The sequence below is a fragment of the Hermetia illucens genome, chromosome 6 (assembly GCF_905115235.1).
Source record: "Hermetia illucens chromosome 6, iHerIll2.2.curated.20191125, whole genome shotgun sequence".
Taxonomy (NCBI): Eukaryota; Metazoa; Arthropoda; class Insecta; order Diptera; family Stratiomyidae; genus Hermetia; species Hermetia illucens.
In genome coordinates, this window is record NC_051854.1 from 92,239,991 (window position 1) to 92,384,169 (window position 144,179).

Sequence of the window (144,179 nt, forward strand, 5' to 3'; positions counted from 1 at the left end):
CTAGCTCCAAGACATTTATATACTTCATACAAGAACCGTGTTGGTGGGATAGTTAGGGGCATAAACTTCCAACATGCTGACCTGTTGAATGCCAATGGAAGTGATCGACCCCGCTCCTGCATGGTAGTCTCAAAAGACTTCCAGGCTAATTTGGTTAACGATCTATGTGATGGCGACACCACATCGGCCAAACTAACCCTAAAAAGTCAACAGGGAGATAAATAGATGCTATGGTGCTCTGCATATTTTCCCTATGACGCAGAAGACGTCCCCAGTGGAACATTCATCAGAGTCACGATCCCTGGGAAGCGCATAAAATCCATTACTGGAATTGAGAAGACAATCCAGATGAGCACAACTAGCATGAGAGAAGCTTTCAAAGAAAGCTGCCCACTTAAGATGCCAAGGAAGGGTAAAACGCCATGGAACTCAGATTTGGCAAAGCAGAGGAGAACGGCAAGAATGCTCCTCAATCGTGCTCTGAAGTGTAATTTAGACGCTAGCTGGAATCGCTATAAAGAGGCACAGAAGGTTCTAAAGAAGAGTATAAGATCGGCTAAACAATCGTCATGGAGACCCTTTTGCAAAGGGACGAACTCTCTTCAGGCAACCTCAAAGCTGAAGCGGATTCTTGTTAAAGAACGTAGCCAGAAACTGGGTTTTTTACGTTTATAGAAACATGAAGAAAGCGATGAAGAAATGGTAAACCATTTGCTTGAACGTTGAATCCTTAATCCATTCCAGTCTGACCGTATCTGCTTCTGCTGCTTGAAAGACTCCATCTGCTGAATCGTTGGGATGCCCCGCTCGCCTTTTGAATTTTAATAGTCTTTCCGCAAATTCGATGTTATACACGCTATACTACTGCTGCAAAAGCTCCTTAGTTTAGGAAAAGTTCAGTTTGGCTGAAAGATGGTTGTCTTCGCAAGTCTTCCATTTTCGATGGAGTACTTCCAATTTTGTTTGAAAGTAAAGTTCGCTGTGTCGAATATTTGCATCCTTCTTGAAGTTCCATATGATCTTGAAGAACTCCTCCAGATTGTGCTTCTAGAGGACGTTGATGGCCGAATCCGTTCCGCTGCTGGTTGGAATCACGCTGCTCTCACCGTCAAAAATGGTTACAGAAAGACGTGTTACGTTTAAATCCCTAGTACCGCATAGTTAGAACTTTGGTTTGATGTGCTGCAGAAGTTCCTGCTTCACGAAATGTTGCTATCACCTTCGAGCTAGTTCTAATGGTGTCAACGATGTGGTGTGTTGAAAATCCTAAGTCGTTTTCAGGATTTGCTTCTAAGTTCCGATGATCCATTCAAAATGCGTCGATTCTAATGCAGCAGTTCGCAATGTAGCGTGAAAATTCTATTTCTCCAAATGTCGGATCCGGCTCGACGGACCAAAAAGTATGTTGGGTATCGGAGTATAGCAAAACTGCTTGGGATATTTGCGTAAGGCTCTTAGGCCACAACGAAGATTACCGATTCTTGGGACGAGTAATGGGGATAGTAAAACCCAGTGGGACTAGTAAAAACCAGTGGAACTAGTCAAAACCAGTAATGGAAAACACCACGGATTGATTATGACGAGCCTCCTTTGTTCATTTCGTTCTGGTTTATATACAAACTTATTTCTTACTTTAAATGCTAAATCAACAAATTACATTTCTTTGCAAAAAGCCAAATTATACATTCAACAAAAAATTATTGGTTGGATTTCGATCGCCTCGATCTTGTTCGTGATGAACTTCCGTCAGCGTTTCGTTCCCTATATTATTTGCAGGCACAGTTGATATGGGTCATTACCTGTTCGAACCTGGTTAGCACGTGCAAGGTGAATATCGCTGACTGGAGTATGTCGTGTATTTATCATGAACATTTTGCCGTGGAACGAACAATGTTTGATGATCTGTTTCTCGAACAATTGTTGTTGAATTTTGCTAGTACATTTTGCCCGGCAAGAATTGTAATAGTGTAGTGTACTGTACTACAAGCTATCGCAATAATATTACCGTGCACTGTAAGCTATCAAATCATAAACATTCATTCCAATCCGCGTCATCATCAAAACAACAAATTACGTAATCGAGTAAACAAAACTTTACAAGATATCATTCCAAGGTACTTGAACTCGATACGACCTAGAAACAAATATTCTAAAAAACGCCAGTGTGAATAAATCACATGCATTGCATTTCTTGCATGCATTTCTAGCTCGAATAAAATGTGTGCATATGGATATGAGTAATGCATATGCACACGGATTGAAATGTGAGATTTGAGAGCACGCGCCTCATGAGAATTATTAGTAAGTGCAGTGTTCGAAGTAATTTGGTGTTGAATTACTTTCGAACCAATTAGGTCAATATTGTTGTTGGTAGATTTAGGGTTATTTTGGGATTAAGAAATTGTATAAAAGAGAATGAAAAGAAGAAATAAATGTTCTTATTGATTCTAACTTTGGGCAGTTTACTTTCTGCATGCCGTATCCTCGCGGCAAGGTATAGATCATAAGATCCAATTAATAACCACGGCAAGTGTTCAGGGATGAACATATTGCCATTCTATCTGCGGTCTCACCGCTTTGTTAGGTAAGGAATGTTAAATTCCTTTTGTTCCCTTTTTACATTCGAACTCTCTCGCTAACTCCTTGCCATCATCTGAGGATAACTCAGACGGCACCATCAACAACTTCACTACCCTGCAACCTTTAACATTACAAGGCGATCCGACCATCAAACCTTTATCATTACATGGCGATCCTGCAACTGTCGAACCACGGAATTGCGTTCTTCCAACTATCGGCCCTGCGACTCATGTTCCTCCAACGGTGAACTGCGACCCCGCAACTTGCGATCCGGAAGTCACCCCAACCGACACCAAAACGGACGAACTGAGGATTTTTAGCCCAGAGGACATCGCAACCATCGATGCACTTTTCCATAGGCTCGAGGAATACATACCCCAGGCAGCAACCGCAGAAAAACCACCCGTGTACATACACACGAAAATTGGCACTCACGACCATAGAGGACCAAAGCCAAGGGATATTGGAAAATATATAGCCAAGTACAACCAAACAAAGGAAGCCAATACGTCTGCAGTCAATACTTCCATAACGAAGAAGAGAAAGCCCAGAGGCGGTAGAAAGATTCGTCTCAAAAGAGAACGAGCAGAACTTCATCGACTACTGAGAATCTCAGTCGGTGATCAAAAAAAACTGCTGAAGCAGAAATTGTACGAACTTCGGTAAAATGGGAAACCAGTGCTCAATTCAAGAGCAAACCATTCTGCAAGAGTATAAGCAGACAATAACTACAACAGCTATATTTTTAGTAATAATCATAACTTTGTATATGTATAATAAGTACAATAAGCATTATGTAGTAAAGAAATTAAACAGGTCTATTCAAATCTAATTCACTACTTTAGCATTCAAATCTTGTGGTTCCACTTATTTTCCCATCTTCTCGTCAAAAAGGGTTATAAGGTTAACACTTTCACTGTATGGATCTTTTGGAGGAATTAATAAGTGAAAATAGCAAAGTCCTAAGTAATTTAAAAAAAGTTCAAGAGCTCTATATACTTTTGAGACATTACTCACTAAATTGAATGAACTGAAATTAAGAAAACAAAAATTCAACCAAATTTTGAAAGGTATAACTGTAGAGGATTCAAGGTTACTAGACCTAAAAATCAAATTTAAAGCTGAAACTGCAATTCTCGAAGGACACATTTGGCTACAGCTAGGTAAACAAGGATATTCAGTGGAAGATATCCAACAAGACGGTATAACCGAAGAGTTAGAAACCAGTTTGCCAAATTTACAACAAAATTTCATCATGGCTGATTTCAATTTAGAAACAGCAATAAAGATAATTCCAATCTTTGATGGAAAGTATAAGGAACTAGAACCATTCCTTACAATTGTCGAACTACTATATACGACACTAGCAACAACAGGGAAGACTACATTGATAAACTTCGTCATTAATGTGAAACTCAGCGCCACTATTAGATTATCATTATGTAACGCCTCCATAGCTGATTTCAACTCTTTAAAATCCGAATTGTTAGGAAAATATAAAAATAACCGAACAATCCCGCAGTGCTAAACAGCACTTACCAAAATAAATCAGGCGTTACGGTATACAAAGACAAAATTTTGTCTCTAGTTGATGAGTTGAATCTCTTTCAGACTCAAGAATTGGGTAACCAAGCGACTTTGAGCGAAAAAAAGGTCATCACGCGCATGGACGAGACATACGCGTTAACCATCTTTAAAAAGGGATTAAATGACCAGCTCAAAAGTACTGTATTTTCAGCAAGACCCACAACCTTTTCTGATGCTGCATCTTTAGCACAAGAATTGGAGAATGTAGAGCTACAGACCACATCCAACATGTTGCACATTAAAAGCAATTGGAGAGGTAAAAGAAAAAATCAAAAATCAAAAAACCAAATAATTATAAAAATGGTTATAATAAAAATAAACAACAAAATAACCATAGCAATGGTAGAAACAATAACTACAATAACAATAACCGCAATAATAATAATGGAAATAATAACAATAAGAACTCCGCCGAAGCCGGTCCCAAGCCCGGTTGTGAAAGGAGGAGGGATGGATAGCTTCAGTCTGAATGGCTGTACGCCTCCGCAGCGTCTCAGGGGGTAGGTTAGGAAAGTGCAGGAACTTTGCAGTCTTGCAGATTACTCACTAAGGAAGCTATCTACACACCTGGCAGCTAGGGATAAAATGCACCACCAAAAAATGAGAAGAAGGAGAAATTTAAGGTCCGGTACGGATAACCGGCGGGAGTCGTCTGACTTGGTGACTGGGTCGGGCTCTCGTAATGGACAGCACGGCGTCGAAACCGCTAGTCGTGGGGCGGTTCGACGTCTAGGCGCCACGACGACCAGGAGCACAGCTCCGCCTGCTGCAGCTGTTTCGCCACAATCTGTGGCTACCACTTCAGCAGGTTCGCGTAGGAAGCGGATGAAATGGACTGAAGAAATGAACCTCTTCATCATCCGCTCCTACTACGAAATAACGGCGGGGGCGGGTACAACATCTTACCGCCCCTTGTTGCACCAGAGATTCGTCGAGCGTTTCCCGCAATTCGCGCACGTGACTGTGCAGCGAGTCGCAGACCAGTACCGCTTCATCACTCGCAGTGACACAATCCCGGCCACCATCAGGGAACGTGTTCGACTTGAAGTCATCGGGGAAACTGGTGACCGAGAGTCGATGGGGGCAGAGGCGGCGGCATCAACAACACCATGCCGCACTGCAGGCAACAGGTTCAGTACTCGCCGAAGCACTCTTCTCCACCGTCCAGCTGAGGTTTCCGCTGAGGTTCGGGACGAATTCCAAAGAGCGTGTATAGAATTCTCGGATATGGATCCTTTGCATAGACCAGGCATTCCCAGGCTCTATGCATCTCCAGCAACTCCGGGAATTCTATCTCAAATCAATGATGAGATTGCATCTCGACTGTGTGCTGATATGTCGCTGCTGCAACTACAATCACTTGTGTATTGTGGTGCAGTTGCGGCTATCGGATTGCACGGTCAGAAGATTCCCTTTCGTGTTATTGGTTTGAGTGACAAAAGAGATCCACCATGGAAAATTCGTCTGGAACGTCGGCGGGACTCACTAAGGCAGGACATTGCTAGACTGATTCAGATCAGCACTGGCAATGCCAGCCGACGGGTGAGAAACAAAGTGCAGAGGGTTTACCGGAACTATGCCATCCCCTGTGAGACACCCGTTGTTGAAATTCTGGACACACTAAAACAGAAACTTTCTGTCATATGCAGTCGGTTACGGCGGTATGGCGAAAGTTATTCCAGACGTGTCCAGAATGCAACATACGCGAGGAACCAGCGGAGCTTTTTCAGATCTCTCAACGAATCCCAACAGAGCGCCCAGACAATACAGTTCTCGGTGACGGAAGCGAAAGAGTATTGGGGTGGACTTTGGGGGTTACCTGCCCAGCATGCTGAGCATGCTGAGTGGATCACCGCCGAAGGCATCCGCCATGTCAATACACCTGGCATGAATTTCGCGGATGTTACCGAAGAGGAAGTTCGACGAGCCATAAACAGCTCGAAGAACTGGAGGGGCCCAGGTCTGGATCGGGTGCAGAATTTCTGGTATAAGAAATTTACCAGCGTACACAGTCGGTTGGCACGCAGTATAAATGAGGTCATGAGTCGGCCGGAGGAATTTCCACCTTTCCTCACTGCGGGGATTACCTACCTTATCCCTAAGAAGGACACGGTGCAGTACCCCGCAGACACAAGACCGATCACTTGCTTACCAACCCTCTACAAATTCATCACGTCCATTATTAGTGGAAGGATCAATGCGCACCTCGAGACCAACAACATTCTGTCCGAGGAGCAGAAGGGCTGCCGAGTTGGGTCAAGGGGTTGCAAAGAGCAACTCATTATCGACTCGGTAGTTGTAGGACAAGCAACTAGAGGCCAAAGAAACCTCTTCAGTTGCTATATCGATTATGCCAAGGCTTTTGATAGCTAATCGACATCCTACATTTGTATCGCATTGATCCGAAACTAATAAAGTTTTTGGCGACAGTCATGGAAGGGTGGCATACCACCTTATCAGTCCGTACATCTGAGGGTGCTAATACCTCAGAGCCCATCCGTATACGGAGGGGCATCTTCCAGGGGGATTCATTGAGTCCTCCTTGGTTTTGTATGGCACTGAATCCCCTTTCATGGCTACTGAATGATGCTAGAGGGCATGGTTTTGCAATAAAATATGGCCTACGTGCTAAGTGCGAACTGACACACTTGATGTACCTAGATGACATCAAGCTGTATGCTGGTACTGACAACCATCTTAGAAGTCTGTTGAGAATAATAGACATGTTCAGCCGTGATATTCGGATGGAGTTTGGATTAGACAAATGTCGAATCCAAGCCATCCGCAAAGGTCATCACGAGCCGCATGCCGGACATAGCATTGGTGACCTCCACATCGAAGCTATGACCGAGGCAGACTTTTACAAGTACCTAGGAATTCTGCAAGGAACCCATGCTCGAGTTGGTGATCTGAAGGAAGCTCTGCTGTCCGAATTCCTGCGACGTGTAAAGCTGGTGCTGAAATCGCATCTCTCGGGGAAGAATAAAATAAGCGCGTTGAATGTATTCACTATCCCTTCACTGGCTTATGCATTCGGAATATTGCCGTGGACGAAGACCGACCTGGAAAACGTCCAGCGGCGGATACGGACAACTATGTCCAAATTCCGAATGCATCACCCAAAGTCTGCCGTGGAGCGGATGAACCTGCCTCGTGACATCGGAGGTAGGGGCGTGGTTGACGTGGCGGGACAACATCATCGCCAAGTCGACTCGCTGCGCGCTTATTTTTACAGTAAAGAGCAGACGAGCCCCTTGCATGCGGCTGTCTGTAAGGCAGACTGTGGACTGACTCCACTTAACTTGAAGGATCGATCTTTCAATCCTCTGAGTGGGGTGAAGTCGGACCAGGAGCGGATCGAGGAATGGAAGTCGAAGGCAATGCACGGTAAACACGTGAATTGTCTTTGGCAGCCATTTGTCGATTTGCATTTGTCGAACAGATGGCTGTGTGCTGGGGAGCTCTTTGCTGAGACGGAGGGGTTCATGTGTGCCATTCAGGATGGCGTGGTCGCCACCCGAGCTTATAAAAAGCTCATCATGAAAGAACGGGTGGAGAACGACCAGTGCAGAATGTGTGGTTCGGCGTTAGAGACTTTGGACCATCTCATTTCTGGCTGTACTGTTATGGCACCGGTGCAATACATCACCAGGCATAATGCTGTATGTAAGGTTATCCATCAAAACCTTGCATATAAGCATGGGCTGATCACGGGAACATGTCCGGTTTACCGATATGAGCCGCAAGCAGTACTTGATAGTTCTGCTTACAGCATGTATTGGGACCGGCAAGTTCTGACTGATCACCATACCGCACACAATAAGCCTGACGTACTGTTAGTTGACAAGACAGCTCGCTCCGCGTATATTATTGATGTTGCTATCCCCCATAATAGCAACATTGAACGGAAATACGTGGAGAAGAAGGTGAACTATGAGCCATTGGCTCGGGAAATCAAAGAAATTTGGCGTCTCGAGCGGGTGGTTGTAGTTCCCATAATATTGTCAGCTACAGGTATTGTACCTAAATCCCTCACGGCTTCCCTTGATGTCCTGGGACTTTCGCACAGTCTGGTTCAAACCATGCAGAAGTACACCATTCTGCATACGTGCTCGATGTTGCGGGGAGTACTGGACGGATTCTCCCACTGACCTACCACCGGCCACCACCACCAGTGCCCCTTTAGTTTTTAAGTAGGTAGGATCGTCCGAGCCTAAATGCTTGGCACTTAGTGCTAGTATTAGGTAAAATCCGGCATCTGTCGAGATTGTGATAACTCGGAAACAATAATAACCATAGAAACAGTAACAGTAATAGAAGCTATAGAAACAGAAACAACTATAATGATAGACGGAACGTACATATTACCACGAGCCAGGGAAACGTAATAGGTTCCGGAGAGGATACACAGAACCTCCCGGAAATAAATATGTAAATAATATTTTCAATATTAGTGGTAACTGTACTAATTTCATTAAAATATACAGTTACGATGCAAAGAGGCATCCATCGTTCCTAATAGACACAGGTGCAGACGTGTCTATCTGTAAAAATAATGTTAGTAGGAGCTTAGAATATAGAATAGATAGTGAGAATAGAATTAAACTCACTGGTATAACACAAGAAGTCACTACATCGTTAGAAACTCCTTGTCTAGATCTATTAATTGGGAATCAACAAATCAGGGAATCATTCCACATTGTGGACAGTAACTTCCCGATAAATACGGATGGTTTTATCGGTAGAGATTTGATGATCAGTTTTATGTGCAAAATTGATTATGAAACGTTTACAATTACCTTCAATGTGAACGATGAAGAGATTGTGTTACCTATGGGCACAAAAAAGTACGATCATTCAGAGGTCAACATATCTGCTAGAACTGAAATGATAGTTCCAGTCAATATAAATGTGAATGAAGACAGTATAGTGTTGAACACAGAAATACAAAAAGGTGTTTTTATTGCGAGTACAATCATACCTGTAAAAGGTGTCCAACGCATAAAATTTCTCAACACCACCGACGAAGATGTTGTTATCAAACACTTTAATGTTAAAACCGAAGCATTAGAAAACTATCACATCTTCAGAGGAGCGAAACAAACATACAATGAAACTAGATACAAAAAAATTTTGGAACTAATAAATAAAGACAATTTAGATCAACCCGCAATGATTAGCTTGCTAGAGATAATTAGAGAATATCAAGATGTATTTCACTTGGAAGGAGAGAAACTTTCCACAAATAATTTTTATAAACAAAGACTAAGGACTATAGACAACAACCCAGTCTACATAAAAAATTATAGACTACCTCAAGCCCAAAACACCGAAATCTTACAAGTAAAAGACTTGGAAACAAGTGACATTATTGAACCATCTATAAGTCCATATAATTCAACACTTTTAGTTGTACCAAAAGAAAGTACAGATGGCAGGTCAAAATGGCGACTTGTAGTAGATTTTCGGAGACTGAACGACAAAATTGTCAATGACAAATTTCCATTGACAAGACTAGAAGACGTTCTAGATAAGCTTGGTAGAGCAAAGTATTTCTGAACTTTGGACATGACAAGGTCTTTCCACCAAATTGAACTTCAGAAAGAGTCTAGGCCATTAACAGCATTTTCGACCAGCGGCGGTCACTATCAATTTAAAAGATTACCATTTGGATTGAAGATATCATCCAACAGCTTTCAGCGTATGCTTACTATAGCTTTAAGTGGCTTAAGTCATGAAGCATTTCTGTATGTAGATGACATTATTGTCTTTGGATGCAGTATTAAACATCACAATACCAACCTCTGCAAAGTATTACAAAGACTACGACGGCACAATTTGAAATTAAACCCAAGTAAATGTCAATTTTTGAAATCGGAAGTTGTATATCTCGGTCATCTAATAACCGATGAGGGAATCAAGACCGACCCATCAAAGTACAAAACAATTAAAAACTATCCAATTCCAAAAAATGCCGATGAAGTACGTAGATTTGTAGCATTCTGCAACTACTATAGGCGTTTTATTCCGAATTTTGCCGAAATCGCTAAAAGCTTAAATTCATTATTGAAAAAAAATGTTACCTTTAATTGGGCAGACCAATGTCAAAAGGCATACGAAACATTAAAAAACAAATTGATAGAACCACCAATTCTCCAATACCCAGATTTTGATAAACCATTTATCTTAACTACGGATGCATCAAACTACGCTCTAGGTGCAGTATTACCTCAAGGCGAAATTGGCAACGATTTACCCATTTCATAGGCAAGCAAATCACTAGCTAAACACGATATCAACAAACCTGTTATCGAAAAAGAACTTTTAGCTATATACTGGGGAATAAATTTTTTTAGACCGTATCTATATGGACGGAAATTCATAGTCGTGACAGATCACAGACCATTAGTTTCTTTATTCACCCATAAAAAGCCTTCATCCAAACTTACTCGAATTAGAGTCGACCTATCTGATTATGATTTCACGATCGTATACAAAAAAGGGAGCATGAATACGAATGCTGATGCCTTGTCAAGAATCGAACTAGATTCTGACTCCTTAAAAGCAATGGTACCTCCAGAAATAGACATTAATGCGAAACGCAAGTTATTAGCAATTACAAGGGGACCTTTATCATTACAATAGATTTGGATTACATTTTGTATTGCATTCAGTTCATTTTGATGTGGATCACTTCTTTTGATTTATACAGCGAAAACCGTTCGATGATCTGTTTCTCGAACAGATCATATACTTGTATATGGCAATTCCTTTCGAAATTGATAACGCATGCAGAAGAAATTAATAAGAAAACTGATCTATGTCTCATGGTAATATTTTCACTTCTATTTCTGTTTAAAGTAAAAATCATACAAAAATTATTTAATATAATTAACAAAAAATAAAAATAAATTACACAAATTACGATATCCTTCTAGTGTCTAGTTGAAAATATCATGAATGAGCTCGGTACGTTTTTGAATTCATAAAATCGACTCAAAATTCTTTTTAGATTTCGCTTTTTTGGACTAAGATTATTTTATTTATTTGGATGGATGACCGATGAACCAATAAGTTCATCGGGCAGGTAATATTTAAATGTAAGTTCTTTTTTAATGTATAATGCATTGGGTAGATGGTATAGTGGATGGGTATCTCTTTAGTTTGAAATAACAAATACAATAACTAAAACAGTAAATATATGCATAGTACGTACATTCGAATATCTTTTTTTCAGTTTTTGGGAAGAATATATCTAATGTATAAAGTTTTGGAGAAGTTTCCAAACTTTCTCTTTTGATTTGCTCGTTCAGGCGCCCTTATATGTCCTCTTACACGGAAAGGTACTAAGAAGGTTTGATTGCTTCCTGACGATGGTCCTTTTGTTTATAATTTATTATAAAATTTGCACGATTTTGAGCACGTTTCGGACGGATTTAAGCTATTTTATGTACATTTGTGCACATTGCGTTGGTTTTGAAAAGCTACAGCTACAGATCTGCAAGAAGAAAATGTTCGGGTTATATCAACTTTACTAAAGAGGTGGTGGGTGCTGCCTTCTTCTTACTCATTGTTTCCTGCTGTATTTCTACTTTATAGCTAGGATTGTCGTAGACTGCATCGCTTTTTCGAGGTGGCGTGATTGAAGCAGTCTGATGACCTCTACGTCTTGTAAGAATTAGTAGCAGAATGAGGGTCGACATTACAGCCAGCGCCGCTATCACGGCTACAACAACTAGGGGCCCATAGTAATCACCTGTCGGTCCGCCATCGACACCGCCTGTTAGGAGTTTACCTATGAGGGATAGCACAAAATATATAGGGATTCTCAATGCTCTCATTAGGAAAGGAAAACGAAACTTACCTGCTTTTCCAGGTATTGATCCACCACCTGGTTTTGTTAAAAAGTTCACCACGTTACTCTTCTTAATGTGACCGTTGGTAAGGTACATTTCCAACCACAACCGATATCGTGTTCCTGGTTTCAAGTCCATAATCAGAGTTCCTGTTGTTGAATCTCGCTTCGCCACCTTAAAGACGCTGGAATCCTCTTTACCAGCATCACTCTGATAGATAGCTCGATAAATGTGAACATATTTGTCTTCAGGATAGGGAACTCCAGTCCAAAATACTTCAACACTAGTAGCTTTCACTCTGGTAACGTTAACCACCACCTCGAATCCATAGATATCGATCTTCGGGGATGTCCTCACCTTGATCATTTCTCCTGCTCGAAGCTCAGCACCATGACCAGGGAATGGGATAAAGTACATCCCTATTTCATAGGCGGTATCAGGCAACAGATTCTCGATGGTATAACTGGAGAGAGTGCGGTGGATCAATGGTGTTGCATCATAAATCATTCCTGTAATTTCTTTGTAACGCAATTGCAGACCATCCACGTATTCCAATTCCTCATCTGCCAATTTTCGCCAGTTGACCCGCAACCATGTCGAGTTCGTCTCACTAACATTAAGCTCAGGATCATCGACATCTTTGAAAATATCCTGGAAGTCTGGACGATAATCACTAACATTAGGAGGAGGAGTTATTGTCCTTTCTGGCGGTGTGGTGACAGTGTATATCTGACTCGATGGCTGGGAGTTGATATCGCTCAGTATCAGAGTTATTTTTACTTTGTATCGGGAGTTCGGTTCTAATCCAGGCAATTCGAACTCTAGTTGGGAAGTGGCTATGAGATCTTCTGGTGGTGCGAAGACTTGTGAAGCCCATGTGTTAGTGTCATTACTGGCAGTGTTGGTGTAACGTAATTCTACGCGTCCATGTAAGTTTACAAAGATTTGTGGTACGGTGAACACTATTCGGACAGTTCTCGGATCAATTGCTTCCAACGCTATCACCTGAAGATCTGGTTGAAGATTGTCAAATGGAAGACCTGAAAATAAATGAGGCGGTTTAGAATTTTTATGGAAGTTTATTTGAGTATGAAACGTCTCCAATGGGTAGTAGCGTAGTGTTGCGTTAGTAGGCTATATTCGAAAGGAAGCCAATGCCTACAAATAACAGAAATTATATAAGGAAATTGAATAGCAGAACTATTTTGAAATTGATTCTATAAAGGTTAATACATTGGTGATCTGTGTACCAAATTTTTGGTAGCTCGTTCAAGGGTGATGTCGAAAACTTTTAGCTGCAATAGGGCCTGCTTTGTCATTTCACAGGGCACTTCTTGGTTAAAGGCTTCCACTGAGGGAGGTTTTTGTGAGCTGGGTGCAAATTCTATTAATGGTCTCCCGAGATACTGCTAGATAAGAGAGAATTGCGGGGTCCTAAATTCGCATCAACTTGATGCCGGACTGGACCAAATGGAGAGCATGTTACTCCCTCTTTCTTTTTGGTCTACGGACCCCTCGTTTAGGGCTTAGCAATATTAGGCGATGACGGCTTTACGGCACTCAAAATCTACGAGCCGCTTCGGTCACGCTGCTCTCAGGGCGGAGGTGAGGCAGCGTCTGACGCTCTGCCTCTGCCCTGGTAAGAAACCGTAAAACCGTCATCGCCTAATATTTTGAAAGTTTGGGTGCTTAGCCTTAAACGAGGAGCCCGTGGACTAAAAACAAAGGGGGAGTAAGTTGCTCTCCATTTGGTCCGGTCCAGCATCAAGTTAACGCGGACCTAGCACCTCGCAATTCTTAAAAAAATATTTTCAGCTCTGACCAAACTCTGGTCAATAGTATGGGCGGATTTGTGCTCAATATATTTCGTGGTGACGTTGTCTTTTACGAATTATATAAAGGAGCACTTAACACGTGCGAACCGCTTGGTCACGCTACACCCTGAGGCATATCGTCAGACGCTGCCGCGCCTCTTGCCTGGTAACCATAAAGCCATCAGCGCTTAATAAGTCACAGTATGCCGCCGACTTAGTGATATTGGTGTCAGAGATGCCTCCCTCTGTTATGGGTGACATTATGGAGAGTGCGTTGAGAAACGTGTACCTATTGGTTGCATGATGCAGATTTGGGATGGATCCAATCAAAAAAAACTAGAACTGGAATTGTGCAGTCCTGTTCGGCATACGATTTCAATATACTGTTCCGTATACTTTTCCTGTATCTCTACACATATATTAAATACGGTGAAGCGTGTAATGCTATCAGACTTGGTGAGACCGGGAATTGGAAAGCGAAGCCCTGCGGCCATAGCAGCCTCCTAGATGAAGTGTTTCGGAAACTGAGGTTAGTTCCAACGGGCTATAAACAAGCTGAGTCTCAAGAGGGATTTAGGGGGGGGCTTTCTATCTAGGACAGGGTGGAAGACCGACGATGTGTTGTAAGGTTATAATTCTTTACGGACGGATCAAAAATGATCTGTGGAGTCGGTGCGGGAGTAGAGTAAGAAATATAGTCATTTTGACAGAGCCAGGTGATTCAGTGCAGAGACGCGCCGAGAGTCACCTTCCTCTGGATCTCCGACCGAAGAAACATACACAGGAATGAGCAGGCCGAAGGGCTGGTCAGGCAGAATCTCGCCCTTCATATAGTTCGTCGGTGAGCGTGTGGGCCTCTGCCTGTCGACCGTGAAGGGTGGAATCTACTCGACTTATTTAAGTACTTAAGAGTCGCCGACTTCAGATGGCGAAGGCTCAAGATCTATATTAGGTCAAGGAGAGTCTGATCTTCCTAAATGAAGTCCACCACGGCTTTTTGACCAAACGCACGTAAATACGTGTAGGATTCCGGTAATTTGCACGGGATAGTGACCTCTAAAGTACCATGCTGCTGGACTTGACATACCCTACCATTCACATTATCAAACTTGCGGAGAGTAGGGAGGAATCGTCAGGCACTTCCTTTGCGAAAAGCCAATTCTATCTAGAGACAGGTTCCGGTTACTAAATAAACAAATCTTTGGGAACGTCTTTGATTGTAGGGTAATATCCTTCGTAAAGGCTACAGGAAGATCTGAACCGGCTCGACTCTGCTGTCCTTGATCAAAGTTTTAGGAATTTATGCGCTTCAGAGCGGTCCTTAGAGCGATCTACCCTATCAACTGTTCTGTGATGTATAGTTTTGAGCCAACTTATGTTTTCGCACGACTTGGTCAACAAAATGGGGATATATCATTAATAAGAAGCAATGGAAGCTTTGGTGATGAAACAGCAACGATAAAAGCAAATGCTTGAAAATTTGCTAGTCTTGATGGACTGGGTTATTATTTTGTGAATTTTTAAGACCTATCTTCGTAGTGTGTTACTTACTATCGTGAAGATAATAGCTAAAATAACCATGGAACGCATCAAAAACACTTCAAAAGCTTAATCGCGTGAGAGCACACTAATTTTCATTCAAGACCACACAATATTCGGTGTATGGTTTTGGAGTAATCTGAGGAGTCTAGATTTTCGCTTTACTTGCTTCTCATCGATTTCGAGAAGGTTTGACAAGGAGTGCATCTAGAGTGCCCTACACAGGAGGGGTATTCCGGAGAAATTAAAAGAATTTGAACAACTTGTTCAACAGGGTATCTGCAGGCCCTCAAACAGCTGTTGGTCTTCCCCTTTACATATGGTCCCTAAACCAAATGGCGAATGGCGTCCCTGTGGGGATTACGCGCACAGACTGTTCCTGACCGATATCCAATTCCACTCATCCACGACTTTGCGCATCACCTCGAGAATTGCCGCATCTTTTCGACCTTGGACTTAGCCAAAGCATACCACCAAATCCCAGTAGCTCCTGAAGACATTCCAAAGACGGCAATATGCACACCCTTTGGACTCTTCGAGTTCACCCGAATGACTTTCGGATTGTGCAATGCGGCGCAAACCTTTCAAAGGTTCATTCACTCAGTCCTGCGAAACCTCGATTTCTGTTTCGTCTATTTGGATGATGTTTTGGTCGCTTCTTCCACTGAGTCTGAGCACTTAGCCCATCTCGAGTGCATTTTTCAACGTCTCCTTGAGGCCGGTTTAGTCCTAAACGTTGAGAAATGCAAATTCCTTCAACAACAGGTGAGATTCCTCGGCCACTCCATTGCCTCTGAAGGAATACAGCCCGACCCAGACAAGGTGGAAGCAATCACCGCGTACTAGTCCATCAAATACTTCCGTTTCTCCCTAGAAGGCAGGCCGTTCACAGTGTTCACGGACCATAAGCCTCTCACTTATGCTTTGAAACAAAAGCCCGACAAAGCGTCCCCTCGTCAGCTTCGACGCCTGAGCTTCATCAGCCAGTTTACGTCAGACATCCAGCACGTGTCCGGCGAGGACAACATAGTTGCTGACGCTTTGTCTCGTGTCTCCGAGGTTAACATCCCCGCCTCACTCGATTTTTCGGCTATTGCCAAGGCGCAGGAGGATGACGCAGCACTTCAGAGCCTCAAGTCCAACCCTAAATACAAATTTCGGGAGTTGCCAATCTTCGGCTCAAACCTCTCGCTCTGCTGCGAAGACTCGGAAAAGGGACCTCGGCCATATATTCCGGCCACATTTCGCAATTAAGTGTTCCACGCAGTTCACGATTTGGCGCATCCCGGCATCAGGACAACAAACCGGTTAGTCACCGGAAAACACTTCTGGCCCTCCATGAACAAGGATATCAATTCCTGGGCCAGAGAGCGCATCGCATGCCAGAAGTGTAAAGTCTCCAGGCATGTAAGGAAAGAAGTGGGTTCATTCCCCCGCACTACCAAGCGTTTCCACACGATACACCTCGACATAATAGGGCCTTTGCGAGACTCGCACGGCTACAAGTATTGCCTCACAATCATCGACAGGTTCACGCGGTGGCCTGAGGCAATACCTCTGAAAGACATTACGGCGCAATCTTGTGCCGAAGCCCTCTGCCGAGAGTGGATACCTCGCTTTGGCGTCCCTGCAGTGGTCATCATTGACCAGGGAATGCAATTTGAGTCCACCCTTTTCTCGGAGTTAGGCAAACTCCTGGGTTTTAAACGCCAGCGGACTACGGCATACCACCCGCAATCCAATGGGATGCTGGAACGTTGGCACCGGACGCTTAAAGCCGCCATTATGGCACGCGACGACCCGTCCTGGACCCAAGTCTTGCCCCTCGTCCTACTCGGCCTTCGTACAACCCGCCGAGAGTAATTTGCTGCCAGCCCCGCGGAGCTGGTTTACGGGGAGAACCCAAGACTCCCAAGCGATCCGGTCTTCGACAAGAGATCGGGTCTCACGGAGTCGGGGTTGGTGCGTCTGCTGAGGGACAATCTCCGACGCATCAAAGCGCCACCACCCACTCGACACGCGTCCATACCTGCTTGTTCGCCCAAGGAACTGGACACATGCACACACGTGCCTATCAGGACGGACGCCGTCCGGAAGCCGCTGCAGCCCCCATATGAGGGCCCGTACCGCGTTCTCGAGAGGGGGGAACATTTCTTCCAGCTCGAGATCGGTGGTCACAAAAAGGCGGTCTCTTTGTCCAGGCTGAAACCCGTGTGCGCCCCGAAGCAGCGTCGTGTCCGCTTTGTGGATTAACGGCGAACGAAGTTCCGGGATCCGTCGCCGAAACCCCCTAGGTTTCGTCTGGGGGCGGAGTGATGTGGCGCGGCAGGATCTGCAGCATTCGAAATTTATTTCGAATGTTGCGGATGCAGACGGGTAGATGGCGCGGAACTCGCCATTCACTCATTTTCTGAACGCACCGGGGGAGTGGAGAATTAGCGGTGGAAAAATGCCGTTGGTTGGGACAGTAAGGACCGCATGGAAATAAGTCGGTCTCTTCTGTTTCCAACCGCGGCGGCGTAAACACTAAATGAAAAAGTGATTTTTGCGATTGTTTATAATACTTTGCCTACTTAGTGATAGATTTTAATCAATTATTTTAGCTGATGTAAGTGTTACTATCAATTCGATTATAACAATTGACTTTTGTGACATTTGAATCTCGACCTTTTGCTTTAACCATTGAGCCATCCGCCCTTCAACTTGAGACAGTTACTCTCCTAAGCAAAACGTTTTTGTGTGGCATAGTAAACATAAATGTATGTCAAGATATTGTAACGAGAAGTAATTTTGGAGTTAAGATACAACAAACATTATAGCGCCCGATCCGGCTACTGTCCCATCCCATGAAGGTTTTTGAACGCATTTTTGACGATCGAATTCGCGAAATCGTTGAAATAACCGGTAATCAAGCCGGATTTATCGAAAGCTGCGGAACTACTGATGCAATACACGCTGCTCGGTTGCTTATGGAGAAACACCGTAAGAAGCATTGCCCTCTTTACATTGAATTTCTGGATATAGAGAAAGCGTCTGACCGTGTGCCATACGAATTCATCTGGTATGCTCTACGAAAACACCTAGTACCAGAAGAACTCGTGCGGTGCGTTCAATTGATCTACCACGATCCGAAAAGTAAAGTTTGAAGTGTGGCGAGTGTATCAAAACCACTTCGGGTCTGTGCTGGTGTTCATCAAGGAAGAGCCCTCTCACCACTCCTCTTTGTTCTTGTTATGGACACCGTCACACGGGACATCCAACTTCCAGCGTCTTAAACATTGCTTTATGCAGATGATGTTTTCCTCCTGATCTCGAGCAACTTGTCCAAAAATGGAATGATCGCCTCATGCAACATGGTCTCAGATTGAATCTAAACCAAACTGAATTTTTGACGACCGATTCCCATGAAATAGGCGCACTCACTGTCAGCGGCAGTGATCTGCCCAGAACTGAGCGATTTAAATACCTCAGATCAACGCTATCAGCCAATGGAGAACTGCGTTATGAAATTGCTTCACGCATTAACGCAACCTGGATGAAGTGGCGTTCCACAACTGGTGTTCTTTGTGATCGACGTATCAACGTCTCAAATCTAAAATTTACCGCAATGTCGTCCGTCTTGTCGCCCTCTATGGTTCTGAGTGTTGGCCGACTATAAAAGACAATGAATGCGTCTTGCGGTAATGGGGACGAAGATGTTACGTTGGACTAGTGGCGTGACACGCTTTGATCACATCCGAAATGAGGATATCCGCGATTGTTATGGGGTTGCACTGATCGTGGAAAAATTGTGAGAGAGGCGTCTTCGATGGTATGGTCACGCAATTCGTGCTGAGGATTCACTTGCCAAGATTGGTGTCAACATCAAAGTGGATGGTAAATGACCAAAAGCAGGCCGAAACGACGGTGACTTGATACGCTGGGTTGGGATTTAAAAGCCTCGCGATTGCACCCAGATCAGGTATTCGATAGAGCCAAATTTTTGAAACTGATCACGACGAGCCGGCCCCGCTTATGAACGGGACAATGGCTGAAGAAAAAGAAGAATAAGCGCCAATATCCAAACATTACATTTCTTCCCCTTATTTGGATGGGTAGTAAGGGGCACCGGGCTATATGGTAAGTGATAGGGATGCCTCTGTTTAGTTGCGACCGAATTTGCGGAGGTCTTCATTCTTCATCGTCTGGTTCTACGAGATTATACCAGGGCCTCTACGGTGCTCTTTTTGTCCTGACAAGCATGCGTCTTTTATTTATTTATATGCTTGATAAGCTTTGCGGTATCTAGTTCGAGATTGAAGATCAGTGTCATTAAACGTCGATAGACCTTTTCGGATTCGAATGGATAGGTCTTACGTATCCGCCTCTCCAGTGCGACCTGGCATTGATGTATCTTTGATCTTGTAGAGATTTCTCTTATACCATCATACATTTCGTCGCCTTTTTGTTTGTAGATATCTTCCTCCGTTACGTTTTCGCGAAATATTTTGTTGTGGTAGAGTAGTTGGTTGCGGAGCGGTCCAAATGGTCTCGAAATGCCTGTCTGAACTTTGTATACCCTGGACGCCGAATTGGTGGTCCAGGAATTCTATAGATGAGATTGCGAAGGTACATTTTCACAAGACCATGTTTCCTCATTCATTTCATGGCTTTCTCCAATGATTGTATTTTTTATCTAAAAGTAGTACGTCATTGGACAAGATCTAGACTTCTGACGGTCCTATTGGACATTGCTATAATAAAGGAACATTTGTTGCTCCGTAGACTGTGCATGTCTGTCTGACGAGTCTGACGTCTGAAAGATTGATGGACCATTTTTCGTTGGTTATAGATGTTTTCGTAATCCTTTTTTTCTTTAGCCTTTGTCCTTTGTTCAAAAGCGGGGTCGACTCGTGGTGATCAGTTCAGCCATTTTGCTCTGTCAAACAACTGATCTGGACGCAGTCGCGAGGGTTCCAATTCCACATTCAGCGTGGGTTCGTGATATCTAGATGACAAAAGATGTTCATTGAGTTAATTAAAAATGTGATCGGCTCATCGATGAAAATTCAAGGATTGATATGCATTGTTGATTCCCCATTGAAAGTGACGAGTAAGTGCTGAGTGTCTCCGGTTTTGGAAAGACCGAGTTAGCTCGTAACTTTACCCAATAACATGAGGGTGGTCAATCTAGGTTATCCGATGTTTTCCTTAAAATAGCTATGTACTTTGCAAGCACTAGAGTGAGAGAGACTGAGACAACTCTCCTGTCATGAGGTGAGACAAGGTTTCTGGAAGTGTTTACTTGTAGCTTCTAGGAATCAATGAATAGGTCGATAAAGTTGAATATTAGGGTAAACTGAGGGCTCCATTCTCTTCGCAGCAGTGCATCATGATCGGTCTCTACAACATAGAGGTTTAGCTTTTCAGTAGTCTCCGTATAATCGATTTTGGACATACTTCACTCAAGACCGTACCGGTACACTACTGGATTACAGTACCTTATAGATGTCAATGTGGTCAGCATTGCGCTCACCCGCGTATTACCCTGATTTGGCCCAGGTACTCATTCACAGCTGAGTCGACTGGTATCCAACGTCAAATCACGATACAAATTCCACTGTCACCAGTGAGATTTGAACTGCGACCTTCCGTACGATAGCCTTGTGCTCTAACCACACAGACGAAAGAATCCTAATCCTAAATGACAAACAGTGCCACTTTGATGAGGACGGGATTTCTAAGGATCTTGTAGCTCTCTCTCTTAACCTAGGGAAGGAGGCGTTGTGGACTCAGAATTTACGAGATGTACATACATAAATAGGCCAGGGTGAACAGTATCTTATCTCTTATTATTCGTTCCATTTTTCAAGATCCGCGACGATTATTTTGGGCTAACCAAGGAGTAGTTTGATCAGTTCTGAAAAGTGGTATGGGGTTGCTATGAATTTATGAAATGTTATTATAGTTCTCTGTTGCGTATACTAAAGGTTATACAACGAGAATTATAGTTAGTATATCGGAAACTATTAACCAAATCCTACACCAATCAACTACAATTGTTAGTCCCGATCGCCACCAACATAAAACATCATCACATGCAAGAAAATAAATGATTTTGATAGAGATGTCTATAGTCAACCTGTTTCTGGTCTCGGTTGCAGTCCTTGCTCAGGCGAAATCGGGTGAATAGGGAATCCATTGAAAGGATAATTAGCAGCTGGTGTCTGCGGCGATTGTACTCCTAGGGAAGGTGACAATGATGTTTCCTTATCAATTCCTGCAACTGCCGAGGGTGGTAAGTGTAACAATGGTCCTGGGTTTTGATCATTTCCTTGCAAATGTTGCAGTAAGTGTTCAATACGAACATGGGGTGGAACATTTGCTGGATTGTTTGGACCAACGATGTTATAAAGATCCGGCTGTGCTGGTTTATCCTGGATTGTGTTTGGATTTTGTGAATATGGGTTATACGGATCAAATTGTCCTTTTGCCAGGGTAGGATTAAAGAATCCCGGGCCTTGAGGATCATTTGTATTATCACCAAAACCACTCAGTCCAAAGCCTCCTGGCCCAGTTCCGACTGGAATGAACTGAGGTTGTGGGTACTTCATTTTGGTGTCCTTATTGTCACCGGCTTCGTTTGTTCCTTTCTTTGATGGTTTCTGTGGCACTGACTTCGGTGGCTTCCCATCTAAGGTGGGGTAAAATGGGCCCACTGAATTCGATAAATCTTTTTCTTCCTTGGTTTTGTTCAATTCTGCTTTTTTATCTGATGTGCTATTTGGTTTACCTGAATTTTATAGCGGAAGTTGTAGGAAATGTGTAAGTCGTATGTCGGTTAGAAAATGAGATGATTCGATAGAAAAGATTCACACAAAACGTGCTTGATGCATTCGTTTTTTCTAGATTTAGATAATTGACTTACCAGTTCCGAAGTCTGGAGAGGATACACAACTCCAATGTTTGCAGCAATCATCCTCTGGAATTGGAACGAGTCGCGCTTGGGTTGGATGACACGGTAGATGCGGAGGTGGTAGGGCTGGCACTGGTGGACAAGCTGGCCGGCATTCAATCTTTCCACCTTCGCAGTAACAATGCTGATCACATCCTGCAAATTTCAAAATGACACATTGTGAAAATCAAAACTAGACTTCATGTGCACTTTCCTTACCTGTGAGATTACTTGGGATTTCTGACCAGTTATCAAAGGTCTGATCCTTGTAAATGCAAGTGCCATTGTCGACACAACGCATCCTTTCAGGGCAACATTTGGGTGCTATCGCTCGGAATGTTGCTGGTTCAGGCTCCCATCGCAAACAATGTGGGTCTAAAACATCTAAACCGAAATTCGATGGACACTGGAGCTTAGCACAATGAACTCCTTCATCGGAACAAATACAGAGAGCGTCGCAGCTATCATGAAACTGTTCGTCGATCTTATAGTGTCGACCTTTGTATTCACAGGGTCCGGTTGAATCGTCGGTTTCGAGTTTCTCAGTGGATGATGTCGTTGTTGCTACCGTTTGTTCGTGATCATCTAAAGTGACGTCGCAGAGCTCAAGTTCACAACATGTGTCCTTTGGATCCTTGACCACCACACATTGTTCTGAGCGGGTATGATTTCTTGGTGGGCAACGAGGATTGCATTCCATTTTTGATGTTTCCATGCAATGACAGATTTGCTCACAACCGATTTCAAGTTTTTCATGGTAACTGAAGAGTTTTCCGTTAAACATGCAGCCCGGCTCGACAGGTGGAATCGTTGGAAGGAGAGGGGCTGAAATAGCAAAATACATATATATATAGTTAGTCTGAGGTTTAAAGGTGATACTACTTTGTTTAAGAAAATTTTGTGGAATTCAATTGAGAGATGATCTTCGTTTGTTTTCAAAGATGTATAGGGTCCTGGCAATTGGCCTTTCACTCCGAAACTAGAAATCACAAAAAAATGCAGACCTGGAAGCACGGACTTGCAGACATTTCTAAATTTTTTTCAGTATAACCGGCCTGATTAACTTCTACCCTGGGGGCAGCGTGACCGAAGCGGGAGAGAATAACACCTGCAAACCTCTTCGGTCACGTTGCTCCCAGGGCAGCGTTGAGGCAGAGTCTGATAAGTAGCCTTTGCCCTGGTACGAAACCGTATACTGTTATCGTCCTCTTTTGATTTTTGATACTGGGGTGTTAAGCCCGCAGTGAGGCGTCTATGGACCAAAGAAGTGGATGTGAACTTAGGACTTCTCAATCCCTAAACAAAAGTACTCATTAATAGTTTTCGTTGACTCACAATCTATTTTTGCAATGAAGCATTCTGCGCGCAAGACAGATATGCAGGACCGCTACAGAAATGGGAATCAATTTTTTGGAAGCCCCAAATATATCTCTAGTTGTAGAATGCATGAACTGAAATACCCGACGAGACATGGGGACACGCAGACGGAGAAAAGGACTCGCAAAGTGATGCGGCACTTGCACCAGAGGCAGGAACCCAGACCTTTTCACGCAGTGCTATAATTGCGGATAGAGGCACAGTAGAAACTGCCGAAACTAATCAAATGGTTTCGAATATAAGCCGAGTGGGAGGGCTGTCGACTAATCTGGCACAAGCTGAAGAGGAAAGGCTTATTATGAAACGCGCGGCAGTTGTGGAGCGCATCCGATCTGCGACGTTCCTACAGAAAAACGTCAGCAAAGAGGTGGAAAACGGGCTAATGGAACTGGAGGAGCTCCTGGACAGGATTTCATATTATAGGCGGACATGCAGAGGAAGAGAAAATCCTCGAGAAGCAGAAACAACCACGCTTCCCGATGAGAACACTACGAGTACCAAACGGATCGCAGACGGCCCATTGCAGAGCGAACTTGGGAAAAAACGAGAGGGACTTAAAAGAAGAAGGCGAAGAGGAACAAGGGACAACAACACGTTGCGTCGTCAGAAAAACGTCTGCCTAAAATTAAGGCAGACACGAAGGACGGAGCACCAAAAGAAAAGGTGGAGAGACGAAGGGGGACTAGACCGCCAGCTCTACTTATTGAGCCAGCCGAAGGTAAGTCTTTTGAGGAAGTCCTCAGTGAAATCCGTTACAAGATTAAACCAGAAGATAAGCGAGCTGAAGTGTCTTCCATTCGTAAAACGAAGGGTGGTGGAGTCCTAGTCGTATTAGGCCCGAGTACAATTAATAAAGTTACGTTCTGTGAAACAGTCAAGGGACTTCAGGGAGAGGAAGCGTTGGTTTCCAACCTGGAACCCATGTGTTCTTTGAAATCCGAGATCTTGACTGCCTTACAGAAAATAACGAGGTAGCAGAGGCCATCAAACGCGAATGTACGGAGGAAACCTATGCCCGGATTGGTATCACCTCTGCGAACTCGCGGGGCCAACACGCGATGAAGTTTCTAAACAGCGGGAAAATAAGAATTGGTTGGATAGTGTGTAGGATACGAATCCGGGCCGCCCTAACCAAATGTTACAGATGTTTGGATTAAGGGCACAACCTGTCGGGGACCTGACAGAAGAGCAACATATCGTATATGCGGCCAGACAGGCCATAAAGCGAGCACCTGCAATGAAAAGGAAAGAGAACACTTACCCAAGGCCGAGGGGATGGCTTTTTCAGAATTCGGTGTTAAGGGATAACGTTTTTAGTACCTATCTTACGACGAATGAGACGATGCCGAACTTTCGACGCAGGCTTAATGCCTTGGACGACACTATTTTAGACACAGAGGAGCGGATCTTGGTCGGGGTGACTTCAGTGCTAGGGCACTTGAATGAGGCATGCCTCACACAAACTCCAGAGGGAAACGAATTCTGGAAATGGCGGCGAAAACAGGACTGGTAGTTTTAAATACCGGATTCACCCCAACATTCTGTCGTCTAGGCTGCGAGGGAAGCATTCCAGAAGTCACCTTCTCGTCGGAATCACTGGTGTCACTGGTGGAAGGGTGGCGAGTTCTGGAAGACTTCTCGGCAAGCGATCTTCAATACATTGCTTTTAAAATGGTGGACACAAACTTTCGGTGTGCGCCACCCCGGCGCTATTTCTATGCATGGAACGTCGCGAAAGTGAACACCGGGAGGTTTGTCGAAACTCTTTGAACAGGTGGGGCCGCGCTGAAGGGTACTCCTAGGGGTGGTGGCGCTGCAGCCGACACTATCGTAAATTCAGTTTTGAACCTGATAACGACGGCCTGCGGGGTCTCCATGCCCAGGAGGGCATCGAGACGTGGCGAACCTTCTATGTATTGATGGACAGTTGACATCGCAGAGCTCCCGAAGGAGTGTCACAGGCTTCGCCGCTTAACACAACGTCTAAGCGACCGGGAGGAGGTATGTACTATTATGATGGAGTACTAACCAACCAAAAGGAGCAAAGCTCGCTGCTGGCAGGATCTGGTCGACGAGGTGAATGGGGACCCGTGGGGGACTCGGTTACAAACTGGTAACCCGAAAAATCGGGGCTCTGTGGAAACCCTGTTGCAAGGGCACTATTCCCTACGCACCCCGTACGGGATGATAACATCGGCACGGAGAGCGCGGAGGACTGTCTACTTTTTTCTATAAAAGAGTTTCAACAGACAGTCCTCTCTATGAAAAGCAAGAAGGAACCAGGAACCGTTGGTACTCCAGCAGAGTTATAGGGCCTACAAATAAGTTCTGTCGGTTTTTTTGTTAAATTTGAAGCTTTATTGTGAAAAATGGGTTATACATTCATTGTTCAAAGTATTGCCCATCGCTAGCCACAACTTTCTTCCATCTTTCAGGTAATTCATAGATGCCAACGCGCCAAAAATTGGCCGGCTTGGCCGCTATCCACTCATCGAGCCATTTTTTGAGTTCGTCGTAATTGGAGAAGTGCTCGTCAGCCAAGCCATGCTGCATCGACCGGAACAAATGGTAATCAGAAGGAGCAATGTCTGGAGAGTACAGCGGGTGGGGTACGACTTCCCATTTCAACGTTTCTAGATATGTTTTAACGGGCTGTGCAACATGGGGACGAGCATTGTCATGTTGCAAAATAACTTTATCATGCCTTTGCTGGTATTGCGGCCGTTTTCTCTTGAGTTCGCGGCTCAAACGCATCATTTGACGTCGGTAGAGTTTGCCCGTTACCGTTTCGTTCGGTTTTAGCAGCTCATAGTATACCACACCCAGCTGGTCCCACCATATACACAGCATGATCTTCTCACCATGAATATTCGCTTTGGCCGTCGATGATGAGGCATGGGCGGGGTATCCCCACGTTGCCCGACGCTTGGGATTATCATAATGGATCCACTTTTCATCGCCAGTAACTATTCGATGCAGAAAACCCTTCCTTTCTTGTCGTTGGAGCAGTTGTTCGCACGTGAAAAAACGGCGTTCGACGTCTCTTGGCTTTAGTTCATACGGAACCCAATTTCCGACCTTTCGGATCATTCCCTTTGCTTTTAAACGATGGGAAATGGCTTGCTGAGTGATTCCAAGTGTTTTTCCAAGTTCTTCTTGCGTTTGCGATGGATCTTGGTCGAGCAATGCCTCCAATTCTTCATCTTCAAAAATTGTTGGCCGTCCGGCGCGCTCTTCGTCTTCCAAGTCAAAATTGCCACTTTTAAACTGTCCAAACCACCTCTGACACGTTCGCTCAGATAGAGCATGGTCACCATAAACTTCCACCAAAATGCGATGACTTTCGGTTGTTTTTTTCGTCATATTGAAATAATGAAGTAGAACTCCCCGCAAAAACACATTATTTGGTACAGAACTGGCCATTTTCGTTGATGAAAAAAGTATTGTTGTTTACACTTCAATTAAATAATTTGTACTGACGTTTGTGCCTATTAACGGTAGCTTTCCGATGAATGTTTGGAAATGTGGATCAATGGAATAAAAAACAAGCTACACCATCTATTGTGAAAACCGACAGAACTTATTTGTAGACCCCATATATAAACTGGTATTTCAACTCCGGCCAAACCTACTGCTCGGCGCATTCAACGCTTGCTTGAAAGGGGGCACTGTCCCTGCTGATTGGAAGTTGGCGAGGCTTGAGTTGATCCACAAAGGGAAAGGCAACCCCGCGTTGCCGTCTTTATACCGCCCACTATATACGGTTGACACTGCTGGAAAAGTCCTTGAAAAGCACGCAGCAAGCTTTTCGGTTTTAGAGCAGAGTGGTGCTCCTCGGAACGCTTGACGTCAGAAATGCCTTTAATTCCGTAAGATGGATCTCTTACGGATCAAGTACAAGGATGGCGAGTTTTGCCGGCCATGATGGTAATAGCGAGAGTGATCCCTGTTGCCCTTCTTACTAAGGAGCGTTAACCCATATACAAACGCAAGGGAGATAAGTCACGGGAGGTTGTTGCTCGTGAAAAACGGCTGAGGAAGTTGCCGTGTTGCCCATTACGTTCGAGTCCTTCTCGTTGCTAAGAAGATAAAACTTGACCGGTGGAGGAGCGGGATTGCAAGGGGTGCCTAGAACTGACAGTTCCCTTCCTCCTCTCCCCTCCCGTTGGAGAAGAGAATTCCATGATTTGAAGGCTCCGCAAGCCGGGAGAGTTCGGGGACTAGCCCGAAGTAGTGTGACAAACGGTTCCAGGCGGGCTCTCTGAAGATGGGGAGGTGTTTAGTTGGTATTCCGACGACGTACCGAACCGGGAGTCCAACACTCTGTGCGTAAATGCATTCATAATATTTTAGCGAAAGTTTTCTGGTAAATTGTATAGAAAATGGTTCAATAAATTACACTTTTAACAGTAGTTATAATTAGCTAGATTCAATACGTTGAGTTTATTGGATATTACTGTACTAAGCTCTTATTGTCCTATGGATTCACTGAAGGTATAATAGTTTGAACTGCGCATTATGTTTCTATGCCTTTCAACGTTTGAAAAACCTGAGAGCCCACAATACATATCAATTAACTTAGCACCATTCATCGAATCACGCGTTTGTTAATTGATCATTGAAAAGTCAACAGACAGAAAACTTGAAAAGTTATATTACACGAGTGACCTTAGTAAAAACCGGTCGAATTGTCAGGTGTAGATACATGGATACATGGCGGCTATTCATTAAGCTAACCTGTAGATATTTACCATTTGTTTGGTCGGGTTGATCGCTGCACACCATAACAGCACAACAGTCGTCTTCAGGTGAGAGTTTTTCAAAGCATGCAGGGTCCTCTATGGCACGTCCTCGCTTGAAGAAGGCGCCGGTGCATCGTGGCTCACAAATCCATTCTCCATTATGGCATTTACATTTCTCGTCACAGTCACGATTTATCATTTCGCCGTTCTGGAAGCAGAAATTGAAAAAATAATTCAAATTGAAAACTTTTGTGATAGATATAATTAATGTGGCAAGATAGTAGTCAGTCTAGGGGGTTCGTTGGCGTGACCAACAAGGTCTAGCGGCAGTCTCGGCCGAAAATTCCACTAAAGGATAACTTTTAGATTAAAGTCAATGTCGAAGATACTTATAGAAAAAGCAGATACATTCAAAAATACTATAGATATTAACTGATTTGCCTTTGTGAGCATAGAGTAGCATCTATCTTAACGACAATTGTGAGCAGGGTTTGCATCACGTACGTATTATAAACCACGATTTCTGGAGGTAGATGCACTCGTCAGTTCATGCTAGCAGCATGGATCAACCCCACACATATGAGCTTTAGCTAAAATTAATCAATTTTATGAGAATTATGCTCACAGGTTTGGCGCTGTTTCACTTCTTCGTGTACGTGATGTTAATTAGTAGAAAAAAATTGCAGAACAGTCTAGATAGCCTTGTTCCCATTAAATGTGAAAGTGTCTACACGTTGAGTGAAAAACGTTAAATTGTCTGTGGGTGAAATACGCAGTAAGCAAGATACGAACATCTTGAGAATTACCAGTGATACGATCCTCCAACACCGTTCACCACGTTAACTCAGCAGACAATTGTCGTTAGTCTTTAGGTGGAACTTCAACAGAGGAGTTTATTTTTTATATGTATGGTTGCCATCCCTTGGAAGGCATACCGCGTCAACGCGAAATGCTCTTCACCTTTTTTCAGGACTTCCCGAGACGCTCGTACTCTACTCTACTGTTCCGCGCCAGGTGCTCCTGAGGCGAGCTATTCGTCAGCCATCTTGGGAGAGCGGGTTGCACTGCAAGGCGTAGGTGGCAATTGAATTGTCGTGCTACCTTGAGCCACTTTAGTTCTTTGATCACCTCCTCCATGCGTAATTGGCTTGTGTGCCGATCAAGTTGTCTGTTCGAAGCAGTATGAGGCCTGAGTACTATGATGATACGTCGCAGACAAGTGTTCACGAAGGCCTGGAGTTTTTAGTAACCTGTGGGTCACTTCTCATGTGTTGAGATGATTGCATCTCCAGATGTTAGCCAAGGCAGCGAAAGCGGATCTAGCGCAATAAATACTTCGAGCACAAGATCGGTGTCACTGTGGCGCAGCGGGGTGAACAATATTCGAAATTTATTTCGATTTTTGGAATTTAAAAAAATGAATTTTGACATGTCAATTAAGAAAAGAGTATATACAAAGCTTTGAGTTTCTCGTCCACTTTATGGCCCCCACATTGGGAGCCGAGTGATGTGAATTGAATTTCGTACCACAAGCGAACATGGAGAGTAACTGAAGATGTGCGAGAAGCAGAAACAACCGCACTTTACGCTGAGAACACCGCGAGCGTCAAACGGAACGCATACAGCCTGTTTCAGAGTGAACTGGGGAAAAACGAAAGGAGGAGAAGGAGGCGACTTCACTCGGGTACTTTCCAAGGCTAAAAAAAAGGCAAATAGGGACAAGATGCAGCAACACGTTGCGTCATCAGAAAAAACTCTGCTTACAATTAGGACGTACACGAAGGATTGAGCTCTAAAAGAAAATGTGGGGAGGCGCTCTGTTTATTAAACAGACGGAAGGCAAGACCTTTCCGGAAGTCCTTATCGAAATCCGTTATAAAATTAAGTACGAGCCGAGCGGAGGTGTTTTCCATTCGGAAACGAAGGGTGGTGGAGTCCTCGTCGAATTAAGCCCGAGGACAACAAACAAAGGTACGTTCTGTGAAGCAGACAAGCGCATTATGGGAAAGAAAGTTTTGGTTTCTAGCCTGGCACTCATCTGTGCCCTGGAAATCCGAGACCTTGACCGCCTTACAGAAAAGAACGAGGTAGAAACGGTCATCAAGCACAAATGTCCAGAGGTAGTAAATGTCCGGATTGGTATCACCTCTGCGACCTTTCGAGGCTAAAAATTGACTGCGGAGCAATACGCAGGGGAGCTTCTAACAGCGAGAAATTTAGAACTGGTTGGGTACGAATCAACTAAATGTTACAGATGTTCGAATTATGGGCGCAAGTCTGCAGTCTGTCGGGGACCTGATAGAAGGGCAACATGGCACAAATGTAGTCAGGCAGGCCATAAAACGAAGACCTACCACGAAGAGGAGAGTTGCGTCCTATGCAGGAATCGTGGCGCGTCTGATGAGAACATTGCGTACACTGCGGGATCGGGGCGGTTATCAGTGTTCAGAGCTGAATTGAAAAGAGCTAGGACGCGCTCAACAGATAGATATGCACCGGAATGCAACGGCTCACTAGGCGCTAGCGCAGTTCATTGCAGAGGCCAAACCTGATCTTGTGCTCATCAGTGAGTAATGTCAAAACAGGAACTCAGCTGCATGGCATCGCGACATATCAAGTACCGCTGCCGTCTGGGTTCGGGAAGGCCCATCCTAGGGTTCATGTCCAATGCTTTGTCTGGATTCGATTTTTTTGCATAACGTTTTTGAGTGTATATATAACACCAAATGAGACGATGCCTGACTTTTGACGTAGGATTGATGCTCTGGAAGACGCTATCTTAGACAAAGGAGGGCGGACCCTGGTCGGAGGTAACTTCAATACCAGAGCGCTTAAATGGGGCATGCGTCACCCAGACTCCAGAGGGAAACGAATTCTCGAAATGGCATCGAGGACAGGACTTGTAGTTTTAAACACTGGATCCACCCCAAAGTTCTGGCACCCAGGATGCGCACTAAGCATTCCAGACGTAACCTTCGCGTCGGAGTTACTTTTGTCGCGGGTGACGAGTTCTGGAAGACTTCTCGACAAGCAACCATTAATATATTGCCTTTGAAGTAGTTTACATAAACTCTCGGTGTGCGCTACCCCGGCGCTTTTTCTGTGCATGCAGGGTCGAGAAGGTGGACACCGGGAGGTTCATTGAAACTCTTTGATCAGGTGGGGCCGCGCTGGATGGCACTCCTGGGGGTGGCGTTGCAGCTGACACTGTGGTAAATTCAGTTATGAAACTGATAACGACGGCCTGCGTAGTTTCCATGTCCAGGAGGCCATCGAGACGTGGCAAGCCTTCTATGTATTGATGGACGGTGGAAATAGCATAGTTCCGGAAAAAGTCTCACAAATGCCGCCGCTTGACATGTGTCTAAGCGACCGGGAGGAGTCATGTACCATAATGACAGAGTACAGATCAGCCAAAAGGAGATTCCGCAGCGCAATAAACAGGAGCAAAGCTCGCTGTTGGCAGGACCTCTTTGACGAGGTGAATGGCGACTCGTGGGGACACAGTTAGAAATTGCTAAGCCGAAAATTTGGGGTTTTGTTCTACGGACACTATTCCCTGCACGCACCGTACGGGATTATGACGGAGATGGAGAGAGGGCCACTTTTTTCTATAAAAGGGTTGGAAGAGGCAGTCCTCTCTATGAAAAACAAGAAGCGCTAGGAAGTGCTGGAATTCCAGCAGAAGTATACAACCTGGTGCGCCAACGTCTGGCAGACCTTGAGTTGTTTTCATTACGCCCACTTTGTATTCTTGACATTGCCCAGAAAGTAATCGAAGAGCTCATCGGAAGTAGACTCATCGAAACGATGTGTGCTGCCGGAGCCTTATCCTCACGGCAGTTCGATTTTAGAGCAGGAGATCCACAGTGGATGCTGTTATGTAAGTCGTGGATGTCGCTCGACGGGTGATGCTCCTCGTAATGCTTGACGTCAGAAACGCCTTTACTTACGGAAAGACATGCTAAGCACATCAGATAATACTTTCCACGTGCCGAACTATCTCGTACGGATATTTAGGGATTATCTGAGGAACCCCTCCCGCTAGAGTGTCAGAGGAGGATGGGGGTCACGTCGGGAATAGCGCAGGGGGCTAGGACCAGACCTTTTGAATGATAGTCTGCTTAGACTTGCTATGCCAGAGGAGCCTGGTCGGCTATGTTGATGATGTCGTGACGTTTGTTGTTGGACCCACTGTCGAACAGGCGCAAAGCAGACTCGACATATTGATGCGACAGATAAACAGATGGATGACTACTCATGGTTTCGACTTGCACTTGAAAAAAACCTAAGCAATTATCCTGAATCAGAAGAATTCTGACCCTGTGTTCGAGTCAATAATCGAGTCAAAACCTAATGGCAAATATTGAGGGCTCTATGTCTACGATGCAAAAATTGGAAAGGCGCTCCGGGTTGTGTGTTTTGCAATAGAGTTGTGAAAGACGCTCCTCACACCTTTTTTTGGGGGGAAGATGGGATGGGATTCGTCAGCAGCTCTTTTTAAACACAGGCGATCTCTCTACAGAAAATATTGTCGAGAAGATGCTGAGGAGCTGTGTTACGCATTATGTTCGGGTGCTTCTCGTTGCAAAGAAGCTCGACCCTTTACCCGTTGGTAAAGGGAATTCCCTCATTTGAAAGTTCCGCAAGGCAAGAGAATTCGGGGGCTAGCTCGAAGAAATGTGACAAACGATTCCAGGTTGACTCTCTGACGATGTGGAGGTATTTAGTTGATGACGTACCGTTGCGGGAGCCTAACCCTCTGTACACAAATGCATTCACCTTCCCGACAAAAAAAAGCTGAGCTGGAAAAGGCACATTTCACCGACAGCAACAAACAACAAAGTGGTTAGAAGCACAGTAACGCTTCTGAGTTTATACGTAAAGAGGTCCTGCGTGGGGACCTGAGAATACAGATGGTTAGTGAGGCCACCAAAGACCATGCAATTAAAAATTGTTACTGAAGGAAGCAGCTGAATGGGGAATTCTCATTCGTAGCTTGCCCAGAGGTAGACCTAGTGGGCCAAAATTTCACACTCTCATGGCACGTGACCCCTGGAATTAGATTTCTAAAAACTTCCACCTCAGAAAAAGGAAATACTCCGAATATATTGTTTTTAAATATATATAAAAGAAAAATTTGCGCATTTTCTCATGGAACGTGCGCTCCCTGTACAGAGATGAAGCTGATAGGCAGCTAGCCGATACCCTGTCCCAATATAGGGCTGATATAACAGCGTTGCAAGAGATGCGATGGACAGGGACCGGTTTCCTGGAGAAGAGCCACTACACCATATATTATAGCGGTCATCCAGTAAACCATGTGCTCGGAGTAGGTTTCTTAGTCAGCCAAAAAATGAAACCTGCTGTTATCGACTTTGAAAACATAAGCGAACGACTATGCACTCTGCGCTTGCGAGGCAAGTTTAGAAATATAAGCCTCATAAACGTTCACGCTCCTACAGAGGAGACTGCAGAGTCGGAGAAGGATACCTTCTACGAGGCAGTAGAACGAACCCTCGAAGCCTGTCCCAGATATGATATCAAAATCATACTTGGGGATTTTAACAGCCAAGTAGGGAAGGAGCCCGTATTCAGGCGATACGTTGGCTCCCACAGCTTACACGAAAAAACAAATGATAACGGACTGCGGACTATTCAATTAGCAAGGTCACACGAAATGGTTGTTGGAAGTACCTGGTTTGCGCGGAAAGCGGTCCGCAAACGTGGACCTCTCCAGACGGGACCACTTTCAACCAAATTGACCACGTGTTGATCGAACGCCGCCACCTCTCAGCCTTGTTGAATGTCAGAACATATAGGAGGGCCAATATAGACTCAGATCACTATCTCGTTGGCATGGTGCTCCGAGCTCGAATAACAATACCACCTAGAATCCCCTCTGACAATCAGGTGAGAGTGAACACTGAAGCCATCCACAACACAACCCTCCGCAACACCTATAAGAGGTAAATGGATGCCGCAATAACCGCAGTCAACAGAGGACCTGGAGATGAAGCATCAACAAATGATCTTCACAACCACCTGAAGAACGTTATCATGGATACGGCCACAAATATACTTGGCCCCAGCCGCAAAAGGAGTCGGAACGGCTGGTTTGACGATGAATGTAAGCTAGCAACGGAACGGAAGAATGCCGCATACCGAGTAATGTTGCATTCTCAAAGAACGCGGGCACGCGCAGAGACTTATCACGAACTCCGTCGAGTGGAGAAGCGACTTCACAGACGGAAAAAGGAAGCCTGAGAGAACCAACAAGTCTGTGAACTAGAAAAGTACAGGGAGCAACCGCACCAGGCGCGCAAGTTTTACCAACAAATCAGCAGGATGAAGCCTTATACACCTCGATGCTCATCCTGTCGAGACAAAGAGGGAAATCTGATTTCCGACAGAATGGGCATATTAGAGCGATGGGTTGAGTACTTTGATGAGCTATTGAACAACCAGAACATCGGCGAGTTGGAGGTTCTGCCAACTGAAGACGACGGACAAATACTGCCACCACCAAGTTTAGGAGAAACAGTCCGTGCAATTCATCGGCTAAAAAATCATAAGTCGCCAGGAGCCGATGGAATTACAGCTGAAGTGGTTAAATATGGAGGCGACCAGTTACACCAAGTGGTTCATCAACTTGTGCTGAAGGTATGGGACAGCGAATCAATGCCTGACGATTGGCAACGAGGAATTATTTGTCTCATACATAAAAAGGGAGATATCACACAGTGCAAAAATTACAGAGGTATCACGTTGCTGAGTACCATCTATAAGATATTCTCGGCTATCTTGCTAGGCCGGAAGCCCCATACGCCCAGAACATCATTGGCGCATACAAAAGAGGCTTCACTCCAGGCAAATTAGCAACAGATCAGATTTTCTCTGTGCGGCAAGCGATGGAAAGATTGTTGGAATATGGACATCAGTTGCTCCATCTATTCATCGATTTTAAAGCCTCCTATGATAGCATAGCCAGGGTAAAACTGTGCAGGGCCATGAGAGAATTCGATATCCCGACGAAATTAATAAGACTGACTAGGCTGACCCTGACCAATGTGCGAGGCCAGATAAAAGCAGCAGGATCACTCTCAAGACCATTCGACATCAACAACGGTCTACGACAAGGGGATGCGCTATCATGCGTCCTCTTTAACCTGGAACCGAGAAAGTGATCCGTGATGCTGAGGTGAATGCAAGAGGTACGATCCTCTTCAAGTCCACCCAACTACTGGCCTATGCTGACGATGTCGACATCATGGGAAGAACCACCCGAGACGTACAAACTACCTTCATCCAGATCGAGCAGGCGGCGCGAGATCTTGGGCTGCACATCAATGAAGGCAAGACAAAATATATGGTGGCAACGTCAGCACCGAAGACGAATCAACCAACAACATCAAACCGCACTGGTCAAACACAAACACGAAGAAGAATAAGGATAGGAGAATACAACTTTGAGACCGTTGACAATTTCCCCTATCTAGGGTCGAAAATCACAACCGATAACAACTACGATGATGAAATCCGCGCACGGTTGTTGTCAGCCAACAGAGCCTATTTCAGCTTACAAAGACTGTTCCGCTCGAAACGTCTCACCATAGGGTCAAAGCTCTTACTGTACAAGACTATGATCTTGCCAGTCCTCATGTATTCCTCGGAAACTTGGGTTCTTAGCAAGAAAAATTGCGAACTCTTGGCCGCGTTCGAGAGAAGAATCCTCCGAAGAATTTTTGGCCCCCTACATGAGGATGGACGATTCCGTAGCCTACACAATGACGAAATCCATGAGCGATACCATGACCGTCCGGTTGTGGATAAAGTCCGGCTCAATAGGTTACGGTGGGCAGGTCACTTAATCCGTATGGATGAGGATGATCCCACCCGGAAAGTCTATAAGGGCAACATCTATGGTAGAAAAAGAAGACGAGGCAGACCCTGTCTAAGATGGAGCGATGGCGTGGGTCAGGACGCCAGACAGCTTTTAGGGATATCGAATTGGTGGACCTCGGCGCAAAACTGGAATGTCTGGAGTTCCTTATTAAGGCAGGCCTAGACCGGATACCAGTTGTTGCGCCGTTGATGATGATGATGATGATAAAAGAAAAATTCGATAGGTAAACCCCGAGTTTTCTCGCAGAAACTCATGATTCAATCACATTAGAAAATATATCTATAATCAGCCACGCATGAGACGTGATCTGATTATTTAAACTGTTGATGACTTATTTCAAGGCTTGTCAGACAACTGTGTAATTATTTCTACGTGAAAGTAATACTTCGTAGTAAAGATATTGTGGATAAAATACGGCTTTATTTATTGATTGGAAACCAGCAAGAGCAATATGACGTTGAATGCCCCAAATGAAAGTTCAATTTTGCTGCAGTTTCACATTTTGTGCTCTGTAGTTCAGGAAATGTTACGGATATTCACAACATCCGTTTCGATGTTAAAAGCTTAGCTCAATGCTCTCTATTTTAAACATAGATACAGCTTTACAATCTTATATTAACACCTTCTTCATTCATGAGTCAGATGTAACCAGTTGATTGGTTTATTAAGTATTTTATTGTCTCAAAGTTTCCACAGGAAGAATCAGTATCTAATTATGTATAAAGGTAAATGGTTTTTGATGGAAACAGTTATAAACTATCTAACAAAAGTACCGGGAAGTGGCATTTATCTTTTAGAGAATTTACGCTTCTCAGATCTGATTTTGGGTAGTAAGGGGTAGGTGTTGATTCGTTATTTGCTCCCATAGATACGAGAAAGGCAATCTCTCATGTCAAATTATCGTGAACAAGATTTCGCAAAAAATCCAAACGCCAACATGATCCACAAGTTTGGAATGTGCCGGTGTAGACATTGTAATAGCAAATTAAAACTTTCGCTGCATTCAAGCCTACATTTCTTGTTTAAAGCACCTCTTGCGTAATTGCCTTCACGCCTATACAAATAACGTCTTACTTTCCATAATGATTTAATGCAGTTTCTTGAGCTATTTCAACTACTGACGGATTTGTTTAGTTGCGTTTAAGCGGAAAACCTTTCAGACAACTGTGGACAGTCAATTCGCGTCATTCACAAGACCTTTCACAAAGACTTATTTCAGTCACCAAGGTATGAAAATAGTTGACGCTGATCTTAAATCCATGTCACAAGGCACTAATATCCGTAATTAAACAACTGTGTATCTGTTAAATGTGCCATTGTGCAGATTTATGGTAGGCTTAGCGGACTTTGTGATAGTTACTTCGTTTACAGGGTTTATATTAGCAAAAAGATAGAGGAAGACACTGCATATGCGTATGTAACGAAGATACACGTATATCCATTAGGAGTAATGATCAGTTCCCGGAAATACTAATATATCTTTCACGGTGTATATTCCATTAACTGTTCGACAGGTTTTGAGAATAAAAAATTTAATTATTTGGTGATGAAAACCATAAGCAGAAGTGTCCACTTCATTTCGACAAAAACAAATATACTTTTATGGATAATACAAATCTATCACTAAAATACCATCATTCGCTTTGGTCATAGCGAAACAATGATTCAACATTTTTGGTAAAAACTTAAAAGATAAACGTTAATTTGTTGCGTTGTCCCCTTCAAATCATATGAAAGTGGTATTTTGCGGAAGCAACAGTTTCTCTGTAGTTTATAAAACAATTAATTTGAGTGCTTTTTACAATCGATACTGGCCTTCATAATGTCAATTAATGAGTGTTAATTATGGATTTCTGTTTGAAAAATTACCAGTAATTTTCGTTTTCTCTCTTGTGCTTCAAGATGATGAATATCTAACTACTGGAGAGTATGTAATTTTTATCTTAATCGTTCACTTTTAAACGGACATTAACAAAACCTTTCAAAGATATGATAATTTAACACCTCACCTGGTAACTTTTTCCATTATCCTTACATTCATTCGTCGAAGCTGATATCATGGTTAGTGTGTTCCTTGCCTCATTGTTTTGTTCATTCTCCTCTTCGTCGTCCATACTAACATCACTTAGTTCCATCGTCACTTTATCGATGGCTTTTTTACCTAAGGAAACAAAATTATTCTAATTTTAGATATTTAAAGTTCAGTTTAAACTCAGATTTTATTATTAATAAATGACTTCGACAATACATATGGTATGGAAAGCAACTCTGATAAAAAGTCTATTAATTTCCAGCGACGATCGGACTATACACTACAGCGAAAAGAGGGCAATCTTTGAGAACGTTGGCATAACTTTTAACGGAAAAGATTGGCTCCCAATAGTAAATTAAGCTAACTAACTGGACGACAAAAACCTTGATAACACCCATTGCATATGTTCAAGATGCGCGACAGCAGAAGGTACCAGGAAAGAGACCCATTCAAAAGAAGCTTGTCAATTATGAGAATTCTACCATCTCTGTCAAAGACGGTAAAGGGTAAGGTACAGGCAAAGTCAATAAACATCAAAAGTGAAAGGTTATATAAAGGAAGTAGCCCCGTCGGGGCTCATAGAGAGCAGAGTCGCGGTCCGGATGAATTACCTTTCACCCAACTTGGGGCAAAAATAGTTGGGCTGTCCGAGTTTATTAAGGACAAGCAGAACGTGTACCAAACCATAAAGAATATGGTGAGGGCTATTAGAGTTCTTTAGGTAACATTAATTCACGACGAAGGGAACTGCGCAACGACCCTGGTAAAAAAGCTATGCAACAGGTAATAAAAAATAAAAAGTAGGGGGAAATATGGGTAGGATCAGAAAATTAATTAACGTAGTTAGTAGAGCTAAAAAGCGACGATATAAATAGGGATAGTTTAAGATAGGTTAACTAATTAGGTACTAACCCTGAGGAAGGAGGCACGTGGTCTCCGAAAGAATTGTATGCGGGGAACAAATAAAAATATTTACAGTATAAGGAAAAACACCTAGTTCTAGTCTAGTTTCAAACCAACTGTAAAAAAAAACATGGACATCAATTTCAACGTAGATATTTTCCTCATGCTACACAAACAAACATTGTCTATTATCGAATACTGTATTCTATACAGTATATATAATTATATAATATATATATATAATATATATAATATATATCCTTTGAACTTGAGAAGCAGAGAATGGGATCCCATGTCGAATGTTACTTCAGTCCAACAGAAGATCGACATGTGGAAAGAAAAACCCATTCACGGAGGTCATATAAAAAATTTGTTGTTGTCAGGCATTGACATCGAAGCCTCCAACAAATGGTTGACAAATGGTGTACTTTTCTATGAGACCGAAGCATTCCTAACTTCAATTCAGGATGCTTCGCTCCCAACAAAAAATTATAAACGGTACATTCTTCACGACTCCTCAATCACCAACTCCAGTTGTAGGTTATGCAACTGTGAAGAGGAGACCATCCAGCACATAACATCTGCGTGCAGGATGTTGAGCGGTACCGAGTACACCAATCGTCATAACTCCGTCTGCAAGATTCTCCATCAAAACCTTGCGTTGAAGTATAACTTAGTGGCAACCTACCATCCTTACTATAAGTATACTCCGCAGAGAATCTTGGAAAATGATCGGGTCAAACTACTGTGGGACCACACTATTGCCACCGACCACAGTGTTAATCATAACAGACCCGATCTAGTTCTGCTTCTGAAGGAAGAACGAGCGTGCTTTATAATCGATGTAGCCGTACCGTTGGACCGGAACACTGTTGAAAAACAGCACGAAAAAATCCGGAACTACGGCCCCTTGGCAGATGATATGAAGCAGACTTGGAGACTACAAAAGATCCAAGTAGTCCCAGTAATAATTTCAGCGACGGGATTAGTCCTGCAGAACTTACATAAAGCGCTGAAAACGCTCGATCTTAGGGCTGGACTATACATGGAGATGCAAAAAGCAGTTATCCTTGCAACCTGTGCTATAGTCCGAAGAGTCCTGTCCGGTAACAATCTGACCTAATGGGTTTCAGTCTTGATCCGCACTGTCTTCAATATAAGATCCATGTCTCTGTAGTGTAGGACCTCCGCGTCATTGGCTGAAGTGTTTGCGACAATCGGGATGTAGCAATACATTTTCGCATGGTCGCACACACTTTGCGTTAAAACGCATCATCGCTGTGATGCGGGCCTTTGGATGTTGCCTTCAGCCCATCCTTAGGTTGGTCGCCCCTCGGTCCGGTTGGGCGGGAAGAGGGTCCGTGGGCTTTTTGAACAATATTATATAAGTATATATGATATAATTGTCCGTTAAAAGAAACGCCTCTATCACAAATTTCTCGATGATAAAACGCTGGCCAATTGGCAAATTTATAAGAATGCCAACCGGGAAGCAAAGAAATCAGTGACTGTCACCCAAGCGGCCCATTACAAAAATCTGAGAGAGATCTGTATCGACTTGCCAAAAGCCGTAACGAACACATACAGAATATCGAACACTTCTGTTGCGTTAATGACAAGAACGGTACTTTGCTTAATAACTGTCGAGCCGCAACAGATAGATGGCGAGAATACTTCGAGCAGATTTTAACTGAAGAATTTGCTCATCCTCCACTTAAACAATCATTGCCGACATTTGGACTAGTTCCATCTGTCAGCGCAACTGGTGTTCAGAGGCGGCGGTGAGGAAGACGGGGCGGCAACCCTGTCGGCCAAACCAAAACCAAGTGGCCGAGGAGAACCTCCATAGTGGTGGCACCGGGAGACGCTGTACTCACTTTGGCTTGCCGTCGTGATGCAGTAGGCGAATGCTCCAAAGGCCTAATCAGGGCCAGCAGACCCGAGTCCGCACGGGGACTCATCTGAAGTTGTAATTGGCCACGAAACTTACTGGTATACTGGTACCATGGGAACCGGAATAGCTCCTGGACTCTCATACTTCGGGTGAACTCTCGTTGTATGTGAGTACAGCTCGGTTATTTGCGGTAGGGGTGGGAGTTTTAGGCCATCTGACCATCTAACTGGCAAGAAAGTACCACTGTTCCAATATGGAAAAAGAAAGGAAGTCTAGCGGAATTACCTTCCGTTCCGATTACTTTTCCATACCATGAAGATTTTTGAACGCATTCTTGACAACCGTATTCGCGAAATCGTTGAAATAACCGTGAATCAAGCCAGATTTGTCAAAAACTGTGGAACTACTGACACAATACACGCTGCTCGGTTACCCATGGAGAAACACCGTAAAAAGCATCGCCCTCTTTACATTGCCTTTCTGGATCTAGAGAAAGCGTTTGACCGTGTGCCACACGAACTCATCTGGCAACTAAACAAAACTGACTTTTTGATCACCGATCCCCACGTAACAGGCACAATCACTGTTAGTGGCAGTGATCTGCTCAGAACTGAGCGATTTAAATACCTCGGGTTAACGCTATCAGCCATGAAATTGCTTCACGCATTAACGCAACTTGGTGTTCTTTGTGACTGACATACTAACGAATGTCTCAAATCTAAAATTTACTGCAATGTCGTCCGTGCTGTCGCCTTTTATGGTTCTGAGTGTTGGCCGACTATAAAAGACAATGAATGACTCGCGGTAATGGAAACGTTGTTGCGTTGGACTAGTGACGTGACACGTTTTGATTACATCCAAAATGATGATATCCGCGATCGTTATAGGGTTGCATCGATCGTGTAAAAAATGCGAGAGAGGCGTCTTCGATGGTATGGTCACGCAATTCGTGCTGAGGATTCACTTGCCAATATTGGTCTGAACATCGAAGTCGATGGTAAACGACCAAAAGCAGCCCGAAACGACGGCGATTTGATACGCTGGGTGGGTATTTAAAAGCCTCGAGATTGCACCCAGATCAGGCATTCGACAGAGCCAGATGGCGAAACCGATCACGATGAGCCGACCCCGCTTGCGAACGGGACAAAGGTAGAAGAAAACGAAGAAGATGTGACAATGGACGGAACATGGCTCCATGATTTCACACTAAAATCAGAACGATCGTCGTCTGAATAGACAACATGTGGTGAACCGAGTCTAAAGCGTCCAAAGACACAACAGACAGCTAGCAAAGCTATGGCATCAGAATTTTGGGATGTGTATAGTATAATATTCATCGACTATCTTGAGTAGGGAAAAACCATCAACAGCAACCATTACGTAGTGTTATTGGAGTGTTTGAAGGATGAAATCGCGGAAAAACGGCCCCATTTGAAGAAAAAGAAAGTGGAACCTAGATGGCAACGGTACCCGATAAGTCTAGACGCCATGAAGCCTGATTAGCACTAGATAAGCCTTTACTTCCGCAGTGAACTCGGGTGTATGCTAATTTGTAAAATGCGGATCATGCCATTCGCGCCCTAGCTCTTTCCAGTTCCGCCCTAAAGATTGGACACGATCCCGAGCCCGTAGTGTGTGCGACGCTCCCACCAGATGCGCTACGATTCCTGCAGAGAACGCAACTTTTGCTTTCATCGCAGATGTTCGCTTGGTGACCTACCTGGCTGAGTCTCCGGCATGCCGTCCTCTTGTCCAGTCCCTTGCAAGTTGCTGACGTGTGCCCATAGTCGAATGACCTGTAGCACTTGGTAGGGACTATCCGCATTCGTACCCTGCATACCACCCATCCAATTTTGTTTTTCCTGCTGCTCACATATTGCTCGGGGACTTTCACCATGGCGAGTTTATGGCCTCGAGCATTTACAGAGGTGATACCTGTCCGTACATTGGTTGGCTTTATAGCCTTCTTCACTTCGACCTTTTCTGTGTGGCAGTCAAGATCTCGGATTTCTAGAGGGCCCATAGGCTCTAGGGTGGAAACAAGAGCCTTCTCTCCCAATAAACAATTGACCGCTTCGCAGAACGTACTCTTGCTAGTCGACTTCGGGCCCAATTCGACGGAGACTCCGCTCCGCCACCGTATTGAAGGCACTTCTGCTCCGTTGTCTTCGAGTTTCATCCTGTAGCGGATTTCCGCAAATGTCTTGCCTTCCGTCGACTTAATGAGCAGAGCGGACGGTCTAGTCCTTTTTTGTTGCCGTGCTATAAAAATGGTATCGAAAAATTGTATGATGGTTGTTAGCATAGGAACTTGTCAGCCCGCCTGGTAGTCGCTAATTGCCAAAAATGGAAGCAATAGTGGAGTGTCAAAAGATATGGGACGATTCATTGAAAGGACTCACAGAATTATCCCAGATGTTTCTAAGCATGGTGAGGTTAGCTACAACCTAACCCAATTTCTAAGCAAACACGGAGGTTATTGCGTATATCTTTACCGCTTCGGGCGTGATAATTCCCCAAATTGTCCGATAATCAACCAAATATTTCCTTAACCTACTGAGCAGAATCAAACTATTCGCCTTGACGAACTTTAGTAGGACATACAATATGTTAATATGCTGCAGTATGGAGCAAACAAAGCTCAATCCTGCACAAAGAATGCTTATTCACGTGAATACCTTGGCCACCTTTGAATAATTTTTGTCTAAACATTACGGGGAATATTAATTGCACGGTACCTACCTGGTTTATCATCCATTGGATTATCAGACATATTTAACGCGCGCGCTCTTGAATCCTGCGGAGGCATATCTCTATCTGAATAATGAATCAAAGGAGGCGCAGGCGGCAGTGAGTGGCGTACATTGTCCTGTGATAAATTCGCTTCTGTTACATCATTACTGCTATCACTTATTGGGAACGCGCCTCCTAATATATTCGGCGTGGACATCTCATCCTTGAAGATGATCCTATCGTGATCCACTAACTGAGTACTCAACTGCTGTTCGGTGGTCAAAGGCAGAAATTGGCTGGATAGTGAATTCTGTTGGTTTTCGGGGCTCAAGGTCGTTGACTCACCACCTAGCGCTTCGTTAGTCTTGACCGTAGTCAATGCTTCTTCGAATTTGGAGGTTGTGGATCCATCGGATCGCACACCCGCCTCTGAGTTTGCCGGGCTCAAAGTATCTAATTGACTTTCCGAGTTGATGGCATTATTACTTGTTAAATTCGACGAACTCAGTGGAACCACCGAAAGGCCGAGATCTGTTGGCGTTAATGGTGTTGATGTTTGTGATGTGATTAATGAAAGTGATGGTGTTATTTTTGAATCTGGAAGTATAAACAGAAAAAAAGATAAATTGTAAAACAAGATTTCTAGAGAGCAAATTATCTAGAGTGGTGGCGTGATAAGGTTCTTTTTAAAAATTCCAAATTGGCTTTTGTTTAGGTAATGACTCTCTGATATAGGTTTTCAGGGAAAATATTGTGTATCTCTGCGTGAATCATTTGAGCCACTTCAAGATACACTGGCCAATGATCTTTAGTCTTCTTTCCAAAACTGGTATGAGAAACAAGCACAACACTTTTCAAAATAGCGAGTTTAATGCGGAAATCAGTAACGTTTTTTTGTAGAAAAAGATGTTGGTTTCAGTTTACCATATTCGAATCTACATATTTATGTATATTTTTAGATAAGTGTTTTCGATTGGGAATTATTGAGAACAGTCCAGAATATACAGCATTTGAATGACCACAAAATGCAATCTGCTTGCTTGGGAACCTATGCAAACACTATGATGAGCTTAATAAGTTCGTTATCAATTTCCGTTTTGGGCTAGAACTTTATTTCGAGAAGTCTCAAAAATCCAAGAAAGTGGGTAACACGATGGAAACATCGTCGCCAAAGTCAATACCACCTTGTGGAGACGATACCTCTTGATAGCGGTGGGTGGCGGATCTCCGTCTTTCTTGGTCACATCGCCACTCAATGGTGACCGTAATTTTGCGATCGCTATGGAAAACCTGCATAAAATACGAAAATATATTCAGGGAAGCTGAGACATTTTAAAGAAGCGATGGTCATATTGATGAGTAACAGGTTACTGACTTGTGGAAAGAAAGTCATCGTAAGCTTGTAAGACGATGATCGAAAGCGAAAGAAATTTCTGCAGCAACGCGCAGCGATAGCTGTGGTAAGAGAATGTTGTTTTCGCATTAGCAAGTAAATTGCAACGGAGAAGAAGGCTTACCTTGATTGATTAATAGAAACTGCTACTAAAATTTCATTGACCTAGGCCAGCAGATTATAGTAAATGCATACCATGAATATTAATAATTCCATTCTTTGTCTGCTTTCAATTCCGGATTCTTGATAGATTTTATAATTTAGATGTCTTTCGCCTTCAAAATATAGACTCATAGAAAACGAGGATATATAGCTTCATAAAAAAGCTGTCTCCCATACAAACACGGTAGAAATTGTTGGAAAAGTTACTTAAATTCACAATTTTATTAGATTCGATTTGCATATTTTGCTCCGAGAATCAGTGGATATATTTTTATATCAGCATTTGGATGTGAAAAGATTGCTGCCTTTCTGTGCAAATTTGGTTTGATATGCCAGAGCGGCAAAATTTGAAATGGTATCTTGCGAAATTTAGGAGATCTTAACTCTGCATTGGTAAGCAAGTCGGGAAACCGGAAGCTGGACACTTTTATAATATAATATTAGTACGTAGCACCTAATATATGCATATATTATGTGAGAATATCCACATTCAGTCTGGAATTTGCAAAGAAGCGACAAGTTTCTAAGAATGGCTCCGTTAAAGACATGATCATTTTCGACTCTCCGCACTCCCCACCTTTCCAACAAATGTCAAAACTAAGACCACTTTTAGAAAGTACTAACCGAGGCCTTTCATTTGATATCCTACATGATTACATTTGATGAAAAAAAAATATACACCCCCCTTTTGCATGTATGGGGACCCCTTTGGAATTCCTTGTGGAATTATGTAACTCACTGTATGCGTGAGTGTTCACAGTTCCCATCTTCTACTACTATTTGATGTGAATCGTTATAACCGTCTCCGAGAAAAATGCGTGTGCTGGACAAACAGACAGCCAGACAGACAGACAGACAGTAAACCGATTTTAATAAGGTTTTGTTTTACACAAAAGGCCAAGAGTGTCTTAAGTACTTAGAAGTCTTACCAATAAATACCCACATCCTGTGTGGAGTTGTCAAATCGCCTGATGGGACACAACTCCCTTCGTGCGGATAAGAGAATGTGTCAAGAGCATGCACGGGCACGCATCCAGAGAGGTGCGCGTTTGGGCATGCCTCTTAGCAGGCCGAGTAAGTGGGAATAAAAACGCCCACCCGTGGAAAAAAACGACTATGGGAATGGGGAATGGGATACCCAGAAATAAAACCAACCAGTACCGGCGGTTTTTGGGAGTGGGCAAGCGGGCTCCCGGCCGTCGATATCCAACGACCGCAGTGTTGCAATAGTGGTAATTACTGGCTACTGTAGCATCAAATGTTACAAGCGCGATGGATGGAGTAGAGCTGGTTCAGAAGAAGTTCGATTCTTTATAGATCCCACCCTTACAGGCACACGCCGCGCGAATGAGCGGGGTACGGAAAGGAGGAAACAATGCTGGATAACTACTTGAGCGACATAAGGTGCAGCAACAAATCGGGAGCTGCCTTCATCGCACTAGGTAATAAAATCCTAGAGCTTTACGAATTCATCAAGGAGCGCGAGAATATCCATCAAAGTATAAGCCATGATTTGAGGCATTAGGTTGGCGTACGGCAAGGCCCAGGATGAAAGAGGGTAAAGGCATCGGTTGAAAAAGTAAGCTTGGCAACACAAGTGACGCCCGAAAAAAAAAAAAAAAAATCGGGAGAGGAGAAACCCGGGAAGAGGCATTGCTAACGATTGAGCGAGTCATCTGGCCAGCAATCCTATAAGAGAAAAAAAGGCCCAACTCCCAAAAAAGTGCAGCAAGTAAGGAGGACTGCTCAAGCTGTAGGGGAATCTCATTTAGCCATAATTTCGTGGAGATGGTGCGAACCCCCTAAAGGGGATGTGGAAGCCTGGAGAGAGGTGGTTCCTCGGAAGAAGAGAGATAGGGGGAGGATACGAGGGTAGGTTATAATCATCTCCAAGCGTGGCGAAGGGTCATACGCTGACATCCTTAAGAGAGTGAAGGCAGATCCCGAACTTTCCATCTGGGAGTTAATGTTAGCCGCATTAGACGGTCTCAGAAAGGAGACCTTATACTGGAGCTCAAGAAGGCCAAAAATATAAGGGTGGAGAAATTCTTGAACCAAATTGGAAATACCTTGGGACAGGAAGCCGAAATCAAGGCTAGCAGACCGGAGATCTCTATAGTCTGCAAGGATATAGATGAGGTCACCACGTGAGGCTTTGGAAAAAGAGTTCGACCTGATTGGACTTCAAGAGTTAGCGGTAAAGACGCCACGAAAAGCCTACGGTGGGATAAACAACGCCATTGTCAGTCTACCAGTGGAGGTAGCGCTCAAACTGTTGGCAGCATGGAGAGTTGAAATAGGCTGGGTTATGTGTCGCCTCAGAGAGTAGGTGTCGCCTAAGCGGTGGCATGTTCCAGTGCCGACGACAGGTCGAACCTATGCCGGAGATGTGGAGCGGAGGACCACATCAGCAAGGCCCTTGGTGCAGATACAAATTGCCTAGTGTGCAAAGGGAAGGACGGGTTGACCATTGGTACATTGCAGGCAAAAGCCCGGAATTCAGGAGAGCCCTTAACACAAGTCGTAGATGAGGTTGGTACAAATCAACCTCAACCACTGCGAGGTGGCGTAGGATCTATTCTCACAAACTATCCACGAGAAAACATCGATGTGGCCATAATTAGTGAACTATACCAAACCAGCGGACAAAGGGTAGTATAGGTCCCAGGGCGAAACGTGGATTGGTACCCACGATGACACGATGACGCATAAAACCTGGAAAGCGCCTGCTGAACCAACACCAACAGCTATACTATCAAACCCTATCTCCACCTCCACGTGGTGATCGCTGGGAGTTCTTTTTTATGAAAAACTGCAGACGAAGCAGGATGAAGGCGAGTCTGCTGCGCTTAAAAACGAGACAAAATGTACCACCTGGTCCTCCAGGTTGGGGTTGGGTAGGGCTGACAACTCTACACGGAAAATCGATGTTACCAAGCCATGGAAGCATCAGACTGGATGGATTTCAAAACGACGAATCCGGTAACGACAACGGGTCAACGCTTTGCCCATTTTCTCATGGAACGTACGTTCCCTGTACAGACCGAATGTCGCTGAGGAGCTAGCCGATACCCTGTCCCAAGATAGGGTTGATGTAACAGCGTTACAGGAGATGCGTTAGGACAGGGATCGGTTTTCTGGAGAACAGCGGCCGCACCATATATTATAGCGACCATCCAGTAAACCAGGTGCTCGGAGTAAGTTTCGTAGTCAGCCAAAAAATGAAACCTGCTGTTATCGGTTTTGAAAACATAAGCGAACGGCTATGCACTCTGCGCTTGCGAGGCAAATTTAGAAAGTAGAACGAACCTTCGAAGCCTGTTCCAGATATGATATCAAAATCATACTTGGGGATTTTAACAGCCAAGTAGGAACTGAACCCGTATTCAGGCGATACGTTGGCTCCTATAGCTTACATCAAAATACAAATAATAACGGCCTGCGAATTATTCAATTAGCAGTTTCACACAAAATGGTTGTTGGAAGTACTTGGTTTGCGCGGAGAGCGGTCCACAAACAAACGTGGGCTTTTCCAGACCGAGCAATGTTGCATTCTCAAAGAACACGGGCACGCGCAGAGACTTATCACGAACTCCGGCGATTGGAGAAGCGACTTCGCAGACGAAAAAAGGAAGTCTGGGAGAACCAACAAGTCTGTGAACTAGAAAAGACAGGCGGCAACTGCACCAGGCGTGGAAGTTTAAGCCAGCAGGACGAAACCTTACACACTTCGATGCTCATCCTGCCGAGACAAAGAGGCAAATCTAATTTCCGACAGCATGGGCATATAGGTGCGAAAGGTTGAGCATTTGTAAACTGCTGAATAACCAGAACATCGGCGAGTTGGAGGTCCCGCCAACTGAAGACGACGCACAAATACTGCCACCACCAAGTACAGAAGAAGCAGTCCGTGCAATTCATCGGCTTAATAAAAAATTGAGTCCCCAGAAGCCGATGGAATTACAGTCGAATTGGTTAAATATGGACGCGACCAATTACAGCAAGTGGTTCATCAACTTGTGCTCAAGGTGTAGGACAGCGAGTGAATGCCTGACAAAGAGGCAAAGAGGCATGATCTGTCCCATACATAAAAAGGGAGATATCACACAGTGCAGCAATTATTGAGGTATCACGTTGCTGAGTACTATCTATAAGATATTCTCCGCAATCTTGCTAGGCAGGATAGCCCCAAACGCTCAGAACATCGATTCTGAGGTAAATGCAACAGGTACGATCCTCTTTAAGTCCACCAAACTACTGGTCAAACGAGAAGAATAAAGATAGGAGACTACAAGTTTGAGACCGTTGATAATTTCTCCTATCAAGGGTCGAAAATCACAATCGATAATAGCTACGACGATGAAATCCGCGTACGGTTGTTGGCAGCCAACAGAGCTTATTTCAGCTTACAAAAACTGTTCTGCTCGAAACGTTTCACCGTAGGGTCAAAGCTCTTATTGTACAACACTATGATCTTGCCAGTCCTCATGTATTTCTCGGAGAGTTGAGTTCTTAGTAAGAAAAATAGCAAATTCTTGGCCGTGTTCGAGAGAAGAATCCTCCGAAGAATTGTTGGCCCCCTACATTAGGATGGGCGATTCCGTAGCCTACATAGCGGCGAAATCTATGAGCGATTCCATGACTGTCAGGTTGTGGATAAAAGCCGGTTCAATAGGTTACGGTGGGCGGGTCACTTAATCCGTATGGATGAGGATGATCCAGTCTGGAAAGTCTATATGGGCAATATATATGGTAGAAAAGGAAGACGAGACAGACCCTGCCTGAGATGGAACAATGGCGTAGGTCGGGACGCCGGACAGCTTTTAAGGACATCGAATTGGTGAACCTCGGCGCAAAACCGGGATGTCTGGAGTTCCTTATTAAGGCAGGCCTAGACCGGATACCGGTTGTTGCGCTGTTGATGATGATGGGACCATCGTGGATTATGAGTGACAAAGATCTAATGTCACTCCTCGGTATAAAGGATTAGGTCATCCGCGTATTGAAGGATCCGGATATGACACGAGTGAGGAGTTGGTGTGGGGATGTCTGCGGTGAACAAGGAGAAAAGGATTGCAGAAAGGACTGAACCCTGAGGAATGCTGGCGGGCAAGTATAGGACGAGGAAAGGTGCTGTAGAATGTTGACTAAGGATTTCCGCCCATCTAGAAAGCTAAGAATTAGCTTACAGGGGAGCGGATGGAAATTGGGATTTCGTAAAGGTTATACGCGAGCCTGGTTTTGCCATACGGAGTCGAAAGCTTTCCTTAGGTCAAGGAGACAATTAAATAGTAGCGGATGGGCCCCATAAAGCGGAATTCCTAGAAGTTTACCTGTTGGCAGGCGACACCTGGAAGACCGCAATTTCGAATTGCAATATTACAGAAGAAGAGGACGATCCCTACATTATGAGTGCTAAAAACTCTTATGTGGCTCATAGCGTATCCACCACACCTAAGTATAATCGCTGTTCCTGGCCATATATTACAGCTTCCTTCACAATTTTCTGGGAAACCTTCATGTACGCTATATGCATTCTTAGATTAAAATATATACACAAGAGTTTTGACACCAGATCGAACTTTTTGGTGACTTTATACTTTCTATTGATGAAAGTGTGCTTAATCCAATAAATTTGCATATTCATTTATCAAAAATTCAAAAGGTGCCAGCTTATGCATAACATTAGTAATTTCCCACATTTTTTTGGAATTCTGTTCGTTGGTTTGAACGCTTCCTATAATGTTAATCAAACAAATTGTTATTTTCTCGAGGTTGTTTTAAATTTGAAAAAAGAAAGCAGTGGTCAATCCTCACTGCTTCGAATGATAATTAAATTTTACGCTTGATGGTGACGCATCCGAAACCTTGACCTCTACGCAAAAATACCTAAAGTTCCGTCACTGTCCCATGAAAGCGTTATGAGTTTCACCACACGCAACTCCGTAACGTTCGTTGCTATATTTGAATTTTTGAATGACTTTTCATTGTTATGGTTTTCCTGAAGGCCACAAATGGTGAGTGAGCTTTCAATACTTTTGGATTTTAGCATTTTGCAATCATTTTCCGGATCCACATAAAAAAATACGTTAGGAACGTGTTGGTCGTTTAGGTATTCCAAATCGGATGGAGATGACATAGTTTATGAGTCATATGAACTCATGGTTAATTGAAAACTTGAGTATAACGAGTGACAATGGGAGTTTCATGTGTGAGGGGGTGTGTGTTAAATAAGGTTGTTAGGTACGGAGCGTTCCCGGGTAGTGTTGTTACATTTGATAAGTTTGATAATCGAAATGCTATTCAGAGGGTTGTAGGGTTGTTTCAGGGGGAACTCACAGTGTGTAAGTTTACTCAAGTTTTGGAACACACAGTGGACACCATTTCTACTGGTCAGCCTTACATGGAGATTCAATACAATGGAGATTCTTTTCTGGGAGGTTTATACACCTGCCAGAGTATGTTTCCATATTTTCAGTATATTTACTATGCAAGCCTCAGCACTTCATCACAAGTGCTACAACAAAGGCTCAGATATACCATTGTGTGCATAATAAAACCTCCTCGATTCTATAGGCTCCAAGTCAATGATCTTCAGGAGCTAAAAAAGATTAGATGCCAATAGTCAATAGTAGCAAATCAAAAAGGCTCAAAGAATTCTCTGTATTGTATTGCAGAAATCTAATTACTACATTATTTATTCACATAATCCACACTGGAATAACACAACGCAATTGTTAGTCTTCGGCTTCAGTGCGCTCGTGGAATGCTAATGCAGAGAGACGTAAACGATGGATTTCGCACAATGCAGGCCAAATGGCTCGCACAAATGAACGATTGTTTGCTTCTTGCTCACCTCTTCATGGTTTACTCAAAGTCTTAACGGATATTGGTGTGGTACCAGTTACATAAATTTTTAATTGAATTCAAAAATATAAAAAGCGGTTTTGTGTACTTAATACTGTAAGCAAAAGCAGTTATCACTCATCAAGCAAATATGGTCAGTAGAAACTTTTATTTGGCAACAATGTTGACTGTGGACATGGAATATGGTGGTGAAAATTTTCAATCAAGAAGAAAGTTTATTTAACAACAAACGACTGGTACAGACATTTATTATAGAATAGTGTTTGCCTCAATTAACTCCGCCATGTTATTGACATAGCATGCTAGTCCCAAGCCCAGACAAAGGTGGGGGGTTTGAGGCAACATACTTTGTACTATCCTCAGTAAAGCAAAAATAAATTGTTGCGATCAGGGAAAGAGATAAATAAAGTATACCTGATGTTTTTTGGTGACAGTTACCGCGGCAGGCTGACCATACGTATTTGCACGCTAAATGTTGGCACCCTTACTAGAAAGACCGAGGAACTCGCAAGAGCCCTCCGACTATATCGTCATTGCGGGTAATCTTCGTGGTCATGTTTGTAAAAGGACAAACGACAACAGATGCCATGGGAGTTTGGACTTCACAATGAGGATCGCAACCGGTTTAGTCAACTTTGCGGACTCTCAGGACCCTGTACTCTGAATACATGATTCATAAAATGATAGCCTCAGCTTTCTACGTTTTATAATGGGGACGATAGAATACAAATCCACTATATCCTCATAAGACGCCGACATATTACCACCGTCAATGACTGCAAAGCCCTATGACACCATTGCAGTCTAACATGGGCCGTTGGTTGCTCTCTTGCGCATCAAGCTACTGATAAAACAGCGTGAGACACGCACTGGCTCGCGGTGAATTAAATGGTGGCGATTCCGTCAGAAAAAATAATCTCATTTGAACGGTTACCAACCATCCGCTTGTCGAAAAATCGTGGAACCAAGTTAAAAAAAAGTCGGGGGAGATCTGTATTGACTTGTCAAAAGCCGTCACTATCGCACACAGCTTCAGAAAAAGACAGGCAGACAGTAAGCCAATTTGAATAAGGTTTTGTCGAAAATAAAAGTTTAGAAACGATGAATCTAGCGGAATACATAAAGTGGCGTGTCCAGACAAACGAAAAGACTGGTCTCGGTACGCTCGGAAGAGCACAAAAAAGCGGAAACGACCAGGAAGGAAAAAAGAGGAGCGAGACGCTAAAATCCATGATAGCATGGCACATCATAGAGAAAGGACACAGTATCAATGGGACAACGTATGCGTCATCAAGGAAGGCGGAAACAGTGGCAGTTAGACGACCAAGAAAACTTAGCGATATTATGTATACCAGAGGAGAACATATTAAACCACGATACGGGCAACGTGCAGTCCAAGCTTCTCACTCTATGTTTCCACCTTTCTCGCTGCTATTGTTGATACCTACTTACGAGAACGAACGCTCTGGTATGACACCGATAATGCACCTAAGGGGAACGAGGTCACCGTGGTAGGCCCACTACTGTGGACTATTATGTCGAAAGATGTATTTAAGCTTCCAGTTCCGGAGGAGGCCACGGGGATGGGTTGCGCCGATGACATAACACTGGCTGTGGTTATAAAACATCTGGGAGATGTTAAATTGTGTTGTACTTAGGCGTAGCAATCTGAGCTATTAAGGCTTGGTGGCTGAACTTGCACTTGTGGGGGAATATACTGGAGCGATCCACCAAAATATTAGGGCTATGATTAGAGGTATCAGAATGGCGTATGGCCTAGCCCAGGAGGCAAGAAAGTCAAACAGGCGACACAGGTGACACCTCCTCTTCCAAAGATACTCGGCGAGAACGCTGGAAAAGGAAGCTGGGAGGGGATGGACGAAATACCTGGACCTCAACAGGTCCCTAAAGGGATGAAACGGCATTCTCCAAGGAAACCGGAGTAGGCAATGAAAACAGCCAAAGATATCAAAGAAAAGACAGTAGCTCCAAACGAGGTAGAGCGTGAAGTGCGAGACACGGAGGCATGAAGCAAGGTTGTCTCTAATCAGAGGAAGGAGAGGAGGAGGATACGACCAGAAGTGGTCGTCATTTCCAAAAAGGAAGAAGCAACTTATGCTGACATCCTTAAGCAAGCTAAGTCGGACCCAGAGCTTAGGGATTTAGGAAACAGCGTCAACCAGTTGTCACAGAAGGGAGACCTCATGCTGCACCTAAAAAAGTCTAATGACAAAACAGCGGAGAAATTTCTCGGACAGGTGGAAGTAAGGGCCAGATGGCAGGGAGTAACCATCGAGTGCAAGGATGTCGTTGAATTTACCACGAAGGTGGTTGTTCGCGCAGCACTGAAAAAGGTGTTCGAGCTTTCGGGACTACAGGAGTCGGCAGTTAAATCTATGCGAAAGGCCTATAGGGGGGACGTAGACTGCAGTTATCAACCTATCAGCAGAGACCGCGTTCAAAATACTAGCGGCGGGCAGAGTGAAGAAAGGCTCGGTCAACTCTCGGCTCAGAGAGCGAGTGGACATGAAGAGATGCTTCAGGTGCCTCGACCTTGATTACATAGCCGCAACATACACCAGCGCCTATGACAGATCAAAGCCGTTCAGAAAGTGCGGAGGAGAGGGACGCATCACCAAGGAGTGCACAGCTGACCCGAAATGACACTGCGCGAAGGAAAGGAGGACATCAGCAACCGACATATTACTGGCAGAAGCAGATGTCCACTGTTCAGGAGAGCGCTAAATTGAATGCCCAGATAGGATTGATTCAAATCAATCTCAACAACTGTGAGCGGGCGCAAAACCTCACAAACCATCCGAGAGAAGGGAATCAACGCTGCCATTATTTGCGAACCCCCATCGCAACTATGGTGGTGGTATCTGGACCAGGGACCAAACCGATTAAACGGCGGTATGCGGCAGACAGACTATTCAGGAAGTTATACAACTTCCGGAAGCTGGTTTCGTGAGAGCAAAGATGGGCGGGAATCATGTCTAAAGCTGTTACTCTCTCCCTAGCGCAACACGTGCTCAGTACGAGGATATGCTGCACCATTTGGTGCTGGACGCAAGGAGTCATACCCCGAATATCATATCGGGGGACTTTAATGCTTGGGCTTGTGAGTGGGGTAGTCGAAGGACAAACAAGAGGGGACGTATCCTGCTCGAGGCATTTGCCGAGTTGGATGTTGTAATTGCCAATGTTGGGGACTCATTTACGTTCAGAAGGTGAGGCCTGGGCTCTATCGTTGACCTCACGTACGTGAGCACCGCATTGGCGTGGAGAACCACCTGGTATGTAAGTGAACATTACATCCAAAGCGAGCACCAGATGATCTTCATTAAAGTCGCTGGTGGGCCAAGTGATGGGTTGAATGCTCGCAGAAAGCGAGTTGGTATGCCGGGCTGGACGACGAGGGCGTTCGAGCAGGATACGTTCTCTGAAGTTCTGGCTGGTCATGACGACCTGAATGGTACAGCGACCGAAATGGCATCGAGAATCATGCGATGGGTGACCGACTTATGCGACGCTGCTATGGTCCGGAGGCGAAAGTTTGCAAGCAAAGGGCCAAACTATTGGTGGAATAGCGAAATCGCGGAGCTTAGATAGGTACGCTATCGAGCAAGAAGGCAATTCAGGCGATCCAGGGGAAGATTCGATCACGAAGAATGGGAACGGGATTATAGGACATTACGTGACAGAATAAAGGAGGCCATTCGTAGGAGCAAAAGAGATTGCTTTAGACGACGGTGTGTGGATGCCAACATAAACCCCTGGGGCATGGCCTACAGGCTGGTTATGAAGAAGTGGCAGGGGCAAAGGTCGCCCAGGTGACCTGTCCATGGTTTCTACGAAAAATTGTAACCACGGTCTTTCCTCATCATATAGGAAGCAGGTAGCAAACGGAGGCCCAATTCGAGGTGGACGTAATAACCCGCGTTACCGAGGAGGACCTTCGGGAGATCTGCGGAAGGATCGGCGATGGCAATCCTCCGGGTTTGGATAGCAACCCTAATAGAGTGGTGTAGCTGGCGGTGGGGAGCAGACCTGATTGGTTCATGAATACCTTGGAGGCATGCATGGTGGAAGGTGTATTTCCTCCACAATGGAAAAGGCAAAAACTGGTGTTGCCCAAACTCGGCAAGCCACCGGGGGACCCATCATCCTATCGGCCTATCTATTTGTTGGACACTATGAGGAAGTTGTTCGAGCGCATCATCTACAATAGATTTCTCCCAATCGTGGAATACGGGAATGGCCTTCAGGGTGAACAATATGGGCTCCAGAAAGCTCGCTCTATTGTTGGCGCGATGGGAAGAGTGGTGCGTGTGCCATTGTGACGGGGGATGTAAAAAATACATTAAACTTCGCCAACTGGATCCGCATTAAGGAGTCATTGGCTAGGATTAATGCACCTGGTTACTTGGCTAAGCTAATCGAGAGTTATCTGTCGGATATAGCTCTCTAGTACGGGACGGACGGGGGGGCCCAATGAATACAACATCATCACAGGGGGGGGGGGGGGCGTCTGCTCTGGAACGTGATGTATAAAGGGCTGCTCTTGCTTCCCGTAGCCAAGGAGGCCATGTTGGTCGATTTTGCAACTGACTTGGCCATAGTGATCGTTGCAAAACTCCCGGAGGATGTGAAGTTTAACGCCGCCGAGAAGGTCATGGGTGCTAGGTCCTGGCTTGCGGGGCCGGACTGAGCCTGGCGCATGAAAATACGGAGGCAATCCTCATTACAAATTACCGGAAAAGAAATACGATCAGTTTGCAGATTGGAAGCCATATGATCGTCTCAAAACGTGCAGAGTCGGAAACATGAAGGCCTACGGAAAGCAAGCCCGTCCGCGAAAAAATGCCTAAATGGTGGTACAGTGTCCCATTCAGCGAGTTAAATCTCCTTAGTGCGAATTACATGACCGTACCATGGAAGACGCCTTTCTTGCAATGTTTCCACGATCGGTGTAACCCCTCATTTCAGCTGTGATCAAAACGTAACACGCCACTAGTGCAACAAACATCTTTGTTTCCATTACCGCAAGACAGCGTTCATTATCTTTTATAGTCGGTCAACACTCAGAACTATAGAGGGCGACAGGGTGGACGATATTGCGGTAAATTTTAAAAAATATAGCTGCACTTCCTGATATTTATTATATAGTTTCAATCGAAGTTACGCAGGTATTCAATCGTCAATATCGGCCACACGACAGATACTTCAAGTGAATCCGAAACAAGAATGCTATGACTATTCCTTTCATTCTTAATCGGAGGGAGTATCCCTGGCTCAAATTTATATTCTCGACAAATGATTAACATCTCAAAAATCAATTTCTCTAATACAATGAAAATTTCTATCAGCGGGTTTCCAACCTCAAACGCCATCAAATTAACATATTCCATTGCTAAATCTTTAATCATTTTAAATTATCGATATTCAGGCTCTACCTTTCCTCGTTTTGAAGATATCACAACAATGCCATTCTCTTATTTCATTAGTCAACTACTTGGTATGCTGTTTTTATCAGATATTTTTAATTTATATTTATTCACTTTCGCCTCGTAATTTCATATTATCTCGCGGTACCACTTTATCTGATGCATCTATTGTTAATAAGATTCACATTGATTTGATGAAAACAACAATATAAAATATAAAATATGTAACAGCGCAGTTATTTCGAGGAATTACAAGAGAAGATATTGAACGAAATACGAGCATATGTGTTTATGGCACTTCGAGTTTCTTTTGATTATGTGAAATTATGCAGAGTTGCATCATTAATTAAATGTTCCCCTTCATATTGCTTAATTCATTATCAAATTATCTTGACTGTAACAAATAGACATTAATTTCAGGAGAAATTGTATTTTAATTTTTTTTGTAAAAATGCAAATTCCAGTTCTAATCCGGGGCCTACTAATATTTTACGAGCGGATAATTGATAACAGCTTGGGGAAAATATGCTCATCAATCCGCTGATCAAATCTCAGACGCTTCGGAGGCGCTTTTTCGTGGCAGCCGCCGGCTTGTCGAACGCTTTCAGCCTTGACAAGGAGACCCATTTAGGCCCGACAAGGATGTCGAGCTTGAACAAGTGCTCGCCTCGTTCCAGCACTTAAAGGGGCTCTCGTATGGCGGTTGTAGCGGCCTCCGAGAAGCGTCCACACTAATGAGAACCTGCATAGAGGTCTCAAGGTCCCTCAGAGTGCTCACCTCCGCTGTCGCGTGTGGGAACGATGGAGCATCTTCGAATCAGTATCCCTGAGTAGACGCGGCATTCCTGAGTCGCTTAATCCTGTTCTGATGTCCAGCACAGGGTCGGCGGGAAGGCGCAAATTTTCCTCGTACACCATCTCCAAGGCTGGCCATGAATTGCTCTCGGTGGGTTGTACGCAGAGGGCCTCGGTAAATGATTGTGCCTTAATATCAGACAGAGGTATTACCTCAGGCCACCGCGTAAACCTGTCGATGATTGCGAATCAATACTTGAATGCGTACGAGTATCGCAAAGGGCCGATGATGTCAAAATGGATGGTGGGGAGGCGCTTGGTTGACTTAGGGCATGAGGACATAATAGAACTTACTTCCTTTCGTACGTGCCTGTTGGCCTTGCACTTCTGGCTCGGACTGCACTGTCTGACCCAAAAGTCCGGCCAGAAGTATTTTTCAGCGGCTAACCAGTTCGTCGTCCTGATGCTTGGATACGCAAGATCGTGTATTTGGCGGAATACTTCCTTGCGAAAATCGGCCGGAAGGAATGGCCTGGGTCCCTTATTTGAGGTCTTTCAGAGTAAATAAGAGTTTGAGCCAGGAAACTTCTTGAACTTGTATTTGGAGTTAGTTTTACGTAGGGGACCTCAACATCGAATTCATTGACAACTTTATATATCGCATATATAGCAGCCTGTCAAAGGACGTCAATCATACTGACCAGGTCAAGCTATCGATGCAGTTATCGAATAAGACTTTCTTCTCGGTCTTTTCTATAATGATATCGAAGCATGTGCAGATTACGCATGGGCAGGGCATGTTCAATAAATGAATGACGATGGCATTCTTAAAAAGGTTATGAACGAACGACGTGTCAACAGAGCGTACTTTATAAATTTTCTTTTTTATAAATTTTAGTCTACTAAGCATCTTAACCCGTAAGCAAAATTTGTTTATAAAATAAGTGTTCAATACAATAAACATTCAACATGGTTCAAGCCCACAAGTCTTTTATTTCCTCATATTCGGTTTGATTTTTAGAAAAGTCAACATTTTTTGGTCTTTCGAGTGGGACTTACTTGTGGAGAAATTCCTTTCTATCGCAATTCTTGAACTCAAGTTTTCCGCCGGTAATATTGAGAATATTTCCAATTTGGTGCAAACAAGACTAAAGGTTCCTGCGTTGATAGAAGCAAAAGTAACTACAAGTAACATTCGTGAATATCAATAGCCTATTGAGATGAAGGCAGAAATCCTCACACAGCAGGACAACTTTAGCAGTATGAGCAGACTGTCTAGAAACTTCTTGAAAGATAGCAACATTGCCATTGCCTTGGCTATTTTCAAGCGAGGTTGCAGCGTTTGGAAGAACTATGGCAGGCTTGACATGACCATCTACTCATCAAGCCAGAAAATAGACCAACAATTTCGATGATTGTGGGAAACATCCTTGGGAGCAAGCGCAGACTTATCCAACTTAAATACTTTTATGTAGTTCCTGGCGAGTCGGTTCAGGACATTGGAAGCATTGGGCATTCCTCGGAAACCAACTATAATGGAAACGTTAACAGTGACGACATCAACAAGGTGCAGCGCTTGTGGAAAGGAACACTATTTGGCTCACTGTGACAAATTTAAGGGAATGGATTCGTATCAACGGAGAAACGAAGCGAAGAATCAAAACCTATGCTATAACTGTTTGAAGAACGAAGCTTCATAACAGAGTCAACTGTTCAGTTATTAAGATTACGAAGGCGATATGCAAAGGTCCAAATATGCGGAGTAGGGGTAAATCCTAATTTACAAACTAAAGGCAGTGTGGAGTTGACAACAAAAGCAAAGTCCGATGACTCCACAATCAATATACCAACTCTAGTGTTACCAAATATTACTAACTTATGTGCAGCAGTCGGAACACTAGGTTAACGTCCAGTGACGCTATTTGTCAAAAATTTAGCTGGCCCCATGTGCGGAACCGCAGGACGGATCGACGGAGCTGATAGCTACAGTGACATCTTGCGACCATGATGCAGGAGAGGACCTTCCTGTACAATGAACACTAGTTTCGGATAGGTTTTGCTTGGCCAAACTTCTTCGCAAACTACACAACCGAGGATGCGTTCACAGCCACGGAAGACACTACTGTCCAACTGGTTAAAAAATTTTGGGAAAACATTGAAGTACCGACTGAGCAACCTGTGACGTCCGACGAGAAAGCAGCTATTGAATGGTATCGGCAAACCACCAGGCGAGACAGCACAAGAAGGTACATTATCCGACTTCTGTTCAAGTAGGATGCTAAGCCTCTATTCACAAGGCGCATATCCGATTTGCACAATTGGAAAAACGGCTGACCAACAACGAGTCCTTGAGATGTTAGTACATAGCATTCATGGAAGAATACTTAAACCTCGGCCACATGGTAGAAGTATCGAAACAAGATAAATGTTCGAGTCGACTTATTATCTGCCACATCACGTTATGTCCAAAGATGATAGCACAATGACAAAATTGCGAGTTGTATTCAATGCATTTCAGTTGACACCATCAGGAAAATAGTTCAACGACAGGCTACTCATTGGTCCAAGTATCCAGAACAGTATCACCTGTATATTGATGAAGTGGAGGACATATCATAATGGTACACCGCCAGGATCAAAATTTCCAGCGAATTTTGTGGAGAAGCTATACATCTGAACCTCTCAAATACTTCAAATTAATTACAGTGACGTATGGCACCGCTAGCGCACTTGGCAATCCGGATTCTCTATCAATTGGCAGACGAGAAAGACGGCGTCATCCTGAAGCTTGTTGCGTGTTGAAAGAGGATTTCTACGTGGATCATGCTCTGACTTCAGAGATACCCTCGAGGAAATGCAGGTACTTCGGCAGGACCTCATAAAAGTGTTACTAAAAGCAGGTTTTAATTTGCGAAAATGGGTAGCAAATCACAACGATTTGCTGGAATCTATTCCTGCTTCTGACCGGGAAACAAATGTACCACTAAACATCGCTGAGAACGAGCACATAAAGACATTAGGGTTACGACATCCAGGAAGGGATTCTTTCCTGTTCAAATTCAATCTGGAAGAAATTACCAATAATGCGCTAACAAAATGTCAGCTTCTTTCTGAGATCGCAAAGTTATTTGATCCGATGTGATGGTTGCAACCATGTGTCGTCGTAAGCAAAATATGGATTCAGCAATTGTGGGTACAACAAACGAATTGGGATGAACCAGTAGAAAAGGAACTCGATGCGAAATGGTGAACATTCCGTTCACAGCTACCAGTTCTTTAGGAGATTTCAATTTCAAGGTGGTTGCGTTGCGACAGTTCACCTCGCATAAAAGTCCATGGATTTTGTGATGCGCAGTGAAGAACGTGATGGCTCCAGTTAAACTCAACATCAATATCCAAGGTTGCCCCGCTGGAAGTACAATGAATCCTGCGCTTGAAACAGTGCAGCGCGGTGCTGTTGATGGCAACCACAGAGAACCCCACGGTTGGACTAATATAAGCGTCTATTACTGGACGGACTCAATGATCGTCCTAAAATGGCTTCAAAGTTCAGCGGCAAAGTGGAAGGTGTTTGTCGCTAATATCCACTCTACGTCTCACATCAAACAAGGGCGACATATAAGCAGCCAAGTAATTCCAGCAGATGTTGCATCCCGTGGAATCTTCCCGAAACTATTAGATTACTATCGAGCTCAAGATGTACAGCCTTTACGGAGAGACATACAAACACAACTATACATGCTTTGGTGGTCTTGGCCCCTCTACCGTTTTTCAGTCCTGTCTGCAACCCTTTTCTCGCTGTTCACCGCAGACATCCCCAAACCACCTCCACACCCCTGTCCCATCCAGATCCTCCAATACGCGGATGACCTAATCATCTACACGGCCACCAAAGACATCTCCTGTGGTGAAGCGCGTCTGAATGCTTATTTGGACGAACTTTACCACTATTTCACCCGTTGGAAACTTTCCCTAAATCCCGACAAGTGTGAGACCATCGTCTTCCATGGAGACATGAGGATGACTCCGAAGATGTGGAGTGACACCAGATCACTATCACTCACAATCTCCGACCAGCCCATTCCCACGGTTAAAGAAGTTACCTACCTCGGGGTGACAATGAACTCCCGCCTCTCCCACGTACCTCACATAATGAAGGCACTAGGCCGTGCAACTGGTGCCTTCCGGTCCCTGTATCTTATCCTTAAATACAACATCCCGACTCCAAGGAAGATTAAGCTGTTTTGCTATAAACAGCTTATCCGCCCTCTCTTCATCTTCGCCTTCATTTTCTGGTCCGATTGCTCTACATCCCAAATGGAGCGACTTCGCCTCAGAGAGCGCAGGATCTTTCGCCACTGCGCCAACATCTTCAAGAACGAGGACCGCTCCAAGTACATTTCCAATCAGATCCTCTATGAATCCTGCCAAACCCCACGCATCGACGCCTTCCTTTCTCGACTTGCCCTCAACTTCCTGGCCACCAATGCCATGCAGATCGAGATCGTTGAAGATAACCTTCTCCGGACTCATCTGTTCCCTCAGATCCTTTTATCCCTCCAGTCACAGAACCGTCTGTTCGATTCCATAGGTAGAGTAGTCTTCTACACAGGCAATTTCTCCGACTCCCAATTTATTAAACCTTCCCATCATTAGCACCCTTCCCAGCTTTTAATTCCCATCCCTCTCCCGTAAGCCTCCCATCCTACCCCAGTCCTTTACCCTCCTAGTCCCATCCCGTTTTTATATATGCTCAACGAGTGGAGGTTTTTTTCGACTCCTCCAAAATGAAATGTACATATTTTTCTTTTCACATAACCTTTTTAGTAATAAGTTAGTTTAAGCTTTATGTTATACCTTAGATTAAGTTTAACTGTTAAGGTAGTCCCTAAGTTAGCTATAAGTTTATATTTACCCATTATAGAAAATAAAAAATTGTTGTTTTGCGAAAATTGTTGTTTTTGGCCCCTCTACCGTTACTGAATTTAATCGTTATCGGTCCAGAGAAGTCAACGCCAATTCGAGCAAAGGGTTTGCTGCGTTGTACTCGTTCTACCATTAATTGTTGACTCGGCATTGCTTTTACTCTAAAACTGTGTGTACATTTGCTCCAAAATTGTTTTACGGCGTTTAGTCCATAAATAATCCTATATTTCCTTCGAATCGTCGAAAGGGTAATAACACTGGATGTTTCGCGTCGAAATTTAAAGCACTCTGCTGTATCTTTCCACCTACCCACATCTGGCCGGAATCGAGAAATGTTGTTAATCTAAGCAGCAAGCTAGTTCCTGCCAAGGGTTTGTTGGGTTTGAGCAGATCAATTTCATCTGCAAACGCCTTTTGCTGGATCATCCTAATAGGAGTCGTTTCCGCTTGTTGGAGTTCAACTGTCTTCAAAAATGAGTTACGAGAGGTTGTCCTTCATCTCCTGCAATCACTCTAATGACAGAAAAGAAAAAAATCTTGACTGATGGTTTCGTCCAGGGCAGAAGCAACTCATCAGATGCTGCCTCATCTCTGCCCTGGGAGCAGCGTGACCGAAAATGGCGACAGGTGGTAATCGCTCCATTTATACATAATCGCAAACACGACATGAGTGCGAGGTATCTTGAGGTGAAATACGTCCTAAGTTCAAACCTACCTAGATGTTGAGGACGATGAGAGTGCGGGGTGATAACCACTTGTCGCCACTTTCGGTCTCGCTGCTCCCAGGGCAGAGGTGAAACAGCGTCTGATGAGTTGCCTCTACCGTGGACGAAACCGCCAGTGAAGATTTTTTCTTTTCTTTTTGAACTTGGGTGTTTAACCCAAAAAGAGGAATCCGTGGACCACAAGAGAGGAAGTAAGTTGCTTTCCAAGTGGATGCGGAATCAGAACAGAATCGTTGTGACAGATCTCTCTTCTCTGCTGTCTCCGCGGTCATCAAGCACGATGTTTTTTTTTTGCCACAATTCTAAGTTACTAACAGCTTCGTTGCAAGGAAATTTCGATTTTGGTCTCTTGTGTTGATGTCTGAGACCTACCTAGTCTGGTCCATTCCACCATAATCTATGGTTAACTCTCAGGCCATATTCGGTTTGATTTTTAGAAAAGTCAACAAAAGTTATTTCTTAAGTTATATTAGTATTCAAAGAGAAGTTTTCGGGACAGTTTTTAAAGATGTGATACCTAAAGATGGCGGTCAAAGGGTAGTATGGGTCCTAGGGCGAAACGTGGATTGGTACGCATGACGGAGCATAAAACCTGCGAAACGCCTGCTGAACCAACACCAACAGCTCTACTACCAAACCCTATCTCCACCTCCATGTGGTAATCGCTGGGAGTTTTTTCGTTATGAAAAACTGCAGCCGGAGAAGGATGAAGGCGAGTCTCCCGCGCCTAAAAATGGGACCGAAATGAGCCTCAGACAGGATGGATCTTACAACGACGAACCCGGCAACGACAACGGATTAACGATTTGCGCATTTTCTCATGGAGCGTGCGCTCCCTGTACAGACTGAATGCTGCTGAGCAGCTAGCCGATACCCTGTCCCAATATAAGGCTGATATAACAGGGTTACAAGAGATGCGATGAACAGGGACCGGTTTCCTGGAGAAGAGCCACTACACCAAATATTATAGCGGTCATCCAGTAAACCATGTGTTTGGAGTAGGTTTCTTAGTCAGCCAAAAAATGAAACCTGCTGTTATCGGCTTTGAAAATATAAGCGAACGGCTATGTACTCTGCGCTTGGGAGGCAAGTTTAGAAATATAAGCCTCATAAACGTTCACGCCCCTACAGAGGAGACTGTAGAGTTGTAGAAGGATATCTTCTACGAGGCAGTTGAGCGGACCCTTGAAGTCTGTCCCAAGTATGATATCAAAATTATGCTTGGAGATTTCAACAGTCAAGTAGGGACGGAGTCAGTATTCAGGCGATACGTTGGCTCCCATAACTTAGATAAGAATACCAATGATAACGGATTGCGCATTATCCAGAAATGGTTGTTGGAAGTACCTGGTTTGCGCGAGAAGCGGTTCACAAACATACGTGGGCCTCTTCAGACGGGACCACTTTCAACTAAATTGACCACGTGCTGATTGAACGCCGCCACCTCACCTCTTGATGAATGTCAGAACATATAGGGGGCCAATATATCTCGTTGGCATGGTGCTCCGAGCTCGAATTACGACACCACCTACAATCCCCTCTGACAATCAGGTGAGAGTGAATACTGAAGCCATCCTCAACACAGCCCCTTCGCGACACCTATTTTTTTTTTTGGGGTAGGGTAGGTGAATGCATTTACGCACACAGTGTTGGACTCCCGATTCGGTACGTCATCGGACTACCAACTAAACACCTCCCCATCGTCGGAGAGCTAGCCTGGAACCGTTTGTCACATTACTTCGGGCCAGCCCCCGAACTCTTTGCGGAGCCTTCAAATCAGGGAATTCCTTTCACCAACGGGAGGGGAGAGGAGGAAGGGAACTGTCAGTTCAAGGAACCCACTGCCATCCGGCTCCTCCACCGGTCGAGTTCTATCTTCTTCGCAACGAGAAGGGCCCGAACGTAATGGGCACCACGCTTCCAGCTATCAGCAGTCCTCAGCATCTCTTCCACAATGTTGTCTGGAGAGAGATCCCCTGTGTTTAAATAGAGCTGCTGACGAACCCCATCCCACCTTCCACAAGAAAAAAAAGTGTGGTGGGCATCGTCCACAATTTCATTGCAAAACACACAATCCGGAGAACGCGCCTTTCCAATCTTGTGCAGGTAAGACTGAAAATTTCCATGCCCACTTAAAAATTGGGTAAGGAAATAGTCAGTCTCACCATGCTTCCGATTCAGCCACGCACCTAAGTTGCCGATGAGCCGCGCAGTCCAACTGCCTCTAGTTTCATTTTGCCAAGAGAGCTGCCACTCGTCTAGAGTGTGTTGCCGTTCTTCGCGAGCAACCACCTCCCTTGGCTCATCTCCCTTGCGCTTGTATATGGCCTGACGCTCCCTAGCAAGATGGGCAACGGGGATAACTCCCGCGATCACCATCACGGCCGGTTCAGAGACTGTGCGGTACGCAGACGCCACCCGTAAAGCTCCCCGTCTCTGTACTTGCGCGAGGCGTCTACGATATACCTCCTTGTTAAGAACGCCAGCCCATACCTCTGCGCCGTAGAGCAGGGCAGACTGCGTTGAGCTCATCAGGAGACGTCGCCTACTAGACGTAGGACCCCCAATGTTTGCCATTAGCCTACTCAACGCCGAAACTCCAGCCGCAGCCTTGTTCGCTGCTGCTTGGATTTGCTCAGAAAAACTCATCTTTGAGTCAAGAGTCAGCCCGAGGTACTTTACCGCCGATTTTGACTCGATTATCGACTCGTCGAACGATATGGGACGCAGGGTCGGAATTCTCTTCTTAGTCAGGATGACTACTTCGGTTTTTTCCAGTGCAAGGTTAAAACCATGAGTAGTCATCCATCCGCTTACCCGTCGCATCAATATGCCGAGTCTGCTTTGCGCCTGTTCGACAGTGCGTCCAGCAACAAGCGCTGCGACATCATCTGCGTAGCCGACCAGGCGCGACTCTTCTGGCATGTCGAGTTTAAGCAGACTGTCATAGGTAGCGTTCCAGAGGTCCGGCCCTAGGATGGATCCATGTGCTAACCCCGATGTGACCTCCATCCACCTTTGACCCTCTAATGTTTCATAGAGCAGGGAGCGGTTCCTCAGATAGTCCCTCAAAATCCGTAAGAGATAGTTCGACACGTTGAAGGTATTCTCTAGTGTGCCTAGAATGTCTTTCCATCTTACGGAATTGAAGGCGTTTCTGACATCAAGCGTTACGAGGAGCACCACCCGTCGAGTTCGGCGGCTATGCTCGTCGAACGGCGTCCACGACCTGCATGACAGCATCAATTGTCGATCTCCCTGCCCTAAAACCAAACTGCCGGGGAGATAAATCTCCGGCAGCGCGTATCGCTTCAGCGAGTCTACTTCTGATGAGCTTTTCGAGCACTTCGCGACACCTATAAGAGGGAAATGAATGCCGCAATAAAAGCAGTCATCAGAAGTCCTGGAGATGAAGCATGAACAAATGATCTTCACAACCACCTGAAGAACGTTATCATTGATACGGTCACAAAGATACTTGGCCCCAGCCGCAGAAAAAGTCGGAACGGCTGGTTTGACGATGAATGTAAGCTAGCAACGTAACGAAAGAATGTTGCATACCGAGTAATGTTGCATTTTAAAAAACGCGGGCACGCGCAGAGACTTATCACGAACTCCGTCGAGTGGAGAAGCGACTTCACAGACGGAAAAAGGAAAGCCTGGGAGAGCCAACAAGTCTGTGAACTCGAAAAGTTCAGGGAGTAGCCGCACCAGGCGTGGAAGTCTTACCAACAAGTCAGCAGGATGAATCCTTATATAAATCTGATTTCCGACAGAATGGGCATATTAGAGCGTTGGGTTGAGTACTTTGATGAGCTACTGAACAACCAGAACATCGACGAGTTGGAGGTGCTGCCAACTGAAGACGACGGACAAATACTGCCACCACCAAGTATAGGAGAAACAGTCCGTGCAATTCATCGGTTAATACATCGTAAGTCGCCAGGAGCCGATGGAATTACAGCCGAATTGGTTAAATATGGAGGCGACCAGATACAGCAAGTGGTTCATCAATTTGTGCTCAAGATATGGGACAGCGAATCAATGCCTGACGATTGGCAACGAGGCATTATCTGTCTCATACATAAAAAGGGAGATATCACACAGTGCAGCAATTATAGAGGTATCACGTTGCTGAGTACCATCTATAAGATATTTTCCACTATCTTGCTAGGCCGGATAGCCCCATACGCCCAGAACGTCATTGGCCCATACCAAAGAGGCTTCACTCCAGGCAAATCAGCAACAGATCAGATTTTCTCTCTGCGGCAAGCGATGGAAAGATTGTTGGAATATGGACATCAGTTACTCCATCTATTCATCGACTTTAAAGCCGCCTATGATAGTATAGCCAGGGTAAAACTGTACATGGCCATGAGAGAATTCGGTATTCCGACGAAATTAATAAGATTGACTAGGCTGACCCACACCAATGTGCGAGGCCAGATAAAAGCAGCAGGATCACTCTCAAGACCATTCAACATCAACAACAGTCTACGACAAGGGGATGCCCTATCATGGGTCCTCTTTAACCTGGTCCTCGAGAAAGTGATCTGTGATGCTGAGGTAAATGCAAGAGGTGCGATCCTCTTTAAGTCCAACTACTGGCCTATGTTGACGATGTCGGCATTATGGGAAGAACCACCCGAGACGTACAAACTGTCTTCATCCAGATCAAGCAGGCGGCGCGAGATCTTGGGCTGCTTATCAATGAAGGCAAGAAAAAGTATATGGTGGCAACGTCAACATCGAAAACCAACCAACCAACAACATCAAACCGCACTGGTGAAACAGGAAGGATAAGGATAGGAGAATACAACTTTGAGACCATTAATAATTACTCCTATCTAGGGTCGAAAATCACAACCGATAACAGTTACGATGACGAAATGAGGTTGTTGTCAGCCAACAGAGCCTATTTCAAAAACTGTTTCGCTCAAAATGTCTCACCATTGGGTCAAAGCTCTTACTGTACAAGACTATGATCTTGCCAGTCCTCATGTATTCCTCGGAGGCATGGGTTCTTAGCAAAAAAAAATTGCGAACTCTTGGCCGCGTTCGAGAGAAGAATCTTCCCAAGAATTTTTGGCCTCCTACATGAGGATGGACGATTCCGTAGCCTACATAACGATGAAATCTATGAGCGATACCATGACCGTCCGGTTGTGGCTCAATAGGTTACGGTGGGCGGGTCACTTAATCCGTGTGGATGAGGATGATCCCACCCGGAAAGTCTATAAGGGCAATATCTATGGTAGAAAAAGAAGACGAGGCAGAGTCAGGACGCCTGAAAACTTTTAGGGATATCGGATTGGTGGACCTCGGCGCAAAACCGGGGTGTCTGGAGTTCCTTATTAAGGCAGGCCTAGACCGGATACCGGTTGTTGCGCAGTTGATGATGATGATACCTAAAGATATTAGTCTAATCAGATCAGAGCATTTTCCCGGTATTATAAACTGCATTTCTAAAATGAGTATTGACCAAATCATGGGAAAGCAAGGGGAGTTAATTCATGTAAATTCTCTAGGGATGTATTTTTTCCGTTCGGCCCTCATTTTGGGAGAATCTGGCTCAAACAGCGGGTATCTTCAAACTGGTAGATTAAGCCCAATAGTAAGCTATTATCTAATTGAAACAATTTGATCATTGCGTGCTTGAAAGAGCCATCCATGCCACCATGCGATTGATTATTATTATTCAACAGACCATTAATGGTTTTAATTAAAACTAAATTATGAAAACACTACAAAATCACTTAAATTATGTTTCACTTCATATCCAAGCTTATTATATTTTCTCTACATTCTCCCAATAAAAAGATTCGAGTTGTATCTTCCAAGTAGATGTTTGCTCCTATTACACGAGGTATCTATTATTACTAGTAAACGAAATCCTATCATGATTTTAAAAATGCTGACACGCATTCTTGTATCTGAGATTTTCTTATAGGTATATCTATGAGCGGATTTTTGAAAAGCCTAAATTATTTCAGGTTTAAGTCATCAATAATTTCTTGAGATGTTGGAAAAGGTAGCGGAGATTGTAAGAAGTTAAACGCCAAAAAAAAACGGTTTGGGCTTCTTCTGAAGTTAGAAAAAAAGACTATAATGGAAAAATGAAGATGACCATCACCGGTTTGGGCTTTGGAATTCCATTTCGGTCTAAGACGTGATGAAGTATGAGCCGTTGTACTTGAAATATTCGAGACTATATTTTAAAGCAAAGCTGAATGTATATTATGGGGATGGATTTGGGAGGCATGAAATCGTTTCGGGTATCGGTATGAATTAGGCAGCTTGCTTAAACTTGTACGGAGTTTTCACACTCGGCGGCAAGTTTTTAAGATGGTTTACAGTCGAAGAATCTATGAAGGAAGTACATGGGTCAATTTTGTTGCCGAATCAATGGAGAAAATATAAATGTTTGTGATAATAGCGCGAGATTGAATGTTAAGCCAAACAAAAGTAAGTAAAGTAAAGTATATTTTTTCAAAATTAGCCTGAAAACGCAACTTTGTTTTGTTTATTACTCCAGCAAAATGGTACGTGTACTTCGCATTACCAGTGTCGCTATTCACGAAAGAAGGCTAGTCACCTCCAGTAAAACGTTGAGACTGAACAAAAACCAAAACTTGGACAACCTGTGCCCATTTATTCACCGGTTATGCTAGAATGGACGTGAAAACATTTTAAGATTCTTTTGAATTGTTTACCATTCTTCTACTTTGAGTGTGTGTTTGTAGAATTCTAGATAGTGGAAAGGAATTGAATGAAACGGTGGATCGAACTTGCTTTTATGCTAGAAACATCAATCATGTGAGAAAAAGTAATCAAAACATTTGATTTTTTATTTGGAATTTATAATCGGGTTACTCGCTTGAATCTTTCGTTTTTTTTTTGGTTCAATGATCATGCAGCTTTGTGAGGAGGTTTTATTCTGATGTTGATAAGCAAATTACCTTCTTCGCTGTTCGATGTGATGTCTTCGGCATTGAGTAATCCAATTATTAGTAATAATCCGCAAATTACTAGATTTGATTTGGAGGGGCCCATGATTTTTATCCCTTTTTTCTCCACACGTTATTCACTAATTTACAATAAACACGAACACATTGATTATCAACTCACTCAAATTTGATTAAAAACTTTTCCAAATTCTACTTTTATTAGGATACTATTAATATTTGGCACATTTTTTGAAAGATTTTTTTGTTTCGCGGAGATTTCCACTGTTACTTTCACTGCAACTCTTAGTCTCGTGTCAACATATTGCCTTAGATTCACTATTTTTTTCAGGATAAGGTTTTTCCTACTACGCGTATGTATTAATTATCAAATTTAGAAGAATCCAAAATTAGTGACAAAAATCTTCAGAATTAACTACTAACGAATTTTTTTACAAGAAAAACAAAACACTTAACCGACCAATACATTCAAACGGGTCTCAATAAAAACCGAATGGTGCACTTATTTCAAGAGGAGAGACAGAGATCGAATGAAATATCTATTATCCACGTTGTGAAACTGGTTTCTTGGATTCTTTAGAGCTCTGTAATTTTTCGCATAGAGTCTTGTACAAATAGAAAATTGTGACGTGAGAAGACGGACCGACCGAGATCGCGAAAGACCCACTTTAAGAACGAGTCCATTGTCTTAGATACGCATGCGATTCTTCTTCATGGTTTGGGGTAAATAGTGGAGTAAGTTGCAAATCGGGAGAAAAATATGATCAAGATAGAAATTCAACCTTCACGAAGCACTTAGGTATCTGCAGTGTTAAGTCCATGCTTGACTATATTTAAGTTAAATTGTAATTAGCTGAAGACAACAAGGATTGACCAAATCATCTGTTTATGCACGAATTGCACAAGATATGTCACAACTCAATATTTTAAAATCTAATGTGGTATTCGTGTTAAAAGAAACCCCGTAAAGGGTCCGCGGATGAAGTACTGTCTTGAACCGTGCAAATTGAGATAAGAAAACTGACTGAGCGTATTTGAGTTTCTTAAGACTTGTTGAAGCCGACAATCCAAGACCTCGGTGTGGCTACAGTCGGGCCACGTTTGTATGGTTTTCCATACAAGAAATAACACACATTAGGTTGGTCTGGAGAGAGAAAAAGTTACCTCTGTGTAAGCTTTGATTCAGTTAAACTGGAAGGCTTTAGTTACCTGTAACTCTGCTACTCACTGTGAAATTAATAATTCGTCACCTCACCCTAAAGATAAAAGATGCAGGTGATTGGTAGTCTCATATATTTTTGAGGCAATTCATCTCTTAATTCTCAATGTATGCCTTAAAGTTACTCACTGACAACTAAGATTGCATTGTATCTTCTCTCTTTTTCGATGCATTCACTTGGGTGTTGATTCGAATCGTAAATATTTCTTTTTAGTACCGACTTCTGTACCGAATGTATTTCGCGGGGTGTTGTAGCTGTCCACATTCCTCATTTCTCCCGCTATTCGATGTCACTTTCGAGCGGTCTATATTAATGTGTTCAGGTGCACAGACATTCCTAACCTGTGGGATATTGGCTTTTGAAGCACCTGAAGCAGACCGCACTATCGGTCTGCTAGTAATGGAAATCAAATGCGTACCTGTTCGACCGGTAGGTGGTAGAAGGTTTAACCAGGGAATCATATATGCGTGACATCATTCCATAGTGCGAGATGTTTCGGAAATACCGGGAATATCAGCGCCGTTTTTGGGCAACTGAAGTTGATTTAACATTTATTGTTAGGGTTGAATTCTTATCGGAATGCAGTAATGTATACGAAATTTTACGGCCAGTGTTAGTAGTCATTACTAAGCATTTAGATTAGAAGTTTTAAAACACATGAAATTAGACGATTTTCTAGGTTTTTCGAAGCTTAATAAGCGTAAGCTAGTTAATTCCGGCTGTGTTGAGGGCTACAACCTCCAGTTGTTTTATAGATATATAAACGTTAATGGCTTCTAGAATTAGGTTACATGACTAGGGCAAACATCGGGAGGTAGCCATAGTTACAAGTAACCAGTTTGATAAAGAGCTTTTTTATTTTAACAATAGCTGCCACCATGGTCCGTCCTTAGCCTGGCTGTAAATATATTTAAACCTCGATACCAAAACCAAGGAATGAGTGGAAGTGGGCAAAGATAACATTGACATCAGAATATCAGTTAAACTGCTAAGGTTTGACCTCGTTATGACTGAATATTGATGTATTTTTTCCTGAAGTTAGGTTTCTGGGTTAGAATAGATTGAGGCTTTTGGCTATCAAAAACTTATAAAAATCATCATCATCATCATGAAAATGATCTACAACCTAAATACAGATCTGTAGAAATGGAGCATCTAATTTCTTTTCAGATTTTACTCCAGCCTCCACGCTGTGATACTGTTAATACTAACCGGAGACTGAGTATTAATACTTCGGAGAGTGGAAAAAAATGAGATAAAAACGAAGTAAACTCCAGTGCATAAAGTTAGGGGTTGTGCGGTTCGGAAAGAACTTATCTCCGCAAAACAAATATTATGTATTTTGTAACTTCTTTAAAACGGGATGTTGGGTCTTAAATGAATAGAACTGGAAAAGGGAATCGTCAAGGGTCACGAACATTAAAATACCCTTTTCAAACTTGAAATTCCTGCACCTTCAAAAGAGTGGGAACATTGAAGACCTTTTTCAAGAAGTTTCAAGATACAACAACAATCTCTTGACGATCAAACAATCGCTATCAGAAAGCAAAGAGAAAGTTAAGCATTTGGAGTTGCTTTTTAAGTGAAGAATTTATTTAAACAAATTCCAACCGAGCCCTGTGAGTAAAGGCTTAAGAATACATTTAAAGTCTTCCCTACTTCTCGTAAGAGGCGACTAAGAGGGGAATTTGTGGACTAGCAACCTGAAAATTTCAAAACTTTATAGTTACCGAGACCCTGGTAGGAACTGACCTCACGCCGAAGACCTATCGTCGTCTGATCATGATCGGATTCGCCATTTTGTTTTATCAAAACCCTGATCCAGACGAAATCAAATCGTCATCCGGGGTATCAAGCCACCCGGCCTTTTGGTCGCTTATCATCGACTTCGATATTCAGACCAATGTTGGCAAGTGAAATCTCGTTAGCGCGAATTATGTCACCATATGGCCTGAGACGCCTCTCTGGCAATTTTTTCACGATCGATGCAACCCCATATCGATCGCGGATATCTTCATTTCAGATGTGATCAAAGCATATTATGCCATTAGTTCAACGCGACATTTCCATCTCCATCAGCGCAAGACGTCGTTCATTGTTTTTTATAGTTAGCCAACACTGAGAACCATAAAGGGCGACAGGGTGGACGACATTGCGGTTAATTTTAGATTTAAGATGTTCGTTAATACGTCAATCATAAAGAACACCAGTTGTGGAAAGCCACTTCATCCAGGTTGCATTAGTGCGTGAAACAATTTTATAACGCAGTTCTCCATTGGCTGATAGCTTTGACCTGAGATATTTAAATCGCTCAGTTGCCACTGACAGTGATTACGCCCGTTTCATGGGAATCGGTCGTCAAAAATTCAGTTTTATTTAGATTCAATCTGAGACCGTGTTGTATGAGGAAATCGTTCCATTTTTGGACAAGTGACTCGAGATCATTTTTAAGGTTTTGTGTGAAACAAAACCTTATTAGAATCGAGACGGTGTCTGTCTGTCCGTCTGTCCGTCTGTCTGTCTGTCTGTCTGTCTGTCTGTCTGTCTGTCTGTCTGTCTGTCTGTCACACCCGATTTATTCGGAAACGGCTGGACCGATTGTAACGAAAATTGGTGAGAGTATGTAATCTGGTGATCCCTTTACATGCAGTAAGTGGCGCCATCTTGTGTTAAGTTTAAGGGGGGGCTCCCCGTACATGTGAATGGAGGGTGTAAATTTTTTTTTCACAGAATGTAGCCGTGTAGGGTATCAAATGAAAGGTCTCAATTAGTACTTTTCGAATCTGGGTTAATATTTGATATTAGATGAAACATAGGGGAGTGAGGGTTGAAAATATGACCCACAAAAAGTGTAACAGGTCTCGTTCTCAGAACCTATCCAACCAAAAAATCTGAAAAAAATCAAAGTGATGCATCTCTACGAAATCTAGGCCTCAAAATATATCCGGTTCCGATATCTGCACAAATAAAGTTAATAATAGTATATTTCCACATTTTAGAAATTTACCCGGCACCCCCCTTATGTTCATCCCAGAAGTACAAAATTTGGCATGCGTGTAATGAAGAATATTATGCACAGTTTGGTCAAGTTTGAAGAAAATCCAACTATTATTAACAAAGTTATATGGGGTGAAACTATACAATTTTTTGTGAATTTCGTGCACTCTACAACCCGCATGACGTCATCATCACATATGAATTCGTCAATACCACAACGAAATGAATTCTTATGAATTGGGTGCCAGACAATTATTTTCTTTTAGTTTTTTAGTTATTTGTCAACCAGACATGTGTGTATGTAGGTATATAATATATGCGTGCTAATGAACTTTGCGGGTAGTGCCTAATTCAGATAGATATAAGACGTAAATCGGAAATATGGGTACGATAAATTTAGATACGTGCATATATGTGTACAGCAGGTAATAGGCAGTTTGTTTGTTTAGGGTGAGCATGATATCTATGGCTCTAATATGTACGTATGTCTCGTAGTTTGGAAAAATATGAAGGATTATGTTGGATTTATAGCTATATACGGACAGAAAAATGTGCGTTTCTTACATAAGATGAACACAAAACCTTTATACCCGAAGCGCGAGCTTCCGGTATTCCGACTTGTTATTATTTGACGCTGGGAAAACATCATCTGAATAACCCGATTGAAGAATTCACAGACCCACAGTGTTGGGTCCCAACTCTTCGTTTTCCAGAGCTCAGATGCGATGTCGTTAGATCCTATAGATTTCCTCAATTCCATTCGTTTTATTGCTTCCTCGACTTCAGTTGCACTGACATGAATGTCCTGGGGGATTGCCGTGAGTATCTGCCATGTAGGCATAATCCCACGGTCCCCTTCAAAAATGGATTGATTTGGAGACCACAATAAGAGCCCCACCATGACTGACACAGCGGTACTGGTTTATATTGAGTGCAGCCTCAGCATTCATACCAGTGGATGCAAGGCCTATATAACACCTCTACCGCAATTAAGGGGTACAGCGCAACTCCACGCTTGAGCTCCGAGGAGTTTTGCCCGCGATGTAGGCATAACCACAATCACCATGAAACTCCTACAAGGGGGCCAACCGCAAATAACCGGGCCGAGAACACATCCTCCAGGAATTCTCCTGGAGCATATGCTCTCAGAGGGCCGCCCCGGTTCCCATAGTACCAGATAATCTCCGGTGAGGCTTCGTGGTCACAGCCACTTCAGATGAGTCCCTTTCAGATTCGGGTCTGATCGCCCTTCTCGAGTACGTGGGGAATGTGGGCAATACTTGTAAAAGTGGAGGATGAACAAATTCTTCAGTTGAAATCTGCTCGAAATATTGTCGCCATCAATCCGTCCAGTTCTTGTCATTAATGCAACAGAAGTGTTCGATGGCAAGTTGATAAAGATCTCTTTCGTCGTCCCGAGTGTCCAGTTTATTGTTAAAATCTCTGAAATGGACCACTCGGGTGACAGCGATCGCTTTCTTTGCTTCCCCGTTGATGTTCTTATAAAGTTGCCAATTAGCGAGCGTTTTATCGTCGAGAAAATTCTGGTAGAGGCATTTCTGAAATGTGTGCACGGTTCTTGACAACGGTAGCGGGGGGGGACCCCGGAGTGGCTCTCACAATGACCCCCTCAATTCAATTGTCTCTCGACAGTGGGGCAACTATCCTGCTGATCGGAGGGCAGATGCAATGAGTTGCCTACTAGGGAATATCGGTGAGCACTGAGACATCAAAAATGCTCTTTTATCGGACGGAACGCAGGTTGCCGGCCACAACTCAAAGGTGAGTCATAGGATCTTGCTAGCTTGTGAATCGTTGAAGCGGAACGATGAACGGAAGGGATTGAAGGCTCCATTGATCCCTAAGAGTTGTGGTAGGCGTGATGCACTCGAATTTCGGTACCGTGCGAAATCCTGGAAAGTTTAGCGTGATATGTGCCGTGATAAAAGGGAATTTGGTATTACCCTGTTCAAGGAAGCAGAAGATGCCGGAGGACACAACAAGTTCAGAATTGTATATCGCCTTACGGAAGAGCTTACTTGTGGTCACAAATCTGTCCATGGTTTTGCGGAGGAACAGGTTTACGATGGTTCTTGACCGATGATGTTACTCCTCTTCTCGATGAAATGGCTAGTCACCGTAACATGTAGATACGGACTGTTCCTCCAAGCAAAATACAAATTATCTTGGCCATCAATGAATACAAACGGAAGTTTGATGATCCCTAGCAGAATCTTTTATTGCTGCACTTGCATTTAATGCATATCTGCTACTTTCACTCATATGGAAATCCTGGAAATCCGAGACCTTTTTCAGAGAGTGGTAGAGGGGGATGATCATTAAGATTCGAAATAAGGGCGCTCGCTTTGAACGTGACAATTGGAGAGGTATCTGCCGTTACAAAAATAATAGCCAAAATAATACCGAAACGCATCAAACAACATCTCAAAAGCTTGATCGACAGAGAGCAGGCTGGTTTTTGCTCCGGATCCGCGGCCTTGTCTAAAATGACTGTGCCAATGCTCTTTCTGTGTTGCTGTAAGGGAGCAGTACGTGGAAAGTTACCCCTACTGTCACTTGAAGGCTCCAAGTCTTCGTGAACACCTGTGTGCGTCGAAGTACCGGAGTACGCTGGTCAGCTCATCGACCTGGCGCCCGTGACTATATGATCGGAATCGAAAGTAGGAGTAGATAGGTTACACACTAAGGAGTGGCAACAATTGGATTGCTACGCCATGCAGTGGACTCCGCTCCCCCAAGGGCATTTTCTCAGAGCAGGAGCCAGCAACAAAAGAAGCGAGGTTTTAGACTATTGAAATTAAAAAGTCCTCCCAGACCTCCCGAAAGCCAAGGTCTTCTCCTGTTCTGCGCCATGATGTCTGTCTGTCTGTCTGTCACAGTAGAATTCAGGGGGGTCGCCAAAAGGGGTGTAACATTTCACGGAATATAATCATGTGGGATATCAAATAAAAGGTTTAGATTAGTACTAGGTCTCGGTTCTGACAACTAATGCACAAGTGAGAAGGTCGGGGCTGAAAGGTGGTAGCGCTATTTCTAGCAAAGTTATACTAGGCCAAAATTGTCGCACCAATACATATCCTAAGATTTTGAATGTCAGTAGCAGGCGAAAGTGAATATTCTGACATAATATATCGGTATACATTACTAGGTACTAAGTGGACAAGTTTCCACTCAAATATTTTCATATTAGAAATACACAAAACGTTTTATATCTGTAGCAACCAGCTTCTGGTTTCCCGACTTGTTTAGCTAATGGATGGAACAAGACTAACCTACTTGCTCATCGGGATTCAATTCTCCTGTAGAGAAGGCGGATGGCACTATTGTAAGTTGCTGCATATGCAAATTTAATAATAGTTAGGAAAGATGTGGTCTTTATATTTGCTCATTATACTAGCAGTACTTTATAGCAACAAATATTTTACCAAATGAAATCGTGAAAAGACGGGGGCTAATTTTCTTTCGAAGGAACTATTTTCACAGCAGCATTTGCTAACATGATCCTCCTACTGCTGTGCAAAACGGGAATAGTCAATCCTTTGCAGGTCCCTCAGGGATCGTCAACGATCTTTAACGGGTCGCTTACGATACGAAGAGTGGCATCCCCGAGGTGCCCGAGCAAGTAGTTCCGACCCCTCCCCTGCTTTCTATGTAGTAGCCTCGAAAAAATTTATCGGTGAAGAGCGAACTACTAATGACCGATACACGCCGGGACACACTGGGAGGCCCCGGGCCTGCTGTCAACTCTTTGTCTACGTGGATGGGGTGATGTGAGTCTAGCTCTGCAAGGTGGTAGTTGTGGCGTGTATCAGGATCCTGGTCGGGTAGTGTGCATTGAACTGGTATTAGTAGACCGCGTTCCCCGAGTGAGCGCTGATCAGTCCGTGAATTGCGGGATCAGCTAATCGAAGGTTAGACCTTAGGGAACTGGAATAGGGGCTTTGTCCCCGAGGGTATACCCATTTCTGACTATTGCGGCCCGCTCCCTTGCACACGATGCGCTGGTAAACAATTTAAATGGCGCACAAAAACAAATCAAACGAGGAGATAGTGGAAATGGAGAGTGAGCTGGCTGCAGTTATTCGCAGCACGAAGCGCCGCTACCTCCAGCGCCCAGTGAAGGAAGCAATAAGGGCTGAAATACCCGACGAGACATCGGGACGCGCAGATGGAGAGAAGGACTCGCAAAGTGATGCGGCACCTGCAACAGGGTCAGGAGCCCAGACCAGTGCTATAATCGCGGAAAGAGGCACAGTAGAAACTTCCGAAACTAACCAAATGGTTTCGAATATAAGCCGAGTGGAAGGACTGTCGACTACTCTGGATAAGCTGAAGAGAAAAGGCTTATTAGGAAATGCGGGGCTGTTGTGAAGTGCATGCGATCTGCGACGTTCCTCCAGAAAAACGTCGACAAGTGGGTGAAAAACGGGCTAATGGAACTGGAGGAGATGCAGATATCGAAAGTAAGAGAAAATCCGCAGGAAGGAGAAACAACCGCGACCCACCCGACGAGAACACTACGAGTACCAAACGGATCGCAGACAGCCCGTTGTAGAGCGAAGTGGGGAAAAAACGAGAGGGGGAAGGGACATCTGAAGGAGACTTCACTCAGGTACTCTCCAGGGTTCAAAAGAAGAAGGCAAAGTGGAACAAGAGATAACAACTCGTCGCGCCATTAGAAAGACCTCTGCCTAAAATTAAGACGAACACGATGGACGGAGCACCAAAATAAAAGGTGGGGAGACGAAGGAGGACTTTACCGCCTGCTCTACTAATTAAGTCGACGGAAGGCAAGACTTTTGCGGAAGTCTTCAGTGAAATCCCTTACAAGATTAAACTCGAAGATTGATAACGGAGCAGAAGTGTCTTCCATTCGTAAAACGAAGGGTGGTGGAGTCCTAGTCGACTAGGCCCGAAGACAATATAAGTTACGTTCTGTGAAGCAGTCAAGGGGCTTCTGAGAGAAAAAGTTTTGGTTTTCTGTCTGGAACCTAGCGCTGAAAAGGTCAGTCTGCAGGGCTTTCTTCAGATGAAGTTTTTATGGAATTCAGTGGTCAGCCATAATGGGTAGGAGTTCAGAGATTGGGGAGAGGAAGGAACGAAACTAGGAAGGAGGCTAGACAGAATGGATAAAAGAGGAGGAGGGCTTGGTCGCAGATTAATGGTGAGAGAAAGGGAGCCCAGGTGAATGACGCCACAGCTAAGTTCAAACCCTCAAAGTTGCCCTTACGAAAGTTTAGCTTAGAGAGCTCGCGCATAGTATAGTCCTTTTCAAATTGGCCTTCATAATTGGCTGAAAAAAGACATAGCTTATTTACAAGTTCCTACTCCTAGAATAATCATTTTGGTGCACGTATTTTTTTAATTGCAATTATAAATCGAGGCACCCTAATGTGGTGCTATTTCGCGCAATTACTGTAACTAGTTTAACGCCGAAACATATTTTAAATTAGAAACGCATTACTTTGACAAAGTATTAAGTGGAGCTGACGGTACGACGCAGATTTCATTGAAACTGGTTACTCCGATCGTATCTTGCGCACTCGAAACTTTCCAATGCGACAGATATTTTCTTCGTATCTCTCTCGAGTTTGCACCTTTACATACACCTCAACCACTTCATTCCACTCAAGCCATTTGCGGATTTTCCCAAAAAGCCACACGTTTTGCTGCATAATTTTCTGGTTATCGCTAAACGGCAAACTGAATTTGGCAAGTTTCATATCAGTGCATACGCGGATTTCTTCAAATGAGTGGTCAGTGACGAAGAAACCTGTACTACTGCAGTTTCACATCAAGTTGAGGCCGCTGTCTCGAGATTTCTCTCATTTAAAAAAAACATGCATCCAACAAATTTGCATCGATTGCTACTTGCGACTACTTAAACTTTCGACATTTTGAAAAGAAAACAAGATGAAAATCAGACGTCAGGCAAGTATCGATTGATGTGGGAGATTGTTATTGCAAGTCGCCCTGACTGAATCACATGCTTGAAATTCAAGGTTCACTATCGAAGCGGGTTAATGCAATATTCATTGAGTGATGAATATTGTTGACTATTGTGGTAGATTCACTTTGCAATTCTATATTGGGTACCGATATGGGGTTTAAATGGATTATGATCATGAGTTTCGACATAAGTTATGATTGTGCTTGCCTCCTACACCATTTCCATCACCCATTCCGTAGTTCAGAGGATTTGTATTTATTCTGCTTTGCATGAAAATCCACTGGTTCACATAAAGTCGTTTTACTGCCAAGATGCGTCGCGAGTTGCACCTCACGAGTATAGAGTGTGCAACGAGTGCCCGTTTGAGATGGCTTTGTTCATTCTGAAAATCCACAATTCTTCAGATCAATCTGAGCGTTCATTATGGAACTCATGCTTAACATGGTATTATCTATTTGGACCAATATTGTAGCCGAGCAGCGACACTTTCAGCCCACCTAAGATGAATTTATCTTTACTGAAATGACTTGGAACTATCCAAACGCAAGCTGAAAGCCCATGAAACGCATCCGATTTATGATACAATCTTTTTTTCCACTCCAGCTCTGCCGCACCAACGCCAGGGGTAGAGCGTGTGGGATTCGCACCGACTAAAAACCACCCTCGGTTTCTCCAGCCCCAGCCCGGCGGGACCACCATTTATGTATTACTTTGCGGTGTAGGTTTGCCCCTAGGCCAGTTCTCCTTCGTCCTCAACATCTCCGCCACTAAGTTCTCCGGGCCCATGCTCTTGCCCAATGCATGTTTTAGGTTTCTCCACTCAATGCAATCCTTAGGCAGTGAAACCTCATGCTATGGACCCTCTGGTATGCCACCGCATCTAGGACAATTCGAAGAGTCATCCAACCTAAGGCGGTGCAGATACTGCCTGTAGCAACCACCGTGTCTCGTGAGGAATTGGGTAATGTGGTAGTGGGTCTCTCTATTTTTCCGCTCAAGCTACACCCTAATGTTGGGAATGAGCCTGTGCGTCCTTCGACCCTCGTCCCATCTGCATTGTCAGAGATCATGCGACTCTGACCCTGCCGCATTCCTATGCTCTGTCTGCCCCATACGTCTTGCATGGTACAACACACTCATTTCTTTCGGCAGAGTGTCGGGGAGTTCGGGGATCACGCCCGCCACCACCAAAACTGCTTCATGTGGTCCTAAAAGCATTGCAAACCCTTGAAGCCATCAGCCGATAAACTGAGTTCACCAGCTTTCGCCTCTGAGAGGTTGCAAGCGTCTGTGCCCATACAGGTGACCAGTAAAGCAGGATGGATCACACCACGCTAGAAGCAAACTCTGACAGTATTTCGGCCCATCAATATTTTCCAACATTTTTGCAAGTGCCGCGGTGGCATTGGCTACCATTTGGCATGCATATTCTAGGTGTTCGCTAAGGCTCAATTTGGTGTCAATTATCACCCCAGGTATTTGATAGCCGGCCTTGGTATGATCGTATACCCACCGTCTTCCACTTTCACACTGTTCTTTTTCCTACCTTTCGTTATTAACGTCGCTTCCGTTTTCAGGTCCGGCAAGGTCAGCCCGGCTCTTTCTAGCCAGGACTTTACCGCTCCCACTATTTCTGGCGTGTAGACCTGCACATCTTCTGGGTGTTTTGCGTTAACAACCACAGCTAGGTTATCAGCAAAGCCAACAATTGTAGACCCCTCTGGGATGGGAAGGGCAATATAATGGGTATAATGGGGTATTATACATGATATTCCGCAACAGGGCGCCCAGTGCCGATCCCAGTGGTACACCGGCTGTGATAATATACTCTTTGAGGCCCTGATCCGTCCCGTACTAGAGAGTCCTCTTTGAGAGGTAATTTTACACCAGATTCGCTAAATATTCAGGGATATCTATGTCAGCCAACGCCCCTTTAATTCTCTTTCAGTTGACCGAGTTGAACGCGTTTTTGACATCAAGCGCCAACACGGCACAATAGCCCCCAGAAAGCAGTGCACTTTTTGCTAAGTTCACTACTATGCTTATTGCATCCACCGTAGAGTGGGCACGCTGGAAACCCGATTGGCGTTCCGTTAAGACATTGCTGCTTTTAACGATTGGTAAAAGTCCGTTCCAAATGACTCTCGACATCATCTTCCTTATTGTATCCAGCAGGCAGATAGGACGATAGGATGATGAGTTTCCAAGTGGCTTGTTAGGTTTCCAATGCAACACCAGCTATTACTTTTTCCACCGGACAGGGGATATTCCTTCTTTTAGGTGCGCCTCGAAGGTGTTGGCTAAAAGGTCGGGTCTAGTCTTCTCTGTCAGTTTTAAAGTTCTACTGGTAGGCTGATGATGGCGGTTTGTGTTCCCCTGTAGGCTTTCCTCGGCGTTTTCGCCGCTGATTACTTCGATCTCATCTACATCTTTGCAGATTATAGTGATCTCCGGCCTGCTAGACGTTATGACGGCTTCCTGTCCCAACGACTTTCCTATTTGGCTGAAAGATTTGTCTGCAGTTACATCCTTGGATTTCTTGAACTCCACCATAACATCCCCTTTCTGAGACCGTCTAACGAGACATACATTATCTCTTAAGTTGGTGAGTTCGGAGTCTACCTTCACTCCCATGAGAATGTCAGCATATGACCGTTTAGATCGTTTGGAAATGATAATCACTTCCGGTTTTATCTTCTTTCAGTCGTTTCTGTTTTGGGATGCCACTTTTCCCCAGGTTTCCGCATCCGCTTCTAGAGATCCGCTCCCTTATTTCGGGGTCGCGGCTGCATCCGTTTCACCGGCAGCGTCAGCAGTAGTCGTCATGTGCTACGCCTTTCTAGGAGTTGAGTCCTTTTCTCTCTTCAGGATTTGCTGGCCTGGTGAATAGTTCAACTCGCCTAGTTCACTTTTTCGTCCGACGGCTTTTCCCTCATTTGCCGTACCCCAAACGGATGCCACTACTGAGGGCTTACGACTGTTGGATATCGACCGGTACTTGGTCTCTTCCAGCTTCCCCTGGCTTCCTTCTATATCGACATCTTACTTGGAGAAGAGGCATTGAAGTTAAACGAACGGAAGTGAGACTAAAATTAACAATTGGGGAAACCAGAAGCTGGACGCTCAGGTATGGAATGACATTTGCCCCATTAGTACCTACCACGTAATGTATAAGCATATCCTGTCCGGTGTTTCAACACCGGTAACAGATAATAAATGAAGACAGATTGCTGGACAACGAAAACGGTGATCATCATATCCACCGCATATGTTCAAGAGGGGCGGCAGCAGCAGGACCAAGAAAGAGACCTATTCAGAAGAAGTTCGTCAACTCGTAGATTTCCATCAAAGTCAAAGACAGTAAAAGATAAGGAGTAATCCCGTCGGGCTTACATAGAGCAGAGTCTCGATCCGGAGAAATTACCCTTCACCCAGCTGGGGGCCGAAATAGTTGGCCCGTGCAAATTTATCATGGACAAGGACAACGCGTGAAAAACAATAATGAATATAGTGAGGGCTATTAGAGGAATACTAAGAAGACACCGAAACCTGCTGTCCCAATAGTGTCATAAGCGTCCCAAGTGACGCTTAACCGGGCTGCCATCGAATTACGGCTGAACAACCGAGTACGCGAAAAAGAGGGGGATATTCTAAGTAATGAGCAGGTGTCTAAGAGAAAAAGGTTCAACCTGTCACACGCTGAGATATTCAGAAAGGTCAAAGCAGGTCCCGACGTAAAAGATCTGTGCTAAAATGTGACCAGAATCTGAAAAACCCCGAAAGGAGATCCAATGTTCGAACTGAAAAGAACCAGCGTTGGCGAAACTGATGAAGTCCGTACTCAAGTTGGGGAGAATGCTGCTGTGCGTGCCCAAAAACATGAGATCTACGTAGAATGTAAGGATTTCGATGAAGTGACATCGAAAAGAGAAATTTCGGCTGTCTTGAAGGAACAATTTAAGTTGCAAGAACTTCGCGAAGGCATGCACCAGCGGCATTAATCATTCCGTTCGAAGTGGAAGGTGTGGGAAGAAGCGCTATATTGCGGAGTGCAAACGGGACCCCAAATGTCTATTGTGAGAATTAAAGGAGGGACGGGATAACCGGTATATTGCCGGAAGTAGTAAATGCCCGTAATTTCGGGAGGCAATGACAAAATTAACTAATTAAATTAAATTAATAAACCTCAATAAATGCAGGGTCGCTTAGGATTTACTTGAGTAGATCACCTACAAATTTGAGATCATCATCATCATCAACGGCGCAACAACCGGTATCTGGTCTAGGCCTGCCTTAATAGGGAACTCAGGGACATCCCGGTTTTGCGCTGAGGTCCACCAATTCGATATCCCTAAAAGCTGTCTGGCCTACAGCATCGCTCCATTTTAGGCAGGGTCTGCCTTGTCTTCTTTTTCTACCATAGATATTGCCCTTATAGACTTTCCGGGCAGGATCATCCTCATCCATACGGATAAAATGCCCCGCCCACCGTAACCTATTGAGCCGGATTTTATCCACAACCATGACCATCACTCATAGATTTCGCCGTTATGTAGGCTACGGAATCGTGCATCCTCATGTAGAGGGCCAAAAATTCTTCGGAGGATTCTTCTCTCGAACGCGGCCAAGAATTCGCAATTCTTCTTGCTAAGAACCCAAGTTTCCGAGGAATACATGAAGACTGTCAAGATCATTGTCTTGCACAGTAAGAGCTTTGAGCCTATGGTGAGACGTGAGCGGAACAGTTTTTGTAAGCTGAAATAGGCTCTGTTGGCTGACAACAACCGTGACATATGATGACATATGGGTCACAGATTCGACTAGTAGAGCGGCGATATGGGCTGGCGGTCGACAAGCCATACAATGTACAGCGAGTCAGACAGCCAGTGGCGCTGTGCGGGCGAAAATAAGTGGTGTATATGTCTACAGTTACTTCGCCCCGCCAAGTTTGACACTGTCTGAATTCAAGTTAATGATTCACAATCTTGCTCTCGACGCAAGGGGACGAATTCTAAAGGTGATTGCGGGTGATTTCAATGTCTGGGGACTTGAGTGGAGTAGCGGAGAATCAAACGCAAGCTGGTCCAATTTATTAGAAGCTTTTGGGCAGATGAATATAGTTCCGGCCCACGAAGATGCTGTAACTAGCGTTCGGAGAGGTGGGCCTGACTCGGTTGTAGGCCTAACCGTTGTCAACCCTGTACTTGTGCGTCGTATGTCCTACGGTGTCAGCGAACATTACACCCAAAGCGATCACCAGACAATTTTCTTTGAGCTATGTGTGGAGAAACAGGGTAGAGAACCATCATCCCCGAAACCGGATTTGGATGAGCAGACCTTCGTCGAGGTGCGGTTTGAAAAACCTGATAAAGCGGACGCCACTACGAAAAGAGCGCTGTCTATGTGGCACAATGCATCGGGAAAGCATATGATGCGTCCAGACTAAGGGGTGCTCATTCTTCACCAGATGACCGAACTACTGGAGGAAAGGTGGTTTGGCCAGCTTTCGATCAGCCTGCCGCCAAACCAGAAGAGCGACTCAGAAGGCGCTATGTAGAATCAGTCAAGGGCAAAAATAGTGTGCTTATAAGGAAATCCTCAAAACCTGGAAGCTACAATACAGAGAAGCAAGAGAAAATGCTTAAAGGAGCTCAGCTAACAAGTGGTCGTGAATTCGTAGGGAAGTGCCTACAGAATCGTGATGGGGCAATTCCGAGGCCGTTCATCTCTACAGATCACGTGCCCTACCCTTTTGTTGAAAATCGCCCATGGGTTATTTTCCCAGCAAGAGAGGGATAGTGACAGCTTCTAGCGGCTGCAGTTCCGCCAGTCACCAGAGACGAGCTGATGGAGATTTGTGGCCGAATAGGAGACAGCAAGGCCCTAGGCCTGGACGGGATACCGAATAAGGTCCTTAAGCTTGCCATGAAATCCAAACCCGACATGTTCGCCGAGTAGTTCAAAGTAAGTTTGTCTGAGTGGATATTTCCAGTGGTATGAAAACGGTAGAAATTGTGATGGCTGCCTAAGTTTGGCAAACCTTCAGGTGAACCATCCTGATACAGACCCATAAGTTTTCTGGATATTGTGGGGAAAATATTAGAGTGGGTAATTTATAATAGACTTCGTCCGCCTGTTGAGAACCGAGGAGGCATTTCAGATCGACTGTATGGTTTCCGTAAAGCCAAATCAATTAGTGATGCTATCAAATTTTTAACTGGCGTAGCCGAAAATGGAATTCACGGAAGCGGTAGTATCAGCAAATAAGACGTGGTAGTAACCCTGGATGTGAAAAATGCATTCAATTAGGCTAACTGGAGTCTAATATGGAAACCCGTGGCGAACATTGGTTATTGTCGAAAGTTATTGAGCAGCACGGAGGCTTTGGTTTGACACCGATGGCTGGCCTCGCGAGTACGTTGTCTCTGCGGGTGTTCCATAGGGTTTCGTATTGGGTCCACTGCTGTGAACCATCATGTACAACAATGTACTTAATCTTCCCCTTCCGGTCGAAGCCACGGTGGTGGGTTACGCGGACGAAATAGCACTAGTTGTGGTCACAAAACATCTCGAAAATGCCGAGTTAAACTCAAGCGATGCAATCAGTGCTGTTAAAGGTTGGCTAGAGTGCACTGGCCTGACACTGACGAAGGAAAAGAGGGGAGCAGTCCTCATCACTAAGTACGGAAATAAAAATTATGGTTGTAATAGAATTGGGAATTATATCATTAGCATAAAATTCTTGGGAATGATGATAGACGAGAAGCTCGGTTATGGGCAACCCGTGCATCATATGTGCGACAAAGCGTACACGACAAGTGTGGCCCTGGCAAGAATGATGCCGAACGTGAGAGAGCCACGGTATATCTCTGGATTGCTTATAACCATGGTACGGGCTCGATCATACCCTATGCAACCCCAGTTTGGAGAAAGGCGTTGCAGATATTAATTAACGCTAATAAACAGAGTGTAGTCTATAGGAGGACATCTCGAAAGATGTGCTCTGCCTTCAGGACTGTCTCAGATGATGTAGCGCTCTTCATCTCGGGAATGATGCCATGACATCTGGGCAGATGAAATGATAAACATATACAGTGCAAATCTTACCTCTACCTTATCTCTGACGCAGAAGGCTTCAAAGATCTGTAAATAGATGGCAAGAGCGTTGAGAATGCTCGGGAAAAGTTCATCACTGCTATTAAACAGTGGTTAGAGAGACGACAGGGTGAGATCAACAATAATCTTACACCGAGGATGTTGCCAGTATCTGCACAAGTTTAAACTGGACACATCAGCCGATTCTCCAAACTGCGAAGCAGTCCCAGAGGATCTTGAGCATGTATTCTGTCACTGTCCAGGGTTGGTGGAACAAAGAAGGAACATAGAGGAGACTCTAGGATGGGTGCTGGTACTGCAGAATCTGATGCCATACCATTCTCGGGTGTCATGGAAGGAAGATTGGGATGCGATCTCCCTGATCGCATCTCTCCAGAACAAACTGCAAAAGGCAGAGGAGATGAGAAAAGGGCGGTTACGTACCCCGCGTGGAGAAGAAAGGTGATCAAGCTAGAGTAAGCTGAATCCGCCCCGTGACGTAATAGCGTATGGTGGTCCCGCGGGACTTGGGTGGAGTCGGGAGTGGTTTGATTGTGTAAAAATCCCGTATATTGGCGTGTCCCGGCCAGTGTCTTTGGAAGATTTCCACCTCTAAAAAAAGATGGGCGGACGGGCAGATCGCTTATAAAAATCGAATCAATGTCTGTCCGTCTGTCCTTAAAAACGTAGCCCCTGGATTGTGTTGCGATTAATTGATAAAAATATATTTTTCCAACAAATTATGTTTCTAGTGCAGCCAAGTTTTATTTCAAATGAATGGTTAATAGACAGAGAATATTTTCAGATAATTGGATCTATAATAACTTTACGGAAGGAGGGTATGCGTTCAATATACGCATCCACTTCCACCACTTTTTTGTGATTTACCACCAGCTAATAAGGAAAATATTACTGCGTGGTATTCATATGAAAACTGCTTTTAAAGACTTAGAAATTCAATTCAAGTTTCAAACCGCACCATCATTCCACAATGGACACTCGGATGGAATTGCGACATCCAACAAAAGAGGCGGAAATCAACCCAGCGAAAGTGGAAATGCTTTCAAGCTTCTTCACGGTATTGTTGTAATTCTATTCGATAAGAATAATGTCTCTAAGACAAAAGATTACATTTCAGAGCGTTCGTTGCTCACCGGTAGTGAGCTTCAGATGCAACTGTCAGTACACTTGAGTAATGCTAATTATCATCATAACGCTTGGAACATACCGTCTTGAGACACTTAACGGCCATTTGAAGTGCGTCACCTGCAAAGTATTTTATTATGCAAGTGCGATTCTTTTGAAAATTCCACTTCCTCATGATAATGGCTTCAGATTTATGGAACTCACCTTCCAAGTGATTATGACTGCTCGGTAAATGGAGAAAGACTTAGATAGGGTTTGCTGTGGTTGTAGATATTTTGCAATTATAACATTTCCAAGTTTTTTTTGAAATTGAAGGAAGTGAAGTGAAAACTGTAAATTTGTTGAACCAGGGCTGTAGCTCAGAGCTCCATTTAACGGGCTGAATGAATATTGAAATAGGGAACTAAGGGCCATCCTTACCCATCCAGCTTAAAGTCGACTAACAAGTCAAAAGACAAACCGGTTCAGAAGACTCCTACATAATCTATTGATAAAGGATCCAGTCCTTCGAGGCAGGAATCAACTTCGACGAAGTTATAGAAATTATCTCTAAGGGCCTAAACGTGGGAAATGTACAGCAACACAATATGTTCGTAAATCTTTGCAATGGTCATCATCATCATCAACGGCGCAACAACCGGTATCCAGTCTAGGCCTGCCTTAATAAGGAACTCCAGACATCCCGGTTTTGCGCTGAGATCCACCAATTCGATATCCCTAAAAGCTGTCTGGCGTCCTGACCTAAGTCGAGTGGAACAGTCTTTGTAAGCTGAAATGGGCTCTGTTGGCTGACAACAACCGTGCGCGGATTTCATCATCGTAGCTGTAATCGGTTGTGATTTTCGACCTTAGATAGGAGAAATTGTCAACGGTCTCAAAGTTGTACTCTCCTATCCTTATTCTTCCTGTTTGACCAGTGCAGTTTGATGTTGTTGGTTGATTCGTCTTCGGTGTTGACGTTGCCACCATATATTTTACCTTGCCTTCATTGATGTGCAGCCCAAGATCTCGCCCCGATTGCCGCCTGGTCGATCTGGATGAAGGCAGTTTGTAGGTCTCGGGTGGTGCTTCCCATGATGTCGATATCATCAGTATAGGCCAGTAGTTGGGTGGACTTAAACAGGATCGTACCTCTTGCATTTACCTCAGCATCACGGATCACTTTCCCGAAGGCCAGGTTAAAGAGGACGCATGATAGAACATTCCCTTGTCGTAGACCGTTGTTGATGTTGAATGGTCTTGAGAATGATCCTGCTGCTTTTATCTGGCCTCGCACATTGGTGTGGGTCAGCCTAGTCAATCTTATTAATTTCGTCGGAATACCGAATTCTCTCATGGCCGTGTACAGTTTTACCCTGGCTATACTATCATAGGCGGCTTTAAAGTCGATGAATAGATGGAGTAACTGATGTCCATATTCCAACAATCTTTCCATCGCTTGCCGCAGAGAGAAAATCTGATTTGTTGCTGATTTGTCTGGAGTGAAGCCTCATTTGTATGGGCCAATGATGTTCTGAGCGTATGGGGCTTCCGGCCTAGCAAGATAGCGGAGAATATCTTACAGATGGTACTCAGCAACGTGATACCTCTGTAATTGCTGCACTGCCTGATATCTCCTTTTTTATGTATGAGACAAATAATTCCTCGTTGCCAATCGTCAGGCATTGATTCGCTGTCTCATACCTTGAGCACAAGTTGATGAACCACTTGGTGTAACTGGTCGCCTCCATATTTAACCAATTCGGCTGTAATTCCATCGGCTCCTGGCGAATTTTGATTTTTTAGCCGATGAATTGCACGGACTGTTTCTCCTAAACTTGGTGGTGGCAGTATTTGTCCGTCGTCTTCAGTTGGCGGGACCTCCAACTCGCCGATGTTCTGGTTGTTCAGTAACTCATCAAAGTACTCAACCGATCGCTCCAATATGCCCATTCTATTGGAAATCAGATTTGCCTCTTTGTCTCGGCAGGATGAGCATCGTGGTGTATAAGGCTTCATCCTGCTGACTTATTGGTAAAACTTCCGCACCTGTTGCGGTTGCTCCCTGTACTTTCCTAGTACACAGACTTGTTGGTTCCCCCAGGCTTCCTTTTTCCGTCTGTCAACTCGTTTCTCCGCTCGACGGAGTTCGTGATAAGTCTCTGCGCGTGCCCGCGTTCTTTGAGAATGCAACATTACTCGGTACGCGGCATTCTTCCGTTCCGTTGCTAGCTTACATTCATCGCCAAACCAGCCGTTCCGACTCCATTTGCGGCTGGGGCCAAGTATGTTTGTGGTCGTATCCATGATAACGTTCTTCAGGTGATTGTGAAGATCATTTGTTGATGCTTCATCTCCAGGTCCTCTGTTGACTGCGGTTATTGCGGCATCCAATTCCCTCTTTCAGGTGTCGCGGAGGACTGTGTTGTGGATGGCTTCAGTGTTCACTCTCACCTGATTGTCAGAGGGGGTTCTAGGTGGTATTGTTAATCGAGCTCGGAACATCATGCCATGTATGTTTGGCCCATGTATGTTTGTGGACCGCTTTCCGCGCAAACCAGGTACTTCCAACAACCATTTCGTGTGACCCTGCTAATTGAATAGTCCGCAGTCCGTTATCATTTGTTTTTTCGTGTAAGCTATGGGAGCCAACGTATCGCCTGAATACGGGCTCCTTCCCTACTTGGCTGTTAAAATCCCCAAGTATGATTTTGATATCATATCTGGGACAGGCTTCGAGGGTTCGTTCTACTGCCTCATAAAAAGTATCCTTCTCCGACTCTGCAGTCTCCTCTGTAGAGGCATGACCGCTAATGGGGCTCATATTTCTAAACCTGCCTCGCAAGAGCAGAGTGCATAGCCGTTCGCTTATGTTTTCAATGCCAATAACAGCAGGTTTCATTTTTTGGCTAACTAAGAAACCTACTCCAATCACATGGTTTACTGGATGACCGCTATAATATATGGTGTAGTGGCTCTTCTCCAGGAAACCGGTCCCTGTCCATCGCATCTCTTGTAACGCTGTTATATCAGCCGTTTTTAGGCGCGGGAGACTCGCTTTGATCCTTCTCCGTCTGCAGTTTTTCATAAAGAAAGAACTCCCAGCGGTCACAACGTGGAGGTGGAGATAGGGTTTGGTAGTAGAGCTGTTGGTGTTGATTCAGCAGGCATTTCCCAGGTTTTATGCTCCATCGTGGGTACCACCAATCCACGTTTCGCCCTGGGACCTATACTACCCTTTGACCACCAATGGTCAGCCCGATATTAATATCTAGCTACAGTTGGTGGAAGGAATCCACTCTGTCGTAAACAGAATTAATGTGGCGCAAGTAGAGTTCTTGCAAGTCATAGGTAAGATGATTTCAAAATGAAAACTAACTTCTATAGCCAGCGCCGCCACTGATTCGCTTAACCGGAAAAATAGGTACATGATTACAGTTCAGAACAACGATGAACGATGAATCCACCGTATTGAATCTAGAGATAGAGTTCAAACGGTTTCTGCATTCCTGGACGATTTTTGAGGTGATCAAAGGACTACTCAACGCCCTCATGCAGCTTGGCTATCACTGCAGATTGCGATGCGCCTGCCTTTCAACCGCTCGTTAATCACCCAGTTTGTCGCCCTTAGGATCGCATAATCTTCGGCTTGAAAAACCGTTGCATATTGTCCCAAGGGAAAAGCCCACTTCTCGTTTTTATTCGAGAGGTAGACTTCAGCTCCAGAACCCTCTTCAGTTTTTGAGCCATCGGTGTAGAATACTTTCCTATATCCTGCCACGCATTCCTCTGGGACTTCCCAGTTCTCTCAATGCTTCAGGGTAACTTTATATCTTCTACGAAACAGATGTATGTGGACACGAGAATTGGAAGGCATTGTAAGAACTGGATTCAGTCCTCTCAGTAACTCTACCCCACACCCGTTGTTTTCCCATAGATCTAATCGAATTAGTCTATGAGCTGTTCTCATTGCAGTGCTTTGAATAAATATATCCAGGGGCTGCAAATAGAGTAGTGGATTCAGAGCTGTGCCGGATGTCATGCTCATAGCACCAGTGATACCCAGATACACAGTTCTTTGCAGCGCGGCTAGTTTACGATGAAAACCTTTTTGTCTCACTTTAACCCACCACACTACGGATGCATATACGAACATCGGCCTAATGATGGCAATGTATATCGAGGCAAAGGTCCGTCTACACAACCCCTAAGCTGTGAGAGCTCGTTTCATCTTTTCCTCTATACGGTTGTTCCAAAGAAGTTTCTTATCTAGATTCACTCCTAGATATTTCACTTCTTCGGAGAGTTGAAGGGTAGTACCCCTCATTTCAGGGAGGCAAAATCCATCCAGTTTTCTCCTTTTGTTGAATAATACCATTGTGGTTTTATTTGGATTGACTGAAAGACTATGTCTGAGGCACCAACTGTCTATCAAGTCAACGGAACATTGTATATTTCGATACACACCGTTCCAAGATCCTGATCAACAGTAAGCACAGCCATGTCATCACCATAAGCTTGACCTTGTATTGACAGATTTTGTAGTTCGCATAGTAGTGAGTCGATCAGCATACTCCACAGAAGTGGCGAAAGCACACCTCTTTGGGGGCAGCCTTTCGTTACTTCTGCAGTCAGATAGCGATCGAAACCCACTTCAGCGCACAGCAGTCTCTACGTTAGCATAGCATGGTTCCACTCAATTAAAGGATCATAAACACCACGCGCTCTGGCGGTATCGCAAAGTTTCTAGAAAGACGCATAGTCAAAAACCCCTTCAATGTCCACGAACGCCTCCATCGCGTACTCACAACTGTCAGTTGCATCCTCTACCTTTGTAACAAAAGAATGAAGAGCAGACTCAGAGGACTTTAACGCTGGTAAGCATGTTGGTTTTCATTAAATGGGTGTGACCTAAATGCGTTTCCACGAATGTGACGCTCAATCAGTCTCTCCAAACCTTTCAGTAAAAATGAAGTCAAGCTGATCTGTCTTAAGTTCTTTGGATTAGAACAGTCATCTTTCCCAGGTTTCGGTGTGAAGACTAAGTTTACCTTTTGCCAAGAGGAAGGTGCGTAGCCCAGAGCAAGACATCCTCGAAAAATATTTCTTAGTGGTTGCTCTAAGTGCTTCGTACACTTCTTGAGCATTGCTGGATAGATGCCGTCCATGCCAGGTGCTTTGAAATGTTCAAAGGACAATATGGCCGCTCTCACCTTTTCATGGGTAACAACCTCTTTCGCAGTGTTCCAGTTCCCCTTGCAGCACTTGCGTGTTGAAGGGGTTGCAAGAACCGTCAACTCTCCACTTGCCACTTCTCTCACCCTTTCTCCCGGGTGGTGTACTTCCAGGAGGGTCTGTATTGCTTCTAGTTTGGAGCTCGTAGAAGTACTGGCGGGTTTTCTATGAGAGTTTAACTTGGCCGACTTACCCTTTCAAGGACTCTGCACAGCCTTGAAATCTCTCTTTCGCCTTCCAGCTGAGTCTCGTTTTGAACACCTAACGAGCCTTTCATATTCACGCTGTGAGTTCCTGAAATTTAACCAGTCTTCGTTTTTATTACTTTTGCAAGCACGGTTCAGAAGTCGCCTGGTTGATTTCCTGAGTTTTTGCAATTCTCGGTTCTACCAAGGAACCGTTTTACCGCTTTGGCCTCGGGAAATAGGACAAGCCTCTTCATAGCACCCTAGAAGTGTGCAGTTTAGAGTTCTCAATTCATCTTCCAACGCCGAAGGAGTTCTTAGTCGCCTAGGGAACTGTACTTTGGTACCAAGGAGTTCATTGAACTTTGTCCAATCCGTTCTCCTAGGGTTCCGTCTTTGTATTGCATACCGTTCGCTCGCAATAGTTAGATTGAATTCTAGATATCAGTGATCTTACAGTGAGACCTCGTCTAGCACTCACCAGTGTGTACTTTTGAGGTACAGATTGTTAGGTTAATCACTTCGCTTCTTCTCGGTCCCACGAACGTAGGGGCGCACCATATATTTGCAGTCATAAGACTAGCTGAAGTGATGAAATCAAGTCCTCTTAGACTGTATTTGCTACTGCCCCAACAAATATGTTGAGCATTCGCACCGCTACCTATTAAGATTTCGAGACCACTTGATTTTGCATACGCCACCAAATTCCTAAGCTCTTGCGTCGACGGAGGATACAAAGAATCATACAGGGGACAGAATTGTCTCAGCATGGTTGCCTCTAATCGTCTTGACATCAGGATGCAAGCTCTCGGTCTTATGGGTCTTTCATCGTAGAAGATCTTAGCCCCCTTTAGTGATCCAATGCCACACATTTTGTTGAATCGAACCCACGCTTCCTGCACCAGAAAAATGTAGGGGAAGTCCTGAAGCTTTGTCAGTCTCGCTGCCAATAGGTAGGAGGGAGGGGTTATCGCCAGAGAATCGATCCCCTCACGTTTGATTTCTCTGAGGAAAGCCGCACTTGGAGGTAGTGCAGTTCCCATGTCCTTATCCATCAAAAATCTCATCTCATACCGCAGAGCATTCGCCTGTTTTCCATTTAGAAACTTGACTGGTTTGCGGTGTCCGGTTTGATTCGATCACTCGAATTGGCATCAAGTCAGTTGCGTTCACGTCTCTGGCATCCCTTTCTTCTGCCTCTTCCTTGGAAGGTTCAGGAGAAGTTACTAATAGGTAGGATTCACCAGTGCGAACCCCCATACGAGGGTTCCGTCCCTGTATGCATTCTCGTCCGCGCGCAGTTTCATTATGGGAGAGCGTACCCAAGATGCTGCAATTTGCTCTATATTTTGTGAGTCGAAGACCATCATGGTTCTTCGTTCTCAAAATGGAGATGATGCTTTGCAGTTTCCTGATATGACTGAATTTCAATCTATCTAGGAAAAAGTGGAGCGCCATATGGTGATTTCCCCTGAGCCCCTTCAGACCAAGTTGAAACCCTCCACGTTTGTAGATTTGTCCTTCCTGGGATTCATGAACTTCACCCTCCAGTGTCCAAAGTCCATGCCCGGGTTCTGTTCGCCTAGCATGCGGATGATGTCTTCTGCCTTCCTTCAAGGGCCCGGTAACCAACATCTGACCTGTTCTGTCCGTAACTCAGTGTTCACAATAGTGGACTTGGACCGACCGCCAGAACTCAACCCCGGGATTACCTGCTGGAGCTACTTTAAGGTAGCCTCGTCAGTGCACTTCAAATGAAGAAGCCCATCGCGAAAACCTTGATTGTTAAATCTTGGCTTCGCTCCAGGCTTCAGCATTTTTTTCCACCTTATGAGATCAGGAAAAAATTTTAGGTTCCTCGTCAGGGAACTGTGGACTAAAATCGAATTTTTCAGTATTTTAAATTTTAAAAAGTACCTTTCACGGGTTGTCAGATTCTTCCACCACTTACTCATGGGAAGAAATAACATATCTGTTTACTGATTTTGACCTTCAAATTAAGTGGCTAATTTGCAATCTATTAGTCATACACTCGTATCTGCACTTTACTACCGTCCGAATGGAAGATAAAACAAGTTTCTCAATAGCCTGAAATTGTCATTTAAAAGCACAATTTAAGAATCTGTTTGTATTCTTCCTTAAAAGATGTTCTTAGTTAGATACTTCAGACACTTTGGCGTTCTAAAACTGGTTCCAAAAGGTTAGAGAACGAATTAAAATTAAATTAATAGCGACTATCTGTAATTTGATTTACTATTTCAACATTCAAAAACTCTCATTTTAGAGATGAGATTTATTTAGTTTATCTGTATATTCTGTGATAGTATCTTGTGTATAGATCATGTGTGTATCTTTGCATATATTATACTCAGATATGTATGAATATTGGAAAATTTGGAAGCTAATGGGCTCTTAATTGGTAAACTGAGTTATAAACAAAAAAGTTTGGGGTCAGTCTTAGCTAAAATATTGTGGACGTTAAGATATTTTCAAGAAAACGTGAGAAATCTTTATTAGAGAGTTTACTTGGTAGAAAATTATCTTAAAATAGGAAGAATGAAATATTTCAAAATTACGGGAAAATGAACTTTGTTGGAAGAGGTTGCAGTTACCATAAACTAACTTGGAAAAAAAACTAATCGGAATTCAATACAGCAAAGCCTCAAATTTGATCGGGAAGACCTACAAATAATCTCCAACTAGGAAAAAAGCCAGTATATTACCTTGAAACTAATCAAGGAAATAATGGTGTCATAAGGGGCAAAATTGCATACGTTAGTACCACATCTACAAAGTTGAGTAATGGTAACTTTTTTCAATTTCGAAAGAACCTAAAATTGAACAACGGAGCAACTTTAATTTTGTTGATAATAGCAGGATTTCCACCAAACTTTTAGTATTCTTATTAAGGTCTGTTTTACAGATCTAGGATGAACTTAAAGAGGGTTTGCGATAAATTATCAAAATGTAACAAGATACTATTATTGATTTTATTTGAGCAGATATTGTAACGGGGACAAGTATATAATTCTTGAAAATTAATCCTTTCATTGACCACATATTCCCAGGCTCTAAGCATCTCTAGCAATTCTGAGAATTCTATCTCAAATCAATGATGAAATTACGCCCCGGCTGTGTGCTGATATGTCACTTGGGTATTGTGCTGCAGTTGCGGCTGTCAGATTGAAGGGCCAGAAGATTCGCTTTCGTGTGATTGGCTTGAGTGATCGAAAAGATTCACCATGGAAAATTCGTCTAGGCTCACTTAAATCAGCACTGGCTATGCAAGTAGGGGAGTGAAAAATAAAGTGCAGAGGGCTTACCGAAACTACGCCATTCTTAATGATACACCCGTAGTTGAAATTCAGGACGCAATAAGGAAGCAGAAATGGCGAAAGTCACTGCAGACACGTTCAGAACGTATGCGGGAAGCGCATCCCTACAGAACGGCCAGTCAGTCCAATTTTCGGTAATGGAATCGAAAGAGTATTAGGGTGGGATTTAGGGGCTACCCATACAGCATGTTGAGCATGCTAAGTCGATTACCGCCGAAAGCATCTGCCACTTTGCATATGTTACCCAAGAGGAGGTTCGCCAAGCCATAAACAGCTCGAAGAACTGGAGGGAACTGGTATAAACAATTTACCAGTATGCATGGTTAGTTGGCACATAGAAAACAAACTACCGGAAAGGTTTTCACCCTTCCTGCCTGGACCTTATTTCTACAAAGGACACGGTGCAAGACCCCACAGGCACGAGACCGATTAATTTCTTGCCAATTCTGCGCCCGGGGAGCAAAAAGGCTGCTGAGTTGGGTCAAGGTTCTGCAAAGAGCAACTCATTATGAACTAGGTAGTTGTAAGACAGGTAACTGGAAGTCAAAGAAATTTCGCCAAGGCTTTCGATAGCGTACCGCATACCTGGCTAATCGATGTCCTACGTATATATCGCATTGATACCAAACTAATAACATTCTTGGCGACAGTCATGGAAGAGCATACCACCTTATCAGTGCATTCATCTGAGGCCTGACATTACTCTGTTTAAATATTTTCCAGACTCTCTGCGGCCACTAGTTTGTGGGCTTTATGTATTTTTTTGTAGAACATCTACGTTGTCCCAGGAAATGTTATGGCCGTTATCTACTATGTGTTTTGCGACTGCAGACTTGGCATGCCGTAGAGGATTTTTCCCGCTAGTTCCGCTTCTTTGGTATGTTCCTCGAATCGTATTTTTACCAACCGCTTAGTCTGCCCTATATATATATAATGGTGCATTCCGAGCATGTGACTTTATAGATTCAGCTCTCTTCCTCCTTCGATTTCAGGTCCTTTACGCCCCTAAGTCAAGTTTTAAGTTGCGCATGTCTGATTGCTGGAACAGCCTCTATATTAAATTCTTTAAGGGCATTACGGATCCTGGGCCACAACGAGGCGTATGTAATATTCGATATCACTGTTGTCTTGTCATTGATGCTTAGCAACGACGTTAAGTGTTTCCTGTTATTGACAGTCTGTTTCTTTTTTATTATTAGCGTCTGTGATATGTATCCGCTCTGTTTCGCGGTGTCTTTTATATAAGCCAGTTCCTTGATATATCTCAATCTAGTTAGGGGGATGTTTAGCATTCTATGCACCATGCTGTTGAAAACCGCAAATTTACGCTGGTATGAATGGAAAGAGCAGCTAAGAACTACTCGTTGGGTGGTTATGGGCTTCCTGAATATATCGAACTCGAAGTTTTCCCCGTTTCTAATCATTTTGATGTGCAGTAATGGTATTTCTCCCATTTGTTCAGTGTCTATGGTAGTCATTGCGCTCGTCCGTGATTATTATCCTGATTTGACTCAGTCAGAACTGAGTTTAGGAATAACGATTTTTAGCGTTTACCTGACGACGAATGAGACGATGCCGAACTTTCGGTGGCGGCTTGATGTTCTGGAGGACGCCGTTGCGGGCACGGAGGGCCCAATTCAGGACCCTTGAATGGGGCACGACTCAGCCGGACTCGAAAGGGAAACGGATTTTGTAAATGGCGGCGTGAACCGGACTCGTAGTTTTAAACACCGGATCCACACCAGAGTTTCGGCGCGAGGCGAAGGAGGGAAGCATTCCTGATATCACTTTTGCGTCGCAATCTCTGGCATCATCCATGGACGGCAAGTCCTGGAAGACTTCTCGGCAAGTGACCACCAGTACATCGCGTTCGAAGTGGTTGACGCTACTTGCCGGCAAGCACTAACGTGATGCTCCCCCTGCCTTTGGAATGTCTCGAGCGTGAACATCGGGAAGTTTGTCGAAGCGACAAGGCTTCTATGTAGTGGTAGATAACAGAAATTGACAACTTACGGAGGGAGTGTCATAAGCTTTGCCCTTTGGCACAAAGTTTACGCGCCAACGAGGAGGCATGCACAATAAAGGAAGAGTATAGATCAGCAAAACGAAGACTCCGCAGCGCTCTAAATGAAAGCGAAACTCGAGCTGGCAGAGCCTGGTTAACCAGGTGAATAAGGACCCGTGGAGACTTGGCTATAAGTTTGTTACCCAGAAAATTGGGGCTTTTGCGGAAGCCCTGCATAATAAATACCGACCAGATGAACCGCATTGTACAGTAATTATTCCCCAGACATCCTGAACGAGTTGATGAAAATAGCGCGGAAAGCGTCCCGTTTTCACAATGAGAAAACTCGAATAAGCACTTCGCGGTATGAAAAACAAGAAGGCGTCAGGTCTTGATGGCATCCTGGCGGAAGTCTCCAAACTGGTGTTCCGTCAACGGTCAGACTTGCTGCTTGGGGCGTTCAACGTTTGCTGGAAGGTGGACATTTTCCCTTGTCACTGGAAGGTGGCCAGACTCTCGCTGATCAGCAAGGGTAAAGGAGACCCGTAGCTCCCGTTGTGTATACTTGACACGGTCGAAAAACTGCTTGAGAAGCTCATCAGGGGTAGACTCACTGAACGATCCGTGCTGTCAGGAACTTATCTCCAAGGCAGTTCGGGTTCAGAACGGGGAGATCCGCAGTGCTATTATGGAGGTCGTAGACGCGGTCCATCGAGCCGAAGCACACAGCTATCGATCTCGACGGATAGTGCTCCGCATAACACTTGATGTGATAAATGCTCTCAATTTCGCAAGAATTCGAAAGAAGGGATTATCTGAAAGACAGCTCGCTGCTCTATGAGACGCTATAGGGGGAGAGGAGGATGGGAATCACGTTCGGGGTAGCACAGGGACCCACCCTAGGGCCGGACCTGCGGAACGCTTCCTACGATAATTTGCTGAGACTCGATATGATTGGTTATGTAGACGACGTTGCGGCACTTGTTGCCAGACGCACTGTTGAACAGGCGCAAAGCAGACTTGGCATATTGATGCGACGGGTAAGCGGGTGGATGACTGCTTATGGTTTCAGTCTTGCGCTGGAAAACTCGAAGTAGTCATCTTGACTAGAAGGAGAATCCCGACCCTGTGTCCCATTTCGATTGGTGATTTGACTATCAAAGTCAAAACCAGCGGTTCAATATTTTGGTTTAATGCTCAACTCGAAGATGAGCTTCTTCGAGCAAATCAAAGCAGCAGCGGACTAGACTGCAGCTGGAGTCCTACGAGGAGAGTCTCCTTATGAGAGCGACGCATTCGGTTCTGTTCTATGGCGCGGGATGTGGGCTGATGCCCTTGACAAGGAGGTACATCGTAAGCACCTTGCTAAAATGCAGAGGCGGGGAGCTTTGCGAGTGCCGTCTGATTATCGTACTGTCTCCGAACCGGCCGTGATGGTGATCGTGGGAGCGATTCCCGTTGCCCTCCTTGCCAAGGAGCGTAAAGCTATCTACCGCCGTAAGGGCGAGAACTTAAGAGAGGTGGTTGCCCGTGAAGAATGACAACGCACCCTCACTCAGTGGCAAGTCTCTTGGCAAAATTATTCAAGTGCCAGATGGACTGCGCGGCTCATCGACAATTTAGATCCTTACTTACCCAACTTCTAAATGGACATGGAGGTTTTCAGTCTTATCTGTGCAGGATTGGGAAAGATCGATCTCTTGATTGTGTGTTCTGCACTGGAGTGGCGGAGGACGCTGAACACATTTTTTTCTTGTGTGAAAGGTGGGACGGCTTTCGTGAGCAGCTCTTTTTAAAGACAGGGGATCTCTCTCCAGACAAAACTTATTAGATGCTAAAGATCGCTGGAGTCGTGTTGCGCATTATGTTTGTATCAGACCCGAGTTTGCAAGGTACTAACATGAAGTGGCTCTTACTACAAAGTCTCGCTGGAGGTTATCTGGTATCATGCCAAGGACCAAGGAAGTCAGCAGAAGCCTATTGCGTTCGTACAAATTATAGGCTCTGAGAGTTATTTGTGGCTTTGGAACGATATCAGACGACGCGCCGTTAGTTATAGCCGGGCTGTTGTCGGTAGGCATCTTAACTGAAGAGATGTCACGAATCTATATCAGGAGAACGACAACCCAAGGCGCCGTGCAATTGATCAAGAGCAAGGAAAGGATATCATCAATGGTCAGATGGCAGACCCAATGGGATAGCTCAGCGGAAGGTCGGTGGACACATAAGTTGATTACGATCATCCATATGTAGGTCAATCGTCACCACGGAGCCTGTAGTTACCAGTTAACGCAGTTTCTATCTGGGCACGGTAGGTACCGCAAATATCTACACAGGTTTGGTCACGACGACCTGCCACCATGCCCAACCTGCCCAGGCGAGGAAGAAGACGCAGAGCATGCGATATTCTATTGCAGTCCCTTCGTTACTAATGTGCAAAAACAGCTCCGCATAGCGTAAAGGAAAAGGCGACCAAACAGCCATACAGGAATGGCAGCATAATTGCTAACCGGCTCCGTAAAGTATTAGGTTGTTGCAAATGAAATGTCGGATTTTTCAATGAAGTGAAGTTAGTTATGATTTTAATGTTTAAAACTGCCGCAAGGTGACTCTGGTGGTATGGGATAATTGAGTATAAATAGTCGTTCGTTCGATCAAGGAGTCATTTCAGTTTCAATCGTCATTGAAGTTCCAAGTAAAACTCAAAGAAAAAAGCATGGAAGGGAGTCAAAAACGTCTACTTTTTCTATATGAAAACTTGGTCACAACGCAGCGGAGGCAATCAGAAACATTTGCAGAGCATTTGGAGCTGACGCAGCAAACGAACGAACGACACAGCGGTGGTTCGAAAAATTCCGATCAGGCGACATGACCCTCCAAAGTGAACCTCGTGGACACCCAGGACCATCGATCGACAACGACGAGTTGCGTTTGATAGTGGAATCTGATCCCCGATCATCGATTCGTGACATTGCAGAGAAAATAGGCGTACACTATTCGACAGTATCTCGGCACTTACAACAGCTTGGAAAGGTGAAGAAGCTTGATAAGTGGGTTCCGCATGAACTCAACGAGCAAAACATGGCGCTGCGAATGGAAATATCCAGTTCTCTACTCAACCGCAACAGGAACAATCCCTTTTTGCGCAGAATAGTGACATGCGATGAAAAGTGGATAGTGTACGACAACCGTCGCAGATCAGCGTAATGGCTAGATGCCGATCAGCCTCCACAACACATGCCAAAACCGAGCCTTCACCCGAAGAAGGTAATGGTAACTGTTTGGTGGTCTGCATCTGGAATTATTCATTATTCGTTTTTGGAGCGTGGTGAAACAATTAATGCAGAGAAATATTGTGCCCAACTTGATGAAATGCACGAGAAATTACGTGTTCAGCGGCCTAGATTGGTCAACAGAGATGGAGTGATACTGCTCCATGATAACGCCCGACCTCATGTTTCCAGAATGACGGTCCAAAAATTAAATGAATTACGATATGAGACTCTTCCTCATCCACCATATTCACCCGACCTCTCGCCAACCGACTACCACTTTTTTAAGCATTTGGATCACTTTTTGGCGGGGAAACAATTCAGCAATGAAGTAGCTGTCAAAAGTGCCTTTGAAGAATTTCTTAGCTCTAGAAACCCAGACTTTTACGAAACTGGAATAAATGCCCTTGTATCTCGTTGGGAGAAGTGCATTGAAGCTGCTGGTTCTTATTTTGACTAATAAAATTAATTTTCATAAAAGTTATAGTTTTTTGAAATTTTACTCAAATATCCGACATTTCATTTGCAACAACCTAATAATATCTAGCGACAGTTCCGCGGGGTGAGCAGTTGAAAGATGCAAAGATGTGGTTTAGTACGTAGGCGCGGATTTGCGTCCGCGAATCGTTCACGCCAACGGTTCCTGCTGATGACTTTCGAAGATTTGACATCCTGGCTTCGACAAAAAAATTCAACTTTAGAGGGTTGGTGGGGGGGCCTAATATGCAATTGCGAATCTTTCTAAACTACATCCGGAGAGTAGTGGTAACTGCACGGGGAGCAATTTTGATGCACAGACACACATTGCACTCTTTTCCAGAATTCGAATTGAATCTATTCAGTGTTGGATCCTCATATCTGAATAGTTTCCTTAGATTTTCTGAAGAGCAAGAAACATGAATTCGGCAGTTCATGTTCTCTTTACAATTCATCCATTATAAATAGTTCATGCCTTAATTCGCAATATATTACACCATGTATTACTGCATATCAGACTGTATTACTTAGTATTATTTGTTGCTACAAAATTCAAAAAAATGTAAATACACAATACCACGTGAATTTCGTCGACTATGAGGAAAAGACTGTTCGCTGCCAATTATAAAATAAGATTCATTTGTATAGGTCTCTGACACTGCTTCCGAGTACGCAGTTTTATATTATAAACATCGCGATAAAATCAAGATGTTACTCTGAGAACACGATCGAGGCTGCTAAAAATAAAACCAAAGCTGCTCCGACTGGTGAAAATTCCCCACGATCTGCACTTGCCAAGCATACGAAAATGCACTTTCGCGAACTAAACATTTGCTAGAAATCTACATAGTTACACCAAGTCCTAATTAACAGCTTAGTTAGATAATTAGCATTTGAATGCAACTACACTTTTGAATATCTAAAATGAGAGTAAAAAGTCTCACGAGTTAACATCTCGCAACGAATATGACTCCGATACTATCCCATGAGGTTGAATTTTTGGGTCATCATCATACGAAAAACCGACGGAGATCACTTCATTTCAGATTTCAGAATGCAGAATTAGCTTCGTTATAAACAAAATTTTAATATAAACCGCCGAAATTGGAATAATGAATGAATGGAAACTACAATTGTTCACTCAAGCGGTGTTAACGACATGTCGTTGTTGGAAGGATGCGCTCCACTGCTCCCCATTCCACATAATAAGCCGAAGATTTTGGACCACTGAATCGCGATACAGAAATTATATTAGTATTCAGAACAGAGGCTGTCTTACAACGAATAAATTACTATTTATTCGTTACCGTAATATGATTCTACCCCGATTCATAAAGAAAATCTGACCGCGGTCATTGCACTAAACTAAAAAGAGAGCCACTTTCAACTGTGACTCACTTGAAATTGCACAAAACCCCGCTTTCCACGTGAGATCACATAGCGTCTTGATAAGTTTTAAACGAACTGCGAACTGAAATTCAGCCGGAAAATTCTCTACAAAATGCAGTCCTGCCTACACCCTGCAGCCTGAATTGCACACAACGATTCCGGATTGCACTTCCTCTACCTTTTCCGTAGTGGATTTCGGCCTTCAATACGAATTCTTGTTTTCGCCTGGTTAAAGTTGCATCATGTTGCGTCTGCAGCCTTGTTAACAATCTTCCTGGAAAAAGTGCAGGAAAGTGAAAATGTTGTTTGTTCTTCTGCAGCGCACTCATTCCATCCATTTAAATTCTCTTTCTTAACTCCGTCAACACTGAAGATTCCTTACTGATAGGATGCAAGCAAACAGAATATTGTTTCACGGTCGGAACTTCTGCATGTGCTTCATATGCATGCCGTACGAGGATACTTCATAAATAATGCCCAAGACGCTCCTATGTATGAATCGGAAAGGTTTCGGGCCGAGAAAGAAATCGACAAGGTCAACGTCAGATATCACGTCAATGGATGTGGGGTTGCTCTGTTGATGTAGGCATCTATCAAAGGACAACAAAAAACAAAAAGACATAATTCTCAGGTGCGAAGGAATCGGATGATTAGGCTCATATTGTAGGATAATGTCGGAGGTGGTTTTCCCATTAATGGTGGAGATAATGTGCTGTTATATTGATTACAGCAAGGGCTAATGAGAGAGGGAGAGAAAGGCGTGATTGTGTCTGGGAAAGGTTTTTCTCGGGGGCCTTGGATAGAGACTTTAACAACAGTAGTACTTATATCTATTTTGGTAATACAAACTCCTCCGTAGAAGGTCCCCTGGTTTTTTTTTTTTTTTGGATGGAGGTGGAAATATTAGAAAGACGCTGCTGCGCCAGGTTGCAGCAGTGTGTGGGATTCGCACCCACTAAAACTACCCCCACTCTTCCACCCCTCCCCGCGGGACCACCGTGAAGTATTATTTCGCGGGGGAGGCTCTGGTTCGTTATACCAGCTCGTCCATGTCACGTCTCCGTTGCGCCGCCTTTCGAGCTCGATCCAACTCCAGGAGTTTTGTCTGCACCACGGCTATTGCCTCATTTACCGCCATCCAGTTGTCCTCCGACTTCAGCATCTCTTCCACCAGGTTCGAGGGTTCGATGTCCGCCCCTAAGATGCTGTTTAACCTCCTTTTCTGCTGCAGAAATCTGGGACAATGGAACATAACGTGCTCCGGGTCCTCGGGTGTAGCACCGCATTCAGGACAGTTGGGAGACTCGTTCAACTCGAAGCGATGCAAGTACTTCCTATAGCCACCGTCGTGTCCCGTAAGGAACTGTGTCAGGTGGTAATTCAATTCTCCGTGCTTTCGGTTGACCCATTTCTCGATACACGGGATCAATGTATGGGTCCACCGGCCCTTGTTGGAGTTATCCCATCGTTGTTGCCACTTGCCACACAACTCTCTCCTGATGGCTTTCGGAAATCCGCATTCACCTCGGCTGGATTTGCCTTCCGTTTTTCGTAGAGCCAGTGTGCCTCGCCCGCTAGAAGATCTATAGGGATCATTCCTGCGATAGCACACACTGCCTCCGTCGACGTCGTCCTAAATGCGCTGCACACCCTTAGCGCAATTGGCCGGTATGCCGAACATATCTTCCTCCGGTTGACAGCGTGGTTCAACGCTCCCGCCCAAACAGGGGCCGCGTATAGCAGGATCGACCTCACCACTCCCGCGATGAGTAACCTGCGATTATACTTCGGTCCTCCCACGTTAGGCATCATCCTTGCAAGGGATGAGCTGGCATTTGCTACCTTCTCTCGCGCATAATCCAAGTGTCCCTTGAAACTCAGCTTGGCATCGATCATCACCCCCAGGTATCTGACAACCGATTTTGAGACGACCTCACGATTACCAGCCTGGATGGTAACCGTGTTGTTCTTCCTACGGTTGGTAATAGGACCGCCTCCGTCTTTTCGTCGGCCGGGTCCAGCTTGGCCATTCGTAACCATAACTTGATGGTGTGAATGGCTTCATTTGCATAAAGCTCCACGTCCTCGGGATGCTTTGCAATTGCAACTACCGCCAAGTCGTCCGCAAAACCAATCAGCGTTGTCTCCTCCGGCACGCGAAGGCCAAGCACTCCGTCGTACATAATGTTCCACAGCAGCGGTCCCAATACGGAACCTTGAGGCGCACCTGCTGTCACAATGTACTCCTTCGGCCCGTCGTCCGTCTCGTACCAGAAAAGTCTGTCCGAAAAGTAACTCTCGAAGAGCCGAGCCAAGTAGCTAGGAACACCCAGTTTGGCCAAGGCGCCCTTAATCCAGCCCCAGTTGGCTGAGGTAAAAGCATTTTTTACGTCCAGCGTCACCAGCGCACAGCATTTGCCCATGGCTATTGCATTTCGAGCCAATTCCACGACCTTTGCTAATGCATCGACCGTAGAACGGGCTCGCCGAAACCCATATTGCCGCTCCGAAAGACCACCCGCAAGCTCGATGAACGGGAGCAGCCTGTTGTATATCACCCTCTCCAGCATCTTCCCCATGGTGTCTAAGAGACAAATAGGGCGATATGAAGAGGGCACGCCGGGTGGTTTAGGGGGCCTCGGTAGCAAGACCAGCTTCTGCCTCTTCCACTGGGCGGGAAACACTCCTTCCGCCATGCACGATTCGAATGTACTTGCGAACCACCTTGGTCTGGCCTTGACCGCCACCTTCAGAGCCTTGTTCGGAATTCCGTCCAATCCCGTAGCCTTACTGTCTTCAATACGTCTGCAGATTTTCCAAAGTTCCTCTTCGGTAACATCAGGGATTGAGAAGACGTCCTGCTGAGTTGCCAGTTGGGGTTCTCTTTCATCCTGCTCCTGCTGCGGGAAAAGAGTTTTAATTATTTGCAACAAGAGCCGTGGGCATGTCACTTGAGGTGATTTTCGCCCGCGGATCTTCTTCACTACAACTTGGTAGTCTCCATGCAGGGCTTCTGGTAGCATTCCCGCTTGCTTCTCCGAATGGCCTTCTTAAGGTTGCTTCGCAGATCCCTATATTCCTCCTTACGCCCCTGGTGCTCCGGCATTCCCCAGGACAAGGGGAAGGTCCCCTGGTTGAGAAAGGAGGAAAGAGTCTAGGCATCTGTGGGGTAGGTGAGGAAAATTTCACTCAAAGTATTCCTTGTTAGGATTAATCTTTCCTACATCCGCTAAACGGTGTCTTATATCCTGGGAGTCGATATCAGGCAGAATAATAGTGAGATTCCCATCCAGAATGGACCATCTTGTGGAGGCGGGCTCCACAACAACGTAGCAAAGCACAACTCACCACGACTGAGCAACTTAAAATACACCCATCTGAGCAGCTCACCTACTTGTCGATAGCAGGATGACAGTCACGGGGTCGACGTAGGACCCGGGCTCCAGTCAGTCTTCAGCCAGCTGCCAACCGTGCCTTGTTATTATTAATATTCAAAAAAATGTATAATTGAAAAACAAGATTGTCTTAGAAGATATTTTTCCTTTTATTGGCTAAATGAACTAGCAGACATAGGGAACGCAGTGGTGATCATGGACAAAGGAGCATACGACGACTTTGTACGCAAAAAATTAAAAGAAGGTAAGCTTCAGGTTATCAGAAAGGACCCTCTGTCAGACTCCGTTAGAATAGTGGAGAAGGCACTGGCTGAATGCAAGCCCATTAACGTTGCTGACTTAGTTTTTTTTCAAATCCCTTCGTTCCTCGGTCAAATCCTTAATACGTAAGTCCAGAAACGAATATTTGTCCAGCGTGAAAGACTCACTAAAGCGCGGAAACCTGAAACCTTTCCGGTCCCACATTCGCAACTCCCGCTGCCCTGCCCAGTTATCCCCTCCGTCCGCTAAATTCTCTCGCTTCTCAGCTAACTCCTCCAGTCTATATTCCACCTCCTTCCTTCGAATCCCTCCCGATAGTGGATGTGGCCTGCCCCGCATCGCCTACCATTCCCCTTCTTACCCCTATCCTTGTCGAATACCTCATTGGCAAACTTGATGCCAATGTCGGACCTGGCTACGATGGTCTTCCAAACCTCTTTTTGCTCAAAACTGGTAAGTCCATCTCTATTCCCATAACTCTTATTTTCAACAAAAGCCTCAAAAAGAATCATCTTCCCGGCTTGTGGAAAGAGGCTCTCATGATCCCTATTCACAAAAGTGGTGATCGTTCACTTGCCGAGAATTACCGTCCAATTTCCCTCCTCTCCGCCTGTTCCAAAATCCTGGAAATATATGTCAGCTACTGGTTGTCCGCCCACTTTGGCCAACACATAGTGAAAGAGCAACATGGCTTCGTTAAACGTAGGTCCACTGCCTCCAACCTGCTTGACTTTACCAACTTTGTCGCCAAATGTCTAAATTCACGACAAGAAGTGCATACCATTTACACTGACTTCGCGAAAGCTTTCGACACTGTAAATCACAAGATACTTCTATCCAAACTCTCGTCCCTAAACGTTCCCATACCATTCGTTTTATGGCTTGCCTGTTACCTTTCCAACCGATCCTGTTCCGTTTCTTTTGACGGCTGTACTTCCCGCTCCTTCTCCCCCTCTTCTGGCGTCCCACAGGGATTTATTCTGGGTCCTTTGTTATTTTTATTTTTTATTAACGACCTTCCTCCCCTCCTTAATTAACCCTGTTTGCTCTATGCAGACGACCTTAAGCTGTCTTCCGCTATATCGTCGCCTATGGACTGTGTTTCCCTTCAATGTAACCTGGGCACTCTGGTTCGTTGGTGCTCGACTAATGGTTTAGCGCTAAACGTCAGAAAGTGTCATTCTATGTGCTACTCCCTAAAATCCTCACCCACTTCTTCTATTCTCTTAACGGATATTCCTTATTCTGCTTGAATTCCACTCAAGGCTTCGGAGTCACTTTCGACAAAAAGCTCGGCTTTGATACCCATTGCCTCGATGTTATCCATCGAGCTGCAAAATTGTCAGGCTTTATACTTCGCTCTTGCTCTGATTTTGACTCTATCCAACCCTCCTCAGCTCTCTTCAATTCCCTCGTAAGGAATACCCTCGAGTATTGCTCCGTGATCTCGTAATTGTAATTGTCCTGTCCTTGAAAATGTGTAACGTAAATTCACCCGTTCCCTCTTCTTTAAGAAAAACTTCCTTCATGTGGATTACCCCTCCCGCTTCCGCTTTCTGAACCTTCCCTTCCTACAACAGTGTACATCCTATCTGGATCTATGCACATTCTTTAAACTTTCCTCGGGCGGAGCAGTCCGCCGCTGACGAGATCACCTGCCGTCCTGCGTCTTATAACACACGTAGCGCAGACATTTTCAACGTGCCCTTCACAGAGCTCGAAGTCTACTTTCGTTCCCCGATTCCCAGGCTTTGCCGAAATTATAATGCAAAACAGCTTGGTCCTTTTAACTTCCCTACTTTAGGTAGTTTTAAACGTAGGATAAGTTTTGTGCTTTCTCCTCCTCCTGAGGACAATAATTAATTGGAATTTACCCTGTTTGTTGTCCGTTAAATTAAATAAATAAATAAATTAGTAAGAAAGCAGCCAAATTGAGAATGGCTAACCCATCTCTGCCCAGAATCAAATGCCTCCCCAAAATACATAAAGAAGGCAACGAGGTCAGAGAGATGATCGCAGCAATGAATTTACCAACCCAAAATATTGCGAAGTGGCTCTTGGAAGACTCAAAAGGTTAGGCCTAAAAATAGGAAAACGAGCAGTGGGAAACGGTCATTGCCAGACTCAACGAGGCCGGGGGGATAGAAACTGATGGAATATTAGTATCCGTCGATGTGAAAGCGCTATTCCCAAGCGTACCGATGAAGGAATCCCTACACTTGTTCGAGGAATGGATGACGACACACGAAAACTCATTCGAGTGGAGGAAGAAGGTTAAACTGTATTAGAAGCTGGCTTTCACGTGCATGAGTGAACCCTATTTCACATTCAGGAATAAATTTTATAAAACAACTTGCGGGGCAATAATGGGCAATCCCCTCTCACCACTGCTATGAATTCGAGGAAGCTGCGGCACCCCCGACATTCTGGATCAGATACGTGGATGATGTATTAGCAATTATCAAAAGGGTTGTTCCCTTTTGATAATTAAGGAATAAGGAACAATCCTCGAGAAACTTAATCGGGCACACAGGAACATCGATTTCACCATAGAGATCGAAACGGAAGGGGAGACTCCTAAACTTCCTAAACTTAAAAATAATCCGGGAAAGAGGAGATTTTGAATTCGGCATCAAGAAGAAACGGACCCAAACACCACGAACTATCACTTCAAGCCACCATTTCCTAAAATAAGATGGCGGCATACAACTTTATGATTCACAGGTAACAATACCGCTCAATGAGGAGAGAAGAAATAAAGAATGTAGTTCATTTCTGGAAACGGCCAAATTCGGTGGCAGTGCCCCAGCACCAAATTCATCGCCTTTTGCATTTGGAAAATCAGTACCAGCTACCCCGGCGCAGCCTCAACCGATTCATCACCTTTCGCATTTAAAAGTGTAGCATCAACTACCTTGCTGCAGCTTAAAGTTACAAAGTTTCAGTGGAGGAGCAGTGCCAAACGCATTCACACTGTCAACCATAACAAGCCAGCAGCGAGAGTTTTCGCATTCAACGCCCCTTTGGCAACAGCTACAACAACAGTCTGTAGACAACGACCAGCCCAATAAACGAGCGAATAAACACCGTCCAATAAATTGCTGATACTGGGTCCAAAAATCTTAGAATGAGAACTTAACGTGTTTATCAAATTAATAAAATTAAAAGACATTAGGCCGCAAGAGCCGGCGCGAAGTTTTTCAAGTGCAAAGTTCAGCAGACTGTACCCTCTGGCGGTCCGCTGATTCTCCTGGTTCCTCATGTTGGTGCTGGCAGTGGGGCCCGAGTGGTTCTGCTTTGGTCATGATACTGCTGGATTTTCCGCTCTGGTCACGTTTTCCGCTCGTTATGGAACTCGGAGGATTCTTTGTTTTCTCCCCGTAAGTTCAAGTTAAGCTTGTGGCGCGACAGGATTCGCGGCATTCGAAATTTATTGGCATTTCCTCTGCAAGATGCACCTCTAGCCGTTTTTGTTGATGCCTCTGACACCGCAGTAGGTGCCGCTCTTCACCAAAAGGTGAATCACGTTTGGCAGCCGTTGAGCTTCTTTTCTAGGCAGTTGAACCCTGCTCGACGGAACTCCAGTACCTACGATCGTGAACTGCTCGCCGCGTACTTGAGCAACAAACACGCTTCTCCCTTGAAGGCAGGCCATTCACAGTGTTCACGGATCATAAGCCTCTCACATATGCTTTGAAACTAAAGCCCGACAAAGCGTCCCCTCGTCGGCTTCGACATCTGAACTTTATAAGCCAGTTTACGTCAGACATACAGCACGTGTCCGGCAAGGACAACATAGTTGCTGCCGTTTTGTCTCGTATCTCCGAGGTTAACATCCCCGCCTCACTCGACTTCTCGGCTATTGCCAAGGCGCAGGAGGATGACGCAGTACTTCAGAGTCACAAATCCAACCCCAAATATAAATTTCGGGAGTTGCCCATCTTCGACTCGAACTTCTCTCTCTGCTGCGAAGACTCGGAAAAGGGACCACGGCCATACATTCCGGCCACCTTTCGCAAGGAAGTGTTCCACGCGGTTCACGACTTGGCGCATCCAGGCATCAGGTCAACAAATCGGTTAGTCACCGACAAATACTTCTGGCCCTCAATGAACAAGGATGTCAATTCCTGGGCCAGAGAGTGCATCGCATGCCAAAAATGTAAAGTCACCAGGCATGTAAGGAAAGAATTGGGCTCATTCCCCCGCACTACCAAGCGGTTCCACACAATACGCCTCGACATAGTAGGACCTTTGCGAGACTCGCACGGCTATAGGTATTGTCTCACAATCATCGACAGGTTTACGCGGTGGCCTGATGCAATACCTCTGAAAGACATTACGGCGCAATCCTGTGCCGAAGCCCTCTGTCGAGAGTGGATACCTCGCTTTGGCGTCCCTGCAGTGGTCATCACTGACCAGGGAATGCAATTTGAGTCCACTCTTTTCTCGGAGTTAGGCAAACTCCTGGGGTTTAAACGCCAGCGGACTACTGCATACCACCTCACCACAAGCTCGCCCAATGTCATACAGTCAGTGGCGGTCCAGGTGACACCATTTTGGCGACGTAACCAGGAGGTCTGGTTCTACCCATTGGAGGGGCAGTTTGCACTCGTGGGCATCACTACTGATGCCAAGCGATTTAATCACGCGCTCATCGGCCTGGGCAAGGAGTCGATTGTGAAACACAACAATTCAAACTAGTGGTGGCAAACTGCTTATTCATGCACACTTACGGCTCCAGGCAAGTGGATGAAAGTCTAGGACTTCGACGAACGTTTTCATGCCATTTTGTTATAGAGGGCATCAGCAGCCTCCCCACCCAGACTTCCTAGGCTACTATAGAGAGTTGGTATAGTAGATCTGCCGAACAGGTGTTTTATAGACCCGACAGCACCACATCTACGTTACTGGCTCACGTATCTCCTCGAGTAGTTAATCCACTCTGTCCTGCGAAACCTTAACTATTGTTTCGAGTACTTGGGTGATGTTTTGGTCGCTTTTTCCTCTGAGTCTGAGCATTTGGAATATCTCGAATGTCTTAATTCATGCAGCAGCACTATTTATACCGATTTTGCCAAAGCATTTGTTCTCCTCTCCAAATTATCTTTATTCAACCACCCATCATCCCCTTAGAGCAATTCTTCCGGCCTCGGAAAATTATGCCCGCTTCTCTTTATGATGCCTACATCTTGACCAGTAATTCCACTACCTTTTAGCATCTGGTAATCTACATGTTTATGTCTTGAGAAAAATACCCACCCTTCTTTGCATGCTTTCCTTTTACTAAATTTCCTGACAGCAGTTTCAGTCGTTTCCGAGTAAGATGAACACTACAGACAGACATAGACATGGCAGGCAGATTTGGATTCTTCTTATACCAAACGTTAAATAACGAAAACAACATTCTTGAATTTACGAAGCTAACGTATCTATATTTCGCCGTCAACTGTAAGTTTTTTCAAAGACAAAAACCAGAGAAGAAACAACTTTTCCAAGTGAGCCACCTGAACACTGCTTACGCGTGTCGCACTATAGATGGCGGTACTATTTGCTAGAGAAGGTTCAGAAGTATGGCGTCATTTTACCATAATTACAATATCGAAAATCAGTTGAATAAAATAAGCCCACATGGTGCAGAAATGTGAAACACACGGAGAGATAAAGCAAAATATAATATGACTTTTAATAAAGGCAGATGAGAATGCAAAGCCCTCCGGTGGTAGCGAATTTATTACGTTAAAAGCTGTTATCAAGAAGGAATCAAGATCTTTATTAGTGAAATAACACGTTCTTGCACGCCTCCGTGCTAGCTAGGCTCTGGAAAGGGGGGAGGGTCCATTGAACGCGTCACGTGTCATATTTACAAAATTAACATGTCTATACCGATGCGTGGGTCCGCACCAGATCTAAAAATAACTCAACGGACAAAGAAATTCCCAACGGTCTAATGAGATAAACCAGAACGCGAGCTAAACCTGGAAAATAAACAAAAAAAAACATCTCGACCGTGCGCGTGAGCCGTGAGTCTCCGGATCCGAGTGCCGCATCTCAATCCTTGCTTCCTCTGCGTCAGATTTTCAATGACGCATGAGTACGGTTTGGCCCTGCTTAGAAGCTAGTAACCGGATTTGATTTGGACTGACGTAATGGTTCCACACATTCGCACATTCGCTGATTTATGTGTCTGTGCTCAACAATTACTCGCATGGTATGTCTTGTTTCAGTAGACGTTCCTGGGTGTACTTCAGAGACTTGCGTTGGATCTTGTTTCCAGCAGTTTTCTGGTTAAAGAGAAGTTTCCAGGTGCGGTGGATACATTTATAAGTACCTTGGATACCAGTTTGGAAAAAGAGCCTAACTTTAGTAATTTTTTTTTGTGTGCATTTACGCACACAGTGTTGGACTCCGGGTTCGGTATGTCGTCCTACTACCAGTTAAACACCTCCCCATCGTCAGAGTGCTAGTCTAGAACCGTTGGTCACATTACTTCGGGCTAGTCCCCGAATACTCCCGCCTGGCTGAACCTTTAAATTAGGCAATTCCTTTCACCAACGGGAGGAGAGGACGAAGGGAACTGTCAGTTCATGAAACCCCCTGCTATCCGGCTCCTCCACCGGTCGAGCTCCATCTTCTCAGCCACGAGGAGGACCCAAAACGTAATGGGCACACGGCTTCATCTGTCAACACTCCTCAGTATCACCTCGACAATGTTGTCTGCAGAGAGATCCCCTGTGTTTAAATATAGCTGCTGACATATCCCATCCTACCTTCCATAAGAAAAAAAGTGTGATAGGCGTCGTCCACAAGTCCATTGCAAAACACACAATCCAGAGATTGTGCCTTTCCAATCTTATGCAGGTAAGACTGAAAACCTCCATGTCCACTTAAGAACTGGGTAAGGAAATAGTCGATCTCGCTATGCTTCCGATTCAACCACGGACCAAAGCTGCGATGAGCCGCACAGTCCACCTGCCTTTAGTTTCATTTTGCCAAGAGAGTTGCTACTCGGCTAGGTTGCGTTGTCGTTCTTCACGAACAACCACCTCCCTTGTCTCTTCTCCCTCGCGCTTGTATATGGCTTGATGCTCCTTAGCAAGAAGGGCAACGGGGATCACTCCTGCGATCACCATCGCGCCCCGTTCAGAGACAGTGCGGCACGCAGACGCCACCGGCAAAGCTCCTCCTCTCTGTACTTGCGCGTCGTGGCCTTCTAGACGGAGGACCCCCAATCTTTACCGTCAACCTACTTAACGCCGAAGCTTCAGCTGCAACCTTGTTCGCTGCTGCTTCGATTTGCTCAAAAAAGCTCACCTTTGTATAGTCTAGTGTGCTTAGAATGTCTTTCCACCTTACGGAATTAAAGGCGTTTCTGACATCAAGCGTTACGAGGAGCACCACCCATCTAGTTCCGCGGTTGGAGGCACATAGGACCACTCGTCGAACGGCATCCATGACTTGCACGACAGTATCAATTGTGGATCTCCCTCCTCTAAAGCCCAACTGCCGTGTACATAAATGTCTGGCAGCGCGTATCGGTTCAGCGAGGTTACTTTTGATGAGTTTTTTGAGCATTTTTCTAGCAATGTCTAGCATTCAAAATGGGCGATATGAAGACGGCAATTCGGGGTCGGCTTCCGTTTGCTGATCAGCGCAAGCCCCGCCAACTTCCAACGAACAGGAAAAATGCTCTCTTTCAGGCAATCGTTGAATGCGGCGAGCAGTAGGTCTGGCCCGTGTTGGAATACCAATTTGTATACCTCTGCTGGAATAATATCGGGTCCTGGTGCCTTCTTACTTTTCATAGAGAGGACTGCCCGTTCCAACCCTTTTATAGAGAAAAGTGGACAGTCCTCTGCGCTCTCCGCGCCGATGTAATCACCCCATGCGGCGTGCGCAGGGAATAGTGCCCATACAATTCGGTGCTCGGCCTTAAGTGCACACGGTATCGCAGAGCCCCGATTTTTCGGGTTACCAGTTTGTAACCAAGTCCCCACGGCTCCCTATTCACTTCGTCGACAAGATCCTGTCAGTAGCGAGCTTTGCTCTTGTTTCTTATATTGCGGAGTCTTCTTTTGGGTGATTTGTACTTCATCATTATGGTACATGTCCCCTCCCGCTCGCTTAGACGTTGTGTACAGCGACGAAGCATGTGACACTCCTTCCGGAGCTCTGCAATTTCCGCCGTCCACCAATACGAAGAAGGTTTGCCATGTCCCGACGCCTTTCTGGGCATGGAGGCTCCACAGGCCGCCCTTATCAGGTTCATAACTGAATTCACGACAGTGTGCAGCGCTGCCGCCCCTAGGAGTACCCTCCAACGCGGCCCCACCTGTTCCAAGAGTTTCGACATACCTCCCGGTATACATTTTCGCAACGTTCCATACACAGAACGAGAGTTTGTGTCCACCACTTCTAAGGCAATGAATTGATGGTCGCTTGCCAAGAAGTCTTCCAGAACTCGCCACCTGTCCACCAGCCACACCAGTGATTCCGACGCGAAGGTTGCGTCTGGAATGCTTTCCTAGCAGCCTTGGTGCCGCTACGTTTTGTTGGATCCTGTCTTTAGAACTACCAGTCCTGCTTTCGTGCCATTTCCAGATTTCGTTTCCCTCTGGAGTCTGGGTGAGGCATGCGCCATTCAAGTGCCCTGGCATTGAAGTCACCCCTGACGAGGATCCGCCCATCTGTGCCTAAGATAGCGTCCTCCAAAGCATCAAGCCTGCGTCGAAAGTCCAGCTTCGTTTCATTCGGCGTGAGATAGACACTAAAAAACGTTTCATGCTTTATGTTATAGCCTATATTGCAGCAAAATTTGCTGCTGAACACCGAATCCAGACAAAGCCGTCCCCTCCACTTTGGGTAAGAACCCTAAGGAGGGTGCCGTCCCGAACCCAGATGGCAGCGGTGCCTGATATGTCAGGGTGCCATGAAACTGGACCCTTATTTTGGCACTGCTCACTGATAAGTACTAAATCAGCTTTGGTCTCTGCAGTGAACTGCACTAGCAACCCCGGTGCATATCTATTTGTAGGATGTGAATCGCGTTGACCGTGTCCTAGCTCTTTCCAATTTTGCTCTGAAAGCTGGTCACCGCATCGAACCCGCAGTGTGCACAAAGTTCTCATCATGCCATGTTCCCTGCATAGAACGTAGTTTTCCTTTTTATTGCAGGTGTTCGCTTTATAGCCTGACTTTTTTCAGGTCCTCGACAGGTTGCAGATGTGTGCCCATAATCCAAAAATCTGTAACATATGGTTGGGGTGGCCCGGATCCGTATCCTACACACTACCCAACCAATTCCAATTTTCCCGTTGTTTAGAAGCTTCTTCGCATATTGCTCAGCAACTTCCACTACAGCGAGTTTTTGGATCAGGAGTTCACAGGGGTGAACTAATCCGGGCGCTGGTTACCTGCGAACACACGCGTTTGATGGCTTCTTCTATTACGTTCTTTTCTGTGAGGCAGTCAAATTTTCGGTTTTCCAGAGTATACGTGGGTGCCGGACTGGAAACCAAAGCTTTCACTTCCAGAAACCCCTTGACTGCTTCACAGAACGTAACTTTATTTGTTGTCCTCGGGCCTAGTTCGACTGGTACTTCACCACCCTTCGTTTTACGAATGGAAGACACTTTTGCTCCGCTATCTTCGGGTGTGATCTTATAACAGATTTCACTGAGGACTTCCACAAAAGTTTTGCCTTCCTTCTTCGTCTCGCCACCTTTTCTTTTGGTGCTCCGTCCTTCATGTCCGCCTTCATTTCAAGCAGATATTTTTCTGATGCCACGGCGTGTTGTTGTCTCTTATCCTTCTTCGCCTTCTTCCTTTGAGTTCTGGAGAACACCTGAGTGAAGTTTCCATCAGATGCTCCTTCGTCCTTTCGTTTTTTCCTAAGTTTGTTCTGCAATGGGCCGTCTGCGATCCGTTTGGCACTCGTAGTGTTATCATCGGAAGGCGTTTGTTTCTGTTTTCCGCGGATTTTCTCTTACTCTCCATGTCCGCCTATAATATGAAATTTTGTCCAGGAGTTCCTCGAGCTCCATTAGCCCGTTTCTCATCTCTTTGCTGACGTTTTTCTGGAGGAACGTCGCAGATCGCATGCGCTCCGCAACTGTCGCGCATTTCTTAATAAGCCTTTCCTACAGTAGTAGACAGCCCTCCTACATGGCTTATATTCGAAACCATTTGGTTAGTTTCGGCAGTTTCCACTGTGGCTCTTTCTGCACTTATAGCTCTGTCCGGGTTCCCGTCTTCGTTGCAGGTGGCGCATCATTTTGCGAGTCCTCCTCTCCGTCTGCGCATCCCGGTGTTTCGTCGGGTATTTCAGCCCTTGTTGCGTCCTTCGCTAGGCGCTGGGTGAGCGGCGCATTTTCGTGCTGCGTATAAATGCAGCCAGCTCACCCTCCATTTCCACTATCTCCTATCATGTGCAAGTGAGCGGGCCGCAATAGTCAGGAATGGGTATACCCTCGTAGACGGCGGCCTGGTCTGATTATGCTTCAGGTTAAAGTTGCATAATTAGGCAAGTCCTCACACGACCTCCGCGTGGTGGCCGCTGGAAACCGTCTTCGGGCGGGCCAAGAGTGTGTAGGGCCGGGCTGGGAGTAGGCGCATCCAACTGACGAAGATCTGCTTGTCTGCTGGTCATGTGTTAGGGGCAAGTAGATCTGGCGGGGGGATGGACTGAAGCAACAGCCCGGGGATCGTCCTCCCTGCACCGGAGAAGGTGCTAATAGGACCCCAAGCCAAGGTGGAACTTGGTCTTTGGGGGGTCAATGGGGAGCTTGGTCTTTAGTATGCGAACTCTGAACACCTTGGGCACCTTCAGTTTCAAATAAGACCCTTACCCTGGTGGCCGGGCCAGCCAGGGTGGACATTCTTCCCGGACTACTCGTGGGACCAAGACATGGACTCAATTAATAAAAAAACCAAAACGATGATAGAAGAGGAGGCGATGATGCCAGGTGCATCATCGGGGGACGAGCTGCTAGCCTCCAGTCAGGAGACAGTGGCCGTCGAGAGCAGTACACTCGGTGCCAGCCGTAGCACCGTTGTGCTGAAATCAACCGCAGGGGCCTCCCGGAGCGAGGCGTCAGACAGACTAGTGGCTTCTAGCCTGGAACCCACTGCCGTCAGGCTGGGTGTAGCGAGTACCAGACATAGTACTCCTGACCCGAAGCCCTCAGCGTCGGGGGACCCCTCGAAAGCGAAAATCGACAAGAATGCCGGTCGCCGGAAACCGGCTAAGAAGCGAAGGTCCACGGGTGTCCTGCTCAAGAGCCAGTACCAGAAGGCCATGCATATTCTCGGCAAGATTGCCAAGAATAAGGAGGCCGGTACTGTCGACGAGCGGGATGAAAAAGACCTCGCTAAATACCAGGCGATTGTTGATGAATACAACAGCAAACGCCGGGCTGACGAGCAGAAGGCGAAGCCCATCGCCCTAAAACGCAACCGATCTCAGGACGAGGTCGAACAAGATAAGAAGCGGAGCAGAGTGGGCAAGAGCGCAGACGCCAAGCAACATACGGAGGAAATTGTACAGCAACCGTCAGCCGGCGGGCCACGTACTGCGAAGCCCTTCAGCGATTTGGCCAGGAGTCACTTACGTGTGGGGCTGGCGGATGGCAATTCTGCTAGCGGCAAACTAACGCTGGAGGTGTGGACCAGTGTTGAGGCTAGGCTGTCGGGCATGGTCTATGAACATCTCGTGGAAGCCGGAGGCAAACACCCGGGATTCACTCCCCACTTTGATTCATCTCAGGTGGTCCGTGGGTTCCACGTAATAGCTTCCATGGACCAGTTCTCTAAGGACTTTCTCGGCTCGTGCGTCGCTAAGATCAGCGACGCTTGGGAGGGCGTTAAGCTCAAGATTATCCCTTACGACGAGATTCCCAGGAGACCGGTCGCTCGCATTTGGTTGCCGAAGATCCGCATGGAGAAGGACAAGCTGGTCCATTTCCTGCGCCTTCACAACCCCGAGATCCCCATGGACGACTGGGTTGTTATAAAGGAGGAGGAACCTCAGATAAACAGCCAGCCCGTACTACTTCGCATAAACGAGGAGTGCCTGGAGGCACTAAAAAAGGCTGATTATAAAGTGTGGTTCGGAGTCAGGAATGCCAAAGTAAAAGTGTTCCGCTCTGCAAAACCGGACGACGACCTTGACCCAATCGACGCCGCCAACGAGCTGTTGGAGGAGATGACGATCGACGGTCCGACGGGGGCTGACAAACCCTCCACGCAAGCAGATCATGCTGAGGGTAACGCAGATAAATCTGCAGGACTCGAAGTGTGCCTCGGCTAATCTGCTCGTCTTTCTCTTAAAGGAAGACATCGACATCGCATTAATACAGGAGCCCTGGGTCGGAAGCGACCGAACCATCAAAGGGCTCCAAAGCAAACATTTTAATTTATTCCACAGCACCGGAGACGCTGATCAGGCTAAACCTAGAGCATGTATTCTTGCGAGGAAGAGTCTGCACGCTTTCCTGTGCCCGGACCTGAGCTCCAGTGACCTAGTTGTGGTCAAGCTGGAGCAGGTGGGGGCAGAGAACGTGTATATTTCCTCGGCGTACATGGCTCACGACCGATCAGCTCCGCCAGAAGAACTACAACATCTGACGAACACCATAACACCAAAGAAAGCCAACCTGCTGATAGGCTGCGACGCAAATGCAAGGCATACGCTTTGGGGCAGCTCCGAAATCAACGAAAGAGGTGAGTCATTTTTTGATTTTATTATTACTTCAAATCTATCGGTGTGTAACAGGGGCAGTACACCAACCTTTCATTTCCCCTGCTCGGAGAACTGTGACGGTTGGGAGGAAGTCCTTGATATCACCCTAATAACCGACAACGGGATTCTTAGGGTGGAAGACCTCAAGAGTGTCTGACCAGAGATCCTTCTCTGACGACAGTTGGATACTCTTCAGTCTAGATCTCGCCGCAGAGGTCTCCAAGCCCTTTAGAGACCCCAGGAGGATCGACTGGAGAAAGTTTGGTCAGGTAATTAAGAACAAACTCTCCGGTGCGCAAATTGGTAGGATTGGCACGACAGACGAACTGGAGTCAAAGGTCGGGACTCTGGAGAAGGCCTTTGGTACCGCCTTCAAAGTCTCGTGCCCTGCTAAGTACAGCAAAAAGACCCTGCCACCGTGGTGGAATGAAGATCTCTCTAGTCTCAGGAAGCTGACCAGAGAAATCTTCAACATCTGCTACAGGCAAAAATACTGGCAACCATACAAGGACTGCCTAAAGAAGTACAAGTCGGCTATCAGGATCGCCAAGAGGCGGTCTTGGCTAGACTATTGTCAGAACATTGAAAGCACTAGTGAATCCGCGAGGCTCAATAAAATTCTGTCCAAGGAACATAAGAGTCCATCCTTCCTTAAAAAGTCGGAAGGCTCCTGGACGGAATCTTCTAGTGAAACCTTGGAGCTGCTGGTGCAAACGCACTTTCCCTCCAGCGAGGAGGACTGTGAGTCAGAACCTCGCTTGGAGGGTTTGCGGCAACCCCAGCTGTGCGAGACTATCAAATCGGTAATTACCGGGGATAGGATCGGCTGGGCTATAAACAGCTTCTCCGCATACAAATCTCCAGGCCCAGATGGCATAATGCCAGTCATGCTATATAAGCAGCAGGAACGGGTTGTGCCGTGGCTTGTTGAGATTTACCGAAGCTGCATCACTTTAGGATACGTACCGCAGTCCTGGAGGCGCGCACGGGTGGTTTTCATACCGAAAGCGGGCAGGCGAGGTCATGAGTCCGCGAAGGACTTTCGGCCAATCAGCCTGACCTCTTTCGTACTGAAGACCCTAGAACGCGTCCTGGACATTCACTTAAGGACGATTACGGAGAGAACGCCTTTCTCTAAGTCCCAGCATGCCTACCTCAAAGGAAAATCCACAGAAACCGCCCTCCACGAGGTAATTGGCACGGTTGAGCGGTCGCTGCAGTACAAGCAGTATACCCTTGCTGCCTTCTTGGATATAGAAGGAGCTTTCAACAACGTCAGTACCAACGCCATCAAGGAAGCCTTGACCGGTATTGGACTGGAGGGGTGTCTCACGCATTGGATTATATCCATGCTGAGTACCAGGATAATCCAGTCCGATCTGGGAGGCAACCACTTGACCAGAGCTGTGAACAGAGGCACGCCCCAGGGTGGTGCTATCTCACCGGTGCTCTGGTTAATAGTAATGGACAAAATTTTACGTACATTGGACAGCAGCGGGGTGAAGGTGGTGGCGTATGCCGACGAATTGGTGATATTAGTATCAGGGATGTTTCTGTCCATTATGAGCGACATCATGGAAGGAGCGTTGCGAAAGGTGTGCCTGTGGGCCGCAAGATGCGGACTCAGCATAAACCCAACCGAAACGCAACTGATGCTATTCACCACCAAGACAAGGATACCTGAATTCCATCTACCACGGCTGAATGAACAAAGATTGGTTGGTTTCCTCTAATGTAAAGTATCTGGGTGTAATCCTGGATCCTAAGCTAAATTGGAGGTTGAACATAGAACTGAGGGTTAAGAAGGCCTGTATAGCCTTCTATGCCTGTAAGAGAACCTTTGCCAAGAAATGGGGTCTCCGGCCGAGGATGGTTCTCTGGATGTACACCGCTGTAGTGCGTCCGATCCTGACGTACGGATCTATTGTATGGTGGCAGGCTTTGAAGAAGAAATACAATAGAACGAAGCTTAATAGGATTCAAAGAACCGCGTGTGCAGGTGCTACGGGGGCTCTGCAGTCCTGCCCGGCAGATGCTCTCAATGTACTCCTGCATCTCCTCCCCCTTGACCACCACATCAAATATGTTGCAGCGTGCAGTGCCGTCAGACTACGTGAGTCCGGATGTTGGACAGTGAAGTCCTACGGCCACAGCAACATTCTAGATGAAATACCTCGCGAAATCTGGGCATCCCCCACGGACTATGTCACACGCAAGCTGAACTTCACGAGAAACTTTGCTGTGGACCTTCCAACCAGGGCAAAGTGGAAGACCGGCGGCGTGTTGCAAGACTATGACACGGTATTCTTTACGGACGGATCAAAGATGGCCTATGGAGTCGGCGCGGGGGTTTTCTCGAATACACACGGTGTATCCAAGTCGTATGGTCTCCCAGGTTTCGCCAGTGTATTACAGGCGGAAGTACTGGCGATATTGGAAGTCTGTCGATGGCTGGAGCGTGATCCGAGCCCCAAGCGTAACATAGCCATTCTGACCGACAACCAAGCGGCCATCAAGGCCTTGTGCTCAACGACGACATCTTCCCGGTTGGTGGGGCAGTGCAGAGACACGCTCAACCATCTGGGCGGCACGCTCAAGATCACTCTCCTCTGGGTTCCCGGGCATAGGAACCCCTTCCCTTCCCTTCCCCTTCCCCTAGAGGGGAATGAACGGGCTGACGGATTGGCCAGGCAAGGCTCTGCTCTTGGCAGTCCCTCGGGGAATACAGTTGGTGTTCCGCTGGCGGCTGTCGGGGGCCGAGTCTACTCGCACTGCCTAGCAGCCGCGGGCCTGAGATGGCGAAGGCTTACAAGCTGTGCCAAATCAAGGAGAATTTGGCCCGCTTACAACATAGCCCGATCACGAGAGCTCCTGTGCCAGACGCGTGCAAATGCATTCAAGATTACGGCGGTCTGCACGGGGCACTGGCCCATAGGGGACCATGCCGCTAGGCTCGGCTTACCCTACAACTCGCATTGCCGAAGCTGCGGAGAAGGAAGGGAAACCCTCATGCACTTTCTTTGCGATTGCCCGGCTCTGGCTCGAGTCAGGCTGCGGATACTGGGTAAACCATTCTTTGGGGACCTTAGTGAGATTTCTAGCTGCAGGGTCGGAGAGCTGCTTTCCTTCGTGAATGCTACGGGCTGGCTCTGAAGATCCGAGCCAGCTGGACTCTGCTTCCCTGTTCCTATAACAACAGTCACGGTCTTAGGAGTTTGTGGCATCAAAACGTCCCTAAGGGACTGGCTCCTGATACATGCCATAACTACCAGAGCTAGACTCACATCACCCCATCCACGTTGACTGACCGGGGATTCCAAGTGTGTCCCGGAGTGTATCGGTCATTAGTAGTTCGCTCTTTACCGAGAAACTTCCTCGAGGCTACTACCTAGGACGCAGGTATAATGCCAGTTAGGGGGTCCGAACTACTTGCTCGGGCACCTCGGGGACGCCACTCCCCGTATCGTAAGCGGCCCGTTAAGTGTCGTTGTCGACCCCTGAAGTACTAACTTTAATCATGTACTATATGCGTAGATACTTTTATAATATCCTCACTGAAGTCAGAAAGAAAGTGTCCCCTCAATGAAATTTGTCAAACTCATAATATAAAATCCACGTGATGCTGTTTTGCGAAAGACCACAATTATCCCTTTTGCTTCAGTATCTTCGTGGCTAGTTGCCCGTCCATTTGAAATTCCCAACAATCCTGGTATGACATATTGTGCCTACCATATATGTATATCTGCTATGTCCGCACGATATGTTTATTTGGTGGATGACTTAACAACGTGCACGCAGTCGTGTCCACCACAGAATGAATGCCTCCTTTCACAAATGTTTCTGGTACCGAAAACAAATCGACACGACTCCAACAATTGGCTCTCTAATAATTGTTTGATTGATTGCATTAAATCGTCCATGAAATTTAATCAAATAAAAGCTGGCTAACCTGTGTACTCCCCATGGAATGCTCGTGTCAGGAAAAACAATGTGCTTTTGAATTGAGGAGTCCTGCTGTTGGTGTTACCGAGAAGCTGGGGATTCATTTAGATTCTACGTCCTTGCTTGACTCGTGGGCTGTATTTTCCAGGATTATTTGCTTAGAATGGAATGTTTTGGTTTGTTGTCCAGTTTGGGAGGATATGGAGATGTTAAGGTTGGTGGTGTACAGTCAAAGTACGGACTGCGTAAGGACTAAAAAGGAATGATGCTTCTGCTTGACGATAATATTTGTTTCCAGGATGCATGGACCTGGGTATGTGGGCTTTTGGGTTCTTTTCTTTGTCCTTTTCTCAGAGCGCTTCATGAATGAACCGCGCCTTATATATCCACGTAGTTATGTCCTGCCTGGAGGCACGTTTCCTGCCTTGAATGTGCTAGTCTGAAAAATCACGGTGGGATGTGTAGTTTTATCGGGAGACACTGCAGAGGAGCGAGTAAAATCCTTGCAAGCTCACACTTAATAGCAATTTTATACTTTTAGCACAAACGTTTTCAGACTGATCCTTAAGCGGGGGCTATTCATGCACAACCATTCTGCATTTGAATGTTGACTGGCTTCATAAGGATCAAAATTTGGAGTTTTCGGCGGCAACCCTCGTAGCAATGACCGGCACAGGAACCAAATGGTCATCGACAAAAAGAGTGAAATTATACGCTATAAAAAGGAAGGGAAACAATGCCTGAACCGTCAGGACTAAATAAACGAAATAAATCCAAACCGGCTTTTTGATGATGTTCGCAATCAAATCTCAGCGAATTTCGAACTGTAGAAATGATGAACCTAAAGAGTTTTTCTGGGGAATAATCTTAGATACTTAACAGGTTCCCTGTCCCCGTACTAATCTGTAGGGTGTCCCTCCGCGCTCAAAATTTTTTCCATGAAAATAAATTTAGAATACGATGCTATAACAAATGTAATATACACAATTTGGAAAATTGTATTCTAAATTTGAAAATTTAAAATTTGAAGTTTTGATCGTATATGATTCATGAGCGTGACATGAAAGTGCATTATATTCACACGCTCAATGAATCGTATATGATTCATATGAAATTTTATCTTATTGGATGCACTGGCATTGCATTTTATGGTGAAATGCAGTGTTGTTAAATGTAGATAGCGTTTATACCGTTATTCTTTTGTTTGAACACGATTACACATAACATTTGTGCATTTGGGAATTTGTGTTGCATCGATCAGTATTTTAGCAGTTGATCGCAAAGGAACGTCAGTACAGAGATAAAAAGGCGAAAGTACGGGTATTTTGAAGAAAAAGTTGGTTGTGAGAGCTTCAAAATGAGTTCAGGAAAAAAGAAATTGACAGATGAAGAAGTTCGAGAAATGATAGAAGATAGTGATGATGAGGACTTCAGTGACGGAAGTGATGAAGAATTCGTACCGAGTGGAGAAGAGCTGGAAGACTCGGAAATGGAAGATGTCATCGAAGACATCGAATATGATAGAAACTATGTTTGCGAAAGCCAACCAAATGAAAACGATAGGAATCGAGCATCGTCTAGTCCTTCCGAATCAACCGACGAGGAAAGCGATCCTGTAAGAGGAAGCCCACGCCAGCTTCCGTTTGAACAACAGGAAAATTTGATATGGTTAAGTGATGTATTAGCCTTAGGAAGAGAAAACTTTTCTGGCAATCCGGGGGTTCGAAATATTGAAGAAATATTAGACGAAGATCGAAAAGTCAATATTATAAAAATATTTAAATACTTTTTGGATGATAGTCTGATTGAAGAAATGGTTACGCACACAAATAATTACGCCCAGACTTACCAAAATGTTCGAAGCGGACTACACAGCAGAATGAAACGATGGTAACCTGTGGACAAAGGCGATTTGAAAAAATTGTTCGGTATAATTATGTTCATGGGTGTAAAAATATTACCGTCAATAGAACATTATTGGAGGTTAGATATTTTGTACTATTGTCCACTTATGCATTCCATTCAGATGTCATACAACAGGTTCGTGACGATTCTTCGATGTTGGCATTTTGCGGATATGGAGGTAGACAACAGCAACATAACTCATAAAATTGATTCTCTCGTACAAAAACTTGTGGGAAAATTCCGAAGTTTATATGTTCCACCGGAAGTTATCGTTGTAGACGAGTCGATGAATAAATTTTACGGAAGATTATGAATAAAAACGTACAATCCTTCTAAAGCCAGCTCTTATGGTATAAAAGTATATAAGCTCTGTACAGTAAACAGCTATACATGGTCTTACGAAATTTATGCGGGTGCCTCTATTCAGTATGAGGGGCTAGATAAACCTGGAACTGTCGTTGCAAAATTATGCGAGCCACTTCTAGATCAAGGACGAGTACTTATTGCTGACAACTACTATACCAGTGTTCCTTTGGCAAAATACTTAAAAGATCATAAAACTGACTTATGCGGAACCTTACGAAAAAATCGAGTGGGATTGCCATTGAACCTTACAAAATCGAAACTGAAAAAAGGACAATGTGTCGCTAGACAAAAAGATAACTATATTACCGTGTTGAAGTGGCATGATAAACGTGATGTTCTCATGATATCCACTTGTCATGGGGACGAGATGACCAGCGTGCGCACGAGATTGGGTGAAACATTGAAGCCAAATGCCGTCATCGATTACAACGATGCAAAGAAGGGCATAGATGTAGCAGAACAGCTTTCCTCATATCATTCTCCGTTGCACAAAAGTCTGACTTGGTTCAAAAAAGTTGCTGTTGACATATACAACGAGTATTCCACCGGGGCTCCACTTACCATGCTAGAAGTCCAGGAGCAAATTATTCGGCATCTTCTTGGACCTTCTGCAAACGTAACCACACCAGCTACGCCTCCCTCCCAAGGGCTGTCGACACATAAGCTAACAGAAATTCCTCGACGAAACAACATGCTTGTGCGAAAACGTTGTACAAATTGCTACACAAAATTACGCAAGGAAGGAATGCCGGCTGCCTCGAAAGCCAAGCAAGTGCATACGGAATGTATTCAGTGCCAGAAAGCTTTTTGTTTAGACTGCTTCAATGACGTTCATTGTTGATATAATAGATAGTATAGAATAGATAATAGAAGTTATTTTTACAATTTTTTTTCTTTCTTTTTCCAAAGGAGTTTGTTATTTACTTTAAAAATAATCCTTAAGAATTTGACTATGCTCTACTTTTATTTCGTATTCGTTTTATTTCTTGTTTATGATGTATAACATTTTTTTAAAAAGTCATTGAATAAAAGTTACATACAAATTACCAAATGTTTTTACATTTTTTAAGACACTACGGCTTCTTTAATGTAGCCAAGGTAAAACTTCTATTCTACTTTCTCAAATTCGAATTCTATAAAGTTTCAAACTTAAGGTATATTGTGAATCATATTTGATTCATGAGCGTGCCGCGACAGAGGACCATGAATCATATATGCTTCATTGGACAGTGAACCTGTTAAAGTCCTTTAGAACCAATTAATTATGTGATTTAAGCTCGATGCATTGTAAATTTAGTATGAGGGAATGAAGGTGCGAGTAATCAGCCAACGCAGTCAGGTATGAAACAATGAAGCTGGAAACAGGGCGGGTGACTTTACTTCTTCTGCAAATAGGACACGTTGCTACTACTTGTACTATACGGGGGATGTATCACAGTTACCCAATTTGCTGAAAATGACCCATCCCATTGTTTGAAGTGCCCAAAAATTTATCGCTTTGGCTTCAAGCGTAAAGTTTATCTGCATTCGTTGTGATTGATTCCGGAGGGTAGCATTTAATTGAAATTTTCGTGGATGATTGCAAATGGGGGACCCGAATTCGATTTATGTATGCAGATTATGGAGAATGGTTAAATGGATTCACTGTATTATCCTATTCCACCTGATTACTGGATGAAGCTTTTGTTCAAGTGGGATTGTGGTTAATTAACTTTATTACAAATTAGAATTGGATTAAGGGTTGATGGCTTTTATACAGAGTATTTCATGCGTGGCTCCACTCGTGGATTTCGACTACTCAAGCACTTTTAAATGTGTATTATTACTGGCGGTTATAGGGGAATCCTCATAAGTGTTTTGGTTTATTTGATTTTTTTTGGCGATCTTGGTGCCTTGAAACGCTGCAATATTTGATTTTCAGTTGGTCGGTGGACGCTATATGTTCATTAAGTTTCGGGCAAGGCGGCTTTCAATTCAATGGAAAAGTAGGAACGAAGAATCGGGCGCAGTATGAATAGTGGAGAATCTATACACTTCAAGGATACATAGGACTTCAAACAGATCTAGGCGTCATTGATGTCGATTCATGTGCCGCCTCACGATTTTCTGAGAATCTTGCACTCCTCCTCTCGACTCATTTGTCTGGTTCACATTACATTCTCATCCATGCGCTCACCAGTAACTGGCCTGTATGCCGTAAACGTTTTTCATTTGTTATGTTTTAGCGCAGAATACCCCGATGGCACGATGTAGATGGAAACTGATGAAAGTTTGAAACTTTTGATTAATGGTGGTGAATGGTGTATTCCCGCGTTGTTTGAGCCAGACTGTTGTGAGGTGTATGGCGATAAGTTACAACTTCCCGGTTTCAATACATGCCTGCAGGATAGACTGACGCGGAACATAGCTCCCCCCTCTTCTAGGGCGATGTGTGGCTTTTCAGGGGCCAAGCCTCTCGTCTACCAAAATCGTTAGTGAGTGGTGATAGCCCCACCCTGAACGAAGCGACCCTATTATTAACAAAACGCTACGGATCTAAACTGGGGAGTCGAAAAACACCTCCCCCAATCCAGGGTGTTATGCGCACCATGCCCATTGGATAGTTCGCAGTTGGGGGTAACTGATTGTATTCGAACGGAGCCCCACTGACACCTGGTCGCCTCAGTGAGTAAGTTAGACCTTACCGTGCTACGGCACGGCTGACTTCGTAACCTCCATGCTAGTGGGAATCAAATGGGCACCAGTAATAAAAATAAAAAAAACTACAACAATAAAGCGGGGCCCCGTACCGCACACAAACTGGGTAATCAGCCAGAGGCACATCTCCGAGCTACTGAGAGCCAGGTGATTACACCCAAGAAGGGAGAAGTTGGGCCCTCCAGCAGTGGATTTAACGTCAATATTGGTATACTGCTTGGACAATAACCAACAAACGCCACTGCTCAGAAACCAGGGACTAGCAAAAGCTCATCTCAGATAAATATATCAGACGTCAGGAAGGAAATAGGTCTCAGTGGCGTAGGTGCTAAACGGTACCTGCGCATACCTGAAAGAAGTCCTGAAACCAGAAGAGGCCTTTGAGAAGGCTCAGGATAAACCTAAGCCATCTTTACCGGAACTGAGAAAGCGGGGAGCAACAGAGATTAGCCCGCATGAAGGATTGCTCCCAAAAAATCCAAATTTGAACCCAAAGGGGGAGAAAACCCGGGCGGGTCAGGGGTGAAAGCAGGACTTAGGAAGCCCGCCATTAGCTATGCTAGTATGGTCAAGAAAGACCTTGTCGTCAGGCAGATGTGCAAGGGATGGACTGCGAAACTTGTGTTTACCGGGCATACTGGTGGACTGCACAATGGAAGACACTACAGAGTGGATTAGGACCATGGTTCCTCAATTGCCAGGCTGGGATGGAGCAGAACTGACAATATGTGCTGGGGATGATATACCAGGAGCACACATGGTGATAGTTTTTCTCCCAAAAGCCGTGACAATAGACACGGAAGATCTCATGGGCCTCCTAAGCACTCAGAATTAGGATCTCCATACGCGATTATGGAGTGTCTTCAGAAGTAAAGTGGAGGGCAAGGGTAAACTCCGCACGATCGGATTAGTTGACCGATCCCTGGAGGCAATCAAACGTCAGAGTGCGTGTGCACAGGGAAAAACCGAGGAAAGACACGTCGGACGAGACACCGGGTAAAAAGCATACTGAGGTCTCCAAAGAAGTCTCGAAAGCCATAGAGGCGGAAAGGAATGGATCAACCAGGGAAGTAGATCTGCTGAAGGGCAGAAGCTGGACGACCTAGACCTGGCACTTCTAGAGCTCAGGGTGGACAGCGACGCGTTGGAAAGCGCCATGTCGGCTCCAAATAATAACGGAGCCAATGGCTAGCACTAACATAGCCCAGATAAACCTCCACCATGCGAAAGCTGCATCTGTGGTAATTTCAAGGGCAAGTTCCAAGAAGAAAATTTGGAATAGTGCTGGCAGGGGGCAGATTCGCGGTCTGCAAGGAGGAAGCATGCAGGTAATTTGGGATTCCTCTTGTGAAAAACCAAAAGCTTGCATAATTCCTGAACGTAATTTAAAATATATATGTTTTTCAGAGCTTCTCACCTTGCGTATATTTAAGTTTCATTGGAAGCCCGGAGGAACACTCGAGAGGCGATACTACTTTTCCTCGGCTGTGATGCCAACGCCCATCACGAAGTCTGGGGAAGCAGCAACACCAATCGAAGATGTGAGCATCTTCTTGAATTTATTCTTACCAATAAGCTAGAAATATATAATCTAGGGAATATTCCTACATTTGTGACCAGCACTAGACAGGAGGTACTGGACATAGGGACATAGGAAATACTTTAATGAACGGGATGGTCAGGAATTGGAGGGTGTCGGATGAGCACTCTATGTCTGATCAGAGAATAATCAGATTCGATATTGAGGGTAACTCCGAAATAAAAAGAATAATAAGGAATCCCAGGAGAATAGATTGGGAATCCTACGCATCAGGAGCGAATTGGAACTAGCAACTGTGGTGGAAAATCTTAACACAGTCGTCATTGACGCATATGAGGTCAGTTGTCCGGCTAAGACAGTTAAGTCATCAAGGCATGTACCATGGTGGAACAGGAACCTGGCCAGAATGAGAACAAACACACACAGCTTCAGGGAATTCTGTGAAGCGATCAAACAGATAACAGAAGCAATCAGGCTTTTCAAGGCTGTAGCCAAAGACGGGGCAATATCCTCTGTGCATTTTCCCAGTACTAATCCAGAGTGGCCTAGGAGTCATCTTAGAGTCTCTGTTCCAGAAATCCAGAACCTTTCACCATTATCGTCGCGGTCGACAAGACCGCACCTTTTCGTTTCCGTCACCCAAATCTGAACCATCTGAACGCTCTGTTGGGATTCATTGAGGGATCTGAAGAAACAAGGCTGGTCCTTCCACGTACGATTCATTCTAAACAAGTCTGGATTGTCATACCGTCGTAACTGACTGTATACGACAGAAATTTTCGTCTTTATTGTGCACAGAATTTGAACTATTTGTGTTTCGCTGGGCTATTTCGGTATAGTGTTGTATGGGGAGCGACCAACAGTTCTATATACCTAAGTAGGCAACACGTTTGAAAGGTCTCTGCTCAGAAGCGAACATTAGCTCGTGATAAGTCTCTGGAGTGTTGTGATGGAGCTAGTCAGATCACGTGCAATAATCTTTTATTAAAAAAACATTAAAGGTCTTTGCAAGAAAGGAATTGTGTTTGCCGTAAGGGACTTGGAAGATAATAGCTCCTGGAAATTTGCATTAGGATATGGGGAAATAAAGTTACAGGCTTAGAAGGCAAATATAATAAAGCCTTCGAACTCGAAATAAAGCAAGGCCGGATACGTTTGGTGGGTTTCCTGGAGCATGGATTGCAAATGAGATCATTATCATAAATTGTTTAATTAGCATGGCCTAGGCACAATAGTAGATTTCAAGTAACTCCTGCAATATATTCACGCAGGTGGTAAACTTGTAGGTTGCTGAGGCCCGAGGGGAGAAGTGGGGAAAAAGGTAATTTCCTTCGAATACGAAGTATCTACAAGAAAGATATATGATGGAATATCTAAAGTTAAAGGGCTAACAGAGAGCACTCAGGTCTCACCCAAGGCTCACGTTTTTTCTCTACGGCCCTGGCTGGTGTCATCGTAATTAGGTTTACCCTGCCTTCTGGCGTACCCAGATACCATTATCATCGATGATTATTAGAGCTACCCTTTCATTTTTTTCCCAATCTATCATCAAGAGGAGCTTGATGCGAGAGGCTATTCGAAGATTCAAATTCTGGAATACGCCCATTATTAATAATAGACCTTTGCCTGTCTCCTGTGTCACTGCTACTGTTTTCAACATTTACGCCAAATGCCTCTGTTGCAACATTAATCATTCAAAATATTAGTCTGGAATGTTGTGGGAAGGCTTCCCCACATCTCCACCGCATTTGAGCTAATCAAATGGCTTCTCAGCCATATCCTCCGGGAAACCAAAGTAAAATATTCAAGACTTGTACTTGTTGTTTATATTCCACATTACGTTTCTTAGCATTTCGCTCTATCATGTCAACCATAATCCCGCCTAAGTAGCAGAGAATATCTTAAAGTATTTGCATACGTTGGCTGTTCTTTGAATGTATCTAACCTACAACGGCAGAGTTGACAGAAAGTCACCAGAAAAAAAGCCTAAACACTGGAAAATTCAAAGACGGCAAAACGTTGCTTTCCAGAAGAGTTGGAATCTGTTGATTCAATTATCCTTTCCGTTTTGTTGGAGACTTCTAACGGTCAACAGCAACAAACAAAATTTCGGCATTTGCTTGCTCCTGAGCCTTTTCATGGCAATTGTGAAATTGAAAGGGAAGAGATTAGAAACCTCTCCATGTCTGGCGCACGGTGGAAAGCAAAAAAGAATCATGTAACCGCATAGCCAGACATAGCCTTAATTACTATAGCGACATGGGACGAAGGATACAGGCTGGACATATGTGAATCAAGGAATTAGTTATAAGCTCTACATTTTTTGGGGAAATTTAAAAGGGATGGTGGTACCATATTTGCTTAAAGATGGAATTTCTTCCTAAATTTGCTGGTTGAGATACTAGCATCCGTGGCGTCCGATATTAGGGAGGTCGAATCCTAGTCCTTTGCTGCTTTTTTGTGCTTTCTGTTTAGTATCCAGCCTGATTTTTCACAACGGGATACAATTTCTTCCGATTTGGATTAGGCTATTTGGGGTCTTTTCACTGATTCTGCAAAGTCCAATATTCGATTGTTCGAGCGAAGGCTCAACATGATCGCAGTAGACAAATACGTGGGAGCAGTGACGAAGTGGAGAAGTGACGAATTGTCTGACTTAGCGCATGACTTCTCGCTAATCTCCAATAAATACTTTTGGCGTCACAGAATGTTGACATCTGGTATGCACAACTGCCTGTCAAAAGGATCTCAGTAGGTAAATACTTTGAATCTACATTGTGACCGTAGTACTAATATAACTGTGGTGCGGCAGGATTGGCAGCATTCGAAATTTATTTCGAATGTTGCGAATGCGAACAAATAGATGGCGCGGAACTATCCATTTTGTAGAGCTCGCCACGGGAGTGGAAGTGGCAGAAAAGAAACACATGAAGCGAGATAATTCTCTTCTGCCTCTAACGAGAAAATCGTCACTTCACTCTTTCTTAATTCTTTAAATAAATTAATTAATAAAGTCTAATTGTTAAATCTATCGAGTATTGATTGTAAAAACCTAGTCCATGTTCCGGTGTACCTTAAAATTGTGGTTTGCAAAGAATTGGACTATTAAAGTTAAATTGGTGACCCCGAAGAGCACAAAGCCCTAGTACTATCAGTATCCAAAGTGAAGGAAGAGAGGCTGGACCCTCACCTGTAAACATAACTATTGAACAACCTGTGCAGCCGATACCTCAGATGACTCGTTCTGTTCCTCTGATCTCGAGCGCGTTTTATCAAGTTAACCAAACATCAGCACCGCAGCCCCAGACGCCAACACCGCAGCGCCAGACGTCAGCATCACTGCCGCAGCCACCATCGTTGTCGCCGCAGCCGCAGCCATCACCATCTCAAACGTAGCTGACACCAGCATTATTACCGCATCAGAAGTTCAACGAGCGCGACCACCTTTCAATATTGGCAGCAGCAACCTAGAAAACGAACGATTATTTGGCAACCAATTGATTTCATCTCAACAGCCACCGCTATCAAGCAGAAGCCGAAGACTCCGCCACCATCGCTGCTGCAGCCACCATCGTTTCTGCAGCAGTCACCAGAGACGCCGCAGCAGCCACGCTCGCCGCCTCCAGTATCAACGCCGCCGCCGCCTTCACCATCAACACCGCAGCCGTTGAAGCCAGCGCCGCCGCAGCAGCGAATCATTATTGTAATTTGTTTGAATTTTAATTTGTTTTAGTTAAATTTATTTATTTAAAAAAAAAAAAATCAATAAATAGAATGCCCGCTGCAAGAGACGGCGTTCAGGCGTTTTAGGTGCGGGTAATCGTTGGTTGTCCGCTCTTTGGGCGAAGTTCTGGGAAGTGGTTTCGGTCTGCGCTTAAAAGTGTCCGCTTCGGTGATTTCTTTGTTCGTGCGTGAATTTGTGGGTTCGGCCTGCCGTGTAGTTAGAACAGTTTCACTGCGTTTTCGTTTTAACACTCGCGTCGAAAAGAAGTTTCCTTTTTACTAGTTAAGATGTCGATCGACAACAAAGACGCGGCAGGCCCATCGAACCCACAAGTGACCGCCCTCGCCGTGCGTGTTCCTCCATTTTGGCGGCGGAACCCGGACATCATACACGCAGCTCAAGAGTGAGTTGATCAGGCATCTGTCGGCAAGCGAGTCGGCAAAAGTAGGCCACTTGCTGGCGGGTTTAACGTTGGGTGATCGAACTCCCAGCCAATTGCTTCGCGAAATGAGGCAATTGGGTGAGAGCAAGATCGGCGATGACCTGATCAAGTCGCTCTGGCTGCGACGGCACCTGGAGGGCACCCAGGCGATCCTTGCTTGCGTCTCCGGTTCCTTGGAGGAACTGGCAGCGACGGCCGACCAGGTGCAGGAGGTGTACGTACGCCCAACCTTGGCGGCCGTTCAACCACCGTCGGATGAGGTGGGTGACTTGAGGCGTGAGATAGCCGCTTTAACAGCCAGTGTGGCCGAGATGCGGGCGACGTTGGACGCTCAGCGTTCGGGCGCCAGATCGCGAGCACGCTCATGGTCCACGGCCACCCGAAAAGGGTGATCAGGTAGCAGGTCGTCAGGACAGTCCGCGGACCGAGGGATTTGCTGGTACCACCGCAGATTTGGGGATAAAGCGACAAGATGTATGCTACCGTGTAGATTCGCGCCTACCGCAAAAAACTAGGTCCGCTGGGGGTCTTTGCGACGGCCACCCAGAACGCAGCGCCACGTCGCCTAACTATTTTCGACCCCCTCAGCAGGCGCAGCTACCTCATCGATACTGGTGCGGAGGTTTCGGTTCTTCCCATACCTCGGCAACATCAAGTTTTCCCACAACCGCTCAAACTGGCGGCAGCATAAACACATACGGGTATAGGCAAGTGGACGTGAGTCTTGGCTTGCGTAGGACGTTTTCGTGGCGTTTCATCCTGGCGGATGTCAGCTTCCCCATACTAGGCGCAGACTTCCTGTGTCACTATGGATTGCTGGTGGACTTGCAAAACAAGTCTCTTATAGATTCCACGACCAACCTTAATTCGTCGGGAGAAATGGTATCTCACCCAGGCAATAATCTTTCCGTTCTTTTAGAAGACATTACCGACTCTCGTGTTCGGGCACTTCTCCAAAAGTTCAGCCAGATTACTACCAAGTGTAGTCTCTCCAAACCAGTGAAGCACAATGTGCAGCACCACATTATCACTACTGGTTCCCCGATCTTCTCGAAGGTGCGTTCTCTACCATCCCAGAAACTGGCTATTGCACGGAAAGAGTTTGAACAACTCGTTCAACAGGGTATCTGCAGGCCCTCAAACAGCTGTTGGTCTTCCCCACTGCATATGGTCCCTAAGCCAAAAGGCGAATGGCGCCCATGTGGGGATTACAGAAGGCTAAATGCACAGACTGTTCCTGACCGATATCCAATTCCATTCATCCACGACTTTGCGCATCACCTCGCGAATTGCCGCATCTTTTCTACCTTGGACTTAACCAAGGCTTATCACCAAATCCCAGTAGCTCCTGAAGACATTCCAAAGACGGCAATATGCACACCCTTTGGAGTCTTCGAGTTCACCCGAATGACTTTCGGATTGTGCAATGCGGCGCAAACCTTTCAAAGGTTCATTCACTCAGTCCTGCGAAACCTCGAGTTCTGTTTCGTATATTTGGATGATGCTTTGGTCGCTTCTTCCACTGAGTCTGAGCACTTAGCCCATCTCCAGTGCATTGTTCAACGTCTCCTTGAGGCCGGTAAGGAAAGAAGTGGGCTCATTCCCCCGCACTACCAAGCGGTTCCACACAATACACCTCGACATAGTAGGGCCTTTGCGAGACTCGCACGGTTATAGGTATTGTCTCATAATCATCGACAGGTTTACGCGGTGGCCTGAGGCAATACCTCTGAAAGACATTACGGCGCAATCATGCAGTTTATTGACTATGGATGGTAGGCTGTTGGCCTACTTTGAACTTTTCAAACTCTGAAAAGCGCTGTTTCGAATTATCTGCTTTGATTGCCAGTAATTGTTTTCCAGTCCTTAACATATGTAGGGGGTAGACATTTTTCGGAGGATTCTTCTCTCGAACGCGGCCAAGAGTTCACAGTTTTTTTGCTAAGAACATAAGTCTCCGAGGAATACATAAGGACTGGTAAGATCATTGTCTTGTACAGTAAGAGCCTTGATCCAATGGTGAGACGTTTCGAGCGAAACAGTTTTTGTTAGCTGAAAATAGGCTCTTTTGGTAGCCAAAAACCATGATTTTATTGTCATAGCTCTTGTCTCCTATTTTCATTGGTTTCGTTTCACCAGCCCAGTTCGATGTTGTTCGTTCGTTGGTTTTTGGCACTGACGTTGCCACCGTGTACTTGTCGTCATTAGTGTGCAGCCCAAGATCGCGCGCCACCTGCTCGATCTGGATAAGGCAAACTGTGTGTTTGTTTGTTCTTCCCATGATATCAATATTGCCAGTATAGGCCAGTACTTGGGTGGACTTGAAGAGGATGGTGCGTCTCGCATTTACACTGCATGGGGAATCACTTTCTCCAGGGCCAGGTTAAAGAGGACGCATAATAGGGGGCATCCCCTTGTCCTAGACTGTTGTTGATATCGAATGGTCTCGAGAGTGATCCTGCTACTTTTATCTGGCCTCGCACATTGGTCAGGGTCAGTCTAGTCAGTTTTATCAATTTCATCGGGTATGACCAACACATCTGTGGCAACACTTTATTGTGCTCGGTACTAGGACCTACATCCGCGTGTCCCGCGGGGATTAAAACCGGTGTGCCAGGAAGTGATCAGCGAAAGAGATCTCAACGAATTTGATCCCTCCCATAGTAATATGGACACGAAGGCGGAGGAAAGAAGACCAATGTGCAAGCTTTAGCCTAATTTCTACCTGCAGCCATGGAGGTTTTCTCGAAGGATGGCAAAATGTCGGCGGACTAATTAACGATCCTCCAGGAATGGAAAAAATACTGGAGCCTGGAACGAGGCCAAAATTTTACAATCAAGGTTTCCGTGAGGGGCTTCACCATTTGGAGTGAACTGATGAGGTTGTCTTAAAGTGGCTCCAGCAGATAATCCGAGCCTTCAGTTCTGGCGGTCGGTCCGATTTCATTGTTGTGAACGCAGGACGGCGCAGGTTGGTTACCTAGTCCTCGAAGGAAGGCAGGGGATATCATCCGCATGTTGGGTGAGCAAAACTCGGGCAAGAACTTCGCACACGGGAGAGTAAGGTTCATGAATGCCAGGAAGGACCAATCTACAAACGTGGAGGGTTTGAGCTTGATATTCGAACTGTAACAAAAGAGTCTGAATTTGTTCAGGGACAGTCATTATGTGGTTATGTGGTGCTCCACTTTTTCCGAGATAGTTTGAAATCCAGTCATATTAGGAAACTGTAGACCATCATCTCCGTTTTGAGAGCGAAGAACAGTGATGGTCTTCGGCTCACACAATATAGAGAAAATTGCAGCATTTTCGGTGCGCTTCTCCGCAGTAGAGCTGCACGCGGGGGGTGGTATATACGGTGGCGGAACCCTCGTATGTTAGTTCCCTCTGGCAAAGGGACTTCAGAGCGAATCCCACCTGCTAGTAACTTCCCTTATACCATTTACGGAACATGTGGAAGAGAGGGATGCCCCAGATGTGAACGAAATTGACTTGATGCCAGTTCTAGTGATCGGATCTATGTGAACTGGACACCACAAACTAGCGGAAGTGTTAAGTGAAAAACAGATGAATGCTTGGTGTGCTGAGATGAGACCTTTTATGGGTGAGGAAATGGGAACTGCTGTACCTCCAAGGGGGTTAGGATTTTTTTACGATGAAAGATTCATAATATGTCAAGGCGGCTAAAGGCAACCATGCCTCTCCCTCAGGGATCGTCAACGATCCTTCATGGGTCGTTTACAATACGGGGAGTGGCGTCCCCGAGGTGCCCGAGCAAGTAGTTCTGACCCCCTAGCTGGCATAATACTTGCGTCCTAGGTAGTAGCCTCGAGAAAGTTTCTCGGTGAAGAGCGAACTGCTAATGGCCGATACACGCCGGGACACACTGGGAGTCCCCGGAGCCGTCGACAACTCCCTGTCGACGTCGATGGGGTGATGTGAGCCTAGCTCTGCCAAGGTAGTAGTTGTGGCGTGTATCAGGAGCCAGCCCTTTCGGGACCCTGGTCAGGTAGTGTGCATTGAACCGGTGTTAGTAGACCGCGTTGCCCCGAGCGAGCGCTGATCCGTCCGTGAATTCCGGGATCAGCTAAGCGTAGGCCAGGCCTCAGGGAACTGGGGTAGGGGCTGTGTCCCCGAGGGTATACCTGTTCCTGACTATTGCGGCCCGCTCCCTTGCACACGATGCGCTGGTAAACAACTCAAATGGAGAATAAAAACGAACGAAACGAGGAGATAGTGGAAATGGAGAGTGAGCTGGCTGGGTTTATTCGCAGCACGAAAATGCGCCGTTCGCTCCAGCGCCCAGCGAAGGACGCAACAAGGGCTGAAATACCCGACGAGACATCGAGACGCGCAGACGGAGAGAAAGACTCGGAAAGTGATGCGGCACCTGCAACACAGATAGGAACCCAGACCATACAGCACAGTGCTGTAATTGGGGAAAGAGGCACAGTGGAAACTGCCGAAACTAATAAAATGGTTTCGAATATAAGCCGAGTGGGACGACTGTCGATTACTCTGGCGCAAGCGGAAGAGGAAAGACTTATTAAAAAATGCACGGCAGTTGTGAAGCACATGCGATCTTCTGGCGTTCCTTCAGAAAAACGTCGGTAAGGGGGTGAAAAACGGGCTAATGGAACTGGAAGAGCTCCTGGACAGGATTTCATACTATAGGCAAACATGGAAAGTAAGACAAAATCCGCAGGAAGCAGAAACAACCGCGCTTCCCGAGGGGAACACCACGAGTACCAAACGGATCGCTGACAGCCCATTGCAGAGCGACATCTGAAGGAGACTTCACTCAGGTACTCTCCAGGGCTGAAAAGAAGAAGGCAAAGAGGATCAAAAGACAACAACACGTCGCGCCATCAGAAAAACCTCTGCCTGAAACTAAGGTGGACACGATGGGCGGAGTGCCAAAAGAAAAGGTGGGGAGACGAAGGAGGACTAGACCGCCAGCTTTGCTTATTAAGCCGACGGAAGGCAAGACTTTTGCGGAAGACCTCGGCGAAATCCGTTACAAAATCAAACCCGAAGACAACGGAGCGGAGGTGTCTTCCATACGTAAAACGAAGGGTGGTGGAGTCTTAGTCGAACTAGGCCCGAAGACTATAAATAAAGTCACGTTCTGTGAAGCAGTCAAGGGGCTTCTAGGAGAAAAAGCTTTGGTTTCTAGCCTGGAACCCACGTGTGCTTTAGAAATACGAGACCTTGACTGTCTCACGGAAAAGAACGAGGTAGAAGAGGCCATCAAACGCGAATGCCCGGAGGTAACCAATGTCCGGATTGGTATCACCTCCGCAAACTCACGAGGCCAAAAACTCGCTATGGTGGAAGTTGCCAAGCAATACGCGAGGAAGCTTCTAAACAGCGGGAAAATAAGAATTGGTTGGGTAGTGTGTAGGATACGAATTCGGGCCGCCCCAACCAAATGTTACAGATGTTTGGATTATGGGCACACATCTGCAAACTGTCGGGGACCTGACAGAAGGGCAACATGCCGTAAATGCGGCCAGGCAGGCCATAAAGCGAACAGCTGCAATGAAAAGGAAAGCTGCGTCCTATGCAGGGACCGTGGTGCGACTGATGAGAGCATTGCGCACACTACGGGATCGGGGCGGTGTCCAGTTTTCAGAGCAGAACTGGAAAGAGCTAGGATACGGTCAACATGATTCGCATCCTACAAATCAATATGCACCGGAGTGCAACTGCTCACAAGTTGCTAGCGCAGTTCGCTGCGGGGACCAAAGCTGATTTAGTACTCATCAGTGAGCAGTACCGAAACAAGGGCCCAGTTTCATGGCACCCAGACATATCAGGTACCGCTGCCATCTGGGTTCGGGACGGCACCCTTCTGGGGGTTCTTGCCCAAGGCCGAGGGGACGGCTTTGTCTGGATTCGGTGTTCAGGGATAACGTTTTTTAGTGTCTATCTTACGCCGAATGAGAAGAAGCCGGACTTTCGTCGGAGGCTTGAGACTTTGGAGGGCGCTATCTTAAACACGGATCCTGGTCGGGGGTGACTTCAATGCTAGGGCACTTGAATGGGGCATGCCTCACACAGATTCCAGAGGGAAACGAATTCTGGAAATGGCGGCGAGAACAGGACTGGTAGTTCTAAACACCGGATCCACCCCAACGTTCCGGCGCCCGGGCTGCGAAGGAAGCATTCCAGACGTAACCTTCGCATCGGAATCACTGGTGCCGCTGGTGGACGGGTGGCGAGTTCTGGAAGACTTTTCGGCAAGTGACCACCAATACATTGCTTTCGAAGTGGTAGATACAAATTCTCGATGTGCGCCACCCCAGCGATCTTTCTGTGTATGGAACGTCGCGAAAGTGAACACCGGGAAGTTTGTCGAAACTGGGAACAGGTGGGGCCACGCTGAAGGGTACTCCTGGGGGCGGTGGCGCCGCTGCTGACACTGTCGTAAATTCAGTTATGAACCTGATAACGACGGCCTGCGGAGCCTCCATGCCCAGGCTCCGCCGCTTAACACAACGTCTAGGCGACCGGGAGGAGGCATGTACCATAATGATGGAGTACAAATCAGCCAAAAGGAGACTCCGCAGCGCAATAAACAAGAGCAAAGCTCGCTGCTGGCAAAATCTGATCGACGAGGTGAATGGGGATCCGTGGGGACTCGGTTACAAACTTGTAACCCGAAAAATCGGGGCTCTGCGGAAACCCTGTTCACTTAAGGCCGAGCAGATGGACCGCATTGTGAGGGCACTCTTCCTTGCACACCCCGTATGGGATGGTGACGTCGGCGCGGAGAGCGCAGAGGACTGTCCACTTTTCTGTGTAAAAGAGTTGGAACAGGCAGTCCTCTCTATGAAAAACAAGAAGGCGCCTGGACCCGATGGTATTCCAGCAGAGGTGTACAAACTGGTATTCCAACACCGGCCAGACTTACTGCTCGGCGCATTCAACGCATGCCTGAAAGAGGGCATTTTCCCTGCTCGTTGGAAAGTTGCGAGGCTTGCGCTGATCCCTAAAGGGAAAGGCGATCCCGAACTGCCGTCTTCATACCGCCCACTATGTATGCTTGATACTGCTGGGAAAGCTCATCAGAAGTAGACTCGCTGAAGCGATACGCGCTGCCGGAGATTTATCTCCCCGGCAGTTTGGTTTTAGGACAGGGAGATCGATAATTGATGCTGTCATGCAGGTCGTGGACGCCGTTCGACGAGCAGAGGCACATAGCCGCCGAACTCGACGGGATGGTGCTCCTCGTAACGCTTGACGTCAGAAACGTCTTCAATTCCGTAAGATGGAAAGACATTCTAGGCACACTAGACAATACCTTCAACGTGCCGAACTATGAAACACTAGAGGGTTAAAGGTGGATGGAGGTCACGTCGGGGGTAGCAAGGGATCCATCCTAGGGCCGGACCTCTGGAACGCTACCTATGACAGTCTGCTTAAACTCGACATGCCAGAAGAGTCGCGCCTGGTCGGCTACACAGATGATGTCGCAGCGCTTGTTGCTGGACGCACTGTCGAATAGGCGCAAAGCAGACTCGGCATATTGATGCGACGGGTAAGCGGATGGATGACTACTCATGGTTTCAACCTTGCACTGGAAAAAACCGAAGTAGTCATCCTGACTAAGAAGAGAATTCCGACCCTGTGTCCCATATCGTTTGGCGAGTCGATAATCGAGTCAAAATCGGCGGTAAAGTACC

At 45.1% G+C, this 144,179-nt stretch overlaps 1 protein-coding gene across 2 annotated transcripts; it reads right to left on the bottom strand.

The window, feature by feature from the left end:
• Nucleotides 1–10,986: 10,986 nt before the first annotated feature.
• Nucleotides 10,987–72,205, bottom strand: LOC119659481 (putative epidermal cell surface receptor). Of its 2 annotated transcripts, XM_038067591.1 has the most exons (10): nucleotides 71,172–72,205; nucleotides 43,907–44,494; nucleotides 38,345–38,496; nucleotides 28,439–28,637; nucleotides 22,530–23,135; nucleotides 22,284–22,466; nucleotides 21,498–22,148; nucleotides 12,032–13,063; nucleotides 11,735–11,962; nucleotides 10,987–11,665 (listed from the first exon to the last, which is right to left on the bottom strand). In XM_038067591.1, exons 1-10 carry the CDS (start codon nucleotides 71,263–71,265, stop codon nucleotides 11,658–11,660), a joined length of 3,741 nt encoding a protein of 1,246 aa, XP_037923519.1. In that variant the 5' UTR covers nucleotides 71,266–72,205; the 3' UTR covers nucleotides 10,987–11,657. The 2 variants fall into 2 exon arrangements, with proteins under 2 accessions (XP_037923519.1, XP_037923521.1); XM_038067593.1 differs by lacking the exon at nucleotides 21,498–22,148.
• Nucleotides 72,206–144,179: the final 71,974 nt, after the last annotated feature.

Bases quoted from the DNA above. Each gene is read 5' to 3' on its own strand.
- LOC119659481 (XM_038067591.1), bottom strand. From the start codon at position 71,265: ATGGGCCCCTCCAAATCAAATCTAGTAATTTGCGGATTATTACTAATA. The intron at 28,638-38,344 runs GTGAGGTGTTAA...TTCTGCTTCCAG, and splicing joins ATAATGGAAAAAGTTACCAG to AACGGCGAAATGATAAATCG. The intron at 11,963-12,031 runs GTAAGTTTCGTT...TATCCCTCATAG, and splicing joins ATCAATACCTGGAAAAGCAG to GTAAACTCCTAACAGGCGGT.